Source organism: Marmota flaviventris, chromosome 6 (assembly GCF_047511675.1).
Source record: "Marmota flaviventris isolate mMarFla1 chromosome 6, mMarFla1.hap1, whole genome shotgun sequence".
In the NCBI taxonomy this organism is placed as follows: Eukaryota; Metazoa; Chordata; class Mammalia; order Rodentia; family Sciuridae; genus Marmota; species Marmota flaviventris.
This window is the reverse complement of record NC_092503.1, coordinates 31,365,750-31,472,191: the sequence shown is the minus strand read 5'-3', so window position 1 is coordinate 31,472,191 and position 106,442 is coordinate 31,365,750. Positions and strand designations below refer to the sequence as shown.

General features: G+C 37.7%; 3 protein-coding genes and 3 non-coding genes across 8 annotated transcripts; 4 read left to right on the top strand and 2 right to left on the bottom strand.

Moving 5' to 3' along the window:
• Positions 1-29,066: 29,066 nt before the first annotated feature.
• LOC114095315 (pantetheine hydrolase VNN2) lies at positions 29,067-42,553 on the bottom strand. The gene is made up of 7 exons (XM_027938516.2): positions 42,328-42,553; positions 42,074-42,204; positions 39,733-39,925; positions 37,470-37,758; positions 35,315-35,688; positions 34,268-34,438; positions 29,067-29,572 (listed from the first exon to the last, which is right to left on the bottom strand). Exons 1-7 carry the CDS (start codon positions 42,538-42,540, stop codon positions 29,396-29,398), a joined length of 1,548 nt encoding a protein of 515 aa, XP_027794317.2. The 5' UTR covers positions 42,541-42,553; the 3' UTR covers positions 29,067-29,395.
• A 7,691-nt stretch (positions 42,554-50,244) lies between these two features.
• Slc18b1 (solute carrier family 18 member B1) lies at positions 50,245-90,831 on the bottom strand. 2 transcript variants are annotated; one of them, XM_071613010.1, is made up of 14 exons: positions 90,655-90,831; positions 89,304-89,459; positions 84,236-84,331; positions 83,598-83,671; positions 81,573-81,720; positions 78,562-78,718; positions 71,699-71,835; positions 68,800-68,901; positions 66,008-66,099; positions 57,332-57,427; positions 56,081-56,155; positions 54,192-54,285; positions 54,037-54,089; positions 50,245-53,775 (listed from the first exon to the last, which is right to left on the bottom strand). In XM_071613010.1, exons 2-14 carry the CDS (start codon positions 89,358-89,360, stop codon positions 53,706-53,708), a joined length of 1,251 nt encoding a protein of 416 aa, XP_071469111.1. In that variant the 5' UTR covers positions 89,361-89,459; positions 90,655-90,831; the 3' UTR covers positions 50,245-53,705. The 2 variants fall into 2 exon arrangements, with proteins under 2 accessions (XP_071469111.1, XP_027794213.2); XM_027938412.2 differs by having other exon boundaries at positions 50,245-53,772; positions 89,304-89,443.
• A 10,973-nt stretch (positions 90,832-101,804) lies between these two features.
• Rps12 (ribosomal protein S12) lies at positions 101,805-104,186 on the top strand. Of its 2 annotated transcripts, none has more exons than XM_027938527.2 (6): positions 101,805-101,841; positions 101,964-102,014; positions 102,191-102,307; positions 103,199-103,301; positions 103,600-103,701; positions 104,099-104,186. In XM_027938527.2, exons 2-6 carry the CDS (start codon positions 102,001-102,003, stop codon positions 104,159-104,161), a joined length of 399 nt encoding a protein of 132 aa, XP_027794328.1. In that variant the 5' UTR covers positions 101,805-101,841; positions 101,964-102,000; the 3' UTR covers positions 104,162-104,186. The 2 variants fall into 2 exon arrangements, with proteins under 2 accessions (XP_027794328.1, XP_071469113.1); XM_071613012.1 differs by having other exon boundaries at positions 101,830-101,848; positions 101,966-102,014.
• On the top strand, positions 102,529-102,601 carry LOC114095341 (small nucleolar RNA SNORD101). The gene has a single exon (XR_003583231.1). It is a non-coding gene; the product is annotated as a small nucleolar RNA SNORD101 (small nucleolar RNA).
• LOC114095348 (small nucleolar RNA SNORD100) lies at positions 103,444-103,519 on the top strand. Its single transcript, XR_003583237.1, has one exon. It is a non-coding gene; the product is annotated as a small nucleolar RNA SNORD100 (small nucleolar RNA).
• LOC114095345 (small nucleolar RNA SNORA33) lies at positions 103,834-103,964 on the top strand. Its single transcript, XR_003583234.1, has one exon. It is a non-coding gene; the product is annotated as a small nucleolar RNA SNORA33 (small nucleolar RNA).
• Positions 104,187-106,442: the final 2,256 nt, after the last annotated feature.

The following is a 106,442-nucleotide window of genomic DNA, read 5'->3' as shown; positions in this document are numbered from 1 at the left end:
TATTTTCTTTTAAGAAAATTACGCCTAAACCACAACTATTAATCAGGACAAACTACAAAAGTTTGGAATCAGTTCCTTTTGTTTAGGAAAAAAAAAACGCTTTGGTATAGCTGACATTGAAGAGAGCACTGTAGTGCACAGGTCCCCTGTGTGTCACTTCATTTGAAACTCTTGTCTATTCTGTAAAAGAAGTAGAGAAGAAATTTTATTACCCAATTTTTTTGTGTGGTTTTTACAATTTTTTGTGTGTACTTTTTACAAATAAAGAAAAGAACAGAAATGCCAAGCATTTAGGTTATACACCTCACATCACTCAGCATAGGAGACAGTAAAATGTGGAATCAGAAACAGTGCTTCCTGCAGGGCGCCATGGCACACACCTATAATCCCAGTGGCTCAGGAAGCTGAGGCAGGAGGATCCCAAGTTCAAAGCCAGCCTCAGCAAAAGCAATGCATGAAGCAACTCAGTGAGACCCTGTCTCTAAATAAAATACAAAATAAAGCTGAGGATGTGGCTCAGTGGTCAAGTGCCCTGAGTTCAATCCCTGGTACCCCCACCCCACTAAAAAAAGAGAAAGAGTGCTTCCTGCTTCAAGTCTCATGCAATTTCCATTCACCTTGTTAGTTATGCTGTAAATCACAGTGACAGCAACACCCTTTGGAAATATAGACTCACTCTCCTTTTTACCATTCCTATGAAGGGAAAGTTGTTCACAGATGATCAACTCACTTATATCTGACAACATAAGTCCTAGATAGTGCAACTTTCTTGCTTGCTAAAACTCAATTAACCATGTTTGTTATATTAAAAATGTGTCTACACCAATTGTTAAGGAAATTGCAGAAAATCAAGGTTGGGCATAGTTTTTGTGCTATTGGCACATATCTTAAAAATCAATAGTTGCTCAAGAAGACTGCCTAATAGTCTGAAATATGAAAAACTTAAGCTGAGTACTTTGTGAAAACCTGGATGGTTTGTGACATGAATAAGGCTGAGTCTCTGGGTCTCTCCTGAACCTGGAGAGATCTGAAATTTATGTGTAGAAAACTGAGGAGACAAGATTTCAGCGGTATACATTATCTTTTTATTTATAAAATGTTTATATTTTTTAATAAAGCCCTCTTCCCTAAATATGTGCACTATTATATAACTCAAAAGTCCATTTTCAGGAGGTTATTTCTGTATCTTTGAGTAAGCTAAACAATTTTAAGACATTAGATGTAGATTGGTCCTACCTTAATGTTGTCTGGTTATTTAACCAGAGTCTCTAATATCTTCCTTTCCCTCTACTCCCTCATCCAATTCCTCATAATATTTCCTTTAAACTTGTCTATTTTAATTTATTATACTAAGCTAGCTGTCAGATTTTTTTTTACTTATCTTCTTATCTCCACAATGAAGGTGCCCATTTCACACATAACTACCAGAAAATTTCCTTCTGAATTACAACTCATATTACATCCCTTATATTCCAAAACAATTAATGATTCTCTATTAGTTAAAAATGCTGATTTCCCAGATGTATTCTCTGTTTTGGCTACTATAACAAAATGTCAGAGGCTGAATATTTTTATTGGGGAAAAAATATATAAATCTTTCATCAAACTCACAGTTAGTAGAGTTTGGGATGAAGAAATATAAAAGATGTTTATCAAACATCTTTTTAAAATTTAAAAATAAGTAGAGCTAGGGGCATGACTCAGGGTTAAAGCACTAGCCTAATATGTGAAGGGCCCTGAGTTCAATCCCCTGCACTGTAGGAAGAAAAAGAAAGAAAAGAGGAGAAAAAAATCAAGTAAATAAAAACTGGTGCATAGTTAATGCAAAAATCATGAAAATGACCTGACATGATTGGCTGAAATTTGGGAAATGCTCTGGATTTACTTCTTCAATTTTTCTATATACACTCTGTTCAGTGATGGAAAATCTTTCCCTGTTCAATCAGTATTCTATGCACTCATCTGCTTAGACAATTATAGGCCCATTTCTCTCTGGAAAGCCATTGCTCTTTATCTAAGTTTCAGCTCCTCCTGTAATTCTCACAAATGCACTCTAGCCCAGGTGATATTTCTGAATTATTTATTTTTTAACCTTTATTTTATTTTTTTTAATGTGGTGCCGAGGATCAAATCCAGTGCCTCACACATGGTAGGCAAGCCCTCTACCACTGAGCCACAACCTCAGCCCCAATATTTCTGAATTTTTATAGCATTTTTCAGTGCTATTTAATGTCTCTCACTGTTTGCTGTTCTTTTGATCTTTAATTTATATCTTATACATAATTTTTTATATTTATGTATTGTCTTCTTAAAGAGATTAAGGTGCTAGGAAATCTGAATATCCACGTGCAGAGGAATGAAAGTAGACCTCCATTTTTCATCATAAATGACAACCACTATAACAACTCAAAATAGATCAAAGACCTAAGTGTAAGACATGAAACGTTAAAAAAAAAAAACTGTGAGAAATACTCTAAAACATTGGTATGAGAAAAGATTTGGTGGTATGGAGTAAGGACCTCGAAAGCTCAGGCAACAACAAAAACAGATAAATGGTATTATATTAAACTAAGAAACTTCTGCAGAGTAAAGGTAACAACAGATTGAAGAGATGACCTATAGAATGGAAAAAAAAAATTTGTAAACTATTCATCTGACATGAGCATAGCATCCAAAATATTATATAAGGATCTCAAAAGCTTTAACAATAAAAAAGAAAACAATCAGATTTTTAAAATGGGCAGATGAACTGAATAGTCACTTCTCAAAAGAAGATATACAAATGGCCAACAAATGAAAGAATGTTTTATCAGAGAAATGCAAATCAGAACCATACTGAAATATCATTTCACCCAAGTTAGAATGTCTATTATCAAAAGGACAAGGAAAATAATAATAAAAATGTTGGCAAGAATGTGGAGAAAGAGTAACTCTTATATGCTCTTGGTGGGAATGTAATAGTAGAGCTATTACAGAAAAACAACATGGTGTTTCTCTCACAAGTAGAACCACCATATAATCCAGCAACTCCACTATTGGTATATATCCAAAAGTATGTAAAAAAAAAAAGTCTTCATTCCATGTTTATTACATCCACTAGTCACAACTGGTAAGATGTGGAATCAATCTAGGTGACTATCAATAAATTAATGGATAGAGAAAATGTTATAAATATACAACATGGAATATTATTCACCCATAAAAGTAACAAAATCTTGTCATTTATACCAATATGAATGAACCTGAAGGACATTTGTTAATTGATTCTAAACCTTGAGAGAAATTTAACTTTCAACTCACATTCATGAGTTGAATGAATGACTGATTCTAGCGCCACTGATGATACTTCTTTCTCTTGGAATACTTTCAAATCTTTGTCTGATCTAGGGACAGATTATGGAGATTTGGGTCATTTTGTTGTTTGGATTGCTTCTACAATTCAAAGTCCCTTGGTTCCAATAAACATTTCTACTGTCTGAATATGCCTTCTCCCAGGGCCTCTGGTATGTATGTGTTTTCACATTCTTATGCTGAAAGGACATCTATCAGATATGAATTTATTTCAGGAAAAAAAAGTTATCTGAAGACAATAAGAAGACTGGATAAAACAGTCTTCTTTTACAAAGAGAATAAGGAAACTTTTATTTCTGTTTGTCACTCTAACTTGTATTGGTTCACCTAACTTTCGGAATAGAATCAAAAGGAAGCATTTGGGAATTCCCCTTCATTTTCCCAGTCCCTAATTCCAGGAAAGGTACCAACCTTTCATTATGTTGAAATCAATAGAAATTAAACATTTTGTTATCAGGTGTGGTTAGTACCTTTGCTTCATATACCTATCAGGAAGCAGAATTGCAGATAAAATTATTTGAAACAAGGTATTTGTATGTAATCTAAATGATAGTTTGGAATCATTGCAGGATTAGAAGGTTGAGAGTCTGATGTTTTGTATTAAAACTAATATAACTTTTTTTCTTTTAAATATGTAGAGGAAATTTTTAAAGGAGATAAGAAATCTTGGAATAAAATCTCTAATAGTCCCCCTCATCTTTGTTTCTATTATTTATTGTAAAACCTCCTCTCCATTCCCATTATCAGGATCTTGACTCTGTGAGCAAGAATTGCTCCTACAGTTTCTGGGTCCGTTCTCTTGTCCTAGCATTCAATAGCATTAAATCGACACTGTAAACCATTTAAGTTGCCTTAGTCTTTGCTTCCATTAATTAAGATACTTCCACTGTGCATGCAGAGCCAGGACAGACAATTAAACCTTCTTTTACTGTGTTTTATTTTATGTTCCCTACTTTTAACTAAAACCACTTTTCTTACTATATTTTAACATGAGCAGTCTTGTGATATGAATCTTGGATGTTTCCCCAAGGCCCATGTTACAAGGCTTGGTCTCCACAGTGGAGATGCTGGGAGGTGTGGAATCTCTTAAAGATGGAGCCCAGTTGGTGGCTTCAGCCATTTGGAGCATGTCCCCTTAGGGGATCATGGGATCCTGGCAGCTTCAACACAGCTACCAGCGCCCCTACTATTCCTCTCTGGCTTCCCATCTGCTACGTGGTGAGCAGCTTGCACCACCTTATACTCTCACCATGATATGCTCCATCCCTATAGGCTCCAAAGCAATGGGGCAACTGACCATGGACTAAAATCTTCAAAACTGTGAGTCAAAATTCACCTTTTTCTCCTTTTGAGTTAATTATCTCAGATATTTTGGTACAGTAACAGTTGACTAACAAAATGATTCTAGCGCCATTGATGATGCTTCTTTCTCTGCTCTGATATGTACTGCTCGAATATGGAATGGTTCCTTACCAAATCCTGTCCTTCTGGCTCAAGGGCCTTGCCACTTCTGTTCCTTTCTCTGAGCTCTTAATGGACTTATGGTCTGCAGCTGTTTTGTTGTCTTTAAATTCCTACTCTACTTTCTTTCCCACTTGGCAGATCTTTTTCTTCCTCATATCCACAAACATATAACTACTATCTCTGACTTTAGCTTCAGCTAAAGACCTAGATAGAGACCTTCTATAAGCTCCCACAAGCTTCAACACAGCTGCCAGCACCTGTCATTTTTGAATCCTGCCTCTCATTGTCACATTACAAATAACTACCCATGTGCTACATAAGTCTATCTCCTTTCTTTGTGCACTGGATCCCAAAGATATTGCTCTAGAAGTCTGTTCTTAAGGCTTGTTATAATTAATTTTTCTTTCTGTATTGAAATGAATACAAAATACAAATATACAAAATACAAAGAACTCTCTGAATCTGACATCATCTTCCAGTTCCTGTCCTAATTCTCACTTTGATTTCACAGTAAAACTCCTTTACAGAAGTTTATATGATCCCTGTGTCACTTCCTTTCCTCTCAACAGGATTTACCCCACAGCTTCACTGCCTTGTTAAGGTCACCACTGATCGCCTCATTACTATATCCAGTAATTGATTCCCAGTGCCATCTTACATGATATCCTGGCAGCTTTTGATAAACTGCTACTAACCCATTCTTGATGCAGTTTTTTTTTCCCCACAATCTCTTGACTTTCCTCTTTCCTCGTTTCGAATTTTTTTCTGCTTTTTACTATATTTTTTGGGGGGGTGGGGCGAGGGGGTTCTGATTTCTTATCACCAACCCTAACTTTTTACACACATCAGTGTATGTGCTGTGGGGCCCAGTTATGGAAATCTTGCTCCTATTTACACTTATCCCCTAGGTGATTTTATCTATGACTTTATATACTGTCTGTCTCTACATTAGTGACTCACAGATTTATATCTCCAGCTCAGACTTCTCCCTGAGCTCTAGGCTCCTGTGTCCCACAACAGTCTACTGGGAGTAGAAAGTCATATCAAACAACATGAACAAAGCAGAAATCCTGACATTCTCCTCCTGGTGCCCTTGGACCTGCAGCCTTCCCTATCTTAGTTAATGATTTCTGTAATATTGGAGTTGCTTGCACCCAAGTCCTTGGAGTTAGCCTTGCCCTCTCTCATTATCTCTCACTCTACACATGTTAAATCAGGTGTTCTGTCCCTCCTGCATCTCTGGTGCAAGTCACCATGATCTCTGGCCTGGATTACTCCACTACCCTCCCACCTGGTTTTTGTATTTTACTTTTACTTTTACTTTTACACAACATCAGTGACTGAGCCCATTAAAACCTAAGACCCATTGGTCACTGCTGTGCTCAAAATGTTTCAGGGGCTTCTTATTCCACTCAAATCAAGAAGCCAATTGCTTATAGAGCCTACTGATTCCGTAACTTCCAACAGGTCCTACTGCTTTTTCCCATGTACATTTTGCTCCGGTTGTGTTGACCTATTTGCTGTTCCTCAAGTACGTTCCCAGGTGCTCTTCTGTTTTCACTACCTGCGGGGACCATTACAATTGTTTAGTCCCGGACCATTTTCCTTTAAAATTCCTTCTTCCACTCCATCCTTCAAATTACCATCAAGTTTATGCATTCTTAACTATTGAGTCCTTCATGTCTACTTGATTCTAAAACTCTTCAACAGGTCTTTCTCTGAGCTCCAGGAGAAAGTCCAGAGTTAACCTGTACTTCAGTGATCTGGTCCCTGCCTATCTCTCCAGTTTCTTTTTTACACCGTCCCTCCCTAGGCTGCCTTCTTGCATCCTCCCCCTCCTCAGTATATTGGACTCTGCTTGAAGCATGCTCCTCTTCCATGTCCACCAAAAATCTCCTGATTCAATTATCTGGCTGTCTACAATATTTTTTCCTGTCTACCAAAATGGAATTGCTCCATTCCTGGTTCTTGTACTGATCACAGCACTATCACATTCCAAAACTTTTATTTTATGCATTAACTGAGATGTTTCAAAATGCTTAGTGCAGAGGGAGGTATGTTCTTAAATGTTTATTAATGATGTGATGGTAGAGATGCTCTGTTTCCTCTTCTAGGCTGAGACCTTAAGAAACTGAACTTTTGTCTACCATCACCATTTGGCACAGGGCCTGAGCTCCAGTTGGCATCCCAAAAGTCAACTGACTTCTTAAGATGCAGAAAGAGGCACATACCAGAATGCTTCTGCTCCAAGAAGCTTTATAATAGGTAATAATAGTAAAAAAATAATTATAGGCAACAAAAAAAAGTAGAAAACCTAAATATCTATTGAACTAGATCTATTGAACTAGCAGGTACAGGGACAAAGGCTGTTAAAGATGATAACTCAGAATCAGTGACCCTTGCTTCTTGGTTCAGCTTATTACCAGGAAATCACAGAAGCATCACCAAGTTTATGTTTAAGTTCAAGGATACAAGTAGCCGACAAGTCTGTGCTTTCACAGAGGCACACCCAAATTTCATGGCTTCAACACGTGAAGACATTCCAGGGCATAGAAAGTCTGACAAGGGTTTTCAGTCCTTTTATTGATGGCTGGTCTAGGGGCCAAGAATATCCCTTGGTCCACCGCAATATCAAGGTCAAATACATCCACACTTTGTTTGCTACATCATCCAGTCTACCCACAATATCCATGCAACAAGACTGGACATGCTTGCCACTTGTATTAATAGGAAAATGAATACAGGTGCCATACAGGTGCACAGATAATAACAAATGAATGAGGTGCAAGGGAAAAGGAAACAATTTCTTCACCCTCTGAAGTCTTGTTAAAATAAACTGGCAGAGACAAATTAACTGGAGAAAATACACACAAATTTACATGAATGGAACCAGTCACCTAGTGTAATTAGCCACATGCCCAACACAGTTCAGGAGCTTATACACGCCTTTACTTCATGGGAGGGAGGAAGTGGGAAATGAAGACAATTTGGAAGGATTGCGAATTATTTATTAGGGTCCCCAAGAGAGAAATGAACTTGTAAAATAGTTCTCTTTGAAATTTGACAGAGTCAAAAGAATAGATATCATCTTGTAATGGAAGACCAGTCAGGTGTGGTTATTATATTTCAGTTTCCTTTTCTGAGATAAAGTGGGATAGAAGGCAAGAGTGTTTCCTTTTGCAGTCTGGTCTTAATGCAGGCAATCCAGGGAGAGTCTCCACCTACACTTGGATGGGGAGAAGCAATACAGGATGAGAGGATATTGATTCTGAACTTCTTTTTAAGATCTTCAATTTCCTTTAGATCAAATTGCTCAGCATAAAAAAAAAAAAACAACCCTATATTTATAGGGCATCATTTTCTGAGCCTCCATTCTAAAGTGTTAACCACTGTGTTGAGTAAAATGGAATCAAGAAACCAGACTCTACGTCAGTTATTTTAAGAAAATTCAATATACAGATTTGGCTAAACGCTGTTTGATGAATGAGGGGCAACATATGAACACCAGATAACAAAGAAAGTAAATGCTGGAAGCTAGCAACTTGCCTGAGGACTGACCCTGAGAAGGTGAGACTCCCACCTTGGAGGAGGTGCATTCTGCAGCTGGTGCTGAGGGTTGCGCTATGAGGCCCCCAAGGAGCTCAGACTGGAATTCAAACCTCTTCTCAGGGCACTGGCTTATGCCAGCAGTTTGGAGACTAGTAACGATGCTGGGGGGAAACTATTGACTAGAATCAACTTCTAATGACACAAATTGTGGCACCATGCACAATTCCTTGATGGGAAGAAGACTCTGTTAGGTGAGCGGAGGAACAAGTCCTTTTCTTCTTCTAGCCATTGTTGTTTTGCTAACGCAAACAGAATTTAGGAATTCAACCATCAAGGGAGAAATAATTTTAGATCACAAAAAATAATTTTACATACAGAAGAGTGGGTTTGGAAATGAGAAACAGTAGCTTAACAATCAGCACACCAATATAATTGTGCACTATGGAGAAGGAACAATGAATGAAATAAAGCAACACTTAATCACATGAATTCAGTTCATATCTTTTCTTTGGAGAAGGAGAAAATAGGAAATGTATTGGGGGGGACATAAATTTTTGAAGAATGAATGGTTTCTAAGAAAGAAATTAGCTTGTAAAATATTCTGGAATTTGAGTCAAGAAACAGACATCTTGAAGTGGAAGACCTTTCAGGTAGGGTATAATGCATCGACTCGCACTGCTGAACTTTAGAAACTCGAAAGGGGCGATGGAGGATTAAGAAAGACAAGCAGGCTGGCCTGGTGATAATGCCAGTAATCCCACTAGACCAGAGGCTGAGGCAGGAAAATCGCAAGTTCAAAGCCAGCCTCAGAAAAGGCAAGGTGCTATGCAATTCAGTGAGACCCTGTCTCTAAATACAATATAAAATAAAGCTGGGGATTTGGCTCAGTGGCACAGTGCCCCTGAGTTCAATTCCAGGCAAGAAAGAAATGAAAAGAAAAGAAAGACACATAAACATTTACAAAGAGAAAGCTGGGACCAGATGTGACAGCATCCTCTGATGGAGGAAAAATGACCTGAGCTGGAACAGCACTTTTATTACATAGGTTTTATCATCAAAAGATAATTTGTGGAAAAAGTTTCCGCAAAGCAGACAGATTTGAAGGTCTTGGCAGTTTTGAGACATCGTGTTATCTTATTATGCCCAGAATTCTTTATTCCCAGAAGCTGGTGTCTGAGCTCAAGGTCAAGACTGATATAGTTCAATGCCTTTGCTCAGAGCTCCCTTAGGCAGGGTGTCACCATATCAGTTGGGCAACCTTGTCATCCACCTTTGCACACAAAGTTTCCAGCACAAGTGCAGCCACAGTCATGAGGCAGTCAGAGACCATAATCCAAGTCACTGCTCTCCATGGTATAAAAAGAAGAAATAAACGAAATATGTATAATTTACACATTTCAAAAGATGCCAAAATTGTACTAAAAAGGGGGTACATGCATATGTAATAAATTACCAAGAAGTCATAAAATAATCTATGAAAATCTTAGGATAGTGATTTTCTCAGGGAAAGGGGGAGTTAAAACGACAAGATGACACAAGAGATTTCTGCTCTGTTTGGAAATTGTTTTTGCATAAGCTGGACACAATAGGTACATGAGTGATGGTGAGGGAAATGTAGGAGGGCCTAAGAAACCAGGGAAAGATGGCAAGTGAGGAGGTCAAGGGCAGGGCCAGAACAAATGAGCATGGAGAAGCGTTTTTATTTTTTATTTTATTTTTTTTAGTGAAAACATTGTGTTTATTAAATGCACTTTGCACAGCAATAAAAATAACAGGATACTGACAAAAAGACATGGGTATATCTCACAGAAATTATATTAATATTGTTAGAAATTAGAATAGATGGTGATCCTCTGGATGGTTTTCAACCATGTGACATATAGGAGTCTTCTCTGAGTGTTGGAAATATGCTATTCTCGGCAGATGTGGAGGTTACACTGGCATAGATATCTGTATGGTTTATTGAGTACTAAACATTAAATCATTGTACTGTACTACATGCATAGGAAAACTTAGTAAGATATTAAAAATGAGATTTTTGTATTTTACATGCTTTTCATGTGTTTATTTCATTCATGGTGTTATATTGTCACTCATGTGATAATATATACATATATTCAATCATTTTTTAAAATTATATGTTGCCCAAATTTTTCTCAAAAATAGGTGTATAATGAAAATAGTGATCCCTAGTTTATGATGGAGATTAGTTCCCCACATCAACACAAATGTTAATGCTATTAGTCTTTTATATTAGGCCAAATATATGAATACATATTTTATGGAAGAAAATCTCTTTCATAATTCTAATTTACCTTCCCTTGATTGGTGATGAAATTGACTGTTTTTCTACTATTTTTTATATGGCTATTTGCATTTTATTTTGAAATGGCTGTATTCTTGTTTTGTATTTTTTGTATTTGTTCTAATTACTTATACATGTCAGCTGAATGAAGTTTGATTCATTGTACACAAATGGAGAACAACTTTTCTCTGATTGTACATATTGTAGAGTCACATCATTCATCCAATTTACGTAGGGTAATAATGTCCATCTCATTCCACCATCTTTCCTACCACCATACCCCTGCTCCCCTGGTTCCCCTCTGCCCAATCCAAAGCTCCTCCATTTTTCCCATGCACCTCCCCTTTATTGATCAGCATCCACATATCAGAGAAAATATTTATCATTTGGCTTTTGGGGATTGGATTATTTAATTTATCATGATATTCTCCAACTCCATCTATTTACCTGAAAATGCCATAATTTTATTCTCTTTTAATGCTAAGTAATATATACACCACAGTTTCTTTATCCATTTATCTATTGAAGGGCATCTAAGTTGGTTCCACAGTTTAACTACTGTGAATTCAGCTGCTAAAAACATTGGTGTGACTGTGTCACTGTACACTGATTTTAAGTCTGTTGGGTATAGACTAAGGATTAGGATAGCTGGGTTAAATGGTGGTTCCATTCCAAATTTTCTAAGGAATCTCCAGACTGCTTTCCAGAGTGGTTGCACCAATTTGCAGTCCCACCAGCAATGTATGAGTGTTACCTTTTCCCCCACATCCTTGCCAACATTTATTGTTGCTTGTATTCCTTATAATTGCCATTCTGACTGGAGTGAGATGAAATCTTAAGAGTAATTTTGATTGGCATTTCTCTAATTGCTAGTGGTGTTGAAATTTTTTCATATATTTGTTGATCAATTATATATCTTATTCTGAGAAGTGTTTGTTCAGTTCATTAGCCCATTTATTGATCGAGTTTTTTTGAGGGGAGGGGAGGGTGTTAAGTTTTTTTGAGTTCTTTATATATCCTGAAGATTAGTGTTCTATCTGAGGTGCATATGGAAAAGATTTTCTCCCACTCTGTGGACTCTCTTCATATTATTAATTATTTCATTTGCCAAGAGGAAGCTTTTTAGTTTGAATCCATCCCATTTATTGATTTCTGAATTTATTTCTTTCACTTTTCAACTTCCTGATTGACGAAAGCACTTGTGGACACAAGCGGAGACCCAATCAGACACTTGTGCTCCTAAGTGGGGGATCCAACAGAGAAAATAAAAGAGACACATGGACAGAGGGGGCACTGATCAATAATATTGAGGAGTGTGTGGATAGGATATAAGATAAAGAAATTCCAGAGACCATAAAAAAAAAAAAACAGGCCAAAGCTCCCCCACTGGATTCCCAGCTCTGGGGCCTCTTCTCTTCTGAGAAATCTATCTCTGCATCTCTGTTTCTTTTGCAATAAACCTACTTCTTGCTTGCTATCTCTATGCTCTGTTCTTCAATTCTTCACTGAATGGAGACAACTCACCCAGCACCACTAGACAGTAACAATTGCTATGCCATCCTTCTTTAAGGGTAATAGGCCTCTCTCCTTTTTTTTTTTTTTCCTCCATATCACAAAAGCCATGCAATTCTGTTTTTTCATATTGACATCAATTCCTGATTTTCAGGACTGATGGAAGAGTGGCAACAGGCCTTCAAAATACCACTCCCTGAAAGGAAGTTCATGAGGCATTTGCATTTCAAAGTTTTGTGCAACTTGCTCTGCTATTAAATAAGGGTAACAAAAATGAGGAAGTGCATTTGTCCAAGTAATGGTAATACAATTCAGAACAATTTGAACCAAAAAATGACACTCTGTGGCTCACAGAACTGGAAAGTCCATGTGAACACTGACTTTACCTGTCTGGACCCCAGTATTTAAGTGACATCTTCAGAGCTCCTTTTTCCATTATAGTTGTCCTTGGGCATGGACTTTTTTCAATTTGCACTGAAGATAGCTGTTAGGAACTCCAGATTAATTGTTCCTTTAAAAGAACTACTTTAAACAAATGTGTATTTGAAGTTCTGTTAAGGAAGACTGTGTTTATTTTTCAATTGTTAAATCAATAGTCTTAGGCAAGATTCTCACAGACCTGGCTTCACACATGTGCTCAGCCTTGCATGAATCTCTGAATGTAGTGGGCCTGGTCTGTGATTGGCAAGGCCTGGACAATATTCCACACACCCTGCAGCCCAAAAGTATGATCCACAACCAGACTACAAGTAATAAGCTCCCTTTGTGAAAGAGAGAGAAGGGAAGCCCAGCTGAGGGAAACAACATGCATTCACTACAGGAAGCTGTAAGAGTTCCTGAGTACAATCCCTGACTCCCTGGGTCATTGCGGCCTTCTCTTCCTAGGAGAATCAATGCAACCAGGCAGAATAATTTGCCTTGCCTGTCAACTTTCCTCACATCTATTCTACTAACACTTTTTTCATTCCTTCTTAGAAATTTTATTCTCCCACTTAACTTCTTAGACTCTTTATCATCTTATCCAATCTATGTAGATTACTCTCAAATCATTGAGATGTTTAACCAGTGAATGAGTTCCTAACCCAGGACTTGAGAGGAAGGCACACATCTGCTAACTACATGCTTTCTTCTTCCATTTTCATGTGATCAAGGGTATGGTTAGATTAGATGTCTCCCAACAGGAGTGCTTTGAAGTAATTGTGTATGTGTCAACTCCAAATGACAGCGCTTTCACTAACTCATGAGTAAAATTCTACAGAGCACTAAAATACTTAAGTTTGAATTCTTCTATGGTTACATTGGAAGTATAATTTAAACAAAGATTTTTATTTCATCTAATTGGATCTATAGAACTACTATGTCCCAAGTCAGAGCCAATATTCGTTCTGGGCACTGCCTAAACCTCTGTTCTTAGTGATTTTCTCCCTTCATTCAGCTCCAGGAACTGAGCTATGCATTAGAAAGTTGTCAAAGATGAGGAAATGTAATTTATATCCTCAAGAAACCCAATTTAGTGGTAAATATATGAAATGTGATGATTTGGCAGGAACACAAAATAGCTGCTTTTCATTTGGTGGTAGTACTTTGTCTTTAGAAAGTGCCAGGGTTTTGGTTCAGTTGAGCTAGGGTCAAGTAATAAGTTAATAAGTAGTTCTCTACTTATTAGTTGTATCCATCTTTAGGGAATCTGTCCAGACCTCTGAACTTCAGTGTTCTTATCTGTAAAATGAGGCCACTAATACCAATGCCATAAGAGTTACAGGAATTTAAAATAGATATAAAATTTTGTAGAAAATAAAATACTTTAGGCTTCACATTGTTTTCTGTAAAATCTAGCATTTTCTATATTTTAAGTCAAATTTAAGAATCTATATAATCACGTGGGTTTTTATTATTTATTTCTTTAGCTCTGCCTTTCTTGATTACTTCTAGCAAATGGAAACTTTTCTGTAACCCAAAATTTGCTACAGTCTACTACCTGGTTATAGAAGATTATAAGAGGAGCAGGCTAGATGTAGATGAATAATGTGATGAAAGGACAAACATATCTTATGTAACATTGGATGCCAAAAATAATACAGTGAAATCCTGTTCTGTAATTCCTAACCATGTAAGTATCCTCATAAAATAGTCTATGAACACCTCCATCTTGGCCTACCAGACTCCAGGTATCTGTTATGTCTACTTTTAATTTATCAAGACTTTTGGGCTGATTAATCACTATAGGTAACTATATTCAAAATGTTTACATTTAATTCTAGGAGATCTATGAACTGTCATTTTTCTTCACCACACATAAGAGTGTTCATGACATTGAACTGTGCACTACTTCAGAGGCATCTTTAAAATTCAGCACCATGGCAGAAGACCCTATAAGACTGTCCCTTTTGATAGCCATTTTCTCAGTCAAAGCCAGTCTAAGTACTGCTGGCAGAACCACCCGGGTCTCAATCCAAGACGACCAATGGACAGAGGTGTGTTTCCTGAGAAGATCTCAGACAGCTCCACCCTACCTCTCCCCTGGCCTCTGTACTTCTACCAAAGTGATAGAGAAGGACTTGGGTACTTTGTGATCTCTGTCTTGGGACTCCAAAACATGATTTAACTAGAGATGAAACTCACTGGAAAAGTTTAAGAAAGAAAGAAAGACAATAACAAAAAAATATATGTTAGAGATTTTATCTTTAAACAACATATATAGGAATCTTATAATTGGCAATCTCATAAAATGTTTTTTACTAATTATTTATAATAGCAGATATTGAAACTATCATGCAAAATGCCTTATTAAAACATTCTGAGTCTCCAACCAATGGACTGAAATTCAAGAATTCAGTAGGGATTGATGACGGGTACATCATTTGAAGATAAAATTAATTTCTGAATTGCAAAATTCAAAGTACATAGATGATGAAGGAACAAGGATTTATAACATGTAGCTGATCAAAGCTGTCGCCAGTTGTTCAATGCATATTTACATAAAACAAAATGTCATAATATTCCTGAAGACAGGTAAATCAAAATCACTCAATTTGTCAACCTTGGTAAACAGAAAAATTCTCCAAAGAGTAATAACATTTATTTGGGAGAAGCAGAGTATCATGATGGGAATGGCATGTGCCACAATGAAATATGAACATATTCAAAGAGGTTGAGGCAAGGTGAAGTTTTAAAGGCAAAAATATAGAAAGTTAAGTCAGCTACTTGGATACAGAGTTCATTGGTCTAGTAGACTGGAGGCTGGGGTAGGCTCCAGCTCATTGATGAAGGTACAGTTGCTAGGCAAATGTTCTGTTCAGAGCATCTTATTTGAATTGCTACAGTCTTAAAGAACGTTAAAGATACACGTGGCTACAGAACTCTGTGCATACTTGCAAGGTGTGTAAAGCATGGATGAAGGTACTCCTTCATAGCTTTCAGACTAATTTTGTCTGGATCTGACAAGAACAATTTCATACTATTATCAACATATACAATTTCATTCCCATTTTTTTTTTCCTCTCTTGATTTGTATTCAAATGGTCTGGAAACTCTCTAAGAAATACCTTCTTTCCTATTCCAAGTACTCCCTACCCCCACTTGTGTATTCAAGCAGTCCTTCTGACTGGTGTCAGCTATCAATTATTTCTATATCCAAATGTCCTTTCTGGAATGCCTTTATGTGAGATAGGTTCGCACATGCTTGTGTGTGATGACCTTATTTTAGCTAGTATTTGCCTTCCGAATTCTTTTAGAATATTTTTATTTACGGAACATCTAGGAGATATGGTCAGTACAGAATTTAGAAAACGAGTCAAAACAGAAAGAATGCCACTAGAAATTACCTGTGTAGAATGAAGCCCTGAAAAAAAAAAAGATAAAATACTAATAATAATGCAATGAAGGAATCAAAAGTAGAAAGTAGAGGCAGAGGTCATGGCTTTGAGTATATCACAAAAATTACTGCAGAAATTGCATCACAGGGCTGAGTTACAGAGTGGAAAAGAAAGCAGAGAATGCTCAGACCACTGCCCTAGTATCTAGGGCTTGGGACACAAACTTTGCCTGAATGAAAGAAGCAAGGTGGAGAGTGAAGAAAACCCTAGGAGAAGTCTGCCACAGGATGTGGGTTAGCCACGCAGGAGGTTGCCAATGAGGAAATTGTAAAAGAACATCAAGCGGGGAAAAGATCTAGTACAAACCGAACAGGAATGCTTTGCTTTTGATCCCCAGAACCTCAGGGGCTTAAGAACTAACACAAAGTTTTAAAGGGAAGTAAAACTGAGTTATCAAAGAATCTGAACTGTGACATTAGACTCTAGAAACTAAGGGGCTGCTTCACAATTTCACTTCCCTAATTTAAGGCCAGATGAAACCATGCTGGGGTTGTCTGATAACATATGATGTGCATGTGTGAAACCACTGTGGATACATGGGTTAAAATATTGCAGTGGGAGAGCTGAGTGTAGATCAGTGATAAAGTACTTGCCTAGCATGAGTGTGGGCCTGGATTTTAAGTCCAGCACTGCAAAAAGAAAAAAAAAAAAGTTTTAGTGGGAGCAATTTCACAATTGAGCATAAGTGTTCTTTATTTTCCTTGAGATTTGGTGGTTTTTGATTTTGTTTAACGAGTTGAGGCCCCACTGACAGATGTAAGCTTTGATCAAAAGAACTGTATTGTGGAATCTATGAGGAGTTCCTTGTTTGTATCTAACTCAAATCAAAGGGTTCAAGATTAACTGCTAACTTCCAGTAAGCTTCTAACCTTCTAGATATGACATCGTTGCTCAAGAGTCACAAATACACACAACAAAGCCACTACACAACATCTGACTTCCTTAAGCAGAACCTTGCAAATCCAAAGTTGTGAAAAGACAAGAGAACATACAATTTTGATGATCGCGTGATTGGAACTGTATGCACCACAACTTTCAAATTACCATTATCGGTGTCCCAACGTTGAACATAGGAACATATAAGCTCTTTTCAAAAATAAACAAACAGCATGACTTAACCACCATATTCCTTCTCTCTTTTATGAAATTTGTTCTTTTTGGTTATACATGACAGTAGAGTGTCTTTTGACTCTTGATATTTATACATACATGGAATTTAACTTCTCATTCTTGTGGTTTTACATGATGTGGAGTTACACTGGTCATGTATTATGTATTCAGATATGAACATGGGAATGTAAAATCTGATTCATTTCTACTTTTTATTTTTTACTCCCCTCCCTCCTCCTTTTCTTCATTCCTCTTTGTCTAATTCAATGAACTTCTTCTTCTCCCCCACCTTATTGGGTGTTAGCATCTGCATATCAGAGACAACATTTGACCTTTGGTTTTTTGGGGATTGGCTTATTTCATTTAGCATGATAATCTCCAGTTCCATCCATTTACTGGAAAATACCATAATTCATTCTTCTTTATGGTTGTGTATACTACATTTTCTTTATCCATTCATCTTTTGAAGGGCACCTATGTTGGTTCCATAACTTAGCTACTGTCATTGAAATGCTATAAACATTGATGTGGCCACATCACTTTTGTATGCTGATTTTAATTCCTTTGGGTATATACCAAGGAGTGGAATAAAGGGGTCAAACTGTGCTTCCATTCCAAGTTTTCTGAGGAATCTCCATACTGCTTTCTACAGTGTTTGTACCAATTGCAGTCCCACCAGCAATGTATGAATGTACTTTTCCCCACGTCCTCATCAACATTTATTGTTAGTTATAGTCTTGATAATTGCCATTCTGACTGGAGTAAGATAGAATGTTAGTGTAGTTTAAATATATATTTCACTAATTGCTAGGGATGTTGAACATTTTTTCATGTATTTATTGACCATTTGTATTTCTTCTTTTATGAAGGGTCTGTTCACTCCTTTGCCTGTTTATTGACTGGGTTATTTGGTTTTTGTTTTGCTTTGGTTTTGGTATTAAGTTTTTTGAGTACTTTATGAAGATTAGTGCTGCATCTGAGGTGCAGGTGGCAAAGATTTTCTCCCATTCTGTAGGCTCTCGCTTCTCATTCTTGATTGTTTCCTTTGCTGTAGAGAAGCTTTTAGATTGATTTCATCCATTTATTGATTCTTGATTTTACTTCTTACACTATAGAAGTCTTGTTGAAGAAGTTAGTTCCTAAGCCAATATGATGTAGATTTGGGCCTACTTTTTCTTCTATTAGGTACAGAGTATCTGGTCTAATGCCTAAATTCTTAATCCACTTTGTGTTTTGTGCAGAGGGAGAGATAGAGGTCTAATTTCATTGTATTACATATGAATTTCCAGTTTTTCCCAGCACCATTTGTTGAAGGGGCTATTTCTTCTCCAATGTATGTTTTTGACACCTTTGTCTGGTATGAGATAACTGTATTTATGTGGGTTTGTCTCTGTGTCTTCTATTATGTACCATTAGTCTACATGTCTGTTTTGGGGCCAATGCTTTTGTTTTTGTTACTAAAGCTCTATAATATAATTGAAGGTCTGGTATTGTAATGTCTCCTGCTTCACCTTTCTTGCTAAGCATTGCTTTGGCTATTCTGGGCCTCTTATTTTTACAAATGAATTTCATGACTACTTTTTATATTTCTATAAAAAATTTCATTACAACTTAATAGAAATTGCATTAAATATGTATACTTTTGGTAGTATGGTCATTTTGACAATATTAATTCTGCCTATCTAAGAACATGGGAGATCTTTCTATCTTCTAAGGTCTTCTTTGATTTCTTCTTTAGTATTCTGTAGTTCTCACTATAGAGAGCTTTCACCTCTTTTGTTAGATTGATTCCCACCAACACCACCCACTTTTTTTTTTAAGGCTATTGTGAGTGGGATAGTTTTCCTAATTCTCTTTCAGTTGATTCATCAATAAAGTATAGAAATTCAATTGATTTGTGGTTGTTAATTTTATATCCTGCTACTTTGCTGAACTTATTCAAGAGTCCTAGGAGTTTTCTGATAGAATTTTTTTGGCTCTTCTAAATATAGAATCATGTCATGGGCAAATAGAGATAGTTTGAGCTCTTCTTTTCCTATTCATATCCCTTTACTTTCTTTCTTTTGTCTAATTGCTCTGGATAGAGTTTCCAGGACTATGTTGAAGAGAAGTGGTGAAAGAGGGCATTCTTTTCTTGTTCCAGTTTTAAAAAGAAATTATTTCAATTTTTCTCCATTTAGTATGTTGCCAGCCTTCAGTTTAACATACATAGATAGCTTTTACCATGTTGGTATGTTCCTACTATCCCTAGCTTTTCTAGTGTTTTGAACACAAATGGATGTTGAACTTTGTAAAATGCTTTTTCTGCATTTCTTGAAATTCTTGTCTTTAAGTCTATTGATGTGATGAATTATGTTTATTGATTTCTGTATTTAGTATATTCATCAGGGATATTGGTCTGAAGTTTTCCTTCCTTGATATGTCTTTGTCTGGTTTTGATGTCAGAGTAATACTAGCTTCATAGAATGAGTTTAGAAGGGTTTCCTCCTTTTCTATTTCATGGAATAAATTGAGTAGGATTGTTGTTAATTCTTCTTTGAAGATCTGATAGAACTTGCCCGAGAATCCATCTGGTCCTGGGCTTTTCTTTGTTGGTAGGCTTTTGATGGTGTCTTCCACTTAATTGCTTGAAATTGATCTGTTTAAATTTTATGTGTCCTCCTGATTCAGTTTGTATAGTTCATATGTCTCTAGAAATTTGACTTCAAGATTTCTATTTTATTATAGTATAAATTTTCAAAATAGTTTCTGATTATCACTTGTATTCCTTTAGTGTCCACTGTGGCATTCCCTTTTTTCATCATAAATTTTTAGTACTTTGAGTTTTCTCTCTCTTTCTCTTCATTATCTTGGCAAGGGCTTATCACTTTTATTTTTTTCCCAAAGAATCAACTTTTTGTTTCATAGAATTTTTTTAATTTCAATTTTATTGATTTCAGTTCTGATTTTAACTATTTCCTGTCTTTTGCTTTTCATGTTGATTTGTTGTTCTTTTTCTATAGCTTTAAGATGTAATGTTAAGTGATCTGTGAGCAATTTTCTATTCTTTTAATGAATGAGCTCAATGCAATGAACTTTCTTTTTAGAGCTTCCTTAATAGTGTCCCAGAGATTTTGATATCTTGTACTGCTATTCTCATTTACCTCTAAGTATTTTTTGTTTCCTCCCTTATTTCTTCTGCTATCCATTCATCAATCAATCATATATTATTTAGTCTCCAGTTGTTAGAGTAGCTTCTATTCTTTATTTTATCGTTAATTTCTAATTTCATTCTATTATGATCTAAATAGAATGCAAGGTATTCTCTCTCTCTCTCTCTCTCTCTCTCTCTCGGTATTTGCTAAGAGTTGCTTTGTGATCTAAGATATGTTTTAGTTTAGTGAAAGATCCATTACTGCTGATAACTCATGATGGATAAAATATTTTATATATGTCTGTTAAGTCCAAATTATTATGTATTATTTGGTTCTATAGCTTCTCTATTTAATTTTTCTTTGAAAGATCTATCTAGTGGTGAGAAAACCAGGTGAAACTCACTCAGTATTATTGTGCTTTGGTCTATTTAATTCTTCAAATTGAGAAAGGGTTGTTTGATGTACGTAGATGCTCCATTGTTTGGGGCATAAATATTTACTAATGTTACATCCTGTTGATGTATAATTCCATTAACCAGAATGTAATGGCCTTCTTTGTCCCTTCTGATTTACTTTGGCTTGAAGTCCACTTGATCCAATATGAGGATAGAAACCCCTGCTTGTTTATGAGATCCATGTAAATGATAATTTTTCCCCCCATCATTTTACCTTCAGTTTTTGGATGTCTTTGCCGATGAGGTGAATCTCTTGGAGACAGCATAGCATATTATTGGTTCTTGTTTTTTAATCCAATCTGCCAATCTATGTTTTTGAGTGATGAGCTTAGGCCACTTACATTAATTATTATTGAGAAATGATTTTCATTTACTGTCATTTTGATTTATTTCTGGTTTTTAATTTGAATTAATTTCTCCATTGATTAGCTACTCTTCTAGCATAGTTTCTCCCTTTGCTGTTTTTCACTTTTGTTTTTCATTTCTTCCTCATAAAATATTTTATTAAATATGTTTTGTAGTGCAGGTTTTCTTGTTGTGAATTCTTTTAACTTTTGTTTATTATAGAATATTTCATTTCATTGTCACTTCTTTTTTTTTCTTTTTTTTATTGGTTGTTCAAAACATTACAAAGCTCATGACATATCATCTTTCATACATTTGATTCAAGTGAGTTATGAACTCCCATTTTCACCCCAAATACAAATTGCAGAATCACATCAGTTACACATTCACAATTTTTACATAATGGCATATTAGTGACTGTTGTATTCTGCTGCCTTTCCTATCCCCTACTATCCCCCCTCCCCTCCCCTCCCATCTTCCCTCTCTACCTCATCTGCTGTTGTTCAATTCTCTCCCTTGTTTCCCCCCCCTTTCCCCTCACAACCTCTTATATGTAATTTTGTGTTACATTGAGGGTCTCCTACCATTTCCATATGCTTTCCCTTCTCTCTCCCTTTCTCTCCCCCCACTCATCTCTGTTTAATGTTAATCTTTTCCTCATGCTCTTCCTCCCTGTTCTGTTCTTAGTTGCTCTCTTTATATCAAAGAAGACATTTGGCATTTGTTTTTTAAAGATTGGCTAGCTTCACTTAGCATAATCTGTTCTAATGCCATCCATTTCCCTGCAAATTCTATGATTTTGTCATTTTTTAATGCTGTATAATACTACATTGTGTATAGATGCCACATTTTTTTTATCCATTCATCTATTGAAGGGCATCTAGGTTGGTTCCACAGTCTAGCTATTGTGAATTGTGCTGCTATGAACATCGATGTGGCAGTATCCCTGTAGTATGCTCTTTTAAGGTCTTCAGGGAATAGTCCGAGAAGGGCAATAGCTGGGTCAAATGGTGGTTCCATTCCCAGCTTTCCCAGGAATCTCCATACTGGTTTCCAAATTGGCCTCACCAATTTGCAGTCCCACCAGCAATGTACAAGTGTACCCTTTTCCCCACATCCTCGCCAACACTTATTGTTGTTTGACTTCATAATGGCTGCCACTCTTACTGGAGTGAGATGGTATCTTAGGGTGGTTTTAATTTGCATTTCTCTGACTGCTAGAGATGGTGAGCATTTTTTCATGTACTTGTTGATTGATTGTATGTCCTCCTCTGTGAAGTGTCTGTTCAGGTCCTTGGCCCATTTGTTGATTGGGTTATTTGTTATCTTATTGTTTAATTTTTTGAGTTCTTTGTATATTCTGGATATTAGGGCTCTATCTGAAGTGTGAGGGGTAAAAATTTGTTCCCAGGATGTAGGCTCTCTATTTACCTCTCTTATTGTTTCTCTTGCTGAGGAAAAACTTTTTAGTTTAAGTAAGTCCCATTTGTTTATTCTTGTTATTAACTCTTGGGCTATGGGCGTCCTATTAAGGAATTTGGAGCCCAACCCCACAGTATGTAGATCGTAGCCAACTTTTTCTTCTATCAGACGCAGTGTCTCTGATTTGATATCTAGGTCCTTGATCCATTTTGAGTTAACTTTTGTGCATGGCGAGAGAAAGGGATTCAGTTTCATTTTGTTGCATATGGATTTCCAATTTTCCCAGCACTATCTGTTGAAGATGCTATCCTTCCTCCATTGTATGCTTTAAGCCCCTTTATCAAATATAAGAAAGTTGTACTTTTGTGGATTGGTTTCCGTGTCCTCTATTCTGTACCATTGGTCCACCTGCCTGTTTTGGTACCAGTACCACGCTGTCTTTGTTACTATTGCTTTGTAGTACAGTTTGAACTCTGGTATCGCTATACCTCCAGATTCACACTTCCTGCTTAGAATTGCTTTTGCTATTCTGGGTCTTTTGTTTTTCCATATGAATCTCATGATTGCTTTATCTATTTCTACAAGAAATGCCGTTGGGATTTTGATTGGCATTGCATTAAACCTGTAGAGAACTTTGGGTAATATCGCCATTTTGATGATGTTAGCTCTGCCTATCCATGAACAGTGTACATTTTTCCATCTTCTAAGATCTTTTTCTATCTCTCTCTTTAGGGTTCTGTAGCTTTCATTGTATAAATCTTTCACCTCTTTTGTTAGGTTGATTCCCAAGTGTCTTATTTTCTTTGAGGATATTGTGAATGGAGTGGTTTTCCTCATTTCCATTTCAGAAGTTTTGTTGCTGATATACAGAAATGCCTTTGATTTATGTGTGTTGATTTTATATCCTGCCACTTTGCTGAATTCATTTATTAACTCTAGCAGTTTCTTTGTAGACCCTTTTGGGTCTGTTAAATATATTATCATGTCATCTGCAAATAGCGATAATTTAAGTTCTTCTTTTCCTATTTTTATGCCTTTAATTTCTTTTGCCTGTCTAATTGCTCTGGCTAGTATTTCAAGAACTAAATTGAATAGAAGTGGTGATAGAGGGCATCCCTGTCTTGTTCCAGATTTTAGAGGGAATGCCTTCAGTTTTTCTCCATTTAGGATGATGCTAGCCTGAGGTTTAGCATATATAGCTTTTACCATGTTGAGGTAAGTTCCTGTTATCCCTAGTTTTTCTAGTGTTTTGAACATAAAGGGATGCTGTACTTTGCCGAATGCTTTTTCTGCATCTATCGAGATGATCATATGGTTCTTGTCTTTAAGTCTATTGATGTGGTGAATTACATTTATTGATTTCCGTATATTGAATCAGCCTTGCATCCCAGGGATGAATCCTACTTGATCATGATGCACAATTTTTTTGATATGCTTTTGTATTCAATTCGCCAGGATTTTATTGAGAATTTTTGCATCCAAGTTCATTAGAGATATTTGTCTGTAGTTTTCTTTCTTTGAAGTGTCTTTGTCTGGTTTCGGGATCAGGGTGATGTTGGCCTCGTAGAATGAATTTGGAAGAACTCCTTCTTTTTCTATTTCTTGAAATAGCTTGAAAAGTATTGGTATTAATTCTTCTTTGAAGGTTTTGTAGAACTCCGCTGTATACCCATCCGGTCCAGGGCTTTTTTTGGTTTGTAGTCTTTTGATGGCTTCTTCTATTTCTTCTTTTGTTATTGGTCTGTTTAAATTGTGTGTGTCTTCCTGACTCAATCTGGGCAGATCGTATGACTTAAGAAATTTATCAATATCTTCATTATCTTCTATTTTATTGGAGTATAGGGTTTCAAAATACTTTCTAATTATCTTCTGTATTTCTGTAGTGTTTGTTGTGATATTGCCTTTTTCATCTCATATGTTAGTAATTTGAGTTCTCTCTCTTCTTCTCTTCGTTAGCATGGCTAAGGGCCTGTCGATCTTATTTATTTTTTCAAAGAACCAACTTTTAGTTTTTTCAATTTTTTTCAATGTTTTTTTTTGTTTCAATTTTGTTGATTTCTGCTCTAATTTTAATTATTTCTTGTCTTCTACTACATTTGCTGTTGTTTTGCTCTTCCTTTTCTAGGTTTTTGAGGTGTAGTGTGAGTTCATTTATTTGTTGTTTTTTTCTTTTTTTGAGGAAAGAACTCCAAGAAATGAATTTCCCTCTTAAAACTGCTTTCATTGTGTCCCATAGATTCCGGTGTGTTGTGTCTGTATTGTCATTTGTCTCTAAGAATTTTTTTATCTCCTCCTTTATGTCTTCTGTAACCCATTGATCATTCAGTAACATATTGTTCATTTTCCATGTGATGTAGGATTTTTCCTTCCTTCTTTTATCATTGATTTCCAGTTTCATCCCATTATGATCAGATATGGTGCATGGTATTATCTCCATGCCTTTATATTTACTGAGAGTCACCCTATGGCATAATATATGGTCTATCTTTGAGTAGGATCTATGTGCTGCTGAGAAGAACGTGTATCCACTTGAGGATGGTTGATATATTCTATATATGTCGGTTAAGTCTAGGTTATTGATTGCGTTATTGAGTTTTATAGTTTCTTTGTTCAGCTTTTGTCTAGAGGATCTGTCCAATGGCAAGAGCGGTGTGTTGAAGTCCCCCATAATTATTGTGTTGTGGTCAATTTGACTCTTGAACTTGAGGAGAGTTTGTTTTATGAACGTTGCAGCTCCATTGTTTGGTGCATACAAATTGATAATTGTTATGTCTTGATGGTGGATGGTTCCTTTTAACAGTATATAGTGTCCTTCTTTATCCCTTTTGATTAACTTAGGCTTGAAGTTGATTTTATTCGATATGAGTATGGCCACTCCTGCTTGCTTCTGAGGGCCATGTGAGTGGTATGATTTTCCCCAAGCTTTCACCTTCAGCCTGTATATGTCTTTTCCTATCATATGAGTCTCCTGAAGGCAACATATTGTTGGATTTGTTTTTTTAATCCAGGTTACTAGCCTATGTCTCTTGACTGGTGAATTTAAGCCATTAACATTTAAGGTTACAATTGAAATTTGGTTTGTACTTCCAGTCATGCTTATTTATTTATTTATTTTAGTTTGGCTAGTTTTTCCTCTTTGGTTATTTTTCTCCCCCTTTACTGAGATACCTCCCACTGTTAGTTTTGGGCACTATTTTTCACTTCCTCTTCTTATAGTATTTTGCTCAAAAAGCTTTGCAGTGCTGGTTTTCTGGCTGCAAATTCTTTTAGCTTTTGTTTATCATGAAAGATTTTAATTTCATTGTCAAATTTGAAGCTTAATTTTGCTGGATATAGTATTCTTGGTTGGAATCCATTGTTTTTCAGCGTTTGAAATACGTTGTCCCAGGATCTTCTCGCTTTCAAAGTCTGTGATGAAAAATCAGTCATTAACCTAATTGGTTTACCCCTGAATGTAATCTGCCTCCTTTCTCTCGTAGCTTTTAATATTCTCTCCTTGTTCTGTATGTTAGCTATCTTCATAATTATATGTCTTGGAGTTGGTCTATTACGGTTTTGGATGTTTGGGGTCCTGTAGGCTTCCAGGATTTGGCAATCCATTCCATCTTTCATCTCTGGGAAGTTTTCTAGGATTATTTCATTTAATAAGTTGTCCATTCCTTTGGTTTTAACCTCTGTGCCTTCTTCTATCCCAATGACTCTCAAATTTGGTTTTTTTATGAGATCCCATATCTCTTGGATAGATTGCTCGTGAGATTTAAGCATCTTTTCTGTGTTGACTATATTCTTTTCAAGTTGATAAACTTTGTCTTCATTATCTGATGTTCTGACTTCTACTTGATCTAGTCTATTTGTAATGTTCTCGTTAGAGTTTTTAATCTGGTTTATGGTTTCTTGCATTTCTAGGATTACTGTTTGTTTTTTTTTTTTTAATCTCTATCTCCTGGTAAAGCTCGTTCTTTGCAGTTTGAATTTGTTTGTTTAGTTCATTTTCAAAATATACTTTCAATGCTTGCACTTGCTGTCTCATGTCTTCTCTAATATTCCGTTCCATCTGAGTTAGGTATGCCTTGATTTCTTTCCCTGTCCATGTTTCTGATGCTTCTAGGTCCTCCTGTAGATTTAAGTTGTCTTGCATTGTTTGTAGTCCTTTTTTCCCTTGTTTTTTCATGTTGTTCACGTTACTTTCCAGCTCTGTTTGACTGCTTTGTAACTGCTTTCTCCTATACATTTGTTTTGGCTTTGTATATCTCTGTTGTCTCTCCTTTGTGGTGGGAGATTATGCCTAGAAATGTTGGGCTTTATTGTACTTTAAAGCTGATTCATTCAGTTCATAAAAGGCTTCCAGGTTCTGTATGCATATAGTGATTTGTTATTTGTTCTTAGGACTGTATGTTTAGGTTAGGTGCTATGATGGTACGAGGGTTAGTATGTCTTGGCTACTTTAGAAGATTGCTCTACTGAAGGTGGATACTAACAGGCAATTGGATCAGGGTGTTGGTAGTAGCTAGGTATTTAGGAGCCCTATAGACAGCCTCGAGACCTTCACCTATTTGCATTTAGACAATTACACATAATGGAAGACGTAATGCTTGGGATGAAAGTTGGGGGACAGGGGAATGAAGGTGCTCTTAAAAAGAAAGAAGGAGAGAGAGATAGATAGATTAGAGGAGAATGAAAAGAATGATAAAACTTGAAACGGGAAAGAAAGAGAGAAGGAAAAGGGGAGAAAGGAATAGAGAGAAGAAGAAAAAAAATATTGAAGTCTTAGAGATCCATTTTCTTCTCTTCCAGTAGGCGGAGCTGTGCCCTCCGAGCGGAGCTTCTGCTCTCTACCTGCCCATAGCAATCCCTGTAAGGCGTCTCCTGGGAGTCTCTCAGACTTGTCAGTCCAGAGCCGTTTCACTTCTCCGGCCCTTACTCCCCTTCCTCCTGTCAGCCAGCCAGCCAGGTCCTGTTCACCAGAAGCGGTTCCCCAGAGATCTAGTTACACTTGCAGCCCCACCGGGTGTCCCATTTAAGCCCTAGTGCTGTGGTAAACTGGCGGCTAAGACCTTGGGAGTCACCGCTGGTGATATGGGGGGTTGGGGGTCGGGGATCCCCTCTACTTCCCTACAGACACGACCCCTGAGAGGTCCATGAAGTTTCCTGGCTGCTTGTATCTGGATGGGGAGGGAGTCACACACCTGCTAAAGTGGATTCTGCTGGGAAGGAATTCCCACGGCCGAACTCCGATGACGTCACCTCTCTGCTATGGCGGGGCCCCAGGCTCCTTGCCGGAGTGTCCAAAGGGAGGGGTGGGACTGGTCCGTCTCCGGTTGGCTTCAGCTCCCAGCTCGCTAATTCATGAAGGCTTGGCTAAAGACTTCTTCCTGCCAAGCTGCGTCTCGGAGGCTAGCGGGACCCAGTCACGTTTGCTGCGGGCGGACAGGCCGGCAGCCGCATGCTGCGGCGCACAGACTGTGGCTGGTGGATCTGGACCTCTGCCTCTCATGGGGCAATCCAGAATAGCAAGTAAGCATCTAAGTTGACTTAATAAGCCACAAGTCTTTTCTCTAAGGTGATAAGAGCATGGGTTGTTATTGACACTTTGGCTTATTCACAAAGTTCTTAAGTCTATTAGATGCAATGCCAAGTTCCAACCTCTATATGCCGCTGCCGGACAATGCAGACAGAGCAAGCAAGACAGCAAGCAGAAAGCAAATGGCTCATTGTCACTTCTGAAGCTTGATTTTGCTGGGCATATCTCTTCTCTTAATAGGTAGCCACTAAATTATAAAGTGGTCTTATTTTCTATTGCATTTTAGAATATTTAAATTGAAACTATATGTAGACTGATAGCAATATAAAAAAACACAAATGCCTCAATTATAATTTTTACTGTACAAGTAATCAACTTAAAAATAATTGTTAAGATATAAAATTTTAAAAACTAAAAATGCAAAGATATTTATTTGTTACCATTAAGTGACTGGTAATAAATACATGAGATGTTTTAAGTAACATAGAATATACATGTACATTGAAAGAAGTAGACTATCCAATGTTGAATTACACCGTTAACAACAATGGTCTTTGTGTTGTGGAATTTGAGCTTATTAAATTAAACTGTAGCCTTCAGGTGGAATAGTTTGGGATCATCAGTTAGGTCTCCTTGAATTGAACTTAGAATAGTTATTATTTATTTATTTGTACTGATGATGGAACCCAAGGGTGCTATACCACTGAGTAACATCACCATTCCTTTTAATTTTGGGGGTTTTTTTGAGACAGGTCTTATGAAGTTATCCAGACTGGCCTCAATCTTGTAATCCTTCTGCCTCAGCCTCCCAAGTTGCTGGGATTATCAGAATGTGCCAGAATACCCATATGAATAGCTATCATTTCTTCAAGAACATCTCAAAATAACACTTTACTGTAAGATGAACTTTGACATTACTATCTGATTTGAAAGCAGATTCTCCCTAATCAGTAGCACAGAAAACTATGTGAGTTCAAAAGGTCTTTAATGTCAAAGGGAACTTATTCAATTCAAAGACACAGCTATGTTTACAATATCCCGGAAACTTTATTCTTCACTCTCTCACACTCACAGGTATACACTAGGGGTCACAGATTGAAACTTAGTAAGTGTGATGCCCATTTTTTTTTATCTTAAATTCCATGCTTTTCTCATTGTACCACACTGCAACATTTTAGAATAGTCAAAAAGGAGAAGAAATGAAAAAGAAAGAAAGAAAATTACAGTACTTAAAAATAATTTTTAATGGAAAAAAATAGAAATATTTGATTGATGCTACCTTAAATAGGCCTTTAGATTTTCACTTCGGAACCTGAAAAATACATTTAAAATGACAGAGATTTCTATTATCATTATAATATTTTATAAATAATTAGTAATATAGATGTCAGCAGGTAAGTTATAGCTGAATTGTTGGGTGGACATGAATTGTAAATCGCATCCTTCATGTACCACCTCCCAAACAGTGACGTTGTTAAGATAGGCTCAGAAGATCCACCCTTGTTTATCAAACGCCCATCTTTTAGCACCTAAAGAGAAAGTAAGCAAAGTACAGTCAGCTTTATTAAAACACGTATTGCAATTGAACTAATAATTTTGAAACCACCCTAGATAAAGTGGTTGATCAAGTCATTCCTGCTCAGGAAAGAGGAACAGACAGGATTGGCAGGATAGCTATTTACATATAATGAAAACTAGAGCAATTAAGAGGGTTCATGATTTCAGTTTCAAGTATTGAATGTGACCATTAATGAAAAGTCAATATCAGCAGCAGCAGAAATGATTCATTGGGTTGAATTATTGCAAGAAAATAAGGAAATAGAGCACATTTTTCCCTTAAGCAACTGAGAAATTGGTGGTAAAACTGAGCAGATTCTAACCATAGAGAAATCTTATATTAATATATTGGAGAGGAAAACAGATAAGAACTTAGGAAGTCTCAGGAAAAAAATCTGGCCTGGTCTACTTTCCAGAATGAGATACAATCTAGGAAAAGAAGTTAGGATTTTTTTTTCCCTACAGCTGTATGGCAGAGAAACATTATGGGAAGTGGAAATCTGAGCAGCAAAGGTTCATTCTGGTTTGGAAATGTTTGTGACAGGCCTAGGCAATGTGCTTTTATTCTCTAGTTGAGTTAGAGCCACTGGTGTGCTGGAGCCACTGAGGTATAGGTTCACAAGAACAGGTTGTTAAATTTCCAGAAACAGTCACAGGTGTTGTTAAGTCAACTTTGTTAGTCAGTTTCCTGTTACTATAACAAAATACTTAAGATAATTAACTTAGAGAAAAGATTTATTTTGGCTCATGGTTTTGAAGGTCCCAGATCAAAATGGTTTGTGCCTCTGAGGGGAAGCACATCATGGCAGGAGTGCATGGTGGAGCAAAACTGCTTACATCACAGAGTCAAGGACACACCCACAATGGCCTGAGGACTTCCCATAGGCCACTCGTCCTGCAGGGTCTACAACATCCCAATAGTGCCAGCCTGGGCACCAAGTCTGGAAACTTTGGGGGGCACTTCTCCAAACCATAGCACCAGCCATTTTAGAAGTTGATCATGGTGAGAATAGTTACACCAAAATAATTTGCAAATGCCAGAAAACAGAGCTTTTCCCTTTTCTTCCTCAGAAAGCAAGTTTTTGAAATTTATATCCCACTATTGTCTAGAGCTCAAGATTAGTGAAGAAAAGAATAAATCATACAGTCAGAAAAAAAAAAAAAAGAAACCGATCAGCTGGGAAAAGACAGTTTGAACAAGGTTGAAGTTGGGAACTGGGAAAATATATTTTATAACTGGAAGTAGAAAAAAAAATATCCTAGAAGACAATTGTGAAATTTCATTTAACTTTATGCAATGTGTGAATGTAAAGTTAGTATAACTATTTCACAAGAAGATTCTTTAACCCTAGTGCTTCCTGTCTTTCCCATTTGGTCATGAAGCTTTTTTTTCTTTAATTGATTTTTAAAAAAATAAATGACAGCAGAATGCATTACAATTCTTATTACACATATACAGCACAATTTTTCATATCTCTGGTTGTATATAAAGTTGACACCAATTCGTGTCTTCATACATGTATTTTGGATAATGATGTCTATCGCATTCCATCATCCTTGCTAATCCTCTGCCCCCTCCCTTTCCCTCCCACCCCTCTGCCCTATCTAGTATTCATCTATTTCTCTCTCATGTTCCCCCTCCCTACCCGACTATGAGTCAGCCTCCTTATAGGGATTGGCTAACTTCACTTAGCATTATCTTCTCCAAAGCCATCCATTTACCTGCAAATGCCATGTTTCTATTCTCTAGAAGACAATTCTTATGCTTCACTATTCACAGACTGCTTTCATGTGCATTATCATACTGCATCTTAACCAAGTCAGTGAGGATAAAAGGATCTTTTCCTCTTCCATAAGAATTCAGAGGTTAAGTGGCTTTCTTGAGGTTATATAACTAGTTAGTTGCTAAGGTCAGACTTCATTCTTGCTGTCAGCAAGAAGTCTGACTTGCCTGCGGTACTAGAGCAAGACATTTTGACACTTGTGGGCATGGTCAAGAATACTCCACCTTCTTAGAGTAAAACTAGAGTTGTGGAGGGGAAAAGATACTTACTAAGTATGTTAAAATTTCTCCAAAATGGGAGTCTAAGATAATAAGTAAATGTTTTCCCAGTGAGTGTTTACTGGTCAATGGAACTGGACAAATGCTCAAGAAGACATTGTGAGCATAGCTGATGTAAAATATCTGTCATTTACAATATTATAACTGGTCTCTCCAGAAATAATATATTAACAGAAGGGCCATGCTTTTCAAGGTTAACAGAGAAAGAACTGAACAAATCAAGAAGTGCTTACTGTTTGTTTGGCTCTTTGAAGAAAACTAGTCACCCTAATCCTACATGGTCTTTGGATCAAGCAGAGAAACCCAATATCTCCTGGAATCTTTTCCATGAACGCCCAACCAGCTTTGTATTAATTCTGTTTGGACTCTTGAGGAGACTGGCTAGTGCAAAGCCTTGAAAGGATAGTTCACTGTTCTCCAGTAACTATTTTCAAAAATAATTAATGGATGTTCTCTTTCATCCATCTTGTGGGTTTGGTTAGTATTTGTTCCTTAGAATTTGACATATTTCAGGGAAATTCATGCCACTTTGAATCTGCACATGTAAAAATGAACATCTATAGCACCCTGACTGTAGCAGTCCCTACCTGCTATACCAAAGACCTTTTCTGTCAAGGGCCTTTTATATGTCTTTCTTGATCTAATGCAATCTGTATCTCATTTTTTCTTTCTGAAAATGAGCTGGAGTAGGTTAAGTAAGATACAAATGATAATTATATTGTAAGTTCCTTATTTAAAGGATAGGGGCCCTTCCTTTCTTCCTTTCTTCCTTCCCTTTCTTCTTCCTTCCTCCTTTCCTCCCCCCTCCCTCCTTCCCTCTCTCACATCCAGAGATGGGAAACAGAATGACCCCCAAAGAATGACTAAGTTTAGAGTTGAGCCCTACACATCCTATGAGTTCAACAATTTAACATTTAGACTTTGGTATCATTCTCTAATTGCTCCTAATTCTCTGACACCAGTTGGGATGAAAATGTTAAAACAAAGAAATAAAATGGTTACTGACAAAGTTCTTGATATATTCTCAAATTCTTCTTCAACTGTTTCCATCCAACTTTTTCAAATACCACATTCTGATGTGTGGTCCAGAGTGAATGAAACGGCATTTCTGCCTTCAGAACTTTAACCTAGTCTAGAAAATTCTAGCATTTTTTTATTCTTTCCCCTTGGATGAGGTGGTTTCATGAGTTTTAATTCTCAGTCCTACTCTGGGACAGTTCCTCAGGGCAGGGGTTGGAGGGGGGAGTCTATGTTTGTATGTCATAGAAAAAATATCAAAGTAGTGCATGGAAAATTCGATTATGTGTGCTCAGTTGTCTGGAAGCCTGCAGGATTTCATGTACCAGTAGGGCTAGACTTCACTCAGCTATGAGACTCTGCTTTCCTCTTGTACTCCCTTGAAGTGAGCTCAGATATTTTCAGTTTATCTATGCTTATTTCTGCCAGTCCAGCCACCTTTCAGCTACTGAAATTTGGACTCCAGACTCCTCACTTCAGATCTGATCATGATTTTCTATAATTAGCTGTTCAGTTTATTAATTGACTAGTGAGAGTCAACCTAACCAGGTTCTATAGCAGTCGAGGATTCCTGTTTTCTGGATTTCACAGTCTTAAGCCTGTATTATACGTTAAACTGTTGGCTTCACAGAATTATCTCTTTTATAAATATGATATTTTCCAATCTGATAATGTGCAAAAATATAGACATGTGACATGACCACTAGAAATCTGCAATTCTAATGCCTTCTTTGCCCAATACCTTGGATGAGTTAACTTAGATTCTTATTTCCCCTTATAGAACATGCAATGACTCCAGCCTACTCACTGAAACCCTGCCATTGGTTGCCACAGTTCGGAGATGACATTAATTGGTAGAGTATAAGTATGTTATGACCATGTGTGTGTGCATGTCTTAAACTAGCTAATGTAAACTTGCAGTCATAATTCTGATTTGAGTGTAGCTTCTTTTGTGAATTAATTGGTTAAGCACTACAATTTATAAAATAAATGTCCAGCTTTCAGCTTGTCTCCAACTGCGACCAAAGAAAATGGCAATCTAGAAACAAAAATCCTTCAATAAATAGTGACTTCAGTTCATAAGTTCTGCATTGCTCCTGTGGCTTGCTCTGCTTGATGAGACACATGTAAATAGGCACCCAGAGGGTTGCAAAGAACTTGTCCAAAGTGACTTTTCCTTTTGATGCTCTTAGACTCATTTGACTAAAATGTGAAAAAGTCCATCTTTGGTGAAAGATTAGAGACCACAAGGAGAGATGGCCCTAATCATGCCAGCTGTTCAACACAATCCCATGACAAACCAGTCAGCCCCAACCAACCCACTACCAAGTGACAGAAACAATGAGGTTAGCCAACTTCAGCTGAACCCATCTCAAACAAGAAAAACAGGCTGTCTACACCCAGTTCAAACTGACAACCCACAAAATCAGGGCTAAGTAAAGAGCCATTGTCTAGAGATGTCATATGTTTTAAGGAATTTCATTGCACAGCAAATGTTAACTGATAAAGTTGCCATAGCAACTGTCACAGCTTGTTTGACTTGGCTTCAGAGAAAGAGAAGATTGAAATACTCTTGAAATCCTCTTACCTCAAATTTTCCAGGTGCCAGGTGAATTTCAGAAAGTAGCACTTCAGGAAAAACATACTCTGTTCCAAATGTACCACTAAGGGAGAACATTTCAAATCTTGTAGAAGCAGTTTCTGCTGGCTGTCCACAAGTTTTCAAATCAGAGGTTTTGCATTTCAGCATTGTGCACACCTATGTGGAACAGATGCAGATAAAACACACCTGATATCTCGGTTACTTTTCCAAGAACTGTTGACTGGCTTTTTAACCATAGCAAAGCAAAAGCTTCCTTTCTCCATAAAGAGATTGGAATCATATTTTTTTATAATCATCTGCTTTCTTGAAAATGTTAAGCCATTTAAGAACTGATCCATTTCCTGAAAAGCAAGTGAACTGAAAGGAATAAATCAGTTCAGAATTAGACTCAAACCATTACTTTGGTATGGTAGATGATGGCATTAAGTCTGAGGAACTAGGGGGTCTTGGGGCCACAATAGTACTGATGCTGAAAGGATGATTAAAGTTTGGACCACCCATGAACCTCACCTCTTTCCATATCCTTCTCTTTAGAAGATAGTAAGGCATAGAGTCTAAGAAAATGCAAACTCATAACCAACATACTAGAAAAAGTCTCAACCTTTAAAATTTGTCATCTGAAGGGAACAAAAAGACTAGGACATCCAATTAGAAGAGGAACTAAGTAAAAATCGCACTCCAACTCATTGTTGGTTTCACAAGTAAAAATAAGACTGTATTCAGATTGTTGGCAAAACCTAATTAAGGAAGACTTCTTGCGTTCACCACAATTGCAAACTAGTTCATCATCAGTCATAGACAATCTTCATGGTAAAATCACTGCTTAAAATGTGCTCAAAGCAAAAAAGACCAGATAATACTTAAATATCATAGCAAATACCATATTTGATTAATCCCTGTGTGTGAGTATGTGTGAGAGAAATCCTGTTGGTGCCTTGACAAGAAAGGCACTGGACTTTCCGGAACAAATATTAAAAGTTCACCTGGAATTTACAGACATGTAAACACTCCATTTACTTAATCTTATATTACCTGCCAGTACTCTCTTTGCCTTCGGCCATGAAGTCCTGTAAAAGCACCCAGAACGTAGGCTTCGTTCTCTTTTTTTTCTAACATTTTGTAGCTTAGATGACAGCATAACTCTTTCTGACAGACTGTAAGGTTTCCTGAATTTTCAAAAAGTTCTGTGAAGTTGAACTGATCGCGGGAAACATTTCCCCCAAAAGTTTTTTTCTGTACTGGGAAGGGTTTGATGGTATTGGCATAGGCATTCCAGTTGACGGCTGCTGGGTAGTCCGGGGATTTCCGAGGATGTGAATCCACCTCTGAAATGAGGATGCGTCCTGAGTCTGTTTTCATGTCATAGTGATACGTCTTGGGAGAGTGAGGTGCGTAGATACCACTGCCTGGGAATGGAAGACAAGTCTTTTGAAACAATAATGCAGGCGCGCGCGCGCACACACACACACACACACACACACACAAATAATTCACCCCTCAGAGTTGGCGTATGATCCCATCCTCATTTGGGACAATGAGAGGCCATACAGACTTCCTGTGACACTGAACACCCAATGACTCTTTCTATTCTCTCTTGGAAGTAAGTGACTGAACTACAAGTTTGATGGTCTCATTTACAAATAAATTTAATATGACAGCATTCTTTATTAGCATTATGGAAAATTAAACCAAATATAAAAATATTTGTGTTCCAAGAGTCTCTGAAATGTAGGGAAAGCTAATGCAAAATTCTTTTCCGTTCTCCACTGTGGCAGTTTTCAAATATGTCCAAAAATTATTCAACACTCTTTGAAAGGAAAGTGAGAAAGTGAGAGATGGGTGAGTGAGAAATGAAGGACAGAGACCAGGCAGAGATCCACACAAAGGTTTACTTGTCAAAGCTGACAAATAGAGGCCATTCCTCTACAGAGTAGAGAGGTCCCAGGCCCCCAAAATGTAAGGGGGTTCAGCTTTTAGAGAGTAGGAGTTTGGAGTTGTAGCTGTGGTGCTATGGGATAGGCTCAGGGGTGCTTACATCAGAGCTAGGTGGGTGAGGAATAGCATGGGATTGATTTAGGTTGATGGTACCATGGGGCTTTCCAGAGCAAAGGGATTGTGTCCTTCTGGGATTGGTTTAGGATTAAGGTACCATGGGGTAGGTCACTAGTGGGGCGGGGGAGTTTGTGTAAGAGGAAGTACAGGAAAGTGATAGTTATCTAATGAGATGGTGGTTAACATTTAAGATGGCTGTGCGAATGTTATATCAATACCCTATACTCTTCTATCCAACAGTGGATCTCATTCTCTTTCCCTAGGCCTAGTGATTCCCTTCTGATGAACAAAACTTTGTACAAGTGATGGTGATAACTGGCCATAAATAGCACCATAACTTCTTCCTCCCTCCCTTGCTTTCTGTTTCTGTCTCTCTATGCCTCTCTTCTCTCCTCTCTCAATTCTTGCCCTGCAGGAAGTACATTTCCATGCCACAAGGATACATTTATTACAAAGTCCTATGGACAGGCATGTGGCAAGAAATGAGGGCCTCTTGCCAACACCCACTGAGGAACTGAGAGTTCCTACTGAGGGTGGTGTGAGCCAGCTATGCTGGACGCAGACTCACCTTCAGATGACTGGCTAGCCAGCCAACTGCTTGATGTAACCTGAGACAAGAATGATCTGAAGCCACCCAGCCAACCCCTGCCAAATTCCCGATAAACAGAAGCTGTGTAATAATACATGTTTGTTGTTTTAAGTCACATTTATGTTTAACTTTTAAGGTAATTTATTATATGGCAGCCTAAAAATAATATAAGCTTCTGACTTTGCAAGTTTAAAACACATCTCTGTTTAGTTCCCTGTTTGGCCACTTGCTGGCTGGGGAGACTTTAGCAAATTATTTGTGCTGTCTCTTAGTTAGTAAATTGGGATGTAATATCCTCATACAGAGTTGTAATGATTACATGAAATAGTACAGGTAAAATTTTATCGTGACCATAACTTACAAATCAGCCCTAGCTTTTCTTTTAAAAGGAGGATGGACGTAGTGAGAAGTTTCACCCAAAAAGCAAAAAAACAAGGCAGATCATCTCTGAGGCATTAGTTTCTCCATGTGTAGAAGTATACGCTACAAAAAAAAAAAAAAAAAAAAAGAAGTATACGCTACACATCATACCTGGTTGTAAATTACCTGTCATGCTTTGGCCAACCTTATGTGTGTTGGCTGCAAGAAGATTAACTCTCATTCCCATTGCCCAAGCCGAGTGGAATTCAATAGCTGTCAAAAAGGGCAAAACATTCATCCAAGCTGTGGGATACAGTATGGTATCCACTTGGTGATCTTCCACCAGGGTAACTGCAGGATCGTGGAAGAGTATGTCAAAGCATGTGAAAATGCCAAATGTTCCAAATGTAGTCTTGAAAGTTACTAACTCCGGCTTGTCAGGGGCATCAAACTGAGGCTCCGAGTAGAGATGGTACTATAATAAATGCATAGTATTTAGTATACCAACTAAGACTAGTAATAATATGCATAGTATTTAGTATACCAACTAAGACTTGTTTATAGAAGAGATGACTTATAAAAGCCCTCCAAAGTTAGTAAAAGATTTTGCTAGAGTGGACAACAGGACATATCCTAGAAAGTGAATGAATCTGACAATCAGAAGTGAATTTCCAAGGCCAATGTAGAGAAATAAGCAACATGTGTCCAGAACATGTCTTTTATCTCCTCTTCTCTCTCTCCTTCTGTCTCTCTCTCTGTCTCTCAGGAGCCAAATATCTCCCTAAGAGCCCCCAAAACTATATGCTTCTTAAAAGCTAATGATATGCATTATTCTTCCTGAAGAAAAAGTAGGTCCTCATCTCCATCATGTGGGACTATGGCCCAACTTCCTTAATAATACTCCTCTGGTGCAGGAATCAAAATCAAGAATCAATAAAAGGGATGGACTCAAACTAAAAAGTTTCTTCTCAGCAAAAGAAACAATCTGTGAGGTGAATAGAAGGCCCACATCTTGGGAGCAAATTTTTACCCCTCACACATCAGATAGAGCACTAATCTCTAGGGTATATAAAGAACTTAAAAAGTTAAACACCAAAAAAAGAAACAACCCAATCCACAAATGGCAAGGACCCAAACAGACACTTCTCAGATGATGATATAAAAAATCAATCAACAAATATATGAAAAAATGTTCAACATCTCTAGCAATTAGAGAAAAGCAAATCAAAACAACTCTAAGACTTCATCTCACTCCAGTCAGAATGGCAGCTATTATGAATACAAACAACAGTAAGTGTTGGCGAGGATGTGGGGAAAAAGGTACACTCATACACTGATAGTGGGACTGCAAACTAGTATAGCCAATATGGAAAGCAGTATGAAGATTTCTTGGAAAATTAGGAATGGAAACACCATTTGACCCAGCTATCCCTGTCTTCAGTCTATACCCAAAGGACTTAAAAACAGCACACTACAGGGACACAGCCACATCAATGTTTATAGCAGCACAATTCACAATAGCTAAACTGTGGAACCAACCTAGATGCCCTTCAATAGATGAATGGATTAAAAAAAACATGGCATATACACACAATGGAATATTACTGAGCAATAAAAGAGAATAAAATCATGGCATTTGCAGGTAAATGGATGGAATTAGAGAAGATAATGCTAAGTGAAGTTAGCCAATCACAAATAACCAAATGCCAAATGTGTTCTTTGATGTAAGGAGGCTGATTCATATTGGGATAGGGAGGGAGAGCGTGGGAGGAATAGACAAACTCTAGATAGGGTGGAGGGGTTGGAGGGAAAGGGAGAGGGCATGGGATTAGAAATGATGGTGGAACATGAAGATCATTATTATCCAAAGTACATGTATGAAGACACGAACTGGTGTGAATATACTTTGTATATAACCAGAGATATTTAAAAATTGTGTTCTATATGTGTAATAAGAATTGTAATGCATTACGCTGTCATATATAAATTCAAAATGTTTTTTTTTTAAATTGTATGGTTTAAACTTAAATCTACAAAAAGGTAATTAAATTAACTGGTACTGAAAATTGAATATTTTGTGATTTGATAAAAATTTAATTTATGCAAAAAAACTAATTCTTACAATTTTGAAGCATGTTCATACCATATCTTTATTAAATGGTATCCACATTACAATCAGCTTTATACCTTTTTCATCAATAGTAAAATTATTTATTTTATAAACACAAAACCTTATCTCAATCCTGGACCATAATGACACTTCTCTATCAGGTCTCTCTCTACATTTTTTTTTCCAGATCAGTTTTTTTTCCCCCTAGAATCCCACTTCGTTTATTACTCATTTTCACCAAAAATCTCCAATGATATTGTATTATATAGGGACTAACACTCAAACTCCTAAACATAATATTCCCCATTCTCATATCTGGCTCTGCTCTCTCTGTCTTACCTTGTGGTAGCGTGCCACCAGCTTTCCTTCTGAATTATACACCACATTGGTATTATATTGATAATAGCCATTTGACGGACACTTGGAGTCACGGACATTACATTTCTTTTTGTCTCCAATATTTGCCACAACATAGATAGAGTTGCTCTTGGCCAGGCAGCTGAGTCTTTCTTGTACTGGACTGTGACCAAATCTAAATCAAATTTTAATGAAGACATTTTAATTTTTCAATATATTTAAGTCAGTTCATACACAGACAATAACAATAGTAAAGGTCTATGTACAATTGGTGTCAATATAAAAACCACTCAGAGAGAAGGGCATATTTTTAAAAAACACAAATTATACTTAAACTGATGAAGACTTTTTATGCCACATCTATTGCTCCAGCAATTCATTACTCACTTTTCGGCATGATTAATTGTCTCCTCTCTATTAGATTATTCCCAACAGTATACAATATGCTCTAGTACCTTCTAAAGTAGGGGGGAAAAAAACTCTTTTGACCTTCTATGCCCTTCCTTATATGGCTTTTGTTCTCAGCTCACTCTTACAGCAAGAATCCTCAAGAGAGCTGTCCCTCTTATGGTCATCAGTTGCTCCTGGCTCATTCTCATTGGAAGCACTCCAGATGAACTTTCATTTCTATCATCTGAACTCTCATAATGCCAACAATGACTCCCAGTCTTACCTGACCTCAAATCTTACCCTACTTATCTACAGGAGTTGACACAGCTCCACTCTCCTCCTGGAAACGTGTCTCTCTCTCCCTGCACTCACCCTTTCACTCTCCTGCTCACTGACTGCTCTTCTCTGTGTCCTTCACTGGTTCCTCCTCATCTCTTCTACATGTCAACCCTGGAACTTTCTAGTGTTCAAGCCTGTTCTCTATACTTTTCTCTAAGTCAATCCACAGGTGGACTCTTCTGGAAGTTAAAAATCATCTGTATGTGGACTTTGATTTTCTATCTCCAGACTTCCATCTGTCCCCTCATGCCAGAGGTGTATATTCAGCTGCCAGGAGGACATCTCCACCTGGGTGACTAAAGGGCAGCACCAACTTAAGATACGGAAAATTGAATTCTTGATCTGCCTCCCCAGACCTGCTGTTCTTGGAGTGTTCCCTGTGTCTGTGAGGGCAATCTCAATCCACCAGTTGAGATAACTGTAATTGTATTGTTTCAGGTAATGATGCAAAACACTTCCCCTTGCTCTATTTTTTTTTCATTTTGGTCAAAGTTTGTTCCTTCTATTAGGGAAAATGAAAGAGCTATTTATTAACCTTACGGAAGAAGCTATTCCCCAATTTTCACTAGTTCCTGTGGCCACTATGATCTTTGATTCTTCTGCAAATTTGCCACACGTGTTGTTTTTAATGAGAAATGTGGAAGTCAACTATTGACTTTCTTCACAAAAGAGAGGATTTTTTTTTTTTATATCAGAGACTGATAGTATTCTCTTATTGCAGTTCATTTCTCTAGAGCTAAGAAAAGTCATTTCCCCCGGGCTCTTATTCTGATAAACTTCAGAATCATCAGAAGTGCCTAGAAAAATGTGATATCTAAGATTCTCCACCAAGATCATGACAAAGGAATATTTAATAAATGTAAATGAGGTAGAAGAATGAAGTAAAGAGTGAACAAGAGTGAGCAAAGAGCCAAGCGTGGTGGCACATGCCTATAATCCCAGCAGCTTGGGGGGCTGAGGTGGGAGGATCACAATCTCAAAGGCAGCCTAGCGATGTAGCAAGGCCCTAAGTAATTTAGCAAGATTGTGTCTCAAAATAAAATATAAAAGGGGCTGGGGATGTGGCTCAGGGGTGGAGCACCCCTGGATTCAATCCCTGGCACTTAAAAACAGAGAGAGAGAAAGAGGGAATGAGTTGTGAAAGAGCAAAGAATGAGTGTGTGTGCAATCTGTGTCTAAATCAATCATCTTCTCATCATGCTAGACAGAGGATTTATATATTCAATATATACATATATATTAAATATTTTACATTGAAAGGTTTCTAAGTAGCCTCTTTCCAGGGAGATTAGCTCTATGAGCACAGGGAAATGCGGTTTCAAAGCAGAAGGTCTGATGACTCACTAGAAAGTCCATGGGAAGACTTCTCTATCTGGGAAAAGATAGGACAGATAAACTCTATGAACGTCAAATGTGGTCCCTTCAATGGAGAGCTTGGAATATTTTCCTCTAAGTGTAATTTTTCAAAACCTGACAAATGTCCAAATATAAACATAATACATACCATAATATGATAAAATAATTTTCCTTTGGTGAACATGTATGCTTTAGAAATTACAGCACTTTAGTACAAACAACTAGGATAGCTGAATACCTCTGGGGGTCCTGACATGGAATCCAGTTCACCTTAGGGTCTGGGATATCCTCAAGATAAGGGAAAATGCTTTCCCTGGTAAATTTCCATCCATAAAGCGCATCTTCTGGAGTCACAATGATTTGAGCACCCTGTTCAGAACCAATCAAATCAAAATTGTTTTTCCGTGTGCAAAATTGACAATTCAACCACCAGTCTTATTCCAACTCCCTTGTCCCTCCCCAAAATTGTAACTTGCAGAAATAAAAGAATACCTGACCAGCTGCTTGCTTAATTGCTGTCTCCAGAATATCTATATTCTTGTTCATGAGGATCAAGGCATCATCCTGAGAAACAGGTATTTCTGTTTCACTTGGCAAAATGACTGCATGTTCATATACTGCAGCTTTAAAAGTATCCGGAGCACAGAAAGGCAGGGTGATCAGGGCAAAAAATACTGCAGAGGTTGGAAAAGAAGAAGTGGACATGGCCAAGGTTGGGTGGTTTCTGAAAATGAAACTAACATTAAGTGGCATTTATAGAAGGGAGAACATTTATGTAATGTGACTGCCAACTACTGGACTTTCATTTTATAATTCTATGAACACAACTGGTCTGAAACTTTTGAGAATTACAATCAGAAAGTATTTTAAAGAGTAAATAACATATACTATTGGTAAGATTTAGTGTCATGTTTTTAAAAATTCAAATATAGTGCAATTATCCTCTTGCTAACAGAAAGGAAATAATAACAAAATTAACTCTCATGTGAAAAATTGTAGCACAACAAACATTTTGTTTACTAACCTTAAAAATTGGTAACAAGTTTTTGTTCTGTTGGTTGACTTAACATCACATTTTTTTTAGAGGGGGAGAAAAAATTTTAAATATTTACCACTGGGAGAATGCACAACAGTATTGAGTACAAAATTTACCCAAATCAACACTCCAACTTACTCATTCCTATTAGAGACTGAGAATTTATGCTCCATAAAGAAGAGCTGTCTATACAGAGATACTAAAAATTGTGCTCTATATGTGTAATAAGAATTGTAATGCATTCCCCTGTTGTGTATTTAAAATAATAATAATAAAATTAAAAAAAAAAAACAGAAGAGCTATCTAGTGTGTGCACTGCTACATCCCTGGGGTCTAAAGCACTGACTCCCAGATGCTGCTGCCTAGTTAGGATTGTTTCAGAGGAAAAATCAAGACTTCCTCTTCGAGGCCCCAGGCCCCAGGCCAGCTGGTTGGTCTGCCTGCCTGCCTGCCTGCCTTCTTTCCTTCTCTTCCTTTAACCTTCTCTTCCTCTCCTCCCCTCCTTCTTTCTTCCCTTCCTCCCTTCTTTAATTCCTTTCTTCTTTCTATTGTGGGAAGTAGACGCCAGGGATAATGAAGCATCTAAGACTATTGATGATAAAGATCATCATCTCTGTTACAACTCAGCTAATGTACAACTTCCATTTTTGTTAAAGGAAAATAACCACATGCATTGATGAAATACACACACACACACACACGCACACACCAATATGTGACCTCTGATGCCCTCCTGAACATCTTCCCCAGTCCCAACACAATGTAAAGGCTTTGTTTATTTTATATGGGCGTCTAGATGAAAGTCTCTTAAATACTCTCAAATCGCATAGAAGGGTAAAGACAAATAAAATTCATTCTATGCTTTCCCTCATACTGAGATAGAATTCTTGTTAAGGGTAAGGTCTAAGGGTTAGGAATAAGATCTGCTCATATTTTCTGCTTGGAATAGAGGTTTCTATTAAAGGAATAACTTGTTTTACCTATACAGAGAAGAAAACTGGAAGTAATTTCTAGAAAAATGGTCAAGCCCTTTAGGAGAAAGTGTAAAGGGACAGTTATTTTAATGAATTTTAGCATATTATATAATACTGATTGTTAGTGTTTGCTGGCATAATTATAAACTATATAATTTTATAGTTCATAATTATACTATATAAAGTATATATAATTAGTGAATGAGTATCAATTATTGGTAAGTAGTAGATTGTGAAGTGCCTTTACAGTTTAGAGATCATAGGGCTTAATGCCTACATATCAAATGACAGAAATGTAAGACATAGAGAGGCAGAGGGACTAGAGCAAGGTGTTCTTCCCATTCTGATTTTGGAATACCCACCTCACACTCCACCTTAGTACTGGGGATTAAAACTAGGGGCACTTTACAACTAAGCTACATCCCCAGGCTTTTAATTATGAGACAGGGTATTACCAAGTTGCTTAGGGTCTCGATAAATGGCTGAAGCTAGCCTCAAACTTTCAATCTTCCTGCCTCAGACTCCCAAGTCACTAGGATTATAAACATGCACCATCATGCCCAGCTTTCAAATTTATTATACCCAAGACATCATGCATGTATCTGAGATCTGTTTTAATATCTGAATCCAAAGATATACACACGTGTGTCTTTTTTTCCTGTTTTTAAAAAATGTATTGGTGCATTGTAATTTTACATAATAGTGGGATTCATTGTTCCCATATTTATGTTGCACACAACATAATTGGATCAATTTCATGCCCCAGTACCTTCCCTTTCCCTCACCTCCTCTGTTCCCTACTCTACTGATCTCTCTTTTGTTGTTGTTGTTGTTGTTGTTGTTGTTATTATTATTATTATTATTATTTGAATTATATATGCATAAGTAGGATTCATTTGTTATATTCATACATAGACATACATAATTTGGTAGATTTTGTTCCCTGGTACTTTTAATGAATTCAATCCAAACTGATCACCATAAGAAGACCACCCGTGAATTTTCCAAATGCTAAATGAACATTTGATGCAATTGATGCCTAGTAAAGATGACTGAGCCCCTCCACACTCATCCACCTCTGTAAGTATAATTTGGGTTATAATCTATTTTCATGTGAATTGATGTCACCAACTTATAACATTTTATCCTCTATTTTGCTTGTAAGAACTTAGCCAGATAAAGTGGTGAAGAGTTGATAACAGTTTTTACTTTGGGGGAGGAGGAGCCAGGACAATCATATTGGTAACTGGCATCTCATTGTCCTCAAATGTTCTTGGGCGTTTTTATTTGCTTGTGATAAAAAGAGAGAGAGAGAGAGAGAGAGAGAGAGAGAGAGAGAGAGAGAGAGAGAGAGAGAGAGAAAAGAAAGAAATGGCATTAATTAGCTGTTTGGGTATGTTTTATCTTTTATCAGAAGGGGAAAGGGAATATAATTTCCAATGTAAAGTCAAAACAAACATGTTCCCCTTTTTCTCTCTGTAGCATTTCAAAAGTCTATCTGAAACTGAGGATCTGAACAGTAAAGGTGACTGCACAAAAAAATCAGAAGCTATGTCTGACACCACAGTTTAATATATGAATTTCTTTGAGATGTAAAGAAAAACATTTGCCCAGGAATAAAATATCAAATTCAGGATATAGAACTTTAAAAATTGAAATTTTTGTGCTCAGAAAGATGATTAGTCAAGCAAGGCTTAATATCTTTAGTTGAACTGAGCTATAAAATAAGGTAAGGTTACTTAGCCATGGGGGAGCATTGATTAATTATAATTCACTGCTAAAAGAGCCTACTCCCAAATTTATCATTTTGTGATTAATAGACTTTAATTAAAAGGGTGAAAAGATTATTAAAATAATTGATCTAATATAATCCAATCAGAGTCACTATAAAAATAATCACAGTTCAAATGCTTTTTTTCTGTGAACCTGATCATCTGATAGAAAGATATTCAATTAACTGTGATTTTTTTAAATCTCACTGTTCCACTTTCTCAAAAGTAAAAAAATTACCATGTATTCTCAGCTTCGTATTCCACTTTGAACCTGTTTCTTTTCTTTTTTTTTTTTGGTCCTGGAGATAGTTAACTCAGAGATAGTTAACTACTGAGTCACATCTCCAGCCTTTTTTATATCTTATTTAGAGATAGGGTCTCACTGAGTTGCTTAGGGCTTTGCTAAGTTGCTGAGTCTGGCTTTGAACTAGCAATCCTCCTGTCTCAGCCTCCCAAGCTGCTGGGATTACAGTTGTGCACCACTGCACCTGGCTATTTCTTTCCTTTAAGTTCAGGTCAATTATATCTGCTCTATCTCCTTCACACTTTGAAGGTTTTTCTGAGTGAAAGATGCATGAAAGTGCTCTGTAACTCATAGTGGGAATGAATTAACAAAAATGGGTGATAGTAATATAATGATCCTGGCTACTTAATATTATTCTATTGTTAGGACTACAAAAGTACTTTTGTTCAAGTAAACATTTCTCATCTATTTAAGTACTGAAGAACTGCAGGGGGTTACTTAGGGGTGATAGGGAATATGTTACCAACTCCTTGATCATATCATGCCAAGCCAGATATTGAAAATTATCAAGCTATGGAGCATTTGTTTTTTATCAAATATATAAGGACCTCAAAATGATTCATCAATAATTCTACTTGTTTGTTCTCAGTGAACAAGAGCAAGAAAAAATATGCTCTCCTATGATAACATCTCAGTCAAGGTGATGCCCTGTACTCCTCTGGTTCCTGTTTTCTTCTTTCTGTGGTCTTTGCTCTGACAGTCACCCCCTGGTGACTTTCTGGTTTGGTGTCATTCTCTAGGCGGGCCCTAATCTCAAGAGTGACAGCAGTTAGACACTAAGATGTAGCCTGCTTTATCCTATCTTGACAAGTCTAGTTTCTATCTTCTAAAGCAGCCCTAAGAGCCAGGAACTCAGACTAGGTGGAATGGTGCAATTTCTGCTGAACAGGAACACAAGTCAGTAGAAGCCCCAAGAGCAATAAAAGCTGGAGATTAGCCTGAAAAGCCTAAGTCGACTCATATCCACGTCGTATTTTTTCTGTTTATCACCATATTCTCCCCTCTAGATATGGAGAGAGTTGCATGACCTATAGTCAGTCCTATGTCTAGTTGTTGCTAAATTACACGGCATGACCTTTTTTTACTGTAGTTAATGATTGTTGTGAACTACTTCCTGGCTGTGTGGCTATGAGCAAGGTATATATTCTCCCAGGGCCTCTGTTTTCCTCATCTGCCAAACAATGATAATATGTGCCGAATAATTTTTGCTGTTACTATTATTATTGCTTCATCTCTACAAGATTGAGCCCTACTGGGAAGGTGATGCTCAGTGCAGCTTTGATCCAGGTTTCTGGTCAGAACCCCACCTGTCCTGTTAAGAGAACTTCAGTAAATCCATGTTCTCTATTCTTATTTTTCTGTCTTTCTTCACAAACTCTTTTATGGCTCCTTGCTTTCAAGTCAAATGATCCAAATGGTTTTTCCTAAAATTAATTTAACTTCCAGTTATACTAGCTAGTGTCGATGACTTTCCCTACAACTGCACCACAGAGTCTCCCTTTATCACTCTTTTCTTTTTCTTTCTTTCTTTCTTCTTTCTTCCTTTCTTTCTTTTTCTTTCTTTCTTTCTTTTTTTTTTTATACTTAGATTGAACCTAGGGGTGCTTTACCATTGAGCTACATCCCCAGCAATTTTTATTTTTTATTTTAAGACAGGGTTTCACTAAAGTTGCTGAGGCTAGCCTTAAAATTCCAATCCTCCTGCCTCAAGCCCCCAGAGTCACTAGGATTACAGGCATGCACCACCATGCCTGATCTATTATGCATTTGTAAAAACTCCTACACGTGCACAAAACTTGCAGAGAAACTAGGTTACTTGTACATTGCTGCTGGAAATTTAAAAATGGTACCTCCATTCTGGAAAACAGCTTGGCAATTTCTCAAAAAAAAAAAAAATCTCAACTCAGCTAGGGGCTCAGAAAAGCAGGGGGGTGAGATTGATGCCAATGATGAGAATCAATCAGGGACAAGTCCTGTTTCCCCAGTTGTGAAGTTTGAACAACCAAGAAATGCCCAGGCAAGCATACAAAACAAGTTTTATTTAAAGACTAGAATAAACAGAGACTTCTCTGCAGAGAAGGGTGCCCAGAGCTATATGTCTAAGGAAGTGGGGGCATCCTGCCTTTTTAAACATTTTAGAGTTTCTTTGTTCTCATGTCCTCCTTCTCCCCTTATCTTGCCTACATAACTAGTGACCAAAAGATGGGCCAAAATGTGGGGAAGAAGCCTTTTAGGGGTGTCTTTCCATGTCTGCCCAAATGGGCAGGAATGGAGCCTCCCAGGAGATGCTTCATTAAAACTCTTACAACTCCCTGCAGGAAGGAACAATTCACTGGAGATAGTCTTTGCCTCAAGATGAGGTTGAAGCACTCTTTTCTCCTCTCCATCTTCTCTACTCTGGAGAAATCTGACAGGAGGACTCTGACAGGAAGGTTTTGGTAGGGGAGGGGAACTGTTTCTTCAGTTTCAGGTTATGCCACTAAGCAGAGTGACAACATGAAAAGACCTAGAAGAATAGGTGGAGTCTTGCAATTGTTGCTTTACCCACCTGGAATGTTGTCTCAAGCCATAACTCTGCTGAATGGAATTCATTTAAATGGAAGACCAATTAATCTGCAATATCAATTTGGGAGTTCTCACTAATCTAAATCAACTAGCTGAGGCTGAGTGGTGTGTTCAGCTTTAGGCATGAAGAAGCTGTGGGCAGATCTTCCCTTTCTAAGCAGTTCTTCCCCATTAACAATGCTGCTTGACCTCAAGAATATGTTTCCTTTTACAAGGTGCAATCTCAAGCACACACTCTAGGGCTGTGGCTCCCTTACTCACTAAGATGAATGTCCTATGTCCTAATGTGCGCCCCCATCTTCCTTACCAAGTCATCTTCCAGTCCAGGAGGTTAGACTCAGCTCACCATAACCAAGTGTCTTGGCTCTCTATCAAATACGAACAAAAGAGGCAAAAGCAAACCAATAAGGGTGATAGTTGAACAGAATATAATAATAATAGAAGAAGAAATGAAAATAGCCCAAAGTTCTGAAAACATAGGAAGAAAATAAGGTATTAGTACTGCATTCAGGACAAAGATTTGTCTACACTGATTTTAATTACCTTAGAAGGAAAAAAGAACTCTACCTGTATTTATTCAGCAACTGATTTTATGACTATCAAATCTGAATATATAAACTAGAACTTAATTGATTTGGATTTCAATTTTTGTTTGGATTTGTAAGACTTTTTTTTTTCTTTTTCAGTACTAAGGATCAAACTCAGGCCCTAATGCTCACTAGATAAGCACTCTACTACTGAACTATATCCCTAGTCCATTTTATTTTCCATTTTGAAACAGGATTTCATTTTGTTGCCCCGGCTGGATTTAACTTGAGATCCTCCTGCCTCAGCCTTCTGAGTACAGGGATTACAGGCATGCGACACCATACCAGGCTTGATTTGAATGTGGTTTTGTATTTGTAATGCTATTGTTGACCCATGTTCAACAAAAAACACACTTTTTATTTCTTCATTTTAGTACTGCTGATGAAATCAGAGGTTATTACTGAACACCAGGTTTTCCTGGATTGGGCCTACACTCTAACCCTCAAGCACAAACAGGCTGCCATTAGAAGGGGAACTGTGAATTTCTGAAAGGAATTAGTGCAAATATTTAAGAATTGTGAGTAGTTCCTAATGAAGGCTCATTTCATGTAGCCCTGAAAACTAAGGATATGGTTTCCTTAGTTAATACTCTAGGTAACATTTTATTTTTTTCTAAATATATTGTTTCTGGGCTTATTCTTTTATGTGTTTATTTCATTAGATAAGGGCCCATGCAAGTGACTCTAAAGGAAAAGATGATACCATGGGACTGATCTTTAGGTTATTTCCTTTCAACATGATTATATCTAGAGGTATCAGCCTCTTTATACACACACACACACACACACACACACACACACACTCTGTCACACACACACACACACACATACACTCTGTCACACACACACACACTTTTTTAGTTGTGTGATCTTAATTTTATTCACTTATTTATATGTGGTGCTGAGAATCAAACCCAGTGCTTCACACATGTGAGGCAAGCACTCTACCACTGAGCCACAAACCCAGCTTTCACATCTTACTAATAGTTGTAATATGGTTTCTAAGAACAACCATCAGAAAGTTGAAAATTTCTAAATTGAACCACCATAATCTGGGACTGTATTTATTAACCACTTCTTTTGATAGCTAGATTTGAGAGAGTATATGTAACATATTAAATCTTGATAATGAAAAAAAAATAAGCCAATAGAATGATATTTCATCAATACATGATGTTTAATATTTATTGCCAAAATCAAGTTTCCTATCTAAAACAAATGAGTTATTTGGGGGAAAGTAAAGCAAACTAATCATGCAACCATGAAACATCCCAGCAGGTATATTCCTGGCATTTGTCTCAGAGAAATGAAGGTTTATGTTTTCACAAAAATCTGTTTGTAAATGTTCATAGCAGTTTTATTTGTAATCATAAGCCAGAGACAATCCATACATCTTTTAATAGGTAGATACACAAGACATCCATACCATGAAATGTTACTCACCAATATAAATGAATGAACCTGGATGTATCTCAAGGGCATTATACTGAGTCAAAAAAGCCAATCCCAAAATAAAATTACATATTAATTCCAGTTTTACATTTCTTGAAATAACTAGATGCCAGAAATGGAGATTAGTAAAGATGGAAGGGAATTAGGGGAATTAAGAGTAGCTGCAAAAGGACAACATGAGGGGTGTGGTGACAGGAATATTCTGCATCCTGGTTATAATATTATATCACAGTTTTTCAAGATGTTACTACTGGGGGGAAAACAGGGAAAGGAGAAACAGGATCAGTTTATTTATTCTTACAACTTCATGTGAACCAGCAATTATCTCAAAATCCTAAAATCTTAATTAAAAGAAATATGATCTGTATATCCTTATTTTTCCTTTAATTTGTGTATTACCCCAATATGGGATAAAATATTGTCTTAACATAAAAATATCCTTATTTATCTATTATTAATATATTATGCAGTTAGGTACATAAAATAGTAATTTTCATTTTTAAAGAGTTCATTTAAGCTGGGTACCTTTAATATATTTAAAATATAAATATATAAAAAATGCAAACATATACATAGGAATATCCTCTGATGATTTTGATCTACTTCTTGGGTTTCATAGTCTCAAACATTTTTTTCTTTATCCTTCGTTTACTGAGAGCAGCATGTTGAAAATTAGAATTTAAAAAGCTCTTACAAAAAAAAAAAAAAAAAACCTAGAATCTTTGCATTGACATTGAGTTTTCAACATTCAACTGTGCTGGTAAGGGAAATGGACTGGAGATCCTGAGCAAAGTCCGAAGGCCAGATTGAGGCAGCAGAGGCGGTTGCTGTGGCCTCAGTGCTTTAATAGCGCCACCCTGAGGCAGCATCTGTAACTTCATGCGTTCAGTGGCATTGCCACCAGGCGGAAGAGGGGGCATCCCTGCACCAGTGGGCTTAGAGAGAAGAAACGCAAGTGTATATCAGGAAAGTTTGACCAGGGAGAACCAGGCCTGTCCCTGCTCTGCCCTCCACATTGGTTCAGGGGAACGTGGTCATACTCTGACCTACAAGTCACTGGTGCTCTTCCTGCACTGACCAACCTCCAAGGATGAAGGAGGTTGAGAGGAATAGGGAAGAGTTCATAAGAGCCTTGTGATCCAACCTTACAGTTAGTGCCAGGCACCCTTCCAAAAGCAGTCCTCTTCAACCCTGGGTATCCATTTACGTTGGTTTTGGTGGTGGGGAATGGCATCCCATCATGGTTTTGATTATTTGTCTCTTCAGGATCTGTTTTGCTTTTCTTCTCTATGTGACTTAGAAGCACTAGAATCCACCCACATCCTCCAGCTAAAAACCTAGAATCATCCTTGATTCCTCTCTCCTTCCCCCTCCACAGCAACAATCGTGTCAGTTCCACTTCTGAATATATCCTTTTCTCTCCACCCCTCCACCTCTCTAGTTAAAACCATTATTGTCTCTCCCAAAGCTCCAAAGTTCTCCCTGCATCTCAATCCCTGCTTATCAGCAACCCCACTTGCTGTCCACAGGCAGATCCAAAGAACTTCCTGAAACTTCAAGTAGACTCTGCACACCTCCATTTAAATACCGCTACTCCCCACTTCCCTAACTCTATTTACAGGATTCTGGAAAGTATAGAGTGCTCTCATCTTCTACCACACCAAGCACATGCTAAGGACTGGTCTCTCTTCAAAATGAATGAATGGCAGACTCATTCTCATTCTTCAGCTCTCAGCTCAAAAGTCTCACCTCCATGCAGAGCCTTTGTCCAAACAAGGCCCCACACCTAATCAACACCAGCTAATTATTCTATCGTATCATGTTTTTTCCTTCAGAACATTTTTGTAAGATAATAAATAATTCTGGCATTTATTTACTGTTTGTTCCTTTTCCTGGTTAAAAGTTACATAAAGGCAGTAATCACAGCTAAATTCCTAGCAACTGGTATCAATTCATTAGAGGTGATCAAAGATATTTTTGAATAAATAGATAAAATCATTTATTCTAAAAAAAAGAGTTAATGTTGCTATTACAGCATGAAATAGACCAGGAGGTATGAGAGTTGACATTGTTTCACTTCAAATAAGAGCATGGATTTTACATGTCCATGGAGGGAGTGTGTCCCTAACACACAACATAAATTCCTGGATGGGGCTGGGGTACTGATCTGATCTAAGGATGAAATCTACCAAGAGTACCAGGACACAAGCTAGGCATGGTGGTGCATGCCTGTAATCCCAGCTACTCTGAGGCTGTTGCAGCAGGACCTCAAATTTGAGGCCATCCTGAGCAACTTAGCAAGACTCTGTCTTAAAATAAGATTTAAAAAGTGTAGGAACATAGTTCAGTGATAGGGCACTTGTCTAGCATGTGTGAGGCCCTGAGTTCATTCCCTAGTACTGGGGAAAAAAAAAAAAAAAAAAACAAAGAAAGAAAAAAGAAAAGTAGAACTAAAACACAGATATGTTAAAGGGAATGAGTAATGTTATATCAAGCACCTTTCACACATCTGAAATTTTGAGAAAAACTGAGGGCCCAGGAGATGCTACAGAATTTTTGCATGGCAGGCAGAAATTTTGCTTTTTAAACAAAGACAAAAATCTCAAGTCAGAGAAAATATGTTTTAAAACCTGATTTCATAGTTAATTATTCTATACATTTGTGTCATCATGATATATTCAGCATATGTCAAATCAATCATTTCTTTCCTTGTCAGTAAAAATGAAGGTATATTCCATTCACAAAATCAGTGCACTCAGAATAAAAAGTAAACAGAGGAAGCAAGAAGGCTAGACAATTCATAACAGAATCTTCAAGGAGAAGTTTGGTCATTTAAAATAACAATCTCCTGGGGCTGAGGATAAGCTCAGTTGGTAGAGTGCTTGTCTTACATGCACAAGGCCCTGGGTTCAATCCCCAGCACCACAAAAAATTTTGCTGGTTTTTAACTATCTTTCTCATAATTAATGTTTCAAATATGGCTGGCTCAGTCAGTTACCCTTTCTGGGCAACTTTAAGTACAGCCCAACACAGGGTCATCCAAAAGCATGTGGGCTCTTTCAGGGAGTGGTGGAGGCCCCATGGAGCTCTGTGTCCAAAACTGAGAAGACCTTCCCAACAGTGATATGCAGGGCCACCAGCATCTGTCTCCCAATCTGTATCCATCCAGGACTCAGAAGGCTAGATTTCATTAGGCAAAAGAGCAGTTCGTTCCTCTTCTGTGCCAACGATGTTTTGAGACTTAGACCTACTTTGAGAGGAAAAAAAGAGAATTTCAGGATCTCTTATCTAAAAATGAACAACAAACAAACAAACAACAACATAAACAGTGCCTACATATCTACCCAACTATCCCCTTAAACCTGGCAAACATATTTACCAAGTAAGGGACGAGCCTCAGGGCCCCCAGAAATCTGCTAACTAGAAGGATGGATATAAATTGGTATTTCTTGACCACACCCATAAGCTGACATCTAAAGGCAGAAAAAAGAACTCTAAAAGTTGACCATACCTTCTTCTTCTCCTTGAGTGCTCCAGGAGGTAAAATAAGCCCATCACTAATCCCTTTAACACAGTGAAAAGTACTGGTTAATGTAAATCCTCCATGACAACTTTCTCAAAAATGTAAAGAAGATTGGGGTGGAGGGGAAAACATGGGTTACTTACACTTATCAGAGGCCACAGGCCTTGTATAGCTGCTGCCCACTCAAAACCAATTTTCTCATACAGAAATCCACCCAGCATTGGTCCTGCAAAAGCACTGACGATGGATAGATGAATTATTAAACAATAAAAAAAATAATTGCTTAGTAAAAGTCACTCGATTCCTCAGTCCCAGGTCTCCCTTAAATTAGGACTACAAATACTGAATAAAAGATAGTGGAATGAGATGGATATCATGTATGAAAACATGGATGGTGTGAATATACTTTGTATACAAATAGAGATATGAAAATTGTGCTCTCTATGTGTAATATGAATTGTAATGCATTCCACCATAATATATAACAAATTATAATTTTAAAAAAGAAAATAAAATACAGTCTTCAACTTCCCTGAGAACAACAACAAATGTCGATTCTGGGGCATAGCATTGGGTATAAGAAAAGAATTGTAGGGCAGGGAGTGCCTCTCAGTGGTAGAGAGCTTGCCTGGCAGGTATGAAGTGCTGGTTGGATTCCTACAACCACTACAGAACAAAACAACAGAAAAATTACCTGATAATGATGTTCAAAATTTTTTAAAAAGGTGATACATTCGGAAGGATCTTTATATTATTCTGTCCTCAGTATTTGCATCTAATATAATTCAATTGAATACTTATTTTTGATCATATACAACATTTCTAACATGTAGTTACCCTTATGATGCAGTAGAAAGTAAAAACTAAATAAACAAATGAATAAAAAAATAAGATTCAAGGATGGATCCACCATATGACCCAACTATCCTGCTCCTGGGTATTTTTCCTAAAGATCTAAAATTGGCATACTATAGTGACACAGCCACATCAATGTTTATAGAAGCACAATTCACAATAGCAAAATTATGAAATCAACCCAGATGCCTGTCAACAGATGAATGGATTAATAAATCATAATATATATATATATATATATATATATATATATATATATATATATATGACATATATATCATATATATACATACAATGGAGTTCTACTTAGCCATTAAAAAGAGTGAAATTATGTCATTTGTTACTAAATGGATGGAAATGGAGAATATCATGCTAAGTGAAATTAGACAAATTCAGAAGCTCAAAAGTTAAATGTTCTCTCATATGCAGAAAATAGAGTAAAATAAAGGAAAGGGAGAGGGGAGGACAGGAATACATAAAGAGCCAGTCAAATACAAATTAATAAATGAGCAAAAGGAAGTCTAGTAGAGTAGACGAAGGAGAAGAAGGAGGAGGGAGGGGAAGGAAAAGGGGGATAATGAACTGAAATCAATTTTCATGCATGTATGAGTTTGTTGGGTTGAACCCAACTACTATGTATAACCGTAAAGCTCTAATTTAAAAAAAAAAAAGAGGGGTGGGAGAGCAAGGGAGGGGTCAGGGGGTTAGCAATGATGGTGGAATGTGATGGACATCATTATCCAAAGTACATGTATGAAGACATGAATTGGTGTGAACATACTTTATATACAGAGATATGAAAAATTGTGTTCTATATGTGTAATATGAATTGTGATGCATTCTGCTGTCATGTATCTAAAAAATAAAAGCAATTTAAAAAAGATTTTAAAAATCTGAAGTATAGTTTTGTTTAGGGAACTTCCAAATACCACTTCAATAAGACAAAGTATGTGAGACCATTTTGCTTTGGTTTCAAATCTGCTGGTATAATCAGATTTTGGAGCCTGAAAGTATAGATCAGACTTCTGGATCTACCCTGTACCAACAATTTTTCTTTAAAAAGCTCATCTGACTTCACAGTATCTCAATTTCAATGGAGGTTCTATTTTCAAATACAAATTAATAAATGAGCAAAAGGAAGTCTTTCAGGTGTGGATGAAATTCAATGCCTACTTACCCAACTGACCACATGCCACCAATGAGACCTGAAACAAGTCCCAGCGTACTTAATCCCTCTTCAAATCCATTTTCACTGAAAAGAGAAATATGAGTGCATCCATTATTAAAAGGAAAACCTACATAAAAGAAAAAAGTTGTATGATAGATGCATTAAGAGAAACCACAGGTAATCTGGGCAAGAGCAAGAACACTCTGCTTTGTAAGATAATGCAGCTCAGTGGCAAAGCATGGCTAAGCATGCAAAGGCCCAAGTTTAATCCCCAGCACTAAAAATTTAAAAAGAAAAAAGAAAAAAACTAATTTGGAGGAATTTTCATCATATCAAGTGCTTACAGAATATATAATAAAGAAATTCATAAAAATAAAAAAGAAAGGTGGGCAGAAGAGATTCCATGAAAATCAAAGGGCGATAGTAAAGAAAAAGGATCAGGAAGTGGGTGGGAAGAGAAGGTGGAGGGGGGAAGTGCAGGGGAGTGATATTGGCCAAATTATATGGTTACATTATGTTCATGTATGAATATGTAACAACAAATACCACCCATTATAGTACAACTCTAATGCACCAATTAAAAAAAATTGGAAAGAGGAAAAAAATTAAGTGGTAAAGTGTTTATCCTAAGTAGATAGTGGAAAGTTAAGACTGTAATTAAAATCCATAGAACAACCACCAAAAAATTTTACAAAGAAATGTAGTAGAAAACTACAATAAGTTATTTCTTTTATATAAAAAAAGAAATTCATAAAATGAGATGAAAGTGTGAGGAGAATAATGGGCAGCTTTAAGAAAACACAGGCAGCTTCTTATTTCTACAACTGCTGAACTGACCCAGCATAGCCTTGGTACTTACAGTTCTTCACCAATGTGCTCATCAAACCAAGGAATGATGGACAGGTGACAGAAGCCTCATCACCCTGTGGTCTTGTATGGATTCCACCATGAAAGGGGCACAAGGCAAAAGTCTTTCCATTTTGCAATGGCTTTTCCAAATTACATGTATGCTAAGGCAAAAACCAAGCCAAGCATCTATCTTCAACCTGCTCTACCTATGTGTATTAATAATACTATATATTATAATTTACATGATTTTATAATTATTTACATGCATATACATACATATGCATTCTATGGCATGAAGATTTACTATTGGGGGGAAAAATCCAATATCCTACAAAATTGAAAAATTCAAGAAAGCCTGTCACACTCACTGCTGTTTGCAGCACAGTTCTTGAAGCGACGAGAGTAACTTACTATGCACAACTGAGAATCTCCGGAAAAGTCGGAATTATACTCATTCCAGCAGAGAAGCCATTTATAACTAATATCAACACCAGCAGCCACAGCTGACTACAAAAGAGTTTTGGAGAACACAAAAACAAACACATTAGCATTTTTAGAGCTATAAAACTTAATGCTAAGACATGCAGGATCCCAGAGAAGTTTGTTTCATAGATGAGGTGACTGGCCTCGTTCCCATTCCCCTATGATGGTGTGTTTCATCCTGTTGAGTCACCCTTCAGTCCCTCGTATTCACCCATGTGGTGTCTCAGTCTCTTTGGTCACACACATCACAGGTCTGGGGCCAACCTGCCTTCCCAACACACAAAATTTTTTCAAAAGTGGTTAAAATATCAATACTAACTCTGGTCATTGAATCACTTGGCTTTGAAATTTAATTAACCCCAAACAACGGCAAAGAAAGAAAGGTATAAGACAGAAATTAACATTTGTTCTACATCAGGCACTAGGCCAGTTATTTAATGAACAGTATCTCATTTTTTTTATTAGTTGTTCAAAACATTACAAAGTTCTTGACATATCATATTTCATACATTTGATTCAAGCGGATTATGAACTCCCATTATTACCCTATATACATAATGCAGATTCACATCGGTTACACATCCACTTTTTTACCTACTGCCATACTAGTGTATGTTGTATTCTGCTGCCTTTCCTAACCTCTACTATCCCCCCTCCCCTCCCCTTCTCTCCCCTCCCATCCCCTCCCTTCCCGTCTTCTCTCCCTACCCCATCTACTGTAATTCATTTCTCTCTCTTGTTTTTCCCCCCTTTCCCCTCACTTCCTCTTATATGTAATTTTGTGTAACAATGAGGGTCTCCTTCCTTTACCATGCAATTTCCCTTCTCTCTCTCTTTCCCTCCCCCCTCTCATCCCTGTTTAGTGGTGATCTTCTCATGCTCTTCCTCTCTATTCTGTTCTTAGTTGCTCTCCTTATATCAAAGAAGACATTTGGCATTTATTTTTTTAGGGATTGGCTAGCTTCACTTAGCACAATCTGCTCTAGTGCCATCCATTTCCCTGCAAATTCCATGGTTTTGTCATTTTTTAGTGCAGAGTAATACTCCATTGTGTATAAATGCCACATTTTTTTATCCATTCATCTATTGAAGGGCATCTAGGTTGGTTCCACAGTCTAGCTATTGTGAATTGTGCTGCTATGAACATTGTTGTAGCTGTGTCCCTACAGCATGCTCTTTTAAGGTCTTTAGGGAATAGTCCAAGAAGGGGAATAGCTGGGTCAAATGGTGGTTCCATTCCCAGCTTTCCAAGGATTCTCCATACTGCTTTCCAAATTGGCCGCACCAATTTGTAGTCCCACCAGCAATATACAAGTGTACCCTTTTCCCCACACCCTCACCAGCACTTGTTGTTGTTTGACTTCATAATGGCTGCCAATCTCATGGGAGTGAGATGGTATCTTAGGGTGGTTTTGATTTGCATTTCTCTGACTGCTAGAGATGGTGAGCATTTTTTCATGTACTTGTTGATTAATTGTATATCCTCCTCTGAGAAGTGTCTGTTCAGGTCCTTGGCCCATTTGTTGATTGGGTTATTTGTTATCTTATTGTTTAATTTTTTGAGTTCTTTGTATACTCTGGATATTAGGGCTCTATCTGAAGTGTGAGGAGTAAAAATTTGTTCCCATGATGTAGGCTCCCTATTTACCTCTCTTATTGTTTCTCTTGCTGAGAAAAAAACTTTTTAGTTTAAGTAAGTCCCATTTGTTGATTCTTGTTATTAACTCTTGTTCTATGGGTGTCCTATGAAGAAATTTGGAGCCCGACCCCACAGTCTGTAGGTCGGAGCCAACTTTTTCTTCTATCAGACGCAGAGTCTCTGATTTGATATCAAGCTCCTTGATCCATTTTGAGTTAACTTTTGTGCATGGCGAGAGAAAGGGATTCAGGTTCATTTTGTTGCATATGGATTTCCAGTTTTCCCAGCACCATTTGTTGAAGATGCTATCCTTCCTCCATTGCATGCTTTTAGCCCCTTTATCAAATATAAGATAGTTGTAACTTTGTGGATTAGTCTCTGTGTCCTCTATTCTGTACCATTGGTCCACCCGCCTGTTTTGGTACCAGTACCATGCTGTTTTTGTTACTATTGCTCTGTAATATAGTTTGAAATCTGGTATCGCTATACCGCCTGATTCACACTTCCTGCTTAGAGTTGCTTTTGCTATTCTGGGTCTTTTATTTTTCCATATGAATTTCATGATTGCTTTATCTATTTCTACAAGAAATGCTGTTGGGATTTTGATTGGCATTGCATTGAACCTATAGAGAAGTTTTGGAAATATCGCCATTTTGATGATGTTAGTTCTGCCTATCCATGAACAGGGTATATTTTTCCATCTTCTAAGATCTTCTTCTATTTCTCTCTTTAGGGTTCTGTAGTTTTCATTGTATAAGTCTTTCACATCTTTTGTTAGGTTGATTCCCAAGTATTTTATTTTTTTTTGAAGATATTGTGAATGGAGTGGTTGTCCTCATTTCCATTTCAGAGGATTTGTCGCTGATATACAGGAATGCCTTTGATTTATGCGTGTTGATTTTATATCCTGCCACTTTGCTGAATTCATTTATTAGCTCTAATAGTTTCTTTGTAGAGCCTTTTGGGTCTGCTAGGTATAGAATCATGTCATCTGCAAATAGTGATAATTTAAGTTCTTCTTTTCCTATTTTGATGCCTTTAATTTCTTTCGTCTGTCTAATTGCTCTGGCCAGTGTTTCGAGAACTATGTTGAACAGAAGTGGTGAGAGAGGGCATCCCTGTCTTGTTCCAGATTTTAGAGGGAATGCCTTCAATTTTTCTCCATTCAGAATGATGCTAGCCTGAGGCTTAGCATAGATAGCTTTTACAATGTTGAGGTAAGTTCCTGTTATCCCTAGTTTTTCTAGTGTTTTGAACATAAAGGGATGCTGTACTTTGTCGAATGCTTTTTCTGTGTCTATCAAGATGATCATATGGTTCTTATCTTTGAGTCTATTGATGTGGTGAATAACATTTATTGATTTCCATATATTGAACCATCCTTGCATCCCAGGGATGAATCCTACTTGATCATGGTGCACAATTTTTTTGATGTGTTTTTGTATCCGATTTGCCAGAATTTTATTGAGGATTTTTGCACCTAGGTTCATTAGAGATATTGGTCTGTAGTTTTCTTTCTTTGAGGTGTCTTTGTCTGGTTTCGGTATCAGGGTGATGTTGGCCTCATAGAATGAATTTGGAAGGGCTCCCTCTTTTTCTATTTCCTGAAATAACTTGAAAAGTATTGGTTTTAATTCTTCTTTAAAGGTTTTGTAAAACTCCACTGTATACCCATCCGGTCCTGGGCTTTTCTTGGTTGGTAGTCCTTTGATTGCTTCTTCTATTTCATCCATTGATATTGGTCTGTTCAAATTGTGTGTATCCTCCTGATTCAGTCTGGGCAAATCATATGACTTAAGAAATTTATCAATGTCTTCACTATCTTCTATTTTATCGGAATATAGGGTTTCCAAATAATTTCTAATTGTCTTCTGTATTTCTGTAGCATTTGTTGTGATATTTCCTTTTTCATCTCGTATGTTAGTAATTTGAGTTCTCTCTCTTCTTCTCTTCGTTAGCATGGCTAAGGGTCTGTTGATCTTATTTATTTTTTCAAAGAACCAACTTTTAGTTTTGTCAATTTTTTCAATAGTTTCTTTTGTTTCAATTTCATTGATTTCTGCTCTGATTTTAATTATTTCTTGCCTTCTGCTATATTTGCTGTTGTTTTGCTCTTCCTTTTCTAGGGCTTTGAGATGAAGTGTGAGCTCATTTATTTGTTGTTTTTTTTCTTTTTTTGAGGAAGGACCTCCAGGCAATGAATTTCCCTCTTAAAACTGCTTTCATTGTGTCCCATAGATTCTGATATGTTGTGTCTGTATTTTCATTTGTCTCTAAGAATTTTTTGATTTCCTCCTTTATGTCTTCTGTAACCCATTAATCATTCAGTAACATATTGTTCATTTTCCATGAGATGTATGATTTTTCCTTCCTTCTTTTGTGGTTGATTTCCAGTTTCATTCCATTATGATCAGATAGAATGCATGGTATTATCTCCACCCCTTTATATTTACTGAGGGTTGCCCTATGGCATAATATATGGTCTATTTTTGAGAAGGATCCATGTGCTACTGAGAAAAAAGTATATCCACTTGATGATGGTTGATATATTCTATATATGTCAGTTAAGTCTAGGTTATTGATTGTGGTATTCAGTTCTATTGTTTCTTTATTCAACTTTTGTTTGGAGGATCTGTCCAATGGTGAGAGAGGAGTGTTGAAGTCACCCATAATTATTGTGTTGTGGTCTATTTGATTCTTGAACTTGAGGAGAGTTTGTTTTATGAATGTCGCAGCACCATTATTTGGTGCATAAATATTGATAATTGTTATGTCTTGTTGGTGAATGGTTCCTTTTAACAGTATATAATGTCCTTCCTTATCCCTTTTGATTAACTTAATCTTGAAGTCGATTTTAGTCGATATGAGGATGGCCACCCCTGCTAGCTTACGAGGACCGTGTGCGTGGTATGTTTTTTCCCAACCTTTCACCTTCAGCCTGTGTATGTCTTTTCCAATCAAATGTGTCTCCTGGAGGCAGCATATTGTTGGATTTGTTTTTTTAATCCATGTTACCAGCCTATGTCGCTTTATTGGTGAGTTTAAGCCATTTACGTTTAGAGTTACTATTGATATATGATTTGTATTTCCAGCCATGTTTGATTATTTATCTTTTTTTTTTTTAAATTTGGTTTGTTTCTCCATGATTAGCTTTCCCCCTGCTGTCTGGCTTACTGAGGTACTTCCCACTGTTGGTTTTGGTTATTGTTTTTCATTTCTTCCTCGTGCAGTGTTTTGCTCAAGATGCTTTGCAATGCTGGTTTTCTGGCTGCAAATTCTTTTAAATTTTGTTTATCATGAAAGATTTTTATTTCATTGTCATACCTGAAGCTTAATTTTGCTGGGTACAAAATTCTTGGTTGGCATCCATTGTCTTTCAGAGTTTGAAATATGTTGTTCCAGGATCTTCTCGCTTTCAGCGTCTGTGATGAAAAATCCGTTGTTAACCTTATTGGTTTACCCCTGAATGTAATCTGCCTCCTTTCTCTTGTAGCTTTTAATATTTTCTCTTTGTTCTGTATATTGGATATCTTCATAACAATGTGTCTTGGCGTTGGTCTACTGTGATTTTGTATGCTCGGTGTCCTGTATGCATCTACAATTTGTACATCCATTTCCTTTTTTATGTCTGGAAAGTTTTCTATAATTATTTCAGTCAACAGGTTGTCCATTCCCTTGGTTTGAACCTCTATGCCTTCCTCTATCCCGATGACTCTTAAGTTTGGTTTTTTTATGTTATCCCATATCTCTTGGATGTTTTTCTCGTGATTTTTTACCAGCCTTCCTGAGTTGGCTAGGCTCTTTTCAAGATGATATATTTTGTCTTCATTATCTGATGTTCTGGCTTCTACTTGCTCCACTCTGTTGGTGATATTCTCAATTGAGTTTTTAATTTGGGTTATAGTTTCCTTCATTTCTAAAATTATTGTTTGATTTTTTTTATAATCTCTATCTCCTGATAAAGATGCTTATTTGCTTCTTTTATTTGCTTGTGTATTTCATTTTCAATGAGTTCTTTCATTGTTTGAATTTGCTGTCTCATATCCTCTCTAAGATTCCATTCCATCTGTCTAAGGTATTCTTTGAGTTCTTTATTTGGCCATTTTTCTGATGCCTCTAGGTCCTCCTGTATATTTGGGCTGTCCTGCATTGTTTGTACTCCTTTTCTTCCTTGCTTTTTCATGCTGCTTATGTTACTTCTTGCTCTGTTTGACTGCTAAGTTACTGTTTACTCCTATAAATTTATTTGGTTTTGTGTGTCTCTGGGGTCTCTCTTTTGTGATGGGAGACTATGACTAGAGATGATGAGTTTTGTTGCACTGTAATGTAGATTCATTCGTTTCCTAAACTGTGTGCGGATTCTGATGGCATATAGCGGTCTGCGGTTTGGTCTTGGGACTTATATTTAGGTCGAATGATGTGGTATTGAGGTTAGTATCTCTTGGCAACCTTGGAAGGTTGCTCTACTGACGAGGGATATTAACAGGAGAATGGTCTGGAGTATTTGGGGGAAGTTAAGGTCTTGGTAGCACTATATAACGCCTCGGAACATTGAACTATACATATTTAGTAAATTACACATAAACAGCGTCGTATTGCTTGGGAAGAAAGGTATTAGAAGGGAAGGGAAGAAGTCACTAAAGAGAATGAGAGTAAACAGATAGAATTCAAGGAAAGGGGAATAAGGAAATTGAAAAGACAAAAGAAAAAAATAGAGAATAAAAAAAGAAAAAAATTAAAAAAAATAAAAAATAATCAAAAAAGTGATAGTAAAAAATAAGTAAATAATACAAAAAATATTTTAAAAAATTAAAAAGAAAAAAAAATTAAAATTAAAAATTAAAAAATGCAGTCTTAGAGTTCGATTAACTTCTCTTCCAGTAGGTGGAGCTGTGCCCACCGGGCCAAGCTTCTCCTCTCAGTGCGCGGGAACCAATCACTGTGCAGCAGCTCCTCCTCCCCGACTGGGCGGGTCTCCACTCCTGAGTGTCTCCGGCCGTTTCTTGTGTCTAGTCACCTCGCCACTGGCCCCGTTCACAGGTGACACTCACCACAGTACTGGCTACATGCCAGGTCTGCTGCTCACGGGAGCCCTATCTTCTTGAACAACTGGGCACCCTATCCCTGCCTGCCAATCCCTCAGCCCCTAAGGTTGTGGAGATTGGGGCTGAGAGCCCTCGGCGTATTTTGCTTGCCCTCCGGTAGCCACGCCCCCAGGAGCTGGTGCAAGAGACCTCAGTTGTCTGCGCTGGTGGGAGTGGTAGCCCGGGGGGTCCCGCGCCGCAGGTCCCACGCCACTCCTGAATCCCTCGGTCTGACTATCATGCTCATGGGAGAGCTGGGAGGGGCCCTTGAGGTTTCCCTGCTGTGTGGAGGGGGGGGCTAGGGGATTACACACCTGTCGCCGCTGGTATCAATGAAGTTATCTCCTCCGCCACTTTCTGATGACATCAGATCTCTGCCATGTTGGTATCACATGTGAATGGCAGCATTTCGTTCCTTTTGCCGGGTGACCAAAACAACGGGTGGGTCCTGACCGGCCCTCTCAAGCCCCGTCTCAATCCTGTTGCCACTGCCTATGAAGGCTCGGTTGGCATTTACCTCCACAGTATTCAGCAGGACCCGGACCAAGAAGCAGTTTCCACGGGTTCTTTAGCCCTGAGCCAGAGCAGTTTGTCTGCGAGACGCAGGCGAATGGGAGCCGGATTTCGGCCACTCTGGGCTCGAGCAGGCTCCGAGAAGCAGTTTCCGCGGGTTCTTTAGCACTGAGCCTGAGCAGTATGTCTGCGAGATGCAGGCGAACGGCAGCCTGAAATTACCTGTTCTATAGCTGAATGAGCTGCAATCAGTCGAAAACAGGTGATGGTGACGTCAGCTCTCTATGATGGTGGCCGCTGGCTTCCTCGGTGGTCTGACCGGTGTGGAGAACCGAACTGGACTGCTTCCTTCCCCGTCTCAAACCCAGAATTCAGCACTGAGCACAGTGAGGGCACAGCCGGCAGGAGCCCGCAGAATCCGCAGCGCCGTATCTTTGCGTTGCTAGCTCGTTTCCCGGCGCGTGCCGCAGTCTCTAGCAGCGGGGCGATTTGCTGAATAAGCAGCTTGACCCTCCGTGCGGACAAATCGCTTGCGTTTGAGCCCCAGTAACTAATCCTCGGGCGATGGAAATCCTTCCTCTAGGTTTTGGAGCACCCCAATTTTGCTGGAAATTCCTAACAAGATAGCTTTTAGCCGTTCTAACTCGTCATTCTCCCACACAGTGACATGGTACACGGGGGTGATGCACTCCCTTCACCGCCATCTTCCCTGACCCCCAGTATCTCATTTAATCCTTGTAATGTTACTGTAATCATTGGCTCCTTTTGGTAAATAATAAGAAAATTGAGGCTCTTAAAAATTGTGTTTGCCCCAGTTCACAGTACCAGTTAAGTGGCAAAGCGAAAATTCAAATTTAAGTCTGAAAGACACTGAAATCCTTCTCTTTCCATGATGTCTATCTTAACCTGGAAGTGTCTAAAAAGGTCTAAGAAACTTTCATCTTACTTTAGCAAATAAATTATATAAACAAGCTTGAATGAGCATTGAATACATCTAATGATGACACAGAAATAAAAGATTTGGTCCCTGCCTCAGAAGAGAGGAAGAAAAATAGAAAAAAACAAAAATATATTCTAAGAATTATCAACCCCAGGTGAACAGCAACAAATCCTATTTTCAAAGTGAGTGCAAACAAGGGAGTGATAAGTGTTTTTCTCATTTGGTAAAGATTTCAGGCATTTCTGTTTGCTTGAACCTATGCTAGCTTCTAGTAAAGTAAAATACTGTCAATATAATAAACAATTCAATATAGGCCTAAATCAAAGTAATTATTTAAATATTAAGGATTTTTAAATATTAAACTATATTAACATTGTTTAAAAATAATTTTTAATGCTATTTTGTCCAAAATAGAAGAAAAAAATTACCTTTCAATGTGTAAGAAAGGGACGGGTCCTAAGAGCATGTAGCACCCTGCTGTGATTAAGTTTCCAAAAACCAGACACCATTTCCTTAGATGCTGATAAAGAGAAAGAGTCCAAAGAAACTCTTAAAGACTCCCCTTCTAACATTATAAAACACAATCATTAAAGCACACAAGTCATGATATTTGAAAATTCAAATGCAACTTTACATTTAAGAGAAAATAAGCAGATGAAAAAATCAAAAGCAAGGACAGTAGACCATAGGATAGAAAATTGAATAAAGGACAAGAATTCCTTAGGAAGGGGATGAAGTGCAGATTTTGCACATCATTAACTACTCCGAATATAGAGCAATTTATAAAGTAGCCACTGTAAGGAACTCAGCAAGTACCTCAATACCTAGACTGAGCATCTTTTAAAAGTATCTGCTACAGAGTGAATGAATGTGTACCCCCCACATTCATGCTAAACCCCAAGGCCCACTGCAATCATATGCAGAGGTGAGGCTTTGGAAGTAATTTGATCAGGAGGATGGAGCCCTCCTGAAAGGGATTAGTATCTTTACAAAAGAGGCAACAGAGAGCTCCTTCGCCTCTTCTTCCATATGAAGTTATAGGGAAAAGATACCATTTATGGGGGCTGGGGTTGTAGCTCAGTGGTAAGTGCTTGCCTAGCACTCTACCTGCCCAACACCTAGTGGGCTTAAGGCCCTGGGTTTGATGCTCATCACCACATAAAGATAAACGAGTAAAATAAAGGTATTGTATCCATCTACAACTACAAAAAATTTTTTTAATAATTTCTTTTAAAAAAATACCATTTATGTATCAGAAAATGGGCCCTCATCAGATACCAATCTGCCAGTGCCTGAATCTGGGACCTATGCCAGCCTCCAGACCTATGAGAAAGAAACTTCTATTTTCTGGTTTATGATATTTTGTATGGCAATCTGAGCAGCCTAGGATGGCATCCAGTAAAATTATTCCTTACGAATTACTTGAATCAGCCTAAAAGTTACAGGGGTATAATAAGTTATATAAGACTACATCTTAAAACCAAGTTCCAAACATTGTTTAAGACACTGGCTCCTTGTTACTTGGGTTAATAAGTGATTCCCACATAATGTAGGTCTTGACAAATATATATGCACAGCTAATGAAGAGGGACAGCAGAGCGTGGTGGTGCACACCTGTATTCCCAGGTACCTGAGAAGCTGAGGCAGGAGGAATGTCAGTTTGAGGCCAGCCTCAGCAACTCAGCAAAATCCTGTCACAAAATTAAAAATAAAAATGGCTTGGAGTGTAGTGTACTGTTAGAGCACTTGCCTAGCATGTATAAGGCTCTGTGTTCAGTTCTCAGTACCAATAACAAAGAAAGAAAAGAAAATATTGAGAAAACTGCAAAAGAGAAAATGCAAAAAATACGTGTTTAATCCATAGAAAGGAAAATGTGTATAAGTACCAAAGTCATAGAAAAAGCCACAGAAATGTGAGATTTGATGAACAGTACTAATTCTATATACTAGTTACCTGGATTTAATAGGTTAGGCTTACTTAAAAGAGAACAAACAGAATTTTCCATTAAGGTGACTACAGGATATAAGATAATCAATGCATACTTACATGCCAATCCTTTCATTCCCCCAGAAACCCTAAATTACCTCCTCATAAAGGACAACCTCTCAATTGATCAAATCCGGTCAGAACCTCCAGAACTCTGATTAATCTTTTTTTTTTTTTTTTCCTGCACCCAAGAGTTTTTCCTTTAGGAAGTATAATCCTTTTTTTTTTTTTTTTTTTTGGTTGATTTTTTAAATTTATGTTTTTATGTAAATTTTTTATTTACCTATGACAGCAGAATGCTTATTACATATATAGAACACTATCTCTGGTTGTATACATAGTATATTCACACCAATTCATATCTTCATACAAATACTTTGGATAGTAATGATCATTACATTCCACCATCATTAATAACCCCATGCCCCCTCCCACCCCTCTGCCCTATCTAGAGTTTGTCTATTCCTCCCATGCTCCCTCTCCCCATCCCACTATGAATCAGCCTCCTTATATCAAAGAAAACATTCGACATTTGATTTTTTGGGATTGGCTAACTTCACTTAGCATTATCTTCTCTAACTCCATCCATTTACCTGCAAATGCCATGTTTTTATTCTCTTTTATTGCTCAGTAATATTCCATTGTGTATATATGCCACAATGCAAATTAAAACCACTCTAAAATTTCATCTCACTCCAGTCAGAATGGTAGCTATTATGCATACAAACAACAATAAGTTTCGGTGAGGATGTAGGGAAAAAGGTACACTCACGCACTGCTAGTGGGACTACAAATTGGTGCAGCCTATATGGAAAGCAGTATGGAGATTTCTTGGAAAATTGGGAGTGGAACCACCATTTGACCCAGCTATCCGTCTCCTTGGTCTATACCAAAAAGACTTAAAAACAGCATACTACAGGGACACAGCTACATCAATGTTTATAGCAGCACAATTCACAATAGCTAAACTGTGCAACCAACTTAGATGCCCTTCAATAGATTAATGGATCAAAAAAAAATATGGCATATATACACAATAGAAAGTATAATCCTTTTAACATAAGACTTCTCTTTTCCCAGATTAAGCAATTAAAAGTGAATCTGCAGAAGACACTGGAGTTTCTCTAGCAGTCCAATTGAGTGTGTCAATTTCCATCAATGGACCATTATTTTTAAAGGAACAGTTGGAAGATCACTGATATAAAAGATCACATATAAATGAGGTGTACATACCGGCATTTTATCACTTAGCAGGCCAAAGAGTGGTGAAGAAATGGCATAGGATAGTGCCAAACCCAGGAAGACCAGTCCCACATATCCGGCTGGTAAATGAAACTGAAAAACAAACCCTACATTCAAGTTACATGGTTAAGTCATTTTCAAAAACCAAGTATCCACCTCTCCCGCCTGTCATTTCTTCAACTCTTACTATTACCCCGATTCTACTGATAAACACGCAGCAGTATTCCTAATTTTTGTCTTAGTTTTTGAACATTGGGTGACTCCCCCGCCACCCGTCCACCTCTGGTAGACGTAGATGTTTTGCTTTGTAATTTTTGATATTAATCATATTCAGTTAGATGAATACATAACAATGAATTCCACCATTATGTATAATTATAATGCATCAATAAAAATATGGAAAAAAAACCATAATTTAGTTTGTATGGATTATAGCATTTTAATGTCTAATCCAGTGTTTCACAATTTTTGTGTGTACATAAAAATTACATAGAGAACTTATTCAAACAGGTTCTTGGATCTAAGCCCTGGGGTTTGTGATTCAGAAATTGGGGAATGGAATGGGGCCTGAGGATGTGTATTTCTAATCAGCATCACTGATACTCATAATCCACAGACTGCACTTGGGGGTCCACTGGTATGAAAACCACTGATGTATCTACTTTCTCCATCTCAAAAGAATATTAATATCTAATTTAAATGTATAAGACATGATCCATTTTAAAAGAATTTTCAAACAGTAAGCTCTTATACAAATCTGATAATATTGCCAACCTGATATTGATATCTTTGGGAGTGGTATCTAAATTGTTTTCTGTCAGGGACTAGAAGGAAATTCTCCTTCAAAGATTAGCCTGACAGCCCCCTGGGAGACATCCTGCCCGGGAGGCATCCTGCAGCCACCTATCTCCCTGGAACATCCTGCGGTTATCAGGATCATCAGACATCTTGCACCTGGCAGTTTTACCACCCACATCCAGCAATTGCTGATTACAGAGCTTCCCCATCCCCAGCATATAAATACCCCTGTGTGAACAATAAAAGTTTGCAGCTTGATCAGACCCCTGTCTTGCTGTCACCTTGTGTCTCTTGTCCCTTCATTCCTCCCCATCTAGGTTCGCTGCCCACATTGATGTGTCCTGCCGGATGGGACAGTTTTCACTTTCCTTATCTAACAAGTCAAGATATAATCAATATATTTATGAGTTTGTATGACAAATACTAGCTCATATTAAGAAATTAATCCTTTAAAGATAGTAACAAGATACAAGAGCCCGGAATTTTCCTCTTCTTATTTTACGACTAGAAGGGTAAAGAGTAGCACCATCTTAATCCACGAGTCTACACAACCAGTGATCCTACAGCAAACTGCCAATTTTAAAAATATAAGCTATCAGAAGAAAAACAATTTTTAAAATGTTGATGGGCAAACAGGAAAATAAACGTCTACAGATTACTTAGGTTGGAGTTTGCTAGCAGGATGGAGCAGCAGCACTTGCTTGAAGTAGGGAAGAAAAAGCAATAGACCCACCAGCACCCCTGAGGGCACAATGGGTCTGATGCCAAACGAATAGGAACAAGCAGGGGTGCCCCAACCTCTCATGCTACAAATGGGCCAACTACAGTGGTCTTTGGAGAAACCTCCTCTCGTCTTCTTCCCTTTTGAATACACTATTTTCTGGAGCAAAACCAATCTTTTTTAACAAAAATTTATTCTAAGATATAAACAACTTGAGTTTCTCCAAGATCAGTTACAGATATGTGTGTGTGTGTGTGTGTGTGTGTAGACACAACTTATTAAGAGCACAGAAAAATGCCTCAAAGGGGCATGTTGTTGAAGACGTGGATGGATTGTGAAACCCTAAACACACGGTATTTTCATTATGTTTATTATGGACTTCATTGATCTCATGGGTTAAGGGCCATTTCAAATTATTCTCTAAACCTTGGAACAGCACAAGGTCTCCCAAGTTCTTCTGTGAAATTCTCAAAATTGTCTTTAGTGATTTCAAGGGGTAGTGTGCAATTATAAGAAAATCTAAGTTTAATCCATATATTATACACTAGGTCAATGATCAGAAAGCACATGAAATTACCATATTAGAAACTTTACTGAAACTTACATTTCCAGTAATGGTACTGTTTAATTTTAATGCTTTATATAAGGACAGTGTAAGCTAAAGTTAGTATGTTTTTGTCTCTATAGACATATATTAATTCTCCAGTAATTAACTTGGCTGCATCATTATCTTTCTTCATAAATATCTAAAAGCAGGGAGGGGCTGGGGATGTCGCTCAGTGGTAGAGCACTTGACCAGCATGCACAAGGTCCTGTGTTTGGTCCCTAACACTATACACACAAAAGAGAGAAGAAAAAAAAATCTAAGAATGAATTTCTAGGCCAACAGACATTTAGAACTCAACTTTGTAGCACAGGAGATTCTTGGTTGCTTTCTCCCATCCCAGACTGATATAGTTCAAAGTCATCATTACATTGATTGTATCAAATAAACTAAAAAGTAAGGGGATCAGGAGAGACTGCTGGAGGAGTACACCTCATATCAAATGAGCTGATAAGTACCCTTCATGCCTCCCTGGAACTCAAACAAATACAGGAAATGTGTCTTTGTTAAGCAGTATGGACGATGCCCAAGCCAGTCCTATAATGACATGAGCAAGGTCTTGGAAAGGAGACCAACATTTTGAGCGTTTGTGAAAGGATCAGATCCCTAGCTCAAATCACACAGGGAAGGCACACGGTTCGTTGGTGTGCAGCTCCCATTCCACCTCCTCTCACAGTCAGTAAGGTCTTTCCCTAGGAAGAGCCCAGGAGCATGCAATTATATCCACCTGTCACAAAGAAGAGTTCTTCGACACTCATGTTACTTACCTTCTCCAAAACAAAGAGAGACAGAATCGGATCAAGGAAGCCAAAGCAGGAACTGAGAGAGATGATGACAAAGGCTATCAGGCCAACTTTCGGTAAAGTAACAAGCTTCCAGAATGAGTGTTCACCTGGATCAGCCTCTGGAGTAAAAATGAAAAAAAGGAATAAATCGTAGACACATCTCTTTATCTTATAACTTATTTTTAAAAGTCAGATAACTTTGGAACCTCTGAGTTCATCTAAAATTATATATCACCTATCTTTGTACATGAGTTACTCAAATCTAGACCTCAAATCAGAGGTCACATTTAGTTTTATAAAAAATAGTTTCCAGACTGGTGTGGGGGTGCACTTCTGTAATCCCAGCAACTCGGGAAGTTGAGGCAGGAGGATTGCAGGTTCAAGACCAGCCTTAGCAACTTAGCAAGGCCCTAAGCAACTGAGTGAGACCCTGTCTCAAAGTAAAAAATAAAAAGGGCTTGAGATGAGACTCAATGGTTAAGCAACCCTGGGTTCAAAAAAAAGTAACAAAAAAAAAAAAAAATTCCCAAACCCAAAAAGAATCAACTGGAATCAGAATGTGAGTAGAAGAAGAGGTCTCAGGTTTTAGGTTATAACTGAGAAGTAAGGCCTCCCCTTGATAGGATAGAGAATGTGCAGAGTTTGATTTGACACAGGGAAAAGTATCACCAGTTCCTTACCAAGGAAGAATATGGGTGTGCTTAAAGAGAAACTTGCATTAATTAAAAAAAAAAAAAAAAAAAAAGTTATGTCTTTTTCTGTTGGCAAAGCAAACACTAGATTGTAAGTGGGGCTACTGACCTTATGGGAATTACTTTTAACATCCAAGGTGTAAGTTCAAATGAACTCCCATCCCATTCCCTACCATTCTTCAATAGTAAGTAACCCCTACTTCTTCACTGTTTCAAGCATCAGGCACGGTTCTCTCCAAGCCTCCACAAGTACTGCATGACCCATTTCTTATTTCCTTGCTAATTTTTCAAATTCTGTTTATGCTATAAGAACTGGCTCTAGCCCTAACTCATTGATTTTACCTTCCTCTGGTTTCCTACTGCACTTCCAATCTATATTACATAATTTAACACTGAAATCATATTTCCCTTTGTGTTTACTATTGTTTGATGACTTTCTTCCAGTTAATTTACTGAGCAAAATCTTTGCTGAGCCAGGCATCACACAAAACTGTATGCACAAGGATAAACAAGACAGTTCCAGACACCGTCCTTGCAGAAAAGTTACAACAAGGGGTGAAGATAGCTAGGATGGAATCCGAAAGGGGATGGGATATGAGAGAGCTGTCTTAAAATGCATCAGAGAGCTACACAAGAAAGGCTTTTAAAGTAGTGATATCTAAGCTGGAGCCTAAAGAATGAGCTTGAGATGAGCAAGTAAAGAAGGAAGAAAGAATAATCCAGGCATGTTATTTAAAGACTTAGAAGCGAGAAAAGAACTATTTTGTGTGTGAGAAAATGAAACAGAAAAAGTACACTCGGAAGATCAAGATCAGGCAGAAGACACCAAGGTAGTGGGCAGAGATCACACCTTGGGAACCCAGCCAAGGAGCCTGAGAAACACTACGGATTTCAGGCCAGAAATGAGAATAAATGCGTGGTTCAGAGAGATCATTCTGTGGCCCCATGGAGGGGGATAGTTAGCAGGTGGCCACAGCAATCCTATCCAGATACCATGCTGGATTTGAACTTGGAAGTTCTTTGAGGGCGAGGATCAGCCCTCATATATCGTCATTTCTCCTGCAGCACTTAGCACAGCTAATCACTCTAAAAATACTTGTTGAGGGCCAGGGTTGTGGCTTAGTGTTAGAGAGCTTGCCTAGCATATGTGAGGCACTGGGTTCGATCCTCTGCACCACATAAATGATTAAATAAATGAAAAGACTTGTTGAATAATGATTAAGTATGGGGCAAAGCACAAAAAAAATCCACGGAGTGATTCAACTATTTTAAGTACTATGCTTAAGACTTTTTCAGGATACAGCAGATGAAGTTAAACCTCATGCTAGTTTTTTAATTTACCAATTAAGTATTTAACAGGGAAGCAAATCTCAGCACAGTCACGTTTCATTTCAGAAACAGCATGTAGTTCAATTTAGGAGAACTAGCACCACCATGTGGCTCTGTGAGGTATTGTCAGCTGGGAGATGGTTGGGTGTGAATATTGAGTTATATATACTCTTTATTATTCACCTTTAAAATAAGAATTACTAAAGATTCCAATTTTAATTGGCTACCTTTATCATACATGCAAAAATTAATATATGTTAAGGTAGAACAGAAACAATTGCAACATAAATGGTTCCCTTAAAAACATCTATAAACAAATGCCAAATGTTTTCTTTGATATAAGGAGAGTAACTAAGAACAGAGTTGGGAGGAAGAGCATGAGAAGAAGATTAACATTAAACAGGGGTGAGAGGTGGAAAGGAAAAGGAAAGAGAAGGGAAATTGCATGGAAATGGAAGGAGACCCTCATGGTTATACAAAATTACATACAAGAGGAAGTGAGGGGAAAGGGGAAAAAAAAAAAAAAAACAAGGGGGAGAAATGAATTACAGTAGATGGGGTAGAGAGAGAAGAGGGGAGGGGAGGGGAGGGGGGATAGTAGAGGATAGGAAAGGCAGCAGAATACAACAGACACTAGTATAGCAATATGTAAAACAGTGGATGTGTAACCTATGTGATGCTGCAATCTGTATCCGGGGTAAAAATGGGAGTTCATAACCCACTTGAATCAAAGTGTGAAATATGATTTGTCAAGAACTATGTAATGTTTTGAACAACCAACAATAAAAATTAAAGAAAAAAAAAACATCTATGGAAAGGAACACATTATTAGTTAATCAATTAAAGTTGACCTCAAGGGATGCTCAGTAGAATTACCTGAGGAGTGTTTCAAAGCTACCTGGATATTCCCTCAGTTTCCTCCATATTCTGATATATTCTTCTTGGAGAGATGTGACTCCCTGGTTGATGCCTGCCCTGAAGCTTCAGGTAGAGATGGGGAGATGGGGGAGTCCTTAGGTGTTGGAGGACAGGACAAAAATCTAAGCACTGCAGCACTACTTACTGAATGTCTATTCCAATGGTAAACAACACTTAGGAAAACTCCCCAGAAGAGGTAATACAAATTAAGTCTTATAGTATAAATAATTGTTAGGAAGTGTGGGAGGCGAGATTCCAGAGAACGTGACCCCTGTACCTAAATCTAACAATAGCTCCTAATGGCTTTCAGGATAAAGTTTGTACTTGGTTAATCTGAATTTTTTTTCAATTTTTTTAAAGTAAGGAGTAAAATTGTATATATTTTTGATGTATATATATACACTGTGGAATGGCTAAATCAAGTTTATTTAACATGTGTTAAATACTTATTTTCTTGTGGTGAGAACATTAAAAAATCTCCTCTATTAGCAATTTTCAAGTACATTAGTCCCTCCTTATCTGCAGTTTTAGATTTCAGTTCTTCATGGTCAACTGTGGTCTGAAAACGTTAAATGGAAAATTCCAGAAATAATTCATAAATTTTAAATGTTTTATTATAGTATAGCTAAAACAATGGTTTTATTTTATTATTGGTTATTATTGTTAAATCTCTCACTGTACCTAATTAAGAAAATTAAACTTTATCATAGGTATGTATGTGTAGGAAAAATAGATTGTATATAGGGGTTGGTACTATCCATGATTTCAGACATCCAAAGGTAGACTTGAAACATATGCCCCATGGAGAAAGGGGGACCACTGTATACAAAATATTTTTATTAACTATAATCTCCAGGAGGTAGGATTGGTCTGTTGAACTTATTGGATTTAAGGATTTTAATAAGAGGATTTGAGGAGGTCAGGGACCCCCATGAAGAGCATCACCCCTTAAGATTAAAGAAGTAAAAACTCTGAGGAGGGAACGGAGACAGTCAAATCCCCCCACCCCTGGAAAAGAGCAAATGCACTTCAGGGACCTTAACTCATGGCTGTTAGCTACTAAAAGTATGGTATGCAATCAAATATAAACTAACAGACTAGTGAAAGGAAGTCAATAGAGTAGAGAAGGAGGATGGGAGAGGGGAGGGAGGGTAGGAGAGGGGAGGGAGGGTAGGAGAGGGGAGGGAGGGTGGGAGGAAAAGGGAAGAGGGAATGGGGGAATCATGAATTGGAATATATTTCTAGTTCATGTATGAGATTGTCAAGATGCATCCAACAACTATGTGTAAGTATAAAGCTCTAAAAAAATAATTTTAAAAAAAAGTATGGTATGTATCTTTCCCTGCCCTCTCACTGACAAGCACCTATCCGTCTCAAAAGCCAGGTGCATCATTAAAGTCAGGATACCCTCTTGCCAGGACTCTTCAAGGACAAATAACACAGAAGATAAAACTGCTGAGGAGTCACTCAAACAGCAATTTCCCAGACTCTTAACTTGTTACTCGCAGGACATGTTTTTTCCCCACAGACCTTATGTTCTCTTAACTGTAGCAACTCTGACCCCAGGCTAACCATGCCTCCCTCAAGGTTAAAGTGCTTGCCCAGGATCCACAAAGAAAGAGACTCAGAAAATGTACCCAAAACCAATTAAAATTCCTAGACTCTAGCCCATCCCTGCAAGCAGCCCTTTCATATGAATAAAACTAACTCTTTCTTTTGTCTAGAAAGCCAGACTGACACTCTCTGGCTCAATGCTATGTCTCCCCTCTGCTCAAGCAAGAAGTCCCCAAAAAGAGTTTCTTCCCATCATAGTTGTATCCTCAACTGACTCTTCTGATGGAAAGCACAGGAACCCACCAAGTTGTAACAGATTGGCATATCCATGACTCTAATTTAGATATGTTCTTATATATACAGGGAGGAGGCTCGTGAGCAGATCTAAAGAATTAGGGACAGGGACACTTAGCACCCAAAGCTAAAGCCACAAATGTCCACAGGTCTAGAGTGGTAGAACTTGTAGAATACCAAATTCTGCCAATATCAAAAGAAAAGAAAATTAGTTTAATTTTCAAACTTGTGTGTGAAAACTCTCCTAAAAGAACAATTTTTAAAAATACTCCTAAACAGGAACACCTAAATCTGCATTTACAAGTTTTAATATTATCAACCCCAGGAACTTTTTTAGTGAGTCCCCCCCACTCCACCCCTCCGCCCGCCCCTCAACCTCACACCCCTGACTCAATTTAAATAAAGGATCCTTCTAGGTAAAGAAAAAAAAAATGTCAAACTGTTGGGGAGGGTTCATAAAAATATAGCTATCTGGGACTTTAAGTTCAGTAACAATGTAGGAAAACTTTAATTGAGAAATAATAGAAAAAAAAAAAAGGAAAAAGTACGAAGTAACTAGGCTGGTGATTAGATATGGTTGAAAAAGATAGCAAACGAGGAGAGAGAGAGAAGGTGATGTGGAGAGCAGGCCAGAACTCCAGGAGCAACAGATTTTAAGGTCAGCCTAGCAATAATCACAGAAGTCCTAACTAAACACCTAGTTCTGCCACGGATTGGGATCTTGGCAAAGTCTTTTTTTCTATCACCTGGTGTGATGAAGTGTTATTAAAAACTCTTCTCCTGCTGCATGAGTATCTGACTGGTGTCCATTTCTTAATTATTAGCCAAGTAACCAACAAGCAAATCTGAGCACAGTCCAGGATGCTCAACTATAGAACCAAGGGTGTCATTCACTTTGAAAGACAAACATCACTATGCAGCTCAGTGGGATAGTGTGTCTCTGGCTCTGTTCTCTGCTGCTGAGTATAACAAAAACAGCCATGACTCTCTGGGCACAGTGACGCGCCTGTAATCCCAGTGACTTGGGAGTCTGAGGCAGAAGGATCACCAGTTCAAGGCCAGCCTGGGCAATACAGTGAGACCTGTCTCAAAATTAAAAAATAAAAAAGACTGGGGGTGTAACTCAGTAGTAAAGCACCCCTGGGTTCAATCCACAGTACCTAAACAAATAAATAACCCCGACTGATAAATTTCATCTGGACAAAAGAAACTACAAATGAACCATAAGTACCTGATAAGGACTCTGTTTTGTGCCTCCCTGAGCATGCTAACTCATAATCAGCACGAACCTCATGGACACCTGGCCGCAATAGCATGAACTTATCACTGGGCAGGGAGAATCCTATGGGGCACAAAGCTTTGAAACCAGGAGGAGGCCCATTACTGCCTGATGTGGATCTGTGTCCTTGCCCCTGTGCTGTGTCACACAGACAGCTTCAAAACCCACTGGAAAGGAAGAAATGGCCTTGCCCTCCTCTCTTACAGCCTCCTAGGAATTATGGGGCAGCATGTGACCCACAGGAACTTCTTGATATGAATATTTAATTCAGTCCAAGACAACTTCTGGTGGGCACTACCTATGGTGATAGATTAGGAACAGAAATTAAGCATTTGCTTGCACTAAAGATTGGGGAGAGAATTGGTTATATGCAGAAATTTTTATAAACTAATCACCTACAACATTTATGTAAAGAAAATCAGTCCAGGCTGGGGATGTGGCTCAAGCGGTAGCGCGCTCGCCTGGCGTGCATGAGGCCCGGGTTCGATCCTCAGCACCACATACAAACAAAGATGTTGTGTCCGCCGAGAACTAAAAAATAAATATTAAAAAAAAAAAAAAATTCTCTCTCTCTCTCTCTCTCTCTCTCTCCCACTCTCTCTTAAAAATAAAAAAAACCTTAAAAAAAAAAGAAAAAAGAAAATCAGTCCTTTTAGAGTGTCCTAAAGAGTTATTAGCAATTACATGAAACAAAAATGAATATCTAGTAAGCTGGTCTCCTACAAAGGCATAAAAATAAATCCAAGATTATTAAAATGAGTAATAGGATGTGGACTTACCATAACTAGGTAAAATATATATGTTGAGTGGTACCATCAGCAGAACTATGCATCCCAGAAAAATAAAAGGCACTTCATAGCCAAAGGATTGATACAAAAAGCCACCTAAAGGAGGACCTAGTACTAGTCCCAGTCCAGAAAACACCTCGAGACCTCCCTAAAAATGGGGGAGAAAGGAGGTAATATATATCATTTGAAGAATTAACAAGTTACTATCTGAAAAATCAACTATGTACTTCACAATTTATACATACACACAAATTTAATTGAAGTCTAAATATTTAGATCATAAAAAATTAAATATGGAATTTTTTTATGAGAAATTCTCACTATGTGCCCTAGGCTGGCCTCAAACTCCTGAACTCAAGCGATTATACTGCCTCCAGCCTCCTGTATTCTTCTGAGTAGCTGAGAATACAGGTGTGCATCACCATGCCTGACCTCTTTTCAAATTTTTATGGTGGGAAGGTTTTCTAGTTATGATATAAAACTCAGAGAAACTGAAAGAAATAACTGATATATATGATTATATGAAAATACACCAAAATGCATGGGAAAACACATCAAAGGACAAATGGTGAACTGGGGAAAATATGGACGAAGAACTAATTCCCCATAGATATCCTGAGATACTACTAATCAGTGAAAAAAAAAATTGAAACACTCAATAAAAAAGTGGGCAAAGGCTATGAACTGTTCACAGAAAGTAAAATGCAAATATCTCTTAGAAGCAACAGCAGCCTGTTCTCATTTTTTAAGAGAAATAAACAAATTGGACCTCAAGATACCATTTTTTCACCCATCACCTACCAATCCTCTCTGTTGCCAAAGCTGTGTAGAAAGATACAGTCTCACACACTACTAATTGAGTAAATACAGAGGCAATTGGACAAACTATCAACATTAAAAATGTAAGTTCTGACTCAAATTTCCACTTCTAGGAATTTAACTTATAGGAATAGCCATAAAGATGTAACATGGTGTGCACACAAGCTTTTTACGCACTGTAGCACTGTTTGAAATGGAAAAGATATAAATGGTCTAAATTTTCATTAACAGTGTAAACAAACTAGGTTATAACCATATCATGAAATACTACATAGCCAGTAAAAAAAAAATAATGAAGCTTTTTATAAGTAAGTACAAAAAAAATCTCCAATATGACTTTCTTGTTAGTGTAATCAGCAAGGTGCTCAATGGTGTGTATAGTATGCTACCAGTAATGAAAAGAAAACAAAAGAGGAGGGGAACTGTGCTGTCTCTTGGTGAGTATATATGTGTGTATGTGTGCATATACAAACATGGGACCTCTCTGGAAGAAACCTACAATATTTCTTGCCTTTTGGGAGGGGGTAAAGCACCGGGCACTGAATGGGCAATGCAATGTGTCAAATATATTTATTATATTCTATGTTCCTTTTCATACTTATGAATTTTGCACCATGCAAAATTGTCATGTTAATTAATGTTAAACAGTGCAATGGGAGGAATAGTGCACTATTAAAGTAATTATACCACTTTTAAATCAATCTGGTTTTTAGAGAGTTTAAACAGACACCTGTGGCTTGCAACCTTCACTCTCAGACCTCACAGCTTATGCAAAAGCCATTCATTAATAACTTTCAAAATTTGATAAAGAATATAGGGAGTCTACCTTTCATCACAACAAAGCCATTCAGGCCAAAAATTTGTTAGAAGTGTTAGCATTTGGCTACAATTTTATATAGAAAGCTGAAATGACAACACCGAAGTTTCTCCAATGGACTGTTGCCATCATTATAGGAATTTCCTGGGTAGCACTTTCTAGAGTGATCTGCAGAAAACCACTTCTTTAACAGCTCCACAGGTTTTATTGGGGAAAAGTTCATAGACAAATTGAGTTGTAGAGCATTTGATAAAGTATCTTTACTCCAGGATTTCTCAAAGCCTTAAAACACTAATGTGAACTAGACATCTCTAAGTTGAAGAACCACACACAGCACACTTCAAACTTGTTTAGCCACCAAACTGTGTTTTACAGGGCAGCTCGACAAACTAGTGTTCTTCTGAATCCTTTCTGAGAAATATATTCCAAGGAAATATAAATGGCATGCCTGTCACCATGCCCACTATGGCAGAACAAATGACTATAAAACCCAAAATTAAACTATACAGGTAAGCACCTAATGCTTAAACCATTCATATAGAAAATAGTTTATCTGACAGTAAAAATTTTCATATGACAGTATTAAGTGAGTAAATGAGGGGTCCTTGTTACTAAGATGATTAGACTCTGAACTCTAGAAAACAATTATATGAAGGTGGCATTTGGTCCAATATGCAGACCAGGAGTCTCCTGCAAGGATACATGGGCACAGAGAGGGAATCATGGGCAAACCTCCTGGAGTCAGAAAGGCAGGTTCCCAGAGCTGGGACAGGAATCTGGTACATCTCTAATACCAGGTCTATATGCATCTAGATGATGCACAAGAATGGACATCAATGTGATGATGCCAGGTTCTGGAATTTTGTGTCAAAATAAGAGAGCATTCCTCACACAGCACAGAAGCATGTAAGGACATCAAGATGATGCCCAAAACCTCTTTCACATATCTGGGGAAAGTGGAGGAAGGACTCTAGTATGAATTAAGTGTTTTGCCACCAGGAAAATCACTTCTATAGCAGAGGAGTGCCCTAGGCAACTCTCACAATTTTGGTCACAAATAGACAGCAAGGCATGACTCAGGCGATTTAAATAAAAGTGGTAAAGAGAATAGTTGGTTTGAGCCACATTTACCTATCAAACTGCCCATTCAGGGAATTCTAAGATCAGGAAGAGCACCTGAGTACCAGGAACAGTACACTTTTTTGACATCCTTACTGCCAGAGTAGAAATCAGTGAAAATTTAACAAAACACAAGAGTGGAGAAAAGCAGGTCTAGAAGGATGGATGCCAGTTTTAACTTGAAAGGTCCAACAAATATTTGGGGCTACACTCAAAAGAAAGTAAGAAAAATGTATAAACTACATACCAGTACTGTAGCAACATTATTTGGAAAAGCTTTTACGAGGATCGAAGATGATGCAGTTATTGCTGCACCAAAGCTTAATGCATCCATTATTCTCACTAGAAAACACATAGCAATAAATACAGGTCCATCAGGAACTTGGTCCAAGAGACTGAAAAGCAATAAGACAATTATCAAAAGCCAAGCTGGTTTTAATTTTTTTAAATTTTAACTGTACCCACTATACAAAAAAAAAAAAAGCATGTTATCCATAATTATTAGAATAAATCTCTTTAGAATATGAGTTGTTTTTAAAAGTTGCTTTGTTATACTTTCAGTAGGACACCCCCGATCTGGTTTTTGTTTGGTTGGTTTTTGTTATGATTTGAGTCATAATGATAGCTTTACCGCCCTTTACTGCTGACAAAGTTGTTCTCTTGCATGAAAATACCAAATAGGCCTTTTTAGAATACAATTTTTCCTAGGTGTTCATGGGGGATGGATTCTAGGATCCCTGGCTGTGAAGGATAATCAAATCCCTTTATAAAATGGCATAGTTTTTGCATATAACCTGTGCACATTATCCTGTATATGTTAAGCCATCTCTAGATTATTTATAGTACCTAGTGTAATGTAAACACTATGTAGATAGTTATTATGCTTTACTATTTGGGGAATAATGACAAGAAATCGGCACATATTTAGTATAGACCCTTTGTTCTTAAGTATTTGACATCTGCAGTTGGCTGAATTCACAGAGGCTGAACCTATAGATTTGGAGGGTTGACTGCGTATAGAATCATGCTGACAAGTCTTCTTACTAGCAGGTTTCTCCTGTGGTGGGACTCACAACTTCAAAAAAAGAAAGAATCTAGAAAATAGAAGACTCCCACAAAAAATAAATAAATAAATAAAATTAATGTGATGGTTTTCTGAGTTTATCTCTTTATATTTATTATCATTCCTTTACATTTCCCAAGTATTTATATGAGCTGTTTTCTAGAATTTGCCACTATGTTGCTCCTTTAAGGATTCTAAGCTTAAGAATTCTATAGTTGTTTTGCCTCTTGTACTCATTTTCCCTATAACACCAAGGGGAAGAAACCTTCTGCTTTATGCTCTTAAAAGTAAGCACCGTGACCTAGTCTGGCCAAGCAGAACATTCTTTCCCCTGGGCTACAATGGCCACCATGCAGGCATGGGCCATGAATAAAGATGAGGCCAGTGAGGACTCCCTTCTGTGATTCTCACTGAAGCTATTAGGAACAGGGTACTCTCTACTGAAACTGCAAGGGTCATATTGGAACTGAAAAGGGAGACCTTACCCAAGAAGAGGAAGGCAAAGCCGGGAAGCGAAGAAAGACTTCTGATGGCATGGTTTTATTGTTCTGATGGAACCCAGGGGCCCTCTAAACTGAACTATATCCCCAGCCATTCCGTTCCACTCCATTCCATTTTTCTGAGAGAGGGTCTGCCTAAGTTGCCCAAGCTGGCTTCAAACTTGTGATCTTCCTGCCTCAGGATCCCAAGTAGCTGGAATTACAGAAGCCCACCACTGTACCCAACTTGAACAGATTCTTTGGGGAAAAAACAATTTTCACTTTTTTGCTAAGCCAGAATGTATCTGTGACTCAAAAATTTGTTACGTTTCTATCATTCACAGTCACAAGAGTCCTCATGGATAGATTTAGTAGCCGGTTTTAATGATGATCCCTTGGATTCTTGTTCTAATTTATTTTATTTTATTTTATTTTATTTTATTTAGTTATTGATGGACATAATACCTTTATTTTATTTATTCATTTTTTGTGGTGCTAAGGATCAAACCCAGTGCCTTACATGTGCAAGGCAAGTGCTCTACCTCTGAGCCACAACCCCAGCCCCTGGATTCCTGTTCTCTGCTCACCCAACTCCTTCCACCTTTATTTGCAAGCTGTCATTAAACAGACAGTAATAGTACTGATCAGTTCAATAAGCGATTAACATTTTAAACTGAAGAGAGATCATAAAATCTGTGCAATCTTTCAAACATATCAGAAAGTGACTTACCCAAAGAGAATTGTAACTCCTCCTGAGACGAACATCCCTGCTATAAACATAAACTTTGCTCCAATATGCACAAGCTATAATAAATGTAAAAAAAGAGACATTGATTACTTCTACAAGTTCATATTTATATAAACAAATCCACTGTATCAGAAAATTTAAAAATGGGGAAGACATGTATAATTAATACAATACTAAAATAACTCTTTAAAAAGAATAAATGGTGATATACAGACATGGAAGTTAAAAACTAATCAGCCCTGAGGATGGAATTGTCACAGGTAGCAGAATTTTAAAAACTATAATGGTGCTTATTTCTATATCGATAGTAATTCTAGACTAGTAAATTGGAACATCTCATTTGGTAATTTTTTTTTTTTTTTTTTTTTTGGACCAGGAATATAACCCAGGGGCACTTAACCACTAAGCCACATCCTCAGCCATTTTTTTTATTATTTTATTTAGAGACAGGGTCTTGCTAACTTGCTTAGGATCTCACTAAGTTGCTGAGGCTGGCTTTGATATTATTATCCTCCTGCCTCAGCCTCCCGAGTCACTGGGATTATAGGCATGCACCACCATGACTGGTTCATTTGACAGTTTTTAAAAATTAAAATGTGTATATGAACTTTAATACTTACATATTTTCCAAATACCAAGGATGCCAGCAAGTCAAATAAAGCATAACATCCAAAGATCATGCCTATCATGGTATTGCTGGCTCCCTTCTTTTCAGCCTTTGAAAAAATAGAAATGGGAACAATGTTTGAAAGACAAAAATAGCACAGTATGGAAAGACAAAAATATGCAATCAGAACATCATCTTCTTGTGACTTTTATCTATAGAGTAATTTCAAAAATTATTATTTTCAAAGGGAAACTATGTATTAAAAACCAGTCTCTGACATGAAAATAATTCATTTCACCATGCCTACAAAGAATTGTTCCCTTAAGCTAGCAAAAGTCAGAACTAAAGAACATACACAACTCAAAATACCTTGGGTGAGGAAATTTGGGCTCTACTTCATAGTCACAGGACTGATGAAACAGCTGATTTAGATAAACTTCCTTTTTAGTATCCCTTTTAGTTACAGGATTGTACTCAACCAAAAAAAAATCCAAAAACACTTGTCCATAAAAAATTCAAGGTAGAAAATTCCATAAACCAAAATGTGGGTCACACCAAATCCTATTTGGTTTGGTCCCCTGCTTCTGCTATTCTAACCTAGTACCTGACAGACTGAGAAGACAGTTTTCCTTTCTGACATCCACAACCCAGATGAAAAAAAAAAAAAATATCCCCCTGACACTCTACATTCTCCTGAAACACGTAGGGTAGTTGATCATCCATACATTATAATCATTAATGTTTACAGCCTGTTCCATCAGGGAGCTCTGAAGTTGACTACAGATGATGCAGTACCTATCCTGAATCTACTTTTGAACTCGAAATGCTACTACTGCAATGCATAACTGAATTCAAATATAAACCTACAAAGAACTTTTTAATAACTGTTAGAAATGTGGAAATGTGGCGGATCCTTCTATCTGGCTCCAGCAATGCAAGAAGTTAAAATATGACTTTAATGTTTTTAAGATAAGATTAGCATACTGTGATGTTCAAAGCCTGAATGACACACCTCCATCCTCTCAGACAATCAGCAGTCTTTTATTGAGCATCTTCCATGTGTTAGGCACCACACCACACCAGCAGTGAACATTAATGGTCAGAGAGTTAGATTCATTCTTTCACCAAAGCTTCAAATAACTTGACTTTAATATAGAAAGTTAACATCCACTCACACACCCTTCAAAATCCATTGTCTACAACAGCCAACACTGCATTTCTTTACCTTTCTAACGACACTTTTAAATCCCTCCATCCCTTCCCATATAAGATATCACTGTTATCAAATCCTGTCTTTTTCAAGGATGTTCTTTTCATGTCAGACTATACACCTTTAATTAAACCCTATATTTCTCATAGCATCATACCACAAGAAACCAGACAGGTGAACTGACTATTTTAGCTGAACTTTAGGAAGGCCTACATCTCTTTCCAGGAAGATATCCATAAATGTGGTCCATAGACAACTGGTGGTGGGTGGGGAGAGGATGGGCCCACAGCACTTGAGTCACTGTTTAGGTTGAATTTGAATCTAATATTCTATGGACTTCATAATTGGCCATTCCCTTTCCATGTACTACCAAACACATGAGATACTGTTATGGAGACAAGAACTATCTCATTTTTAAAATACTTTTAATGGTATCTTAGCAAAAGGTCATCCTATATGTAGACTGAAACCTGAAGTCTACATTTCTAATACATAATGATCAGCAAAGGGAAAATATTATCAAAGGAGTCAATTAAGATGTAGGAAGAACATTTGGTCAGTAGATAGAACATTCATCACTTAATAGATCTGGTAAGTATTTAATTCTAGAATCGAGCAGAAAACAGAATTTTGGCTACAGCAACTAGTATTTATTGGATCTTTACCATGAGCCAGAATCACCACTAAATATTGTTTCACATGTGCCCAACAATCAAATGAGTGATATATGTTTAGCTGGCCCCATTTGTAGATAAAGACATGGGCTTGCGAAGATGACAGTTTTTGAACCACTGTAGCTTCCATCATGTGTACCCACAATCACAGTGGAGACAGAATGGTTACATGGGACGTCCTAGAGTCACATGCCACATAGCAACACTACTTCTGGAACATGGATCCTGCTTCACAAGCAGCAGCAACAACAGCTTTTGAAAGAAATTTCTAATTCACATGGAATCATCTGCAAAGGATGAGGATGGCCAGAAAAATGATGAATAGAAGTAGGAATCTTGTACCTGAACTAAAAAGAGTGACCTATTTCTTTCTGCTCAATTAGCTTTGGCTAATAGGGTGACAGAACATGCAGAAGGCAGGGTGAGATTTTATCAATGCATTTGTGACCACAAGCTTTTTATAAAGAATGAAAAGGGAGAGCCTGATCTTCATAGCTACAATTTTTAGAATTACAATGCTCTCTCTCACCTGTATTTGTCCTATTTCCTTTGGCCTTTTCCCCTACAAGCAAATAAAGTCAACAAAAACTTAAAATCACAAACCCACAGTCGGGTTTTCCTTTGCTCCTGTTCCACTTAGAGAAAACTAACATTAATTGTGCTCAGTTAGTAGTTTCAACTGAGCCAGGAAATGCCCTTCTAAATGGTCAATCCACTTACTCCAGTTTTTCTCCATCTTATTTCAACAGGTTCTGTGATATTATGATATATATATTTTCGTTTTCATTCATGGTTCCTGGCTTATAACTCTGACCTACATTGTCTGTTACAAAAGCCTCCTCATTACAGAGAGTCCTGTCACATCCCCTGGAGAAGGAATGCTGTACAGGGAGGCCAAAATGAAACTGTATGTACAGGTCCTTTGAATTTCTCCACCCAATCTATAAGCACTTGTCCCAAAGGACAGGGTCTAGAGAACATCTGGACAGCTGAACACATGGAGGTTCCTAGAGGGTAGTGTCCACAGAGGGCATGGAAGTTCCATGCTCCTTCTCCCATGCCTTACCAATGCATCTCTTCATGTATATCTTTAATAATATATCAGTAAACTTAAGAGTTTTCCTGAGGTGTGTGGCCACTCAAGCAAAGTAATGGAACCCAAGGAGGGGATTATGGGAACCCCAATTTACAGCCAGATAGCCAGAAGAACAGGTAAAAAAAACCCTGGGACTAGTGACTGGCATCTGAAGGCAAGTGGCAGTGTTGGGAATTGAGCTCTCAATCTATGAGATCTGATGCTATCTTCAAAAAGATAATGTCAGAACATTATCTGACACTAGAGGACACCTAGCTGGTGTGTGCTGCTGCAGGAATTGCTTGCTGGCTGGAGAGGAGAAATCCCGGCCTGTTTTGAGGCCACAGAAGTGATCTGTGCTGTGAGTGCACAGCAAGAGAAACGTTCCGGTTGGATTTTCCTTCTATACCCTCAGAAGCTCCCATCATTTTTTTTTTTTTCACAAACCCCAAGTCTTGCCAGACCACCGTGCTCAAACACCTCTGATGACTTCCCAGTGATTGAGCCCTTGGCATGCATCCAAGTGCCCTTGCCTTCTAGCTGCAGCATGCCCCTGGGATTCTTGGACTCCTATCAGATCTCACCTCACCCTAGGCTCAAGTTACACTGAACTGTCTTCTCTTTTCCAGGACCACGCCATTCATTTGTTCTTTGCATGACTATCCATACCTTGGATGCCCTCCCCTCTGTGTTCACCTTAGACACCACCATCTCTTAAGACCTATCTTAGATTTATCTTGTGAAGTTCCTTTCAATACCACATCTTCACCTGGCCACTCTTCTGCCCATGGCAGAATTAACCATCCTCTTTCTTGAGTTTCATAACATTCTGGGCATCTTCTTTTTAAAGGATATTCAAATAGTCTGAAACGTTTCTTGTCATATTTCTTCATTCCCAATGGACAGATAAGAGAGGATCATTTTCTTGATTATTTTTTCTCTAACCCATAACACTTAAGAGTAGGAACTGGGGATGGTGGTTCTCAGTACCTCATAGGGTGGAAGTGTAAAGAGCCAACGAAATGGTGTGTGTAAACTGCCTAGCAGGGAGACATGCAGATGATGCTTAATAAACATTTGATATTATAAAAAAAAAAAAAGAGTAGGAACTTACTAAACCTCTAGTGAATAGGACTGAAGTGGGGGAGTGACTTCACTGCTGAAACTGTTTCTTCATTTGCAATATGATGGCCTTCATTTGCAACATGATGGGATTCTTGCTATTCTACCCTTCTTATGTGGCTGTGGTAGGCACCAAATGGGTAAGTGGGTGGGAACATGCAATGAAAACGGAAGAGGGTTGTATGGGTACAGAACCTCATTGTTCTTTTAGCATAGAAGCCACTTCATCCTCTTTTGTAGCATATAGAATGAAGGACTACACGTCATCAAGGCAGATAGAGGGCTGAGAAACTGCTAATACACTGTAAGCCCAAGGCTTTGGCAAAGAGGACAAAATAAAACACCTGGACATATTATTTCTACTTGCCCAAGCCAGTCCCCTTCATCCCATATTACACCCCTTGATTCCAGGGGTTATTTTCTTTGTGACATTTTCTATAGTTCCTAACACCAGAAAAGGCTATGATTAGAGAGAACTAGGCAATATTAATCAGAGTTTTTCCTTCACATTACTAGAGTCTATAAGAAATTCAAGTCAGAAAAAGGAATTCACTGGAACACTATATTTTAATTCTAAAATACTAATAAATCAGAACACCAGTAAGTGAACACATTATTGTCTTAAGGTCCTGTCTTAATGGAGACCTGTAGCACAACATTTAAATCTCAACTATTCAAAGCACCTCCTTTTTGTTTTTTAATTGCAAATATCAAATATGATTAATCAAACTACATGGTAAACAAAGTAACACTCAAAGGGTCAATTATATTTTAGTTGAACTACCTTCCAAGAGAATAGTCTTTCTAGACTTGTTTCCCTTTTTATTTTTTTATTTTTTCCTGGTGTTAAAACATTCTAGAAGAAATATTCTTTTAGTTGAAATTTTATGTATTAATTATATTATAAGAAGATTTTTTATATTTTACATACTATAAAATAAAATAATTCAAAAGGTTTTTTTTCTAAATTAGAATTCATAAGAATACAAAAACATCTTACCTCCTTGGGGAAAAAGGGTCCAAGGATAGAATAGGCCATCATGGACCCTAAGTTCATGGAAGCAGCAGATATTAGTACAAACAGCTGTTCTCTTGAAAGCCGTCTGGGTGTCTCTCTTGAACTTCCTGAAGGGCCATCGCCTTGGATGCAAACACACTGCAATTACAGTCATGTAATTGGGACTATGAATGGAAATACAGAAGTGTCATTTCTGTGCAAAAACAATGTACTCTGAAGAGACATGTTGAGCTAAGGCTATTTTAAATATAACACATGTGACCAAATAGAGAACAATCCTGGGAGACATCATTGCAATATTGAAAACATTATATTCATTCACACACTACCATCTATTAGAATCTCAATGCATAGATTACCAGCCATCTGTTTTGCCTTCACCATAAAGTTTATTTCCCTGGTCTTTAATAAATCACTTTAAGAAAGATGAGCAGCAGGGTAATCTCCAAAGGGTACCACTCTATGAAGTATAATTAATGTCCCTTATTTTCTCAAGTTACTAGCTTCATAAGTTATATGGACTCAAAAATGTTTTAAGCATAGAATGTTAGCTGTTTATTAGGAATTCTAGGGCAGTATTGAAGTCAAGTGGCAAGTAAGTCGAAAACATTCAAATGGTGGATTGATAATATGATATATCTCTGAAAAGGCAAGTCCCACAAATCTGTTAAGTGGATTCCTTCCTTCCTTCCCTCCTTCCTTCCTTCCTTCCTTCCTTCCTCGAATTACTGGTCTATTGCATCAATTCATTTAACACTGGTTCCCAGGGCTAAATTGTCATTGAACTTAAACATCCAGTCAAATATTCAGGTTCCAACATCGCAGCACATTTAGTAGCCCTTTTTAAATGATTCTGAGAGGGAAAAAAAGGAAAGGAAAAATATATTCGATTTGCTCTACTTGTTCCCAGAGGTTGCCACTGTAGTCCAGAAGAAAACAAATCTGTGCAATATGGGGAAGTCTTAGGAATCTTTATAAAAATTTTGTAGTAAATGAAGAAGGGAAATGAGAGAAAGTTAAAAAGAAAGGGGAACAACAGTGAATACTTAAAAGATAACGTTTTTTACATTTGTCTAATGGTATACTTATTTGAATTCATTCTTAAACACACAGAACTTAAAAGCAGAGCTATGGGGGAAAAATCACTAGATAGAAACTAGAGCCAGGCCTCTAACTACCCCTCCCAGAGAAAGAAACGCTGGCCTGAACCCCACGTCAGGACCCAGCCTTTCCAATCTCTCTAAACAAACCATGCTAAAGTCAATTCGATCCTGACTAAAGAGACAGGCCCGAAGCCACCGCGCCGCGCGCCCGTCCCTGCTCTCTCGGTCACCTCCTGGTCCCCCAGGAATCAAGGGACCAGACGCGTCCATGTGCGGCGTTTCCTCTAGGTCCAAGCCGGTGCCGTCAGACTCAACCTCCCACGATCTGACCGGCCGGTCGCCACCGCTCAGCCTGGCCCTGGCATCTCCGATCCGCAGTTGGCAGCGATCTGCGTGAAGCTCTGCAAAAACCTTCGAGGAGAGTAAGCACCCGGGGGCGGGGCGGGGCGGGGCTGAGCAGAGGAGGGGGCGGGTCCTTTCCCATTATTATCTTAATCTGCTTTAGGGGCTATAATTTATGCTGTCCCTTTTCATTCGGCAGGAGGTGGGGCGGAGAGGGGGAAGGGAAGACGAGTCTATATTTTATATAGTTGAACCTATACGTTAAAGACACAAAGTGAATTAGAAAATTAGATTCACACTGAATCTTTTTAAAGAGTTCGGTTATTTATTTTTCATCGTGTGCAAATGAGAAAGTGTTTGTAATCACTGAAACCAGATATTAGTAAGCCGGAAATGAATTAAACAATGTGAAGCCCTTGCAGAAAAATATATTTGCAAGAATGATAATGAACGAGGAAGCATGGCAGAGTGGCTAGGCATATGGTTTCAATTCAGGGGATTCTCAAGCCATTTGTGACTTAGGTCAGCATGGTCAGCTTCTCCAAGAAGAACTGCAGAGGTAGCTCAGTGATAAAGCACCTTTGGATTCAATCTCCGTACAAAAAAAAAAAAAAAAAAACGAAAAAATAGTGTAAGTATGTGGCTGCTACCTTACTCTCCCATTCACAATTTACAGGCACACACACAACACACACACACACACACACACACACACACACAAAAGGTTTCATTTCATTCACCTTATGTACTATTTGGGAAGGGCTGTTTGGAGAATGGGAAAGTCTTGATTTGGGCCAAGTGAACCAAGACTGTGTACCAGGAACTGTGAATTTAAAGTTGCAGTCAGCCTTTAAAGTCCCCATCCAACCTCTGCCCTCAAGTAGCACACCTTCTCCTAACTTGAAGCACTAATTTATACTTTACTATGATGCAGTGGATTTTGCAGCAGAAATATGTTGAAAAGATTGTGTACTTTTGACAAATTATGTCTTGGTTGGCTTCTAGTGGAGGGCATGCTACCTCTGATCTTGAGGGTTATGTGCAGTTCCTGGGTGAGCAAGAACCTCCTTTAACAACACTGTGAATGCAAGTCAGCCTTAGCAAAGTTTCCTCAAAATGGCCTTAGCAAGTCTTTATGATCTAACCCTACCAGCTACTCCAGTCGCATTTGACTCTACCTTTTCTCTGTACTCTAACATCAAAGCAAAGAGGGGAATTTTCTTCAATTATTTCTTTGACAATTTACATGTTTTTATTTGCTCCCTTTCTTTTTTGCAGATATGGGATCACCCAAACTGGTCTTCTAAGTTATTGCTCTTTATTTTCTCCTCTTTATCTTTTTCTCCATTTAATAGGAAGTTTTCCCAACTTTATTTTGGCAATTCTTTAACTGAACTTTTTATTCTCATGACCTCTCTTTCTCTCTTATTCTTATTTTCCCATTAGCAACCATTTTTACATTTAATGTGAATCTATTTGTTTGTATATGTTTTCATAAAATATGTATTCTTGTTTTTGTCCACCTATTTTTAATTACATAAAGCATACTATGATATATATGTTTATGCAGATGTTATGTGTGTGTGTGAGTACACACACATACACACACACACACTTCCCCCCCCCCTATCCTTTTCTTCACTTCTAATTTCTACTTCCCATTCTCCCTCTAGATGATAGGTGTTAAAACTAAATTTGGACAATCCTGGACTTGTGATGGCGTTACATCCCAATAAATCAATCACAAGTTGAAATTATCATAGGTCAAATATAATGCATTTAATACACTTAACCTCCCAAACATGATAGTTTAGCAATACAGCATGCTGTGTTGTGAGCTGTGGCTCCATGTTGCTGCCCAACATCTTAACAGAATATCATATTGCATCTTACTTCCCTGGGTAAAAATCCAAATGCAAAGCTCAAGGTATAATTTCCACTGAATGAACACTGCTTTTGTACTATCTTTAGTTGAAAATCTTAAACTACCGTAAGTCAGGGACCATCTCTATATTATCTTGTTTTCTGTGACTGTTGTAACAAATTATCAAGGGCTTTTTAAATTAATACAACGCTGTCCTGTAGGCCAAACATTCAACCTCAGTTTCACTGAGCCCAAATTAGTTGTCAGCAGGTAGTACTCCTTCTGCAGGCACAGGTAGGGGAGGGGGTGGATCTATATCTTGCCTCTTACAGCTTCCAGCAGCTGCTGGGATATTTTCTTGTGTGTGGAAATGCCAATACAATTGTAATGTCTGTCTCCGTGGTCAATTTGCCTCCTCTCTTCTGAGTATGTAACCTTTTGCTGTTCTCTTATGGCATTTAGGGCCTCCTGAATAATCCAGGATGATCTTCTCATCTCATGATCTTCAGTTTAATTACATGTACTCAAACTCTGTTTTCCAAATAAAGGGAACATTTACAGGTTTCAAGGTTTAGAACATAGGCCTATTTTTGGAAGCCATTATCAGACTGCTATAATTAACTACTAAGTGTTGTATATTTATGTATATACATATGTGGAAGATTTTTTTTCTTTACAAACTAAAATGGAATAGTATGGTTTCTGTTCACACACTGCCTTGTCAGAGAAATGTTCTCATCCTCTTATTCAAACACAGCCCGAATCACCCTGTTCCTTCACCCTTCTATACTCTTCTTCTTAGCATTTGTGTCTGTCATACTTTCCTGCTACTTAATAAAGAAACAACGTTGGCTAATTTCAGCAGAAAGTGAATTTATCATAGATAGGAAGCACCTGGGACCATCAGAGGATCATGCACACCCATACAGATTAAGTGCCTGAAATCACCACGGATGTGATCCAGTTACACATGTCATGGTCCTGTAAGACACATCTGCAGCATGTGCTTCCAACATCACTGCAGCTAGACAGGAGACACTGTGACAACCCATCCCTACTCCTCTGATATGCTGCTGCCCTCACCCAGCGGGATTTTAAGTGGTGCCAGCTTCTACTTACTTGCTTCCATCATATAGCAAGACATGGTATGTCTAAAATCATGTAGTGTAACTCCAACTTTGTACTCCTTTTTCCAGAGCAGTTAGAATATTCTAGGTCCTTTGAATTTCCATAGAAATGTCAGAATCATCTCTCAATCTCTCTCCAAAATACTTGGAATTCTTATTGAGACTTTTTGACTCTGTAAATCAGTTTGGGGAGCATTCACATCTAATCACTATTGGATCCTTTAACCCATGTACATAGTATATCTCTTTCTTTATGTAGGCCTTCTTTATTTCAGAAACGACTCTTCATTATTGTAGAAGTATGACATAATCCATGTTAAATTTATTCCTAAATATCCTAGTTTGGGAAGCTATTAAAGTTGAATTGTTCTATATCTAAATTTCCAATCATTTGCTGATTATATATATACATATATCAGTAAATGAATTTTATATTACTCTTGTATCCTACAAACTGCTAAATTCCCTTATTAGTTCCAGTAGTTGTTTTATAGATTTATATTTTCTATGTAAAAATGATGTCATCTGTGAATAGAGTTTTTACTTCTTTCTTTCAGAAATGTATGCTTTTGTTTCTTATTGCACTGGCTAAGATGACCAGTAAAGTGTTGAATAAATATGGTGAGCTGATGAACCTTGCTTTGTTCCCAATTGGTCTTCCACCATGAATTATGAGGTCACCTGCAGGCTTTTCATATGGCCCGTTATCAGATTAAGGAAGTTCTGCTTTTATTATAAATGGTTTCTCTTGTTTAGTCTAATATGATAAATAACACTGAACAATTTTCTAATATTAATATAACCTTGCATTTTTGTATAAACCCAATTTGGTCATAATATAGTGTCTTTTGGGAATTAATGTGGTAGTATTTTGCCAAATTTTGTATCTATTTTTATAAATAATGTTGATTTATAATTTCTTCATCAAGTTTTGGTATGAGGATAATCCTGCATTCATAAAGCAAGTCAGAAGTTATCTTCCTTCTGTATTTTCTGTAGCAGTTTGAATAATATTAGTGTTATTTTTCCCTAAATGTCTGATAGAACTCAATGATACTATCAGGGCTTGGGAAGGTTATTGATAACAAATTGTTAATATACTAAGTATATTGCTATTCAAATTTTCTATTTATTTTGTGTCAAATTTGATAAGTTGTAAATTTCTAAAGAAATTTTCCTTTTCATCTAAGTTGCAAATTTACTGGCATTAAAATTTGCATTGTATTTATTTATTTATTTTTGATGTTTGTAAGATCTGTTGACATAGTTCCCCTTTATTCCTGATCTTTTAAGTTTGAACCCTCTTCCCTTTTGCTTAATCAGTGTGTGTGATGGAGTAAATGTTTGTGCTCTACTCCCCACCAAATGCACCTGTTAAAACCCTAATCCCACTTTGATGGATTTGGAGGTAGAGTCTTAGGGAGGTGATTAGGTTTTGAGGGAAGAGCACTTTGTGAAAGGGATCAGTACACTTATCATAAGAGGCCAGAAAGCTAGTTAGTTTTTTTTTCCCACTCTAAGATAACTCTTCCAGAAACCAGCATCTGTAACCCAGAAGAGGGTCCTCACCAAAACCCAACCACAGTGGCACCCTGCCCTCAGACTTTCAATCTTCAGAACCATCAGAAATAAAAGTCTGTTGTTTATAAACCACCCATTCTATGCTATTCTTCTATTGCAGCCCAACTGCCTTGGACAGTGTAGCTATGGGTAAAAAATCTTGATGATCTTTTCTTTCTTTCTTTCTTTCTTTTTTGGTGGGGGGACCAAGGACTGAACCCAGGGGCGCTTAACCACTAAGCCACATCCCCAGCCCTTTTATAATATTTTATTTAGAGACAGGATCTCGCTAAATTGCTTAGGGCCTCACTAAATTGCTGGGGCTGGCTTTGAACTTGCGATTCTCCTGCCTCAGCCTCCTGAGCCACTGGGATTACATGCATGTGCCACCATGCCCAGCTTAATGTTCTTTTCAAACAAACTTTGCCTTTTTAAGTTTTTCTCAATTATTTAGCTTCTTATTATTAACTTATTATTATAAGCTTAACTTCTGTATTATCCATTTCTACTCTCATTTTTATTTCTTCTTTCTTCTACTTTCATTTGGTTCATTTTGTTTTTATTTTTCAAGTGTCTTAGGGCAGAACTTTATATTGCTGATTATCCTTTTCCTCTTTTCTAATACTAACATTTATGGCTTTAAATTTCCCTATATGAACATTGCTTTAACTACATCCCATAAATTATCACTCAGTTTGCAATATTTACTAATTTCCCTTATGTTTTCTTCTTTTATCCACAATTTAATAAGACCTCTGTTTCTTATTTCCAACATTCCAGATTATCTTTTTTGGGGGGGGAGGTGTACCAGGGATTGAACTCAGGGGCACTCAATCACTGAGCCACATCCCGAGCCCTAATTTGTAATTTATTTAGAGACAGGGTCTCACTGAGATGCTTAATGCCTCACTTTGCTGAGGCTGGCTTTGAACTCACCATCCTCCTATCTCAGCCTCCCCAGCTGCTAGATTATCTTTATATTGATTTTTAATTTAATTCTATTATAATCAAAGAACTATTCTAGAAGATTTCCATCTTAAGTTATTGAAACTTGCTTTATGACCCAGCATGCATTCCCTCTTTGTAAATGATACCATATGTACTAGAAAATAACAATATTCTATCATTGTTGGGTGTAGTGTTCTACAAAAGTCAATTATGTCAAAGTTACAGTTTTGTTCATATCTTCTATGATCTTACTTATTTGGCCTAATTGTTCTATCAACCAATAATTGAGGGAGATTCAAATATCTACCTACAATTTTGAATTTATTATATCATTTAATTCTTTCAATTTTGAAGCTGTTAATTTCTAATTACATTCTATTATTGACAAAGAACTATTCTAGAAGATTTCTATCTTGAAACTTGCTGAAACTTCTTTAGTTAGATAGTAGATAAATACCTTACATTTAAGGTAAGTACTGACATGGTTGAATTTAAGTCTACCATTTTAATTATTTGTTTTATATCATCCCTTCTGTTTTTTATTCAGTTCTTCTTTTGATTTAATTGAAAAAACATTTTGGAATTCCACTTTAGTTTATCTGTCTCTATCCCTTTCAGTTATTTTTTAATTGTTTGCTTAGGGATTATAATACACATTCCTAACTTTTCTGGGCTACTTAGTTAAAATTGTAACACTTCATATAAAACCTTGTAATTTAACAGATCACCTTAATTAAGAAACCTGCAGTTTTACAGATCCATGAGATATTATATTATTCATCTCCCATTTTTAATGTACATATTTTTCTTTGGTTTGGCTGCCCTGAGAATTTTTCTCTTTACCATTGGGTTTCAGTAGCTCACTGTCCCTGGGTGTGTGCAGGTGTGTGTCATGAATTCACTGAACTTCTTAAATCTGTAAATTTATTTATTTAACTAAATTTGGGAAACTTTTGAATATTATTTCTTCAAGTATTTCTATATCATTCTTTTGTCTCCTGGCCCTTCAACCGCATACACAGCATGTTAGACCTTTCAATTATAAATACGAGAGCTTTTGATTTTTTTACTTCTGTCCCACAGGTCATTGCAGCTCTATTGTTTTTCAGTTGCTTCTCTCCCCCTATCCCTGCTCCATTCTTCAAGTTGGATGATTTCAGATTCATTTAGCTAAAAGACTGGAAATGTTTTAAGAAAGCCTACATAGTCAGACAATGATAAGGAGGAGAATCTATATCAAAGAATCCTTAAATCTCCAGTCTTTCCAGAAACAATTTTTAAAAAGAAACATCAGAAAACAGTAGAGTTACTCTAAAGAAAGCAGCTGGAGTCCCACACACTCAGGTTTTCCTTCTATCCCATGGGAATACATTTAATATTAACTTAGGGTTTGCTCTTTTGGCCACTATGCTCTATTTCAGTTATAAATTTATCTTGTTGCTAGTTCATAATGGACTGACTTATAAACATAAAGTATCAGCTCTACCTTCCATAGCCTTAGTTCTCAGGAACTCTGATTCAGCCCTGCAGTGAGTATCTATCACATCTGGTGCTAGGTAGCAACTGAAACAAGTGGAAGAGGAAATATTCTGTACAAATGAAATGTGAAGCTGCTGTAATCAAAATGGAGTTGCTTATGTCCTAACAAAAATAAATAAAGCTGAGAGATTATAAAGGAAGAGTTCTTCTGCATGATTGACTAATAGTAACTATCACAAAACACTATCAGAACTACAAGCTTGCACAGAGGCCACCACGGCCTTATACAAAAGTATTTTTACCAGGGCATCTGGCCAGCAGCTGTCCATTCTACCTCAGATTGACATCATTCTTGTTATCATTCACTCTATCCAAGGATTATTGTTTTGAATTAGTTGATGTAATCCTCTCATTTTTATCTTTAAAAACTTTCCTTACCTAAACCTCCTTGGATATATCCATAGTTTACTATAGTATGCAAACACCCATTGAAATGCTCTGATATTTCCATTCCGGGCTATTTCCAAATAAATGTCATTATTCTTTGGGAAAGTCTCTCTGATTTTATAAAATTTAGGGTAATATTAGTAAGGCTTAGAAATGTGGATAAAAATTTCACAAAACTCTCAAAATATATAAACTATTGGCATAGGCTTCATACTTGGCTATATAACTATCAGTCCCATTCTCCCACACAATCATATTTTTTCCCTCAATAAACTGGGTTTTGCAATTAAAGGCCTAACATATTAACTATACAAGCTACGGGACTACCAATAGCCTGTGTTAGTCTATTCCACTTTTATTCATTCATATACTTTCTTATTTTATTTTCCTTCTTACCAACTCCTTTTCTCTTTTGATTGTCCCTTTGACATACGGGAATTTATCCAAATCTTTGTCTACAACTAATGTTTCTTAAGTATATTTCAAACTACAGTACATGTTATAACAAATGAGGGTTAAACCTGTATGTTCCTGAGCTGCATCAGGGTAACATTTTTCTGTTTTTTCACAACATTCATTTCCATCTATTGTACATATATCGTTTGTACCCCCAAGAGTAGAGACATTTCAAGTTTTCAAATAGAAAGTGGTTTTCTTGGAATGTCCAAGATGGAGTATAGCTACCTACCAACATCTTGATGTCACATTTTTAGCCTGTGGAACTGAGAGATGATAAATTTCTTTTTTTTTTTTAAAGCAATTTAGGGTACCTAGTTACAACAGCTCTAGCAAATTATAAACTACGTAATAGCTAAACTTAGATGATTCTGAAATACAAATTTCTACTGCTGTCTCTTTCTAACTGCAATATTCTCCTTTTCTATCGATGAAACCTTTTATTACAGTGAGATGGAACCAGTTGTATCATAGCCGAATGTGAGATACAGTCATTCTTGAATCCTCAGTTATCTCCTTCCCACATTTCAACAATCATTCAAATGGTTTGGATGGTTAGGAGTATGGGCCTTAAAGACCAGTTTCTCCATTTACTAGTCATCTGACTTTCGACAACTCTTTAAGCCTGGGTTTCCTTACTTCTTAAGGAGAGCTAATATTGGCATTAGTACATAAGGTCTTTATGACAATCTAGGGAGAAAACACAGAATAAGAATTTAGCACTCTACCATGGAGACTCCAACCGTCCCCACCCTCCTTTTTTTGTGATACTGGAGATTGAACCAGCTTTACCACTGAACTATATACTCAGCTTTTAAAAAAAATTTTAAAATTTGAGACGGGGTCTTGCTAAGCTGCTGAGCTGGCCTCTAACTTGATTCTCCTGCCTTGGCCTTCAGAATACCTGGGATTATAGACAGGAACCACCATGCCTGGGTGTACTTATTTTTTATATGTACGATTTCAAACTCATATTTGTGTACATTATGTAAATGTTATAATCTGCTTGTATAAGAATATTTTGCTACTAACCTTTTAATATATATTTTCTTCCACCTTTGACAATATCTAAAATTGAAGGAGGTAAATTTTAAAAAGTGAACTGGAGAACCTATATTAAAGATTCCTTCTATCATGGGTATGCCCTTTAACTTTATTTGCTGGGTGCGGGGTGGGGATTCGAACTAGTTATATAACTAAGATGATTTAAAAAAAAATGTAGGTCCAGTCCTAAGGAGGGAGGTTTGTGGCTGATAGAAAAGGTATTTATTAAAGTAAAATATGAAGGCATAGGTCCATGATATTGAGTCAACAGAACAGATTAGGAACTGCTAGAAGAGGTAAACCAAGTCTGAATTGATAGGTACTAAACTGGGAACCCCAGCACTAAAGCCACTAAGCTAAAAGGCCCTTAGTCATTTTTCCTTCATGAAAATGCTTTGTTTGAAAACAGTTATTTTCCATATTTACATTTCCAGAGTTTTTACATATTGTTTGCTTCTTCTATAAGATGTTTTGGGGAAATGAAATATAATATGCTTATTAGCACATTAACTTTTATTCTTCTTCTTCTTTTTTTTTTTTTTTTTTTTTTTTTTGGTGCTAGGCATGGAATCAAGGGTCTCACAGATGCTGGGCTATCACTCTATCAGAGTTATTTGTCCAGTCCTAACACATTAACTTTAATTTGAAAAGAGTGTTTAAACACTCCTAACCACATTCTTTCTCAAATATAAAAATATTTTAAGGGTAATTGTCAAAAAAATCAAAAAGGCATCTGTGCCTCGCCCTTACTCTCTGTTTAGAATACTCTCTCCTTTTCTCCCCTGCTGATGGGATTCCCTTTTGGAGCCCTTTTCACAAGCTGCTACAAGCTCGAAATCTTCTCCTTAACCCCAGGCCACCTTGCACCACTCTTGTGGCATTTAGGCAATCTATTCTTGGGCTCAAATCTCAATCCCACGTCAAAAATGCAGAGCCGTGGGTACATTCTGGCTTTTTGTTTCTTAAGGCAAAGTTTCATAAACATTTGTGTACGTTACAGAAGACGACTCAACACTTTTAAAATGAAACTCAAAAGCAACTGAAAAGCTGAAAATGAACTCCACCAATTTACTAAAATCCCAGGACTTCTGTCTTGATAACTCTCCCTATAATCTTATCACACGGACTATTTTCGTCACAGCACTCAGGAGCCTGACTTTGCTCTTTGTATACACCCATCAGACCCATAACAAAGGCTTACTAATTGCTGACTGGCTGGTCAACTTGTTAAGAGAGAAAAGGAAAAAAAAAGATTATATTCAGCAGTTCCGTGTATTTGCTTTAGAAGTGGACTGGGGAACTGGCCAATTACTTCAAAATGAAACATAATTCTTAGGGGGAAAAAAAAAATCACAAGTTTGGTGTTTTTCGAATTGCACCCCGAATTCGCCGACTCCTCTTTTCCAAACGCTACGCTTTTCATTCCTATAGCACCCGAAGCCGCGCCCGTGACAAAGTGGGCATGAAGACACGGCGGGGGAGCCCTGCCCTGCGTGCACTAGGAAACCGGCACAAGACTCCATTGAAACCCACCACACTGAAACCGGAACCGACGGCCGCGTCACGTGCTCCGCTCAACTAACACACAGCCTGCCAAGTGGGTTTGCTAAGTGCTGTAAGTAGCGAAAACGTGTTGGCTCCCGTTTTAAGGAAACAAAAATGAAGAGAGCCCACAGAATGACTTAGAAACCAAGGGGCAAAACGTGAAACTGGCAGGAAATTACAACGTGGCGTGGAAAGGATTAAAACTGGCATTCTTAGGGACCCAGGGCGCATTGGCGACAAGGATCCGATTAAACCACGCGACAGAAAGATTTGGTTCCTCAGGCACTCCGTAGGATGAGCTCTCTGGTCTTCGCAGGCCACGCCTGCTGCGGAAAAGGACAGTGAGAAGCTGCCCGGGTGTTGCCTGTTGTGCGCGCCTAACACTGGCCAATGCAGAGCCAGGGAACTCACAGTGTTCTTGTTTCTCAACAGTCTTAAACCGGAAACAGAAAATCTAAAAGTCTGGCACCGCGAGAGCCACCTTTTTTTTGTGGGCGGGAACGCACATGCGCAGGGGACCCTAGCAAAACCCTTAAATACCGTCATGCGGTCACGCGCGGCCTCTTTCTCTGCCGCCGCGAGTCGCGCGGAGGCGGTGGCTCGGGGTGAGTTACGTCTAGGGTCGGCGAATGCGGTGGTTTTAGTGGGACTCGGTGACTTCTGTCACGGATGGGTGATTAGTGTCCAATTTAAACACAGTCGTCTGATCAGTGTTTTTGTTTTTCAGTTTGTTCAAGATTCAGCTTTATCCGTAATCCACCGCCATGGCCGAGGAAGGGTGAGCCCGGGGGCCTGGTTTGGGGTGCGGGTGCTAAATAGGCCCGGAGCCATACGCGCCGGACAGTGTCAGCTGAGGCGCCATGTACCTGTCGTACATCGCTCATGTCTCCGTCGGGTCCAAGGAGTTAAATGTTGGCGAATTTTGGCTGACGTTTCTGATTTGTCGCGTTTCAGCATTGCTGCTGGAGGTGTAATGGACGTCAACACTGCTTTACAAGAGGTGCTGAAGACCGCCCTCATCCACGATGGCCTTGCACGTGGAATTCGCGAAGCTGCCAAAGCCTTAGACAAGTACGTTTATCAATCTCAATACTGTGGGTTTTTGCAACCGGAACAAAACTTCAGCCGAGGGAAGAAAGTGTGAAGTTCATGGTGTTAGCACAAAAGTTCTGAATGGCATCCGTTCTACAGGAAACCTAGGAAAAGCTATCAGACTTAGATCTATATAGCCCACTAATTTGTGGATTGCTGTTTGGAATGGGGGCAAGCCGTTGATTTCTTAAAACTACAGTGTTTGAATGATGACTTAAATGTCGGATACCCCTTCACTCCTTTCATGGGTGAAAACATTACAGTCTGACAAACCTGTAGGTTGTGGCTCTATTCTCGTTTTGAGGATTCTGAGCCTCATAGCAGTTAGCAAATCAAGCATTATGCTAAATGAATGAAACATGAAGCTGATGTTTGTTGCAGAAGCATCTGGACTTTGAGGAATTGTGTGAGTATAATAAGGAATTTAATCAGAAACCTAGAGTACTTGTAAATTTATTTGGTTGAGTTACTAATTTTTGGGCTTGAAGCATCTTGCTTTGAGTTGAAATTGAATGCGTTAAGGACTTCTGTGCCAGATTGTCAGTTAAATTCACTTGTATAAGTTGACCCTTAGCAGGTCCTAGTAGCAGTTTTACACAATATATATACTTTGACAGTGTTAAATGTTATTTTGTCTAAAATAAAATCCCTTTGTTATGCAGTAGTTTATATCTTTACATAGTAGGTTTTGTATAAGAAAGTTGTTGTGGTTGTGTTGGCCAGATTTCTCCCCTCTAAAGTTTTCTCAGCAGAGTTTTGTGCAGATATGTGTGGGTTTTTTTTTTTTTTAATGTTAGTGTAGCGAAAGCAGAGACAACCCTTAGTGCAAGAGCATTGAATTTCATTTTAGTTGCATTTTTTTCATTTCAGGCGCCAGGCCCATCTCTGTGTACTTGCATCCAACTGTAATGAGCCTATGTATGTCAAATTGGTGGAGGCCCTTTGTGCTGAACACCAAATCAATCTAATTAAGGTAAGTTAATTTGCACTAGCTTTGGATAATTGGGCTGGTTTAAATCATGCTACTTGTATCCAGTCACATGTCTGACATTGTTCTTTGTGTTAAAGACAACTAACAAAACATGCCTGCAAAGATGCTAATTGGTGATCTTGGTGCTGTACATGATGACAACTGGCTCCCTCTACTGAATTGCCATGAGGAAAATGCCATGTCACCCTTCTGACTACAGCTACCTTTGGGGTTTAATTTACTCTTAGTGGCATTAATATCTGCTAATAATGAAGTTTCATTTGTCTAATTACTGCAATAGGTCGATGACAACAAGAAACTAGGAGAATGGGTAGGCCTCTGTAAAATTGACCGAGAGGGCAAGCCCCGTAAAGTGGTTGGTTGCAGTTGTGTAGTTGTTAAGGTAAGTCAGTATCTGGGATGAAGGCTGTTCTGTGTGTATCCTTGTGTTGAAATAAATCAGGAAATGTAAGAGGAAAGAATGTGTTTCTTAACAATTTTTATGGGTATTTGAAAAGAAAAATGAGACATTTTAAAGCCAGCTAGTGAATCTGCTTACCTGCAAATGTTTCTGCAGAAATTTTAGAAAAAGCTGGCAATAATAATGCCATCTTACGAGCCTTAAGGACACTGAAGTCCTTAAGGTCCCTGAAAATGGCTACAATAAATAGTGATGGGAAACATTTCCAAACAGTTGTTAAAGCTTCATTAAGGCTTTCGTATATAATTAGTGTTAAGAACTTGGGTGAGACTTCCAAAAGTTAATAAGAAATTGTATGTGTTTTTTTTCTTTTTTAAAGGATTATGGCAAAGAATCTCAGGCCAAGGATGTCATCGAGGAGTACTTCAAATGCAAGAAATGAGGAAATAAATTTTTCGTTCACATTCCTCACCTCTGGCTTTTTATTTGGGGCAGTTATATAAGGTCCTTTTAGTGAAGGGACATTAACTAACAAATTCTGGAAGCATGTTCTACAACAACTCTATGGTTTCTAGCTAAAAAAACAATTATTGATGTGGTTTTGGCATTTAAACTTGAGTAGCCTAAGAAGCAAAAATATGCCTAACAGAAGGGAGTGAGGACTGACAAGACCAGCTTACAACCTGGAGAACACCTGGAGAAAAAGACTGAGTTTAGGAGAGTAGGTATTTACAGATTAAAATCCTACAGCTTAATAGTGATAGCCAAAATCAGGGCAAATTAGAAAAGTATACAGGTTAACAAATGGGTGGCTGTGGGATGCTACAAATGCATGATATCCTAGTTAACTTTTATCTAAGATTTGGTCACTGAAGCAAGAGATGTTTCAACATAACCCAGTCTCAAAAATTGACCAGTATATTCAAGTTTATGTTAAGTTTCTGATTAAGAGCATGTGGCTTAAGGCTTTAAATGAGCCAAATATGGTATTGAATGCTTGTTGCACTGAGCTTAACCAGTTTAGCTGAGAGCTTACTGAGCTCTATGAACATAGTGTTCATGGTGGTTGTTTCCTCAACTGTTATACATAAATTAATACATAAATAAACCCTTCCAAGCATGTTTAGGTGCTGACTTTTCCTGAAAATGTACACTCTAGCCTTGGCAGTCTGGATCATTGGAGGTTGGGATGCATTTTTTTTGTGGGAGATTGATTTGGTGGCTTTTAGGAATGCTTCAAAATTTATCTTGAGTTCTGGAGATGTAGCCCAGTTGGTGCTTGCTTTATGTGCACAAGGCCTTGGGTTCAATCCCTAGCACCACACAAAAAATATTTTGAAATGTAAGGTCCACTGCCTCTTTTTGAAAGCTTTGGATCCAATTTACAACTGCCTTAAGACTTCTCACCTAGTTTTGGAATTTTGGTGTTTTTTTTTTTTTAAGTGTCAGTCTGGTTTCAGAACAATGCTGAAATGATCTAATGTCAGTTGAACCTATAGGTTGGTTGCACCTGTCTGATTTTGGTGCTTTCATGTCCAACAATTTAGCTGCAATATCCACCCCCCTTTTGATTTTAATAACCCAGGGGAGTTAACCTTTGAGCCACATCCACATTTTGTTGGTAAATCTGAGGCTGTCTTTGTTCAATCCTGCTCCAGCCTCCCAAACTGCTAGGATTACAGGCATGTGCCACTGTTCCTTAGCAGTGCTTATTCTGATATCTTTTGTAGGTTTCGTCAAAATTTAAGTCTTCATCACCCAGCATCTCTACCTTTTTGTCCTTGCTATGTTCAAGGGTTTATATCACCACTTTGTCCTTTGCCATGCTTTGCCTTGTTTGTAATTCCCAAAGTTCAGTCTGTTTATTTCTCTGTAGCCTTTATTGTACCTAGCTTTAAACTCAGGGCTATTTAACCACTGAGCTACACTGTATTTTGAGACAGTCTTGATAAATTGGGCAGGTACTTGCTAAGTAGTTGAGGCTAGTTTTGAACTCCCTCCTGCTTTGGTTTCCCGAGTCACTGGGAATACAGGTATGCACCACCACTTTCAGCTTTTGCAGCCTTCTTGTAACATCCATAGGTTCCTATGATCCAAATGTTTTCACTCTGCTCAGCTTTAGACTATATTGTGCATTCAGAGAGCTTGTTAATGCCCATGTGCACCTCAAGTTTTTTACGTTTCACTGAAGTGAACTTAGTCACCTTAAGAACATTGTTAAAGGAAAAGCAAGAGCTATTTGGTATGTACCAGAGTCCAAGTGTTTGACCATCAGTCTTTGGTAACAATTTCCCTAGCCAGAGCCCTTTGGCATCCTCAACTGCTTTTATACATTATCTGGATGATTTTCATGCTGGGTGTCAGTTACTCATCCTAACCAGTCTCAATTGTTAAAAGTGATCATGTCCATGTGATTTGTGACTTCTATGTGGAACAAACAGGGTTCACCAGGGAGCCCATGGAAGCTCTAGTGTTAGGACAGAAGCAGAATTTTTTAACTATTTATTTTTTTAGTTTTCGGTGGACACAACATCTTGTTTGTATGTGGTGCTGAGGATCGAACCTGTGCCGCGAGCGTGCTACCACTTGAGCCACATCCCCAGCCTGGTAAAAATAGTTTTATGAAACTGGTTGCTGTGTGTGCTCTGAGTGTTTCCCTTTTGTACCCTGAATAAAATGTCTCCAAGTGCTTGGTAATATTTTCACGCTCAAATGGGCAGACT

Excerpts from the sequence above, each read along its gene's own strand:
- Slc18b1 (XM_027938412.2), bottom strand. The coding sequence starts at position 90,694 with ATGGACGCGTCTGGTCCCTTGATTCCTGGGGGACCAGGAG. Across the intron at positions 81,721-83,597 it reads GGAGTTACAATTCTCTTTGG|TCTCTTGGACCAAGTTCCTG; the intron begins GTAAGTCACTTT and ends ATTGCTTTTCAG. Across the intron at positions 56,156-57,331 it reads GAGATTCTCAGTTGTGCATA|TGAAAATGGATTTGAAGAGG; the intron begins GTAAGTTACTCT and ends TTCTCTTTTCAG.
- LOC114095315 (XM_027938516.2), bottom strand. The coding sequence starts at position 42,540 with ATGTCCACTTCTTCTTTTCCAACCTCTGCAGTATTTTTTGCCCTGATC. Across the intron at positions 42,205-42,327 it reads TTAAGCAAGCAGCTGGTCAG|GGTGCTCAAATCATTGTGAC; the intron begins GTATTCTTTTAT and ends GGTTCTGAACAG. Across the intron at positions 39,926-42,073 it reads CCATGTCAGGACCCCCAGAG|ATTTGGTCACAGTCCAGTAC; the intron begins GTATTCAGCTAT and ends AATTTGATTTAG.
- Rps12 (XM_027938527.2), top strand. Across the intron at positions 103,302-103,599 it reads ACCAAATCAATCTAATTAAG|GTCGATGACAACAAGAAACT; the intron begins GTAAGTTAATTT and ends TTACTGCAATAG. Across the intron at positions 103,702-104,098 it reads GCAGTTGTGTAGTTGTTAAG|GATTATGGCAAAGAATCTCA; the intron begins GTAAGTCAGTAT and ends TCTTTTTTAAAG.